General features: G+C 35.8%; 3 protein-coding genes, 2 long non-coding RNA genes and 1 pseudogene across 9 annotated transcripts; 3 read left to right on the forward strand and 3 right to left on the reverse strand.

Moving 5' to 3' along the window:
* Positions 1 to 32,538: 32,538 nt before the first annotated feature.
* sol (small optic lobes) lies at positions 32,539 to 45,246 on the reverse strand. Of its 3 annotated transcripts, none has more exons than XM_036368729.2 (10): positions 45,184 to 45,246; positions 42,896 to 43,410; positions 40,278 to 41,028; positions 36,619 to 36,833; positions 36,217 to 36,480; positions 34,545 to 36,025; positions 34,085 to 34,291; positions 33,747 to 34,013; positions 32,936 to 33,078; positions 32,539 to 32,874 (listed from the first exon to the last, which is right to left on the reverse strand). In XM_036368729.2, exons 2-10 carry the CDS (start codon positions 43,380 to 43,382, stop codon positions 32,697 to 32,699), a joined length of 3,993 nt encoding a protein of 1,330 aa, XP_036224622.2. In that variant the 5' UTR covers positions 43,383 to 43,410; positions 45,184 to 45,246; the 3' UTR covers positions 32,539 to 32,696. The 3 variants fall into 3 exon arrangements, with proteins under 3 accessions (XP_036224622.2, XP_014098537.2, XP_036224623.2); XM_014243062.3 differs by lacking the exon at positions 45,184 to 45,246 and adding an exon at positions 44,764 to 45,177; XM_036368730.2 differs by lacking the exon at positions 45,184 to 45,246 and adding an exon at positions 44,621 to 44,743.
* A 4,333-nt stretch (positions 45,247 to 49,579) lies between these two features.
* On the reverse strand, positions 49,580 to 51,213 carry LOC138857504 (uncharacterized; annotated as a pseudogene).
* A 20,503-nt stretch (positions 51,214 to 71,716) lies between these two features.
* Positions 71,717 to 72,479, forward strand: LOC138857255 (uncharacterized). The gene is made up of 4 exons (XR_011396333.1): positions 71,717 to 71,941; positions 72,015 to 72,114; positions 72,185 to 72,321; positions 72,388 to 72,479. It is a non-coding gene; the product is annotated as an uncharacterized lncRNA (long non-coding RNA).
* Positions 72,480 to 82,627: 10,148 nt separating this feature from the next.
* On the forward strand, positions 82,628 to 91,262 carry LOC138857482 (uncharacterized). Of its 2 annotated transcripts, XR_011396592.1 has the most exons (5): positions 82,628 to 82,764; positions 82,831 to 83,146; positions 84,254 to 84,449; positions 85,301 to 85,414; positions 90,987 to 91,262. It is a non-coding gene; the product is annotated as an uncharacterized lncRNA (long non-coding RNA). The 2 variants fall into 2 exon arrangements; XR_011396593.1 differs by lacking the exon at positions 84,254 to 84,449.
* A 9,281-nt stretch (positions 91,263 to 100,543) lies between these two features.
* Positions 100,544 to 102,854, forward strand: LOC106623442 (uncharacterized). 2 transcript variants are annotated; one of them, XM_014242966.3, is made up of 4 exons: positions 100,544 to 100,780; positions 100,914 to 101,139; positions 101,216 to 102,490; positions 102,555 to 102,854. In XM_014242966.3, the coding sequence occupies exons 1-4, from the start codon at positions 100,663 to 100,665 to the stop codon at positions 102,664 to 102,666; spliced, it is 1,731 nt and encodes a 576-aa protein (XP_014098441.2). In that variant the 5' UTR covers positions 100,544 to 100,662; the 3' UTR covers positions 102,667 to 102,854. The 2 variants fall into 2 exon arrangements, with proteins under 2 accessions (XP_014098441.2, XP_014098440.2); XM_014242965.3 differs by having other exon boundaries at positions 100,545 to 100,780; positions 101,195 to 102,490.
* Positions 102,855 to 103,030: 176 nt separating this feature from the next.
* Tgs1 (Trimethylguanosine synthase 1) lies at positions 103,031 to 105,087 on the reverse strand. The gene is made up of 3 exons (XM_014242963.3): positions 104,946 to 105,087; positions 104,607 to 104,837; positions 103,031 to 104,548 (listed from the first exon to the last, which is right to left on the reverse strand). Exons 2-3 carry the CDS (start codon positions 104,820 to 104,822, stop codon positions 103,397 to 103,399), a joined length of 1,368 nt encoding a protein of 455 aa, XP_014098438.1. The 5' UTR covers positions 104,823 to 104,837; positions 104,946 to 105,087; the 3' UTR covers positions 103,031 to 103,396.
* Positions 105,088 to 110,722: the final 5,635 nt, after the last annotated feature.

A 110,722-nucleotide genomic window follows, 5' to 3' on the forward strand; every position in this document is an offset into this window, starting at 1 on the left:
CATCGGTACCTTTTATGAAGGTCCTTGATGTATTCTTCCTTCCATCGGCAGCTGAAATCATGATGGAGAATTTTGATTCTTTCCCATCGATTTAATAGGGATAGCGACCCCACGCCTGGCTCAGGTATGGCCAGAATGGGTGCTCCTTTGAGAAAATGCCCTGGAGTTAGGGCTGTGAAGTCGGAGGGATCTTGCGAGAGTGTTGTGAGTGGCCGTGAATTGAGAACGGCTTCAATTCGAGTTAATAAGGTAGTGAATTCTTCATAATTGAATTTATAATTTCCAGCTACTTTTTTGAAGTGGGATTTGAAGCTTTTTACAGCTGATTCCCATAAACCACCCATATGAGGAGCGCTTGGGGGGATGAATTGCCAATTAATGCCTTGGGGCGCGTACTTTTGTACAATCTCAGGTGAGACTTGTTTGATAAAGTCCACAAATTGTTTTTCGGTGGCTCTTTGAGCACCGATAAATGTTTTACCATTATCGCTCATGATCTTCGATGGAAAGCCGCGTCGACCGACGAAGCGGGCAAATGCCGCAAGGAAAGCCTCCTTCGTCAGATTAGTACAAAGCTCAAGGTGCACTGCTTTTGTCGTAAAACAGACAAAAACAGCCACATAGCCTTTCATCAGAGTGGGAGACCTTAACATGGACGCCTTTATTTGAAAAGGCCCAGCAAAATCGACACCTGTGATGGAGAAAGGGAGAGCAAAGTTGCAGCGTTCCGGAGGAAGTGCTGCCATAATCTGTGTTCGCATCTTTTGCTTGTGCGTTGTACAGATTTTGCACAAGAAAATGCACTTCTTTATTTGGGGCTTGAGTCGGGGAATGTAAAATTCCTGGCGGACCATATGTTGCATGAGGCGATGTTCGGCATGAAGCATTAATATGTGGATATAATTGATGAGTAGTGTGGCAAGTCGAGACTTCTCTGGTACAATTATGGGATGGCGTTCGTTATACGTTAGGCTTGAATTGGCAAGCCGACCATTCACACGAAGAAGACCTTTCGTGTCGAGGAATGGATTTAGAACTAAGAGGGAACTTCTCTTGTCAATAGGTTTTGATTCTCGCAAAAGTGATATATCGCGGCTGAAGTAGCGCGCTTGCGTAGATGCGATAAGAGCGACCTTTGCTTTTTGTAAGTCTAGGTGCGTCACTGTATCGCATTGGGAGTGTACTGAAGTTACTCCTTTCAGTTTAATTTTGAGTCGCTCTATGAACTTGAGCATATAAGCGATTACTCTGAGGGCTCGTGGGAACGATGAAAATCGTTCGAGAATGTCAGTATCATCCACTGTTGTGTGAAAAGAGTCGATTTTTCGACTTTTTGGGGCAATTATATTGCGCATGGGCGATTGTGGCCAAGAATCGGGAGATTCTGTTAACCAACGGGGGCCATTCCACCAGAGGGTGGTGGTGGCAAGATGCAGGGGTTTGCATCCTCTTGTACCTAGATCAGCCGGATTGTCAGCACTGGCTACATGTCGCCACGTGGCTGATCCTACTAGGTCAAGGATTTGAGACGTTCGATTGGAAATATACGTCTTCCATGCATGTGGTGGTTTTTCTAACCAGGCTAGTACAATTTCGGAATCGGACCATAGATATAATTTATATTGTGCCATGTTTAATTGCGTTTGTACGATGGACACGAGTTTGGCCAGTAGTAGCGCTCCACATAATTCAAGTCGTGGTAGACTTATTGTTTTTAAAGGAGCCACTTTTGCTTTTGCTACTAGTAAGTGGCATGTGGTCGCATTGGCGCTTTGTGTGCGAACATAGATAGTTGCGCAATATGCCTTTTCAGAAGCGTCACAGAAGCCGTGTAGTTCGACTTTGTGCTCTGGGGCATAATTTACCCATCGTGGGATTTGTATCTGTGAGATATCATGTAGATTGCTCGCAAACTGGGACCACTTTTCTAAACGCAGTGGTTTTACTTGTTCGTCCCAGTCGGTACCATCTAACCATAATTCTTGTATTAGAATTTTGGCTTGTATCATAACTGGCGAAAGCCATCCTGCGGGGTCGAAAAGTTTTGCCACAGAGGATAGAATTTGCCGCTTTGTTATGGCAGATAATGCAGATATTGACTCTGTAGTGTATGAAAACTGGTCAGATATCGCATTCCATTGGATCCCCAGAGTTTTTGTTGTACTTTCCTTTTCGAATTTAAGGAAATTGGTATCCAACAGATTTTCTTTAGGTATGTCCTTTAAGATATTAGGGTGGTTCGCCGTTATCTTTTTCAACGGAAACCCTGCGGTTTTGAGGGCTTTTACCACTTGTGAGAGTGACTCGTATGCTTGTGGAAGACTGTGACTTCCAGACAAGATATCGTCTACATATGTTTGTGTTTTTAACACTTTGGTTGCCAGAGGAAATTCTGACCTTGTGTTTTCTGCCAGTTCGTGGAGTGTTCGAATGGCTAAATATGGAGCACAGTTGACGCCAAAGGTAACTGTTTTAAGTTTATAGTCGCGTAGTGGACTATTGGGAGATTTTCGGAAAATAATTCGCTGAAAATCTTGATCGTCTTTATGTACGACTATTTGCCTATACATTTTTTCGACGTCTCCGTTAAATACGTATTTGAATATACGCCAATTTAAAATGAGTAGCATTAAATCTGGTTGGAGCGTGGGTCCCGTAAATAGGATATCATTTAGGGAATTCCCGGAGCTGGTGGATCTTGATGCATTAAAGACAACTCTTACTTTAGTTGTTTTTTTGTCTGGCTTTATCACTGCATGATGCGGCAAGTAAAATGAGTAGTATTTGCCGTTGATGATTTTTTCGCATGGGCTTACTTCCTCCATGTGGTCTAAATGGAGGTATTCTTCCAACACACCATCATATACTGGTTTGAGTTCGCCTTTTTTAAGTAGGTTTTTTTCCATACTTTGAAACTGCTGTATTGCAGAGGTGCGAGAGTGACCTAAGGCGATTGTGTTGGGAAATTGTTGTTTTAGTGGTAGTCGTACGACATACCGACCATTATCTGATCTAGTAGTTGTGGCTTTGTAAAAGTCTTCACAATACTGATCTTCAGGGGTTGTGATTGATATGGGGGGGAGTTCTTCTAACTCCCAAAATTTTTTCAATTGTGAATTGAGGTATTCGTTTGAGATTTCCTCAACCTGAGTGGTCATGGTGGTAACTGGTTCCGAAACTAGTCCACTTAGGATCCACCCAAAAATAGTATTTTGTGCCAGAAGTGTATTTGAAATTTTCTCAATACCTTCGAGTATAATCTGTGGTATGAGATCGCTTCCTAATAGAAGGTCTATTTGAGCGGGAGTGTTGCAGTTGGGATCTGCTAGCTTTAGGTGTGAAACCTTTTGCCAATGCTTGCTATTTATGTGATAGCTTGGAAGCATATTTGTAAGTTGCGGTAAGACTATAGCTTCTGCTTGTATGTGCTTATCCGCTTGGGGGGAAATTAAGGTAATGGAGCAGATTTTATTAGAGTTTTGAACTACTCTTCCGCCCATTCCTGTAATTTCAAAGTTGGCTTGTTTTGTTGGCAGTTGTAGCCTATTTTGTGCCCTAGACGCTATGAAAGATCGTTGTGATCCTTGGTCTATTAAGGCCCTAAGTTTAAACAGTTCTCCTCGGTGTTCGATGGAGACGACTGCTGTTGGTAGTAGTACCCTACTTTGGTTTTCGCTGTGTAGCGTTTGAGTTTTTAATGCCTTTGAGCAGCATGGTGCTTCTTGGCAATTATCGGGATTTCGCACTTCGGGATTTGCTGTTGCAACTAAACCCGTGGCTCTTTTCATATTTGCGCTGTTTGGGGGTGAGCTGGAAAAATTGTTATAATGAAGCATAGAATGATGTCGTTTATGGCAATAAACGCAATTAAATTTGCTTTCGCACTCTTTAAGTGTATGCGCATGTGACAAGCAGTTTGTACAAAGTCTCTTTGGTTTTACAAAATTGTTCCGGTCGATAATATTCAATTTTTTGAATTTCTCGCAAGATTTGAGCTTATGCCCCCCTGTACACAGTTCGCATGACGTTTGCTTGTACTGTTCGGATGTGAACGTTTGATTTTTGAAGAAGCTTCTATTTAAATTGTTGTTGCTACTGGCTTGGGGTCTGTGGAAGCTTCTATTTAGGTCATGTTGAACGGGTTTCGTTCTGACCATTTTTTTATCTACCCTTTCTGCGATTTCATATTGGGTAGTTAGGAAATCTTTCATTTGTTGCCACGTGGGGCATTTTCTTCGTGATGAGAGCGATTGTTCCCATAGAAGTAATGATTTTTCTGGTAATGCGGCAGTGCATATGTTTACCAGTATTGGATCCCAGCTGTCTGTGGGAATATTTTGTGTCGATAAAACCGACAAACAATTTGAAACAGTGGATTGAAGTTTGATAAATTCTTCACTAGTTTCCCTTTGAATTTTTGGCAAGTTCATTAATATCGATATTTGTTTATCGACCAATATTCTTTCATTCTCGTATCTCGCTTTTAGAGCTTCCCAAGCCAGATTGAAATTATCGTCATTTAGTGCGAACTGTTTGACTATGACGCCTGCTTGACCTTTTGTTTTGTATCGAAGGTGATACAATTTTTGAGCATTTGTTAATTTTGGATGGTTTATGTAAACGGCAGTAAACATGTCTCGGAAGGACGGCCATTGTTCATAACCACCATGAAAGATTTCTGTGTCACATGCGGGCACCTTGAGATGGATGCCCGAACTTGCCTCTTGGCATTGGAGTTGTGGCAGCTCTACTCTTGGCTGTGGAGTAGGTGCAATTGCTTTGATTAATTTTAATTGGTCAGAAATCATTGCTTTTGTTTCTTCGAACTGGTCTAAGCAGTTTTCGTATTTGGCGTAAGCAGAAGATTTGAAATTTTCCGGTAGATCTGAGTCGTCAGATTCTACGATTGCGTCATATGCAGCTTGGAGACGTGTCCAGAAATTATCAAGATTTTCCTTTTTGATTTCTAATACCGATTCAGAATTATCCTGAATCGGCGAAGATGAAAATCGAGTGCAGTATCGTATTAGACTGTCACTCTCAGATATAAATTTGGTGTATGAAATATCTTTCACCCGTTTTTGTTTTGTAGCACCTTGCTTTGAGCGTGTAGCTTCTGCAGGTGTACATGGACTTTTTTCGTCAGAAATCATTTTAGGTACTTTTAGCAATTGAGATGTTTTTGAGTCTGAGCTCATTTAAAAGATGTACCGAAATAAAATAAAATATTTTCAATATAAGAAATATATGTATATTTGAAACCTCTTTTAAGAAAATAAGGGTTTTTTTTTTTTTAACAAAATAATTATCCTTTTTAAACTCGTTTGAGTACCTAACTCTTTTATGATAGTAAGAGTTTTTATTTAATTGAATGAATATATTACGCGTATTTCGTGGTTTATCGTTTTTTTTTTTTTTTCTTTAATATTATTTAATTGATTAATATTAAACGTAAATGTTTTGTATTATTACTTTTATTTGTAAGTATTATGTGTCCGTAATTCCTATAGGGTATACCTATAAGCGGATCAGCTGGTACATATGTACTTGACGTTATGCGCAATTGAGAGCTCGTCTTAGAGATCAATGCACTTTGTACATATGTACATATGTATTTATGTAATATAATATATTATGTTTAAATATTTTTGCGCAATCCTGCTTGTTTTTGTTGGTCAAAGAACAAGGGGTATTGCGAATATGTGCCAATGTGGACTTAGAATATTATATGTATGTATATATGCAATCCTACTTGTTTTTGTTTAACAAAGAACAAGGGGTATTGCGGAATATTTGCCAATGTGGACTTTGAAGCGAAGTATTAACGTATTTTTGTATACCTGAGCGTGTATATATATATACGCAGTGCGAAAGGACCGCGAAAAGGAAAAAAATATACCGCAGGTATTCTTGTAAATGTATGGATATGTGTATGTATATCACGTAATATATTTGTGCGGAATATATGTACGCAGTGCGAAAAGACCGCGAAAAGTAGAAAAATGTACCGCAGGTATACGATTGAAATTTATGTATATACGTATGTATATCAATTATTAATAATATATGTATATAGCAAGTATTAGTATTATATGTATGTTGTAGGTTTTTCTCCTAATATAGTATGTATGTATATATTTATATATGTTAAATATAATATGTATATGTATGTTTAAATTTATTTTGTACGTTTTCGATTTTTTTTTTTTTTTTTTTTTTTGCTTTTGATTGCCTTTGCTTATTTTACGCAATCCTGCTTATACTTGATAAGGTATAAGGGGTATTGCTGGAAATTTGTGCAAGTAAATACTTGAATTATTTGTTTTAGAGATATTTTGTGTATTTGAACACAACGGTAAGCAGTTAGGCAATCAAGAGTTCGTTCGATATATATTTTTTACCAAACTGTTTTATCTTGTAGCGGTATTTCGGTTTTTACCGGAAAATAAACCGAAATATAGAAACAGTTTGGTAACCGCTCTTTTTTGTTATTGCCTTTATTAAGATGGGTTTTTGTAAAAAATAAACCGCAAAGGCATAAATTTCAACATACATACAAAAAGAGAATATATACATATGCTACATGGAATCGATACAACTCACTTTGTACCGCCTCAAGGGTATTTGGGGGTATTTGTATGCGTATGTGCTTGTGCGTGTGCTTTCTGTGGCCCAGTCCTCTGCTGCTTGGCTGCGCTGACTATGTTGAGCTGGTGTGGTTGTTATTGTAGAGTGGCATGTTTTTTTTATTTAATTCGCGCCCGTTTTTTTTTTTTTTGTATGTAATTTTGTTGTTTTTTTTTTTTTTTTTTTTTTGAAATTCGCGCCCGTTTGTAATTTTTTTTTTTTTTTTTATTATTTCGCGCACGTTGTTGGTTTTGTTGTTTTTTTTCTATGTGTGTATGTATTATATGTATGCCACTTTGCACCGCACTTCTTTCATATATGTTTATATATGTATATATATATATATATATATTTTTTTTTTTTTCTTTTTTGTTTTTTGTGTGTGTATATGTTTTTCCACTGCACTGCACAGCACTTATGTTTTTTTTTATATATATATATGTATGTTTGTGTCACTGCACTGCACTATATGTTTGTTACTTTTTTTTTTTTTGTTTCTCACACTTTTTTCGTTTTTGTTCACTTTTTGGCACTTTGTTGTTTTTTTTTTTTTTTTTTTTTTTTTTTTTATGTTTAATTGCCCATAGTGCCGTCCACTAGGGCTCGAAGGACCAATAATTATTCGTTTCACTCACCTTTTTCACTTTAAAATAAAAACACGGCGTATACAAAAGGGTAACACGGGCGGAATGTCTCGTACGTCTCTTCGGTTTGATCGCTAACGAAAAAAGGAGCCGTTTTGTCCTCTGTTAGCCCCTTTTGAAGGTTGAGTTGTGTAGAGTTGTGTGATGTGATGTGTATGTGTGGGTGTCTGTGGGGTGTGATGTCTGCGTGGTGTGATGGTGTGTGTTAGTGGGTGGAGTCTTCTTGTGGATCGTGTTGGTGTGGTGTGTTGGCGCTCAGTGGCGCGTATGGAGGGGGGAGGCGTAACTCATTTAGCCAAGCGCAGTTATGCTTATTAATACTATCGTAGTAAATGACCACCAAACATTATTTCTCTTTATTTCTTGTTTTATGGGAGTTAGTATATTAACATTGTTTAACCTTAAATTAATAATTTTTGTTTCAACATATTCATTTACAAAGAATGATTAAAATAATCATTATCTTAAATACAGTTCACTCCGCATATAAGAAATCCGCTTATAAGAAAATATCGTTTATAAGAAACAAATTAAAAACACCGTAAACCATTCAAGTATTTTCAACCAAAAAAGACCGCTTATAAGAAAAAACCGGATAAAAGACAAATTTTTTCATCACGAAAACTTGTCTACTCCTATAAAAAAACCTCTTAATAGAAAAAATTGTAAAATTTTATGCTGACAATACTTTTCCTTGAAAGCATTGAAACCTATACGCTGATATTGTGACATTTGGAAAACAGCTGTTTTGCATAATTTTCTAAATATTTTTAAATTCAATAAGAAAAATGGAAAAATTAAAAAGAAATACTTTGTACCTAAAAACAAAAATTAAAATATTGGAAGAAATGAAAAGTGGCAAAATCCGGAGCGAAATAACAAAAAAGTTTAATATCGCAAGCAGCACTCTTTCAAAAATTTTGAAGAAGTCAGAGGAAATTAACCAGAAAAGTTACATTTGTAGAAACTTGGAACAAAAAAGAGCCAGAAAGTCAAAATATGAAACGCCTAATAAATCAATGTCAATGTGGTTCAATCAAATGATGGAGACCAACGCCCGAGTAACTGGTTCAGTGATTTTTGAAAAAACACAGCAGTTTGCTTTAAAATTGGGTATACCTGATTTTAAACTTAGTCCGGGCTGTGTCCAAAGGTGGAAGAAAAACGAAAATATACATTTTAGAAAACATCATGGTGAAGCTGCTTCCGCGGATAGTCAATCGGTTGAAGAATTTAGGCAAAATGTGTGCGTTAGAAGATATTTATGACGCTGACGAGACGGGTTTTTTTATAAAGCTCTGCCTACTAGGTCCTACGTTGCGGGAAGCCAGGCATCCAGTGGGTTTAAGACGCCAAAAGAGAGAATCACTTTGCTTTTTATAACCAACTGTATTGGTACAAACAAATATGTGTATGCAATCGGCAAATATAAGAACCCAAGATGTTTTAGGGGAAAGATCATTCCTATCCCGTACAAATTTAATAAAAAAGCGTGGCTGACCAGTACTATATGTAGAGAAATTATAAAAGAGCTAGATGATAAGTTTACCATAAAAAATAAAAATATATTACTCTTAATTGATAATGCTTCATGCCACAAATTAGATTTTGAACCAAAAAGCATTGAAATTGTATTTATGCCACCTTATACTACAAGTTTAATTCAACCTTTGGGCCAAGGTATGTTATATTTGCCAATACCGTTCATACCAAATATTTTTTTCTTTTTTTATATGTTACAGGAATTATCCAGTCCTTCAAATCACATTACAGAAAGTGCCTAGTCCGCGAACAAATTTTAGCTGCAGATGGCGGAATAATGGCTAAATTTTTAAAAATCATCTCTATTTTGAGGGCTTTGTATATCATCAAACGCACATGGTGGCTTGTCACTCCACAAAAAATTCAAAATTGTTTTAAAAAGGCGGGAATACACGAGGGAATCCATGTGGCAGACTCATTAGATGATAATAATTCAAGTGATGTACAAGTATATTGTGAAACCGATGGCTTTGCTTCAGATGATGTTTGCGAGACTGTAGACTACGAAACTTTTTTTTTAAAACATAGTTGATTTAGAAAAAGAGAACTGTTTCGGAGCTGCAAACGAAGATGATATAATAAATGAAATACAGAAAGATGAAATTGAAGAAAACTCTGCAGATAGTGAAATGCAGCCTAACAGAGAAGAAGCGCTGCATGCCTTGTTTATACTGAAGCAGTATTTAAATGACAATGATAACATAATAAACATTGAGCAAATTCTCTTTAATGAACGAGACAAATCACTTGTTCAAAAAAAAATAATTAACTATTTTGTAACTTCCCAATCAATTTGAAGCTTCTAATTACTTGGCTTAAAAATAAATTACCCTTTGAATGCGTTGATTTTGAAATAAATTTAATGTTTTGTTAATTTTTATTTTTTTTTTTATTTTATGCAAAAGTTTAAGTGTAATAAATAAACTGTATTTGTTTTGTTTAACATAAACCATGGAATTGTTTTCTACTTATCATAAGCAGAGAATGTTGCAAAGCGAAAAAACGCTTGCGGGCAAACGCATTCTCGGGATGCATGCATGGCGTTTACTTTTATGAATGAGTCAACTTCGCTTGTTAAGAGTATGAATGAAAATGTTGTTGGGTGATTTACTATTTGGGCTACAGCAATTTGGCTGCCATATTGACATGTGTGTGTTTTTGTAGAACAATGTTTGTAATTTTTGCGGGTGGCGTATTTACATGATGTAATAAAAGTTTCACTTTAATAAAGAGCAAGTTAATGTAACAATGTTAGATCTTATTGCTGATTCAAAATTTAAAATCGTACAAAAAAATAGTAATTGTTTAGATTAAATTCAACAGGGAAAATTTTAAACTACAGTACACTCCGCATATAAGAAACTTCGAAAATGTCACTTAATTGTTTCCTTTATCCGGTTTTTCTAATAAGCGGGGTCTTCATATAAGAAACTTTTCTTATAAGAATATACCTTCAATTCCTTTGAATTCATCAACATTCTCTGCTTATATAAGGTATATTCTTATAAGAAAAGTTTCTTATATGAAGACCCCGCTTATTAGAAAAACCGGATAAAGGAAACAATTAAGTGACATTTTCGAAGTTTCTTATATGCGGAGTGTACTGTAGTTTAAAATTTTCCCTGTTGAATTTAATCTAAACAATTACTATTTTTTTTGTACGATTTTAAATTTTGAATCAGCAATAAGATCTAACATTGTTACATTAACTTGCTCTTTATTAAAGTGAAACTTTTATTACATCATGTAAATACGCCACCCGCAAAAATTACAAACATTGTTCTACAAAAACACACACATGTCAATATGGCAGCCAAATTGCTGTAGCCCAAATAGTAAATCACCCAACAACATTTTCATTCATACTCTTAACAAGCGAAGTTGACTCATTCATAAAAGTAAACGCCATGCATGCATCCCGAGAATGCGTTTGCCCGCAAGCGTTTTTTCGCGACGATGGTCTGATCGTCCTTCTGGAAGGGAAATATGTCAACCCGGCAAACACAGAAAAAAGTGACAAAAATGGCAACATAGTTCTTATCGATTTAAAATATTTTTCCGTGACACAAAAATCTCGTCGATATTCATATATGCATGCTCATACATTAACATACATATTTACGATGGTTTATTGGCAAAGCTGTTAGAGCGGCAAGGGAAGCGGTAACAATCGGCGAGAGTTCGTTTCTTTTTCGGATTTTCTACCAACAACACAATGTTGTGACGCTTTGTCGTCGCGTCAGTCCTTCGACACATTAATTCTTTGACATGAAAGCAAAAAACGTGAGATTTCCCATGAATCAATTAGTGTACATATTTACATACATACATATGTTGTAGATAGACAGATATACAAACAGTATGCGTTCTTTCATATTTGTTTAGATGCACACATAATTATATACATATATTTATATATATATGAGCATATGCGACCGCTTGGTCTTTTCAGATGTTATCAAAGCTTTTAATGACCAAAGCAAATAAATATAATATATTATATGTATATGTGCTATATACTTATGTCCTGTGATACCAAATATATTATATATAAATAGAATATCTATAAATTATATGCAGAGTCCTTTGCGCATTGTAAATAAACGAATCTGTAAACGTATATTTCTTAACATTGGAATCAGCATTATTTTTCTCATTTAACAGTGAAAATACTCAATTTTGCTATTTTTAGTTTTAGTTACCATAAAATGATGGTTACATTTATAAACTGTGAAACTCATGATGAAGATGGAATTGATAATAGAATGATTGAAAAAAATTCAAAACGGATCAAAATAACTCAACAATTATAAAATATTGTTTTCAGTTTTTAAAGTGAAACTTTTTTATATGTGTATATCATCTAAATAATGCTAAAGTATTATGTATGTCGTACTCTAAGATACAGAGTTCAATAAAAATATTAGTTTTAGACCTAATCTACTTTTATCATTTCCGATTATCATTCCCATTTTCTACGTATAAAATTATGATTGATGAAGCGATTTTTAGTTAAATGTCTATAATGTGAAAAAAAGTTTCACTTTTACCGTGGTTTCATAAAAGCACACAAGCTTTTTTTTATTATTTCTTTAATTTCTGCCATATCTAGAATTAAAGGGTTCAAAATTCCTACCTTTGACAGCATAATGTTTTCTACTGTGTTTTCAAGTTCACTAATTATTAGTTTGTATTCTTTGTTTTAAGACAGTAATCTCATAAAACCTATTTTGTTTTAATATATTTGGGAATTCGATACTGTTTTTTTATTTTTTCTATCAAGTCGTTTACTTTATTTGTTATTTTCATAAAATCATCATGTTCATTAAGGGGTATTATATGATCTAGGTATGTATTATTATACATTTTTAATTGTTTAAATAAAGTTTCTATTATTATTATAGTATTATACTACATTTTCAACTAATAATATGTCTGTTAAATGGTATATTGTTCCATAATTTTGAAAATTGCTGCATCTTCTCCTTCTATAAGTATATAATTTTTTCTTGTGTAATCAATAATTATATCTGGTGTGGTAACGGTGTCACAGAGAAGTAGCACTTTATGTCTATAAGATAACAAAATTAAAATTTAGTATTGTCTTTATTATCCTGTTTCTGTTTTGAATTTAGACTTTATTTCCTAAGTCTTCTATTACTATTTGTTTTTTATATATGGGATTTCACTTTTTTCTTCCCCCATATAATTTTTCGTATATAGAGGAGAGGTTCTATGATAACTTAAAAAAAATATTTGTTTGTTATGGTGATCTAGCATTTTATCTTAAATATTCTTCAATATATCTTTCATATTTTCGTGCGTATCTCTCTAAATTAAATAGTACAAGCGAAAAAATATCCGAATGGAGTTGTTCTCCTTCGTTTTTTTTAGGTATTTGCACTTCTTCTATTGGAATTTGTTTCGGGTGTCTTTCGTATTTATTATTATTACATATGTTATAATTTTCCACATATTGCTTTAATTGTTTTATTATTAACGGCCAATAATGTTTTTGCCGAATTTTCCCTACAATTTTAATGCGCCCTACTATGTAGGCACCCCTTGATCTTCTCTATTAGTAACATCATCAGGGAATAATTAAGTATATAAAAATTTAATTGTGGGAAAAGCATTTTTCAAAATGTTATTTAATTCATAAAATTCTTCAGCTGTGCAGTATATTCCCGTAACCACTTTTGGATTTATATATTCTTTCAGAACACCTATTATATTTTTTTGGCATGTCATATTCAATTAAAATGCGTTTGTTGTTAAAATAAGAAATCGTCTCTAAGTCGGTAACTTTTGCTCCGTTGTTTATTACTATTTGTTATGTAAAATGCTTGAATGGTTTTTTGTTTCATGAATCTGATTTTCATCGCTGCTTTCTGCAGAATGTTGGGTATTTATTAGTGCATCACTTGAGTCGCTTGACTCTCCAGAACTAGTTGAATTATTTAGCATTTGTCTTAACAATGCGCCAGCAACTACATTTGTTGCTACTGGTTTGTAAATTATTTTTGGAGAAAATTCTTCAATAAATGCTTTCATCTTTTTATTTTCATATTTGGGTTTTTTCAGAAATGGCAAATGACAGTTGTTGATCGTCAGTGTGTATTTCCAAATCACTAACACCGTGTAGATAATTACGGAATGCTTTTAAAGCTCACACTTTAGCAAACAATGGTTGCATAATTTAATTCAGTGGAATTTAATGTTTTTGAAATAAATATAATGGGTTTACCTTCCAGTGAGCACCCAAAGCTAAATTTTATGCATCGGTAGTCAAAATAAATTGTTTATTATAGTCAGGTTGAGTTAGTTCCACTTGTTGAGATAATAAATTTATGAGAAAATATTTTGATTTTCCTAAATTTGTAAGTATTTCCTCCGGGATTGGCATTGGATATCTATCCGATATGGTTTTTTCGTTAATTTTTTTAAAATCGATTACTAATCATCTCTTTTGGAACAACCCATACTGGAGAGTTTTATGAACTTATACTTTCCTTAATTATTAGTTTTTGTAATAAGTTTTGAATTTTGTTATTAACAAAATTATTCACTAACTTGGAAACGGATACCGCTTTGACCGAATTGGTCTTTCTTGAGTTCTTCATATTTCGGCTTTAACGTCGGCACGAAAAGGTAAATTTAAATTTACTTTCATCTTGTAAGTTTTTTATTAATTGTTTTTCTTTACTTTCTCCAAGGATATAGAGTTCTGACGTCAAGTTATTTAAAAAGTTCCTATTTCCAAAAACATCTTTATGTTTGTTTTTCTTTAAATTTTTTTTGCGATGTTTGCTTTGGTTGAGTATTTAGGAGTTATTTTTCCTGAAATAATTTTAAATATCCTTTGTTTTTTTATTTCATTGCCAGATTTACCATCAGATGGAGCTGTACAACGTTTTTGTTTCATCTTATCTTTTGTTATATTATTGAGTGCAAGTTACCAATCAAACTCAAACAAAGGAGCTATATTAGCCGAGAAACTAGAGGCAAACCATCAAAATAAGGCTAAACAACTTCTTCTTAGATACTCATCCATATTTGATAAAGACGATTCCCAACCAGGAAGAACCAAAGCTGTGAAACATTTTTAAATACAGGTGATGCAAGATCAATCCGCCAGGCTCCTCGAAACGTTCCTTTAGCAAAACGTGAAGTTGTAGCCAGACCATACGTCAAATGAGCGAAAACGGTGTGTTCAAACCATCAGAGAGTCCATGGAGCTCACCTGTAGTACTTGTGAAGAAGAAAAATGGCAACATGAGATTCTGTGTGGACTATAGAAGATTGAATGATGTAACGAAGAAAGACCGTTATCCACTACCTATAATCGATGACACGCTGGACTCGTTGTCAGGCACAAAATGGTTCTCAACACTTGATTTGAAAAGTGGTTATTGGCAAGTGGAGGCAAACGAAGAAGACAGAGAAAAGACGGGAACGAGGGACGAGAAAATATTACACTGGAAGATCTGTTTGGTATACCTCGACGATATCATCGTGTTGGGTAAAAGCTTCGATGAACACCTTAAGAACTTGGAAGAGGATAGCTAGCGCTGGTCTAAAGCTGAGTCTAAAGAAGTGTTCCCTTTTCAAAAAGGAAGTAAGCTACTTAGGACACAAAGTGACACGGACCTGGAGGACATTTGCACAACTAATGAAAAAATAAAGGCAGTAAAAGATAAGAAGATCAGAGTTTCCTTGGAATGTGTAATTATTATCGACGATTCGTTCCAAATTTTGTAGCGTAGTTAGTAGCCTCCATGAACTTACGAAAAATAACTCTGAAGAAACGGTTAAGTACTGCGCCAATGTTAGCATATTTGGCCCAGGCTCAGCGTTTATTTTGGATTCGGATGCTAGTGGGTTTGCAGTAGTTGGCGTTCTATTACAAGTCATTGATAGGCATGAGAAAGTGGTTGCGTATTACAGCCAGACAATAAGTAAGCCAAAGAGAAATTATTGGCTTACTCGGAGGGAATCACTGGCGTTGGTGAAGTGCATCAAACATTTTCATAAGTACCTTTATGGCCAGCCATTTCGGGTAAGGACAGATTATGCAGCAATAAAATGGCTTTTACAGTTTAGGAACCCAGAATGGCAGTTGCCACATTGAATTGAGAGACTACAAAGTAACGACTTCTCTATATAACATCGTAAAGGTATGTAGTAGACATGGAAATGCTGATGCCATGTCCTGCCGTCCCTGTAATTTGGAATGCAGACATTGCTCGAAAGCTGAGGCCAAATAAGACATTAAAGATGTCCGATTGATGACTATAACATCAGACTTCGATGGGGAGATTTGAAAAGTGTAATATAAGTATTGGAGATGAAAAAGCGTCCAACGAGAGTAGAAATAGCTGCAGAAAGCCCAGTCGCAAAGGCTTACTGGCCAAAACGGAATAGTTTAAAGTTAGTGTCTGGCTGGTTGCATCGCGTATGAAAAGGCAAAGATGGGTAAAGTTCCCGAGCTCTGATGATTGTTCCGAAAGTAAGAATTCCCGAAGTTCTCAACGAGCTGCCCAACGGTCCAAGTGGAGGACACATGGGTACCACTAAAACCTTGGAGAAATTAAAACAAAGATTTTATTGGGCTGGTTGAAGTCCAACGTGAGTTACGGGGTGGATCGCCAATTTAGTTGATTGCATTGCTGCTAAAGGGCTGAGGTCCAGCAGTCATGGTCAGATTAAGCAGTACAATTCAGGTGCGACGTTTGAGCGAATTGTCATGGATGTAACTGGTCCATATCCTATCAGTAAATTAAGGAACAAATATGTTCTGGTTGTCATGGACTATTTCAGCAAATGACTCGAGGTTTAGGCAATTTCTAACCAAGAGGCAGGAACAGTAGCAGATATATTCATTAACAATTGGGTATCGAGATATGGTGTTCCAATAGAATTACAATCTGACCCAGAGAGAAATTTTGAATCATCATGCGAAGCCATGGTAGAACGATTCAGTCGAACTTTTAAAAATATTTGAGGAAAGTTGTGGATAAGTTTCAAAAATATTTGGATACCCTTATAGCCTTGCCCCGGTATGTGAAACAAGCGGGCAGACTCCAGCAAGGGTAATTTTTGGTAATGATCTTCGACTACCAGAGGAACGAATGCTAAGGATGTCAACAGCATCCCAGAAGACGAGATGAGGGATAAACATACATGCTATGGTGCTACAGCACACCAAAATAATGAAGGCGAATGAGTATTGTTATATAACCCACAACGAAAGAAGGGGATGTCTCCCAAATTACAGTGTAATTGGGAAGGACCATACCAGGTTATTAAACGACTTAACGATGTATCGCATACAGACCATTGGAAAAACAAGGCATAAAATGAAGGGAGTTCATCTGGAACGGCTTGCAGCGTTTGGTACCGCAAATACATATATATAATCGGTACAATCAGACTTAGATGGACGACAGTGTGGCGAACACGAATACCAGAACAAATTAGAAACGATGATAAACTACCAGAAGCAACTAGACACAGAGAACGTATATCATAGAGAAGGCTCAATTGCGGACCAGCGTGTGAATTGTCAAAACCTAACAAGATTTTAATAGAGGATTTCACCACTTTTGGCTCGGAAGGAGAAATTTTAACAGTGGAGAGTGAACAGAGCTGAGCATTGTATGAAAATTATGCTCAGAGACTTGCTTTGATATTACAGCTGCATGTTAGCCTTTTGGCTTATATTTTTATACGTTTATATGCAATCATATTTATTGATATGAATATCATTTTGCGAATTTTTATGAATGCATGCAAAACTGATAAGATCTTTTAAATTATGAAATTTTGAAATAATATTTATAGTCAATTTGGGCATTTAATAATTTTATTTAATTTTTACCTAATATACATTCCTAATAAATATTTAATATTATAATAATAGAGATTAAATTTATTTTAATATATGTATGTATGTACATCTTTTATCATATTAATCTTATATAGTCATATGTATGTACGTATGTATTTGAATGTACGCATTCAGAAAGTCAAATCATGATTTTATCACTTATCAATACACTATATGTGCGCGCATTGATTTATATGTACACGCATATATCTACATAAAATTGCCGAACAAATAATGCATACACAAACCAACCTACATATGTGTGTGCGTACACATGTAAATATGTCACCCGCAAAAACTACAAACATTGTTCTACAAAAACAACAATCGTCACAAGTCAATATGTCAGCCAAATAGGCGAAGCCCAAATTTATAGTAAATTACACAACAATAACATTTTCATTCATGAACGCAGGCGTACTTTTAACAAGCAACCTCGCTTCATTCATAAAAACAGATACCCTCACATCCCCCCGAGCATGCGTTTGCTAACAAGCTTCTTTTCGCGACGATGGCAAAAGCTAAAAATCATAAATTGAGCAAATTTCTGATATTCCCTCTGAAAGGGAAAAGTTGCAACCACGCAAGCCCACAAAACACAGAAAAAATTGACAAAACTGGCAACAAAGCTTTTGTCGATTTAAAATATTTTACAATTTTAAAATATTTTTCCGTGTCTCACAAAAATCTGCGTCAATATGTATGCATGCTCATATATAAACATACATATTTACGATGATTTGTGGGCAAAGCTGTTAGAGCGGCAAGGGAAACGGTGACAATCGGCGGCCGTTCGTTAATATTTTTTCGGCACAGCTCGGATTTTCTACCAACAACACAATGTTGTGACGCTTTGTCGTCGCGTCAGTTCTTCAACACAGTGACTCTTTGACAAGAAAACAAAAAAGCGTGAGCTTCGGCCATTGGTTGTCCGTGGCAACGGAGATTTCGCATGAAACAATGAGTGTACATATTTACATACATACGTTGCATATAGACAAATTAACAATTATAATGGGTACTTTCATATTTGTTTACATGCACACATAATTATACATATACTTACATATATATGTATAAGAATATTTGCGACCGCTTGGTCTTTTCTTATGGGGATATGTCAAGCAAGAGGAGTACAAAATCAAACCCAGAAATCTGACAACTGAAGCAGTCCATTAAATAGATATTTGAGGTAATCCCGACTTGAACCCTCCAGCCCGCATTAATTTTCTAATTAGGTGTCCAATATGCATGGCTGAGCATGGAGGAATAATTAATTGTATAAAATAAAATTAAAATTTTCTATACAATACTAAAAAAGATTGATAAAAAGAAACTTATTACGGTTAATTTTTCTAGCACGATTCGTGAGCCGCCCTGTATATGCATAATATCTTAAAATTATATGCAAAGTCGTTTGCGCATTGTAAATATACGAATTTGTAAGCGTACATTTCTTAACATTGAATTTAGCATTATTTTTCTCATTTAACATTCAAAATGCTCAATTCTGCTATTTTGCGCTCCGCAGGGGTAAAATTTTGGGGAAATCCGCTTATAATTTGTTTGAGGTGAGATCCTCTTAAGTTGGCGAGTAACCCTCCGTCAAGAGGAACATTTTGACAATCGGCACACCATGAACCTTCTCTATGATATACGTTCTCTGCTGCTGCACAGTCCGGCAGCCCTTATAGTAAATTTTTAACAAAAGTTTACTACTAGAACATTCTGGCAACTACGAACTCACTGTCTAGTTGCTTCTGGCAGTTTATCGTCAATTCTGATTTGTTCTGGTACTCGTGTTCGCCACAATATGAACATGCATACATATTGACGCAGACTTTTGCGAGTCACGGAAAAACATTTTAGAATTGTAAAATATTTTAAATCGCCAAAAGCTTTGTTGCCACTTTTTTCTGTCTTTTCTTGGTTTGCAGGGTTGTCACTTTTCCCTTCTAGAGGAAAAATCAGAAAGTTATTCAATTTATGATTTCTAGCTTCTGCCATCGACGCGAAAAGACGCTTTTAGGCAAACGCATGCACGAGGAGATGCGTTATAGAGTGAGTTGAATACCAGTCTTTTACGTCGTAATTCGGGTCTTGGAGGGCTACAGATTAATCAAGAAATAACTAAATTGCAAAAAAATCTTGATGAATCGAAAAAACTACTTAAAAGCAAAAAACGCAACGCTTAATATCAAAAAAATTTTAGAAAAAAAAGACAGGCATTAATCAAAGACGTTATCAAGGATCCAGTTGTAAAACAGCTATTAAATGTGAGTTGTTGAAAGTCTTAGCAGAAATTGCAAGCTTTGGAAGTGACCAAATCCAGATGGTAAATTTTGTACCGCTTCGATTCGGGCTATCGAGTCTCTCGCCTCAATGCTTGGACCTGCTCAGGTTTTCTCCCTATCACAGGTTGACAAAGCACGTATTCCAATCAATAAAACTGCTGTAGAAAAACAAGCACCCTGTTTGATGCCACGGAATATCGGGGTCGGCTACCAGATCAAACTTGGGTCGTGGCGGAAAAACATAAATTAATACTTTCAGTATATGCTGGTATTGAAATTACTGCTGATGGAATGGGCAAGCCTGAAGCAGTGACATACAGCGGACCTACGTACAGTACATACATAGGAAACATTCAGCATCATCAGCACGATCTCATAGCATTGATATAGAGCATCTCATGGAACTAAAAGAATTCCAATCACTAGACAAAACGGAAAATAATGGTGTAAAATCAGTTATGATCATGAGTGTTGATGGAGGAACTGATGAAAATCCACGCTTTCCTCAAGTTTTCTTTAAGTCCGTGTCTCAGTTTCGTAAATTTGAGCTTGATGCTCTATTTATTGTCACGAATGCTCCAGGGCGAAGATGTTTTAATCGAGTAAAGCGTAAAATGGCTCCATTGAGTCATCAATTATCGAGACTTGTCTTACTGTATGATTCTTTTGGTAATCATCTTGATGATTAACGACGTACAGTTGATGATGAATTTGAACTCAAAAACTTCGAAATGGCTGGTGATATTTTAGCGCAAATATGGAGTAAATTGATTATTGATGATAGACCAATCGTTGCTGAATACCTAGATTCGGGACGTGATAATGTTGATGTAAACCCAGCAGAATGGACTGCTGATTGGTACCAACCTCTTCGTCAAGCGATATTCCCCTTTCTAAAGACCAAGCAAATACTAACTTTTTTGTTTGTGCAAGTATCTTTAAATATTCAGATTCCTAGCCGTCCAGACTTCATTTTAACACCATTGGCCTACAATTTTACTGTCATAGTTGATCGCACGTACATGTCCGACGTGTGGATTGTAGTTGCACTGGAAATTAGAAAGCAATTGCTAAATGTCAAAACCTCCTGAACTCAGGCAACTGTCAAAGTTCAGGAGGTCTGACGTTTAGCAATTGGAAAAGGAAATCCTGCAGAAAAATATGTGAACAGAGAGATTTTTTGCTGCTGTTGAAGATCACTAACAAAAATTGGAAAATAATGAAAATGAAAGAAAACGCTAAATTGAAGTGTATGTGATGAAATCTTTTGTGATGCCATGGTTTGTTAGAGTTAATTTTCAGTTGAAAATTATAAAAAATATTTATTAATTGAGAGCTAATAAAATTATTTTTCTGATTCATTTTTGAAAGTTCAAAAATCAAAATCATTTAATATATTACAAAGTTAGAAAAAAGGGTTTAAATAGTTTCTGCATATGTTTAACGGATACATGTATAACAATATTTAATCATAATAAATGTCGGGTATTTTAATTTAAATTCCCACTTATTATTTTGTCCGATCTGGCTACAATGGAAAATGTTATAAAAAACACTAATATTGAGACGCTCTCACACTGGAAAGAGTTGGGCATCCCATTATCCCTGGTAGGCTGTGTCTCACATCGTACAACAATAATACTCATGAGGTAGAATGGTATGACAATGAAGATATTGATATCAAAAAGTTAGAAGAGTCTATAGAAGAACAAAAAGAATCAGTCATTTAGGTAATCGAATCAATATCAGACTAGTTAGTTAGCCCGTGGGTAAATAACAGTTAAATTTTTAAATTGTTTTCTATTTTATTCAACATCTTAGGTTTTACTGAACTAGTTCTGGTCACAATTGTGATAGATTGATAAAATCAATGTTGTTGCAGTAAGTTAAGGATATTTATAGTAAACAGATTGTAATAAAAGATGTTTTCATAATAAACTTCAAGTACGTTTACATATGAAGATAATCTCTAAGCTGGTTCAAAAGATTATCAGCTGTCAAATGTATTGGATTTGTTTTCTTCTTGGTGAAGTTATTATGAGTTAAATATTAATAAAGCAAAAAAAAAAAATTATAAAAATAACATATAATAATACATTTTAAAGATATGGAAGAAAAATATATACTTAATTGCGCAGATTGCTGCCAGAAAGAAGAAGTTCACAGAAATCAATATATCTATTTTAATGTACGTTTTATTTATTTTATCAGTTCAATTTTTCATTTACATTCAGTTCATTTTTAGCTATTTTATTATTTACAGTAAACCAATTTTTTCACAACAACGATACAAAATGAGTTCATTAACAAAAAAAAAAAACGGGCTGCCACCAGAGGGACCAACTGATTTCTTTCATCTCTGTAAATAGGTAAATTTTTTTAAAAACTTTTATATGCATAAATACATATGCATATTATATGAACTTACCTATATTTATTGGTCAAATTGTGTAACTTTACTAGAATTTTGCGGAAAAAACATATCATCCTGTAGCCATTTCCAACGACATATCTTTAAACACATGGGAATTGCGTTAAAGGCAACGAAGCTGCAGCAATTTCTCCTACAACACGCCCAGGAAAAGTTCAACTTCTTCCCTGTTCCTTAGACCTCTTTTTCCTGATAAATTAACTAATTATATTTTAGATTAATGTGTTATTATATATATATTTACAAATCTCTTTTCCTCGTTGTCGGCTAATCTCGGATTTAAAAGAGGGAAATTTTGTATGGTAAATCTCGTTTCTTAATTACAGATTATCGAGTTAAGCTTGTAAATGGAGATAATTTAGTTATATGTAAACAAGTTATTAGTTATATTTTATGAGCATGACCTTTTCTTACTATACTGTAAATTTAGGATTTGTCAATTTGGCTGCCATACTGATTTCTGATGCTGCTCATGCGATTTGAGAGTTTTTTGTTTTTGTCCAACAATGTTTGTATTCTTTTCTACTGGCTCTCATACTTACATTTGAACGCTTATATGTATGTAGATTTGTGAATGCATTACTTATTTTGCAATGTCATACGCATATGTGTACATACATACTTAGATATAGAGCAGTACGCGCCCATGTATTTATTGATTAGGGATGGAAACGGCGATTTTTGACTTTTGACATTAGAATCGACTTTGAATTTTTTGAGTTTGAAGTCGACTTTTTTAAAACACACTAACTATTTACGTTCTGGTCAAAGATATTTGACAAGTTCCATTTGACGTATTTCTTTATTGTTATAATAAGTTATTATATTTATTTATTTATCGTTTTAAAATTATATATGGACAGTTTACACATAAGTATTTAATATTTTAAAAAAATTTGTCTTCTCTGTAAGAAGTGCACGGAGTATGGCACCAAAAATTAGTTTGTAGTATTCAAGTTAAGTATTAAAGTAACAGTTATTTTAACATTAAGGAAGGCTTAAAAAACTATAATATACTCATAAGCTCTGAAAAGTTACCATAGTTTTGTCTCAGTTTCTCATACAACGCAAACAAGTGCAAGAAAGACAACTTGAGTAACTTTTAACAACTGAAGTGTACCAGATTATATAACTATATATATTTTTATACTCTCGCAACCTGTTGCTACAGAGTATAATAGTTTTGTTCACCTAACGGTTGTTTGTATCACCTAAAACTAATCGAGTTAGATATAGGTTTATATATATATAAATGATCAGGATGAAGAGACGAGTTGAAATCCGGGTGACTGTCTGTCCGTCCGTCCGTCTGTCCGTCCCTGCAAGCTCTAACTTGAGTAAAAATTGAGATATCTTTATGAAACTTGGTAGACATGTTTTTTGGTACCGTGAGACGGTTGGTATTGCAGATGGGCGTAATCGGACCACTGCCACGCCCACAAAACGCCATTAATCAAAAACAAATAACTTGCCATAGCTAAGCTCCGCAATAAGATAAAAGACTGTTATTTGGTACACAGGATCACATTAGGGAGGGGCATCTGCAGTTAAAACTTTTTTTTAAAAGTGGGCGTGTTCCCGCCTCTAATAGGTTTAATGTGCATATCTCCTAAACCGCTAATGCTATAATAACAAAATTCACTAGAAGCAAATGTTTTTAGCACTTCTATTGACGGTGTGAAAATAGTTGAAATCGGGTGGCAACTCCGCCCACTCCCCATATAACGGTACTGTTAAAAACTACTAAAAGCGCGATAAATCAAGCACTAAACACGCCAGATACATTAAATTTTATCTCTGAGATGGTATAAGATGACTTTATAGGAACCGCGTTAAAAATTAGACAGTGGGCGTGGCACAGCCCACTTTTAGGTGAAAACCCATATCTTGAGATCTGCTTAAGCGATTTCATCCAAACTCGGTGCATAACGTTCTTTTCATGTTTCTATGTCATAGTGCGAAAATGGGCGAAATCGGATTACAACCACGCCTATTTTCCATATGACACCATTTTAAATACCACTTGATTCTTTCACTTTCCACTATGCAAATCAAGCAACAATGATTATATCGGCGTAAAACTTTGCGTGAATAATACGTTTAAAGTATACCACCTTGTGGCCAAAAATTGTCTAAATCGAACCAAAACTGTTTAAGCCCCAAAGTACTAAATATGTGGACCCCAGTGCCTATAGTTGACCTTCTACCGAAAATATCAGTCAATCCACAAAGAAATCTCAAACGATTATACTATTTGACTTTGCGAGAGTATAAAATGTTCGGTTACATCCGAACTTAGCCCTTCCTTACTTGTTTTTCTGTTATATTTGTTATGAAAAGTAGATTGATTTAGAACTGTTTATATTATACGGATGAATAAATGCCTTCTGGGGAACTGAAAACACAAAACAGATCGGTAACACGCCTACATTCCATCCTCAGAGTTGTTGAGGAAAAACAGTAAATATGCAATAAACTTTTATTTTGAAAATATATTTGATAGTTTTCATTAATGTTTTCCATTACAAATACATGTTCACAAACAAGTTGTTAAACTACATTTCTTACAGTTCCTATTTACATCTCTGTGTCAAAAAAAGGCAGATTCGATCAGGTGATCTCAGCTGTGTTACACACATAAGATAATAGCTTATTCTTTGGTTATTTGTAGGATTATACAATGAGGTTTACATACCAGAGAATGTAAATTAACTGCATATTAATATGTAAACATGTACATACATAAATTATTAATTTTGTAACGATGGAAATTAGAAAACTATTAAAAAAGTAAAATATATTTTTTTGCATAATCTTTCGCATTTTATCATGCCGCATTTGTGCAAAGAAAATCATATATTATCAAATTTTCATCACGAAAATCGTTTATATGACAAAAAATAATCACACATACATATGTGAAGCGGCATTTGTATTTTTTGTTCAAAGTATTTCATTTTCTTTCTTTATGTTGGTAGATACGTATTTCTGCCAGAGAGCATGCTCATCTCTGCTAAATAACAGCTAATACCACAGAAAATGGTGAATCCCGTGCTCGGAATTTTTCAGCTCTCTTAGCCGTCCAATCGAGCATCATACAAAATTCAATTTGCATCTTCTCGTCCTTCCGTCAAGAAGGCAAAGCTCCCGACAACAAATATGCTTTGGTCAAGGACTACTATGATTATCGGTAATTCTACTAAAGCCCAAAGTGTATTCAACAAAGTGAAATAAATAGGTGAATTACGCTTATTTGACAATAAAATTGTAAGAAATTCATCTATTTGTTTATATTAACCCGTCTGCGAATTGTTTTTTTGATCTTGAACAATATAAAGCCACTTGCTTTACATATGGTACATACACATACATACATATGATAAATAGAATCGTAATAGAAATAGAGACAACCAATATATTCGTTCTTAACCTGATAATTAATACATATTTGTTTTACAAATAATTACATACGTGTATAAATACAATATTATTCACATATATTAAAATTATTATTTCATTGTAGCTACATAGCTTTGGCAAGAGCAGTATTAAAAAAGACGTGGTTCTTGCTAATGTGCACGAGAAATTTAGACCAATTCCACAACAGAAACTCCTGATCACAAAAACTACAACATATCATGTATAGCTTCCGATCATTTGTTATAATTTTCGTGGAAACAAATTTGTCTTGAGGCTTAATCAATTATAAAAACGTAAAATTTCTATTGATCAAAAGATGAGGGTTTCTTGCTTGTTTTCTCCAAGAGTGGGAAGTAATTTTAATGAAGGTATCGCATCGGGGCTCAGTCGTTTTCTTTTCAGAGGATATTCTTTTTTTTCCTGTTTCGCACAAGGTGCAAGTGTTCGGCATTTTCTTTTATTTATTCAAAAAAAAAAATATTGTAATTCATTTCAAAATTTGAATAACAACATACATATCAAATAAGCGTATATGTAACACTGCGAATGGTAGGCATCTTGTTGTAGTGCAGTGGCAAGGCATCCTCGGTCCCTCCCAACCAGTGTGAGTGGTGCGGCATGGCACTCATCATGCGGGTTGTTAGAGGCCATATGTGTGCGACAACCGCGTTGAGCCTTTGTGTCATAAGGAGAATATGGACAAAAACTCACAACAACACCAACAAACGATTACGAACAATGACAAAACCGGTGCAGGTAAGGAAGGTCCAGGAACTTGACGTAAGTTTAACTTTCTCGATGTCCTTTCGCCAAAGACGGTGACGATGATATTTACTCATGCAGCGGCGCTTAGCAGGCGGCATCTACTGCAGTCGGTGCTGTCAAAGCGAACACCACGAAAACTCCCCTCAGTACAATAGACTTGTACTCGCAAACTTGGGTGCTCGCAAAAGTATAAGGAAGATGGGAGGCAAATTGCCCCTGTACCACCAGCTGGCTGTCCCGGAGAATATGATGACCCACGCAGGAAGAGCATGAGCAATGACAGCTTGAAGTGGTATCTAAGACCCCTTCAGGAGGGAAGAACTCATGAGGAAGCCTAAAAGCTCGCTCGTAATAGGATCGAAGGCAGCAATGCTTCCCCAGCCTCTGAGAGACGAAAAGGTGATAACTCCGCGTTCGTTGTGGGACTCGGAGTCATCGTCCATGGGCTTTCAGAGGGGAGTTCAGGAGCTTTCGGAAGCAAACAAGGTAATCTGGAATCTCTCTAGTGAGAGATCTAGGACTTGTATAAGGGAAGCACGGACTGTAGATCAAGCAACTCCGTCCCAAACATATTCCTAGGAACACAGATTGGCTACCTTCGGGGTACGCTAAGGTTGAATGTAAGTAGAGTGGGGCAGATAGACAGCAATGATACGGCTTCTGGACTGGAGAGCAGATTGTCTGAACGCAACCAGTTCATCATGGTTGCATATCACAGCGGCTGTCCCCTGAAGGCGATCACCAAACATCAAAGCTGTCTTTGGTGGTTAAGCAGACTCTCTGAACTTAGGAAAACAGTGCGCAGACTTTTTAACAAAGCGACGCATACGAGAAACTGGGAGGAGTATAATCGCAATCTAACTACTTACAATAAAGGTATTAGGTTTGCAAAATAGCAAAGTTTTAGGAAATTATGAGAAAACTTCTCCTCAATACCGGAGACAGCAAGACTGCACAGGACTCTGGCAAGAGGCAAGACTCACACATTATTAGCTATTGAAAGATCTGATGGGACTTATACATTACATTACATACATATCTTGGAGACAATACGGGAAGACCAATCTCAACCTGTGGTCGCACACATGCCAGCGGGCTCAATCAAGTGAGAAATGGCTTCTTTCTCTAAATATAAGTCTTTGTGGCGGATGGCATCTTTCTGGCACTTCTGCAATAGGAAGAGCAAGTCTTACTGCCCCACCTTGTTCGGTTGATGATGATCTCGCTCATCAGTTTACGGATATACGCTGCTTCTTTAGCAGCCGTTGACAAAGCTACGTACTCCGCTTCAGTACAACTTAAGGCCATGACGCTCTGTTTCTTCGATTCCCATGAGATCACTGCTCCTGCTGCAAGAAACGTCCAGCTGATGTACGATTTCCGGTACATGCAATCTCCAGTCCAACTCGATGGGTTTTCCAGTCCGTTGGTAGTGTAGACTCAGCTCAGCTACGGTATCGCAAAACTTGCGTTTTTTTTTGATGTGTGTGTGATACAGTAAGCTGTATTTTAATACCGTTGCTTGGTCAAACGTGCTACTCAAATACTCGCGTTCATTATCGCTTCTCAGACACTTTATTTTTCGTCCAGTCTGCTTCTCAACGAATGCTTTGAACACTTTAAATTTTTCGAGTATTTCATCGCAAGATTTCAGGAAACGATTTATGGTCAATAAATGTTACAAAATACCGCGATCTTTCTTGTGAGATTTTATTCATTGGTTCACATATGTCTGTATGCATCAGAGCCAACACTCTGCTCGAACGAATTTTGAGTTTTCTTTGGAAATGTCTTTACGCATATCTCACACTTTGCATAGACTTCACATACATGATATTTCAAATCACTGTAAACTTTTGTTGTCTTTAAACCATTCACTAGATTTTTACTACAACCTCTGAGAACAACATGCACGAAGACACCTAACAAAAAGGCGGGACATTCGCTTGAGATACAGCGATCCTACACATTCGTTTCGCAAACGGGTTTGAGAGCCACATCATAATATTCGTTTACTTTTTCAATTAGAAAAGTTCCTGCGCGCTATGGGATCAATTCGGTACGATCCGCACTGTGTTGGATTTCATACACAAATATATATAATTTATAAGGTTATCTATTTAATTTCGTTAATGTAAAATACATTGTTATTATATTGCGGAATAAACCAAAATAATTCATATACCGAGAAAATTACTTTTATTTGATATTGAATCGAGTGTTAGTATTGGATCCCTCTGCGAATGGCAGGCACCTTACCGTGGTGCAGGGGCTTAAGTGCTTGCACCCTCACACTGGTTGTCAGAAGCCGTATGCGTGCGACAACCAAGAGCTGCCACCTCCTAATCCAGGGTGTTATGCGACTCCCGTGCCCATTGGATGATTTGCAGTCAGGAGGTAAATTCGGCTGTAGTCTAACGGAGCCTTTCCAACACCGGGCCGCATTGGGAAGTAGCGGTGGCCTTACCGCGTCAAAGGGCTTTGGCGCGGCGGACTCTTTGTTCCCCTTTACAAAAGCTGACCCGACGGCTCGCCTTGTCAACTCCCTCTGCTGTCATTTGGAGTAGAGTCTGTTTGGATGTCTGTTTGATTACCAGGTGTAGCGGTGTAAGTTCTAGCATGACTTTCAGTGCTGCAGTCGGACATGTACGCATTGCTCCCGACGCGCAGATACAGGCAAGTCTTTGCAGCTTCGACAGTTTGAGTCCTACCGAAGTCTGCGATGCTTTAGAAACCCAAGATACCGCTCCATACGTGTAATCGGTCTCACGATCATGATGTACATCCACCTGATAGTCCTTGGGGAGCACCCAAGCAAGTCGGTTGTCGTCGTGGCAGCGTCCTATTTTCCGGGGGAGACTCCGACAGCACCCCCAGAGGCAGTCGGCAACCTGGTGGAGTACTGTAGAAGGAATAAGCTGCCCCTCATCCTGGGATGTGACGCTAATGCCCACCACATCGAATGGGGCAGGACGGACTGCAACACACGGGGTGAGTCTCTTATTGCGTTTATAGCTATTAAGAATTTAAGTATTGCAAACGTGGGGTGCGAACCCACCTTTGTAACTAGTGTTAGAAGGGAGGTGCTGGACATCACTCTCAGTAACGAGTCTATGGCAGCGCTGATCTCACAATGGAGGGTGTAATCGGAGCCCTCCACGTCGGATCACCGTATCATAAGATTCACACTGGGGATAGAGGTCAAACAACTCCCTTCCAAGCGTATCCCTAGGAACACGGACTGGGCCGCTTTTAGGGACTCGCTTGAAACAATGTTAGTAGCAGGGAGCAGCTGGATAGGAGTGCAACGGCTTCTTGATTGGAAAGCAGACTTTCTGCTCTAAACCAATTCATTACAGAAGCATATCACAGCAGCTGTCCCCTAAAGACAACCACCAAGTGCCGTAACTGCTCCTGGTGGTCTAGTAAGCTCTCAGTATTAAGAAACACGGTATGAAAGCTGTTCAATAAGGCTAAGCGCACCGGAAACTGGGAGGATTACAGATGCAGCCTAACTGCTTACAATAAGGAAATTAGCACCGCAAAGCAGAAGAGCTTCAGGAAGTTCTGTGAAAGTGTCTCCTTAATGCCAGAGGCAACAAGGCTGCATAAGGCTCTGGCTAGAGGCAAGACGGACACAGTACTAACGATTAAAAGATGATGGGACCTATACATCCAGCGCAGAAGAAAGAGCCACGGCTCTTCTACTTTCGCATTTCCCGGAGAACATTCAAGAATACCAGATCCGACCTATGGTCGAACGAAAGCCATCACGCTTGGACTGGATAGTCGCAAAACAGCTCTTCAATGCAGACTCCGTCAAGTGGGCTTTGGCCTCTTTTGAAAAATATAAGTCCCCGGGTGCGGATGGCATCCTTCCAGCATTTCTGCAACAGGGGGAGCAGGTACTACTGCCTTACCTTGTTCGGCTGATAGCCCAGCGCTGGCGTATATCTCAGAAGCATGGCGCACTGCAAAGGTGAACTTCATACCCAAAGTAGGAAGGAAAGACTACTCATTGGCGAAATACTTCAGGCCAATCAGTTTACTTCCTTCCTGCTTAAGAGTATGGAAAAGATCATAGACCACGAAATATGATCGAAGGTGCTGAAGGCTTCACCGCTTCATGCGAAGCAACATGCTTACAGAGCAGGCAGATCAACAAACACTGCTCTGTATCAGCTAACCTCGGAGATCCAGAATTCGTTAGATGGGGGCGAGGTGATGTTATGCGTCTTTCTTGATATCGAAGGTGCCTTTGACAATACGTCTCATGAAAACGTGTCAAGAGCACTGAAGAAAAGGAGTGTGGCAGCACCAGTGCGCAGATGGATCGCAGCCGTACTGCGTACTGGGGTAGCGGAAACCTCAGTAGGAGATACCAAAATTCGTCTTGGCACAACAAGAGGTTGCTAACAGGATGGAGTGCTATCCCTCATACTTTGGAGCCTAGTTGTGGACGATCTCCTTGAGCGGCTAACTAGCAATGGAATCCGCTGTCAGGGATATGCGGATGACATTGTTATCTTAGCTAGGGGTAAATTCGAAGACACACTCTACGATATCGTACAGAAGAGACTGGGGCTGCCAAAGGGATAGTGTTGTGGGGTTGGCTTAAACATCAACCACTCTAAAACTACAATCATTCCCTTCACTAGACGGAGGTCAGAAATATATCCCTCGACGCCAGAGTACCTGTGCCTCACGCTGGAATCCACTCTACGATGGAAGCAGCATGTGGACCAGCCCTAACCAAAGCTACGAAAGCACTCATGGTGTGCAACCGACTTGCTTGGGTGCTCCCCAAGGACTATCAGATGGATGTACACCATGATCGTGAGACCGATTACACATATGGAGCGGTATCTTGTGCTTCTAAAGCATCGCAGACTTCGGTAGGACTCAAACTGTCGAAGCTGCAAAGACTTGCCTGCATCTGCGCGTCGGGAGCAATGCGTACATGTCCGACTGCAGCACTGAAAGTCATGCTAGAGCTTACACCGCTACACCTGGTAATCAAACAGACAGCCAAACAAACTCTACTCCAAATGACAGCATAGGGAGTTGGCAAAGGGAAGGTAATCTCATCCCAGCAGATGAAGGCGCTAAATGAGGAAATGCCACTGGCCCTTCTCCCGAGGGACAGCATTACCAAAGTAGTAAACTTCACTAAAAAGTTCAAAGTTACCCTTGGCAGCAAGTTTGAAAGGTGTGATTCATCACTGGACCTACTGCTAAGGGAAAGCAGTATCAAGTGGTACACCGTCGAGTCGAAAACGGAGGAGGGGATTGGTGCAGGGGTCGCTTTGCCAAGCAGCAAACCCTCCATTCCCATGGGAAGTTTCCCGAGCATTTTCCAAGCCGAGGTCTATGTTATAAGTCGGTGTGTAGAGATAAATCACCAACGCAACTATCGCAATAAAAGTATTGCTATACTCAGCGATAGTCAGGCGGCACTAAAAGCGATATTTACCTATGAGGTCAGATCACTTCTAGTGCTGGAGTGTATAGAACGGTTGAACAGCCTATCAGAGCACAACCGAGTACACCTTATTTGAGTGCCTGGCCACAGGGATATAGCCGGGAACGAACTGGCTAACGAGTTGGCCCGCTCTGCAGCCTCTACAAAAATGTTAGGACCGGAACCATTCATAGCGGTTGGTTCACATACCATTAAAGAGCTCCTCCGTAGGCAGGAAAGAGCAGGCAGGGAGACACATTGGCAACAACTTCAAGGCATGCGCCATGCCAGGTTGCTAATGGGGGTTACGACCTCAAACGGTTTAAAGCCGTAATTAATCTTCCGAGAAACAAATTCCGGCTACTTGTCGCGTTCTACACAGGTCATTGCAGGCTCGAGAGGCACCTCTTCAACATAGGCATAGCCTCTTCTGCAAACTGCCGGTTTTGCGACATAGAGCCGGAAACCCCAGAACATCTGGTGATGAACTGCACAGCAGTCTTCAGACGCAGAATCAAGGCCCTGGGATCCATGTTTCCAAACATGGATTGTATCGACTCACTAGCACCCAGCAGAATTTTTGAGTTTATAAACATGCTGGGCCTAGATGATTCGATATGACTTAGGGGAGGGCACAATAGACCATAGGTCGCGGTGCTTACCTCAAAATCAATCAATCTATCTATCTAGTATTGGATCAGTGGTGTGCTTCCACACAAATTGTGTATAGAATTATTCACCTCCTAAGTCCATAATATGTGTATAGTCCCACAAGTAATATAATTACAGCCTTTTATCTTACTTCATTATCTATTATATTTTCATACTCTTCAGCAAGAAGAAAATAAGATTTCGCTATTGAGTTTTCTTTTCCTTCCACTTTGTTTACCTGGGCAGTTCCTAGATGCACGCAAGACACGGAAGCTTTGTTGCTTTAATTGATTTCGACTTTAAAGTAAAAGCTATTATTTCAATTTGGTATTTATTCACTTTTGCCTTACATTACTAGGAAAACAAAACATTTAAATTATTTATTAATCCTACGTATATATGTATGTTCGTACTTGTATTTATAAATATGTATGTTTCAGTATAGTGAAATGTAGACTAGAATGCTGAAAAGTTAAGTAATTAAACGAGGTGCATGCAATCCATGAACATTTTCTATTGGTGGGCAGTGCGTTGCGCCTGGAGGTCCCCAGTCATGAAGTCCCCTGGAATTTGCAAGTCGATGTGTTAGGCGATGGGCAATACTAAAACCACCGCTACCTTCTAGTTGGGTTAGAACGATAATAACTTGCCTAAACATGAAATAAATAATATTCCAATTGCAGATTAAAACTCTATTATATATATATATACCTTTGAAGGGGCGGTACCGAATCCACCGTCTTCAATTCACCTCTTGTGGATACAACGTTGTAGCTTTCTTGGCAGTCACATTTAACATGTATCCATTTATTTTCGTGGCGATTTTCAACCATTACGACAAGTCCTGCCCATCCCTAGTTATAGAAAATAATATTAAAAAGAGATTATGTTTGATTTTAGCTGAAGATTTTTGATTAGATTCAAATAATTACAAAAACACATAAAATATTTTATATTTAATTATTCCTGGCCATCGGACCCGGAGAAATTTCCGTGCTGCTTATGCACCAAAAGGCTTCGTCTAAACTCCATCGCTGTTAGATAAACATGAAATGGATGTAGCCTTCCAAACCTATTCAGGCCTAAGACTCATAGGGAATGAACCACACATTTTGTGGCCTCATGCTGCTAACTGCACCTAGTACGACGATACTCCAATTGAGTGGACATCAAAGGGGCCCAACGGTCTTTAGGCAGCATTTCTGGCGGACTGATAAGTCCAACTTTCATCCTATAAGACAACTTCTGGTCCGTCGTACCGTCTGTTCCGTGTGTTACACCGCAATACGTCTAAGCATTGCAATTTCTGTTCTGGATGGTGTTCAAGCCAGCGCACCACAAGGAGCGTCCGTTGCCCTTTGCTGCAAGAATCTGCCCCGAAAAAAGCATAGGTGGCGGCATTCTGGCTCCACGTATTTGGCTCCCATAAACACGCAGCCTCGAAATTGGGAAAGTCAACTTGCGTTGTTTTTACACACTTCGTATTTTAAAAATTAATTCAAGCGTCTCAACCTGTAATTACCTTTGTTAAATAGTAAGCAGTCATTCCTTCTCTTCCTTCGTGGCGCTGACCTTTTGTTAAAGTTAGACTTATTATTGCATCAGCTAGCAAATGTGGCGAAGGCGTAATTTGCTCTACAAGAAGACGTTTAGAACTGTGTATGGCTAAGATACACTGAGGATATTGATGAGGTTCTTCGATTCCAGTATGCCAATGATTAAATGCAAGGCAAACTAGTAAGTATATATCACGCTCTAGCATTTTATGACAACCCACAAAACCCCGCACCTATTAATGCAGAAATAATACAAATAAATATGTAAGAATTGTATTATTCATAACATTAACAATTGTTCTACCTGCCGTTTACTGTGCTCCACCAGTCGCCCAATCTCTGGTGAAACTGGCGAACGTGTTCGGAATATCACCACACATAAATCCAGCTGTGAACGCTGAGACTTTTCTGAGTTCCGTTGCCCCTCTTGGAAAAGTGTAAATTCGGCTTCCGTTGGCTCCAACACCGTGAGCAGAACACATGAAATAGAACACAATGGTTGTAACGTATCCTAAAAAAATATTTAATGTGAGGATTTAGATGATAGCTTTCATCGGTACTTAGTTTCTTTGCATCATGTCACTAAATTTGTAAAATACAATTTGGTACCAAGTTTTGCCAAAAACATAATAGCTGCAAGATATTTTAATTTACATCAAAGTCAAATACATATGATATAAGTAAGTGCGTGTATTGGTCATATACGAGTATGCTGAATATTTTTTTGCAAATATAAAATTGTAGGAAAATAGATTATGGTGTACCTGCAAACGGACTTCATTCCAGCCAGATCGTACTTTGCATATATCAATGCAATCGAAATAATTTAATACATCCTCAAAAGAAATCCAGAAAACCCCTTCTGATGCCCCGTGCGGCATTAAAATTTCTCTTAAATCATCGGTCCAAAGTTCAGAGTCGTCAGACCAATCTCCACGCCAGGAGTAATGCCCCCACGGATTACGAAGCTTTAATAAACGGTGACCTTGAATATCTCTAACATCTAGCACGGAGTACGCATGACGAGGCCGTAGACCTTTTCGTTGGTATTCATCTTCATCAACCTTCATATTGCCTCCACCACAACTAGCACCCATTAAAAATCGTACGCAGCGCGAACTTAGCAATTGCGCCCAGATCAAATCTTTATCTAATTCATCTTCGCTGGGCATTGGAAGGGAACTTGCTTGCAACGGAATGCTTTCACAAGGTGCTCCTGTCAAGGTAGCTAAACCTTCAATCGCACGCCCAGAAACGAGTGCTTCATAACAACCATGAATTTTCGCTACCGCTTTTTCAATTAAAGGAACCCATAGTTGTTTTCTTTTGGCTTGGGAATAAACGAGGTGTCCGCGTTTGTCGCAAGGCAACAAATCGTCAACCAATACTGTTATCCATTTCCCGTCTTTACATAGGCGCACCTGATAGGCGCCCTGTAAACATATTTCTTTCGTCACCAAAACTTCTCGAACGAGGTCTTCGCGTTCAGCTAAAACAGCAAGGGCACTGAGCAACCAACAATTTCCCAATACACCCTGACATATGTCAGATGGAAGTGGGGTTCTAAACACTGCCCATGGAGGAAAAACTCCGCCTTCACAACTTATCTCATGAGGACGTCTCCATTGTACAACTGGATTGCCATCAGGAATGCTATTGGTTGGATTGTAATACAAACTCTTTGGAGCCGGAGGAAATGAATCGTCGACAAAAAGTTCGTTGTTATCACTACAGTACTGAATAATATTCTTCCATTTATTTAGGGCCTCCTTTTCTTCATTTTGTCGCAGATTTTCCATAAGTTTGCTTTCTTGCCGAATGTCCATAGTAATTTTTCCACACAGTGGTAGTGTCACTTCACTTAAGTTGCAGGCTAAGCCTCGGGGACTCGAACACATGTCGCAAACTACTGAAGCTGAGCAATTTTCATAAGTGCACGCTGGGCACTGCCACATTTTGGATGACACAGTATTATGGCTACTGCTGGCACTGATCGCATGCTGACTGTTACCGTCATTTGATGTTGCTGTTGGTGAAACGGATGTCACAGTAGAACTCACATTTCGAGTTAATATACTGCCACCCGTGCTGTGCCTCTTAGGAATGGCACCTGACGAACTCCGCGTTTGTCGAGGTGATGGGCTCCTCGAAACCTTTGACTGACTTGGTTGTAAATTTACCGTCTTAATCACAAGCGGTTGTCCAAAAGAAGAGTTACAATTCACCGAGGTAGAAGAAGTTTTTTCTGTAAGTAAATCGGTATTCAGAAGTTCTAACTTTACATTATTCGTTCAAGATAGAATAGTATTAAGAAATAATATTTTTAGTTTAGCTTAGAGCTATTGAATGAAAACTTACATATATTGATGCATGTAGTAAAATTGTTTTTTTTAATAATTTTCCTACAAAATACAATATTTGGTAAGATAAACTCACCTTCGGTATCGACTTCATTTAACTGTAGTCTCTTCGGTTCAATGGGTAGTGATCGTACTGATTTACATGCGATACATACTCCGGTAGAGAGATTGTTTTTCAGAGTACACTTACTGCAAGTCCAAAATTCGCCTTTACGCAAGGTCATATCCTCGATTGAGCAAATACTTCGTAACTTCGAACCTCCACATACTGCGCACGCAATTGATGATGGATCGTTAACTAATGTACACTTTTTGCATGTCCACTGGCCGTCAAGCCGACCTATTTTATAAAAAGAAATATATAACATATAATATAACATATATATGGACAATAAGACTATAATAAAAAGCCCAATCATTTAGTTTGATTCATTGGGTTAAAAGAAATTCCACTAATAAGAAAATTAAAAGTACTAACCAGGATGTGTTATTGAGTGTTCAGACTTCGTTACTGTTATTAAACTAGGCTGTTCTATAGTTGGTTGTATACGAACCGATTCGCAAATTTCACAACTATCTGTCCAAATACGATTGTATGCATAGGAACACTTTGAGCATGTCCACATTCTCCTTGTGTTATTGAGCATATTATTGTCATCATGCAGTCCACCGCGATTCGAAAATGCATTTAATCTACAATTGTGAAATAACTTAGACATTTAAATTTGTATATATTAAAATGTAAGCAATATATACTTATTCTTGTCATAAATTCTGTTACAAATTTAATAGTGCAATAGTCTACATTTAATAAAATAATGTATTATAATTTCATTTTATAACGGCCTGGACTTGTAACAGAACTTTTGTCAGGACTAAGTACAATATATACAAGTTTTTGCTTTGTATTAATAACTTTTTATACACAAAATTTCTTAGAATTACGAATTAATTAATTTTTGATATAAAGCGCATACTTATAAAAAATTGTACCAATATATACATATGTCATTTATACGGACCAGTGGGTAAAAAATAATATAACAAGAAGTAAATATTCTAAATTTTATATTGTTTAGATTTATTTTAGAAATTATTGTATCTAAATGTCTAAACATAACGATTTAAGTAGTAACTACAATTCTAGTGGAACCTCATTTAACATGCATAAATTGAGCAAAACAAAAAACGTTAAAAAAGTTTTAGTAAAAAAAATTAAAGTTTTTTTTTACAGCTACATAACGTTTTGTCCTTATCGCATAATTGATTGACATCAAACACTATCAAAAACAAGTAAGAAAGTTCTAAGTTTGGGTGTAACCTAACATTTTATACTCAAAACTTGCAAGGATCAAAGCCCGGGAAATTACTTCAGGTGTTGGCAAAATTTTATATTAAAGGAATTATTGATCCGATTAAACCCATTTTTGACACAAAGGCATACTATTATAGAGAGTTTCATTTATTTATTTTCTTATATGAATTTCAATTATAAAGCGTGTTTTTTTCGTGGTATAGAACTTTAAGTTGGCATTACTGTTCAAGATGGCGACCGATTGCTGTCAAGTGATTTATTCTGTTTGTTCACGCCTGAACAACACTTGCAAATAGTGCAATTTTATTTCGAAACTAATGGTTCTGTGCGGAATACGTATCGCGCACTACATTTTATCGTATGATGCGATGAAGTGTATTTCTGGTTGAATGGCTACGTCAACAAACAAAACTGCTGCATTTGGAGTGAAGCTAATCCTCAAGTGTATGTCGAAACACCGTTACATCCAGAAAAACTGACTGTTTGGTGCGCTTTCTGGGCTGGTGGAATCATTGGTCCTTACTTCTTCAAAAACGATGATGGCCAGAACGTTACAGTCAATGGTGATCCGTATAGAGCCATGATTACAAACGTTTTCATTCCTGAATTGAAAAACCATGATGTTCATGAGCTGTGGTTCCAACAAGGCGGCGCAATATGTCACACAGCTTTTATTGAAAGACACGTTTGGTGACCGCCTAATTTCATGTTTTGAACTTGTGAATTGGCCTCCAAGATCTTGTGATTTAACACCGCTAGACTACTTTCTGTGGGGTTATGAAAATTCATTGGTCTATGCGCATAAGCCACAAACGCTAAACCATTTAGAAGACAACATTCGCCGTGCTATTGCCGATATACGGCCACAAATGTTGGTAAAAGTCATCGAAAATTGGATATCCGAGCCAGCCGCGACGGTCATATGCCAAAAATCATATTTAAAATGTAATGCCACAAGATTATCTTTCGGATAAATAAAATTCATGTCAATCGAATAATCCATCGTTGTTTTATTGCAATTCAAAGTTCTATACCTCTAAAAAAACCCCCTTTATATCTTACACATTGACCGATAGTTTCGGTAAAAAGTCAACTATAGGCACTGGGGTCCACAAATTCAGTACCTAGAGGCTTGAGCAGTTTTGGTTTGATTAAGACAATTTTTGGTCACAAGGTGGCATACTTTTAACCATTGTTATGCACCGAATTTGGTTGCAATCGGTTAAGCAGATCCCAAGATATGGGGTTTCACCTAAAAGTGGGTGGTGCTACGCCCACTGTCTAATTTTGAACGCGGTTCCTATAAAATCATCTCATACCATCCCAGAGATAAAATTTAATGTCTCTGACGTGTTTAGTGCTTGATTTAACCACCGTTTAGTAGTTTTATATGGGGGGAGAGGGCGAAATTGTCACCTGGTTTCACCCATTTTCACACTGCACATAAAAAAATATATTAAGCAGCAGATGCCCCACCCTAATGTGATCCTGTGTACCAAATAACAGTCTTGTATCTTATTTTTATTAATGGCGTTTTGTGGGCGTGGCAGCGGTCCGGTTACGCCCATCTGCAATACCAACCGTCTTACGGTACCAAGAAACATGTGTACTAAGTTTCATAAAGATATCTCAATTTTTACAAGTTACAGCTTGCACGGACGGACGGACGGACAGACAGTCATTCATAACCCTATATCTAACTCTATTAGCTTTAGGTGATGCAACCGTTATGTGAACAAAACTATTACACTCTGTAGCAACAGGTTGCGAGAGTATAACAAAAAGCAATAAAATTCGGAAGTACATCGTAGGATCAAGAAGCGATGAAATGTTGTAAAGATAAGTGCATTAATTCCTTTAATAGGAAGTTAAGTTTGAAGCCATAAACTATTACAAATTTTCGATCATCACGACTATGTTATATACCGAATTTGGTTGAAATTGGTCGAGTAGGTCCGAAGATATGTGATTTCATCTTAATGTGGGCGGTGACACACCTATCGTCCAATTTTAACCCTAGCTCTTCTAAAGCACTCTTGTATCATCACAACATAATGCAGAACTTTATACAAGTATACTTGTAGAAATTAATGCAGAAATAGATTAACCCTAATGTTTTTTTCTGGAATTTGTCATTGATACCACAGCAAAAGGCTAAAAAACGTTACCTAATATAAATTTCGTGAGAATTTAAATTAAATACTTATATTATGGCCGTAAAACAGTAAGAATCAATGTTTCAAAATAAAAAGGACTTAATTTCACTGGTTAAAAAATACTTGTATACTAGTTTATGTACCATACATAATAACACAAGTACTACCGTTTTGTGTTTGTGCTAAGCTTATTTAAAAGCACAGTGGGGAAGTGTAGGTTTAAAATGGTTCTTAATTTGTATACCATATTTGACTTGCATTTTCACAAATACAGACTTGACCATACCAGTAGGTAGCAAGGACAACACATTAAGTGAATCGTGTAGAGGAACATTTTACATTCTTTGTCAGATTCCTATGAAGTTTAGATAGTTTACACTATAACTTTCCATAAGAATATTTGTTGGTAACTTGATCCTACATTACTATAATAGTAATTAAGTAAACTAAAAATAAAGATTCGTTTTGATCGCAAGTATTAAACCGGCCTTCATAAATACAAAAACTAGATAAACGAGTATATTTCTTTCTATTGTTACTTTGAGTCATGTGGGTATATTTACAAATGCATTCGAGTTTACATTGTAGGTGTGCTAAAAACATTAATAACAAAATACAAAAAATTAAACTCATGCCTGGTGACCTTTAGCTAAAAAAAAAGCATACATTTTTGATTCACTGGTTTTCCGAGGGCCTTTCCACACCTTTGCATATATTGAGTGCTCAGCATTAATACCCATTTTCGGATCTGAAGCTATCGAGTTAGCACTTATGTTAACTGTATCGATGTCTGCGTAATCGCTTTGTGGAACATTATCATTGGAAATCATTTTTACCGCTATATCTGTGCAAGTGTTAAGAACTTCTTTACATTTGGTTTTGTTGTAGATTTTCGGTAGATTATGAAGTTTATCTGCTTTATGACCGCTTGAATTGAGTAAAAAATCTTGCTCCGCTGTATCGTCTGCTGAAATGTTGTGTTTCCTTATTTTCTTACTTTTATTGACAATTGCATATATTGGTTGATAATTTTCCTTCGCATTCACATTCTCATCGTTAATATTTATTGTTCGCTTTGTGTTGTTCTCATAAATTGGTTGAGCTTCCTTCTTTTTCTCATCTTTGAAGTTTGCATAGCTACTTTGTAGATTATCATTTTTTAAACCCCTATTGCCTTCCAAAAAATCAATCGATTTTTCTACATTGTTTATTGGAGTTCGTTTTTGATCCTTTAGCAAGGATTTTGTTGTTTGTGGGACCCAATCGTTGACCGCTATTAAAACGCTAGAACTTGGTAAAATGAATTTACTTTTATCTTGATCGACTTTATTGCCTTTAGAAAGTGTTGTTATCGTAAAACTGCCCTTTGGTTCGGGAATGTAATTATCGGCACATGTAGCTTGAATGTTTTTTCCTCCTGTGGACGCCGCATAAGTATTGAACAAAAGAATAGTTTTGTTCAAATTATTATTTTAACTTTATCTATTAATAATATATGAATTGCGAACAAATAAGGGAGTTAAGTTCGAATATAACCGAACACTTTATGCTTGAAATTTGCAAGGATCAAAGTTATGGGCTTATTTCCAGGTGTCGGCGAAACACGAAAATTCAATATTCTATAAAATCGACGAATTTATGAATGAATCAGTTAAATTTAATTAACAGAAATCTATATATTCTTCAGATTAGTTTTCGGTACATATCGATAATTATATCCTAAACAGGGTATTTTAAGTTTGCCACGAAGTCTGTAACAATCGGAAGGAAATGTCGGAGATCCCATTAATAATATATACAAATGATCGGCGTAAAGAGCTGAGTCGATTTAGCCATGACCATATGTCTGTATATGCGCGAACAAGTTTCTTAGTTTTTGACATATCGATCTCATTTTGCACATGTCTTTTCTCCCAAAAAAGCTTCTCATTTGCCGGAATCAGCGATATCGGACCACTATAGCATATAGTTGCCATGCAAATAGATCGTTCAAAATCAAATCCCTGTATGGAAAACTTTTTTATTTGACCAAATATATTCACAAAATTTTGAATGGATTATTGTCCAAGACAACGGTACAACCTCCAAACAAATGGTTCAGATCGGTCTACTATAGCATAAAGCTGCCATACAAACTGACCGATCAAAATCGCGTTCTTGTAAAGAAAACGTTTTTTATATGTGAGGGGTATTATAACAAGAGCCCATTATTAGCAGAAAATATTATCTTTGAATTTCTTTAATATATTTTGAAGATTGGCCGAGATAGAAGATTTTCGGTATAAAGTCAAATATACACATAAGAATGTTGGGATAATGTTATACGCGGGAACGGTTAGACAGTCATTCGAATTCAACTGGTCTCGTCATCCTGATCATATATACTTACATATATATATAAATAAAATATATTTATTTGTAAATCTTGATTAGTTTTGGATGTTACAGACAACTGTTAGGTAAACAACATTAATATACTCTGTATTTAGTTGTAAGTGATATTTTGAAAATTAAATAAAGACAAATAAGAAGAAAGTTGTTTTATTTATAGAATTTCAGAATTATATTAATTTAAATTTTTTCAAAAAACCACAAAAAAATAATCATGTGAATATTGTTTTTACAACAAATACGGGCCTGTGAGAAACTCACTTTTACTATAAATGAGCACTCCTATGTCATTAAAAATTAATTCTGTAGTTTCTTAGTTTTCTTTAGATGGTTTTGTTAACATTTATATATATAGTAGAAGACTCCAACCACGCACTGCTAAGGTATAATTAAATCATATTAAAGTTAGTTGTTCAATAGAGTAAAAATGTTATTTATAAATAAAGATGAAATCATTATAGGCAGTATAAATCCACAAGATTAATATATAAACATTATTTATAATGGATAATTTGCAATTGTACGCACATGTTTATGGTCAATCGAAGATATTTTCTTTTATTTAAGATTTTTTTCTTTCAACATTGAGCTATAAGCTATCCTATCTTTTAAGATATTTTAGAACCAAAGTGGACACAGTCTTCTAAATTTTACTAAAATCGGTTTAGTACTTTAGTATAGATCATTCATTCAGCCTTAACATGAATATATGCCTGCAAAAGTTGTACTTTTGTTTACAACATACCCGTACATCATATTTTTACACGTAATTTTTTATGCGATAGGTGAAATAGAACATTTTACTGTAAGTAGGTTTTCTCATACATTGTTGAATGATATTTAGTGTTATTTTGGACAAATAATATAAATTGTGATTAAAACAAATATCTCACCGGGTGTATCGCTTGTCTTTTTATCGCTTTTTAGAATAAATGTGTCCGGAAGGTTAAAAATGTCTTTGCAATTATTTACGAAGCAAATGTGACAACTGCGACAAGAGACTGATTGGTCTGTTGTGAGACTCTGAGTTTTACGCAAGCAATTAGGACGTTTAAAAACCTTGTTCTTTTTATTATCTTTCGCTATTGGGTGCTTTGTGCTGCCTTGTTTATAATAGCTGTAACCATGATTCAAAATGGTATCTTTATATATAGGTGCCAAATAGCTGACTGTGTCACATATAATGCAGTGCCACGTAACGGAATTATTTCCAGTTTCACAGTTATTACAAACCCATCGTCGATTCAACGATGGATTAGAAAAGTGATGATATAATTCGATGGACGTTTTAACGTACTTCCGCGTATCTTCACAGTCTACACAATTCGATGGCAAATTTTTATTGTTGCGTTGCGGCCTTCGTAGACAGCCTCTAAGCATAGACTTATAAACCCGCTTATGCTCACTTCTGAAAAGCGAATTTTAAATTATATAATTATTTAAATATCCTCTAATGTATCTGTTATTATATTATACTATATGCTTTAAAATCAGTAGAATATATTTTGTAAGTTTTCTTCTACACATTCAATGCAGTCAAAATTGCAGTATGTACATATGTATATGGGTATAAAAATATGTATGTTAATATAATATTTCAAAATATTCGTCAGTACCAAATAATTTGGTATTGTTCCCTTTTTTTAATAGTTTTTTTAATTTACTTTTAAAGTGATATAAAATATTTGTATTTACTATTATTTATTGTACTTAACAATTGGAATATCAGTGGTATTATTGAATAATGATACTGAAAAAAATAGAGCTCACTTATTGTCATATCACAATATAATTTTAAAATTTTTTATATATCAATGCGATTGAGGCACATGTCAGTGTAATATGTTACAAAAGAGATTATATTCGTTTGGACCAACTGTCTTAGTTTTGCTCATAAAATTCATAACATATAGTCCGAAATGCAATATAGTTGATTCTAATTTCTTTTAACATCTCAAAGCGAATAAATAATGCTATAAGCGGATATTATGTGCCTAAAGCTTGTAGGTCACTCCATTGGTTGTGTAACATCAAAGTGCACACCATATACTTATGTAGTCGAACACCGGTCCCTCGATTATTTTGTTGTTTATTTTAAATCTGTTCCAAATGACTGGAGGTTAGTGTTTTTGGTTGTAATTTGTCTTAAGAAACACACATTTAAGTATTGTATTAAATAAGTATTGCTAGTATTGATAATAAAGTACTTAATGTGCAGATTTAAAGTAGAAGCCAAAGTGTAAGTAAAAAAAAAAATGATGTTTTCTTTGCCGATAAGGGCTTGTCGACAAATACTTTTAAAAAGATGTTTTGTGTTTACGGTTAGTAATATTGTTTTCTTTTCATGATCGATAGATATCATTTAAGTGCCTTGTTATATGAAGCTTTGACTTTATTTTAATAATCACACTTCCTCAAAAATAGTTATCCATAGTAAAAAAAGATGGTAGAATTTCTTATATAAAATCAATCAATAAAAATCAAGTAGGATATATTTTAAAAATTACTATAATACTTCTGTTGCTTAAACAAAATAGTATATAAAATATGTATGTGTAAAATTTTTTAACGTGTATGATATATATATATATTGTATATTAAAAAGAGTAAATATTTACATATGGTTCAAGGTCTTTGTTAACTACTTCGATGTTATATTATATAGCTGAATAATCAATAAAATATTTCACAAGGAGGTTTACTTAATTGATTTTTAACAATTGTTATAATCATGCCCATAGCCCAATGAACATAAACCTACTTGGTTATGATTTCATCTTCTTCCGATGAGGTATTTGAAGATGGGTCATTTTCAGAAAGGGTTCTTGAGAGAGGATGAGTTTCAGACCCGTCAGCATTACACAGATCTTTCTCTTTGTGCGAAATAAAAATTCGAGTTTTTTGCTCACACTTGTTGTTTTCTGATATATTAGCACTTGTCGACAAAATTTTCTGCATTGTACCACAGTTTATACATTTTTTAGGGTCGATACTATTACAAACTTCACATTTCCATTGCAAAACAGAAGCTATAGTGCCCATTTTTCAATGGTTAACGCTATTCCCACTCACAGTTCCTGTGAACCAATTTAATTTTATCACAAGCAATTTTTTTGTTTCTAATTTAATCATTTAAAACAGGAATAGCTTTAGTGAAAATAACCAATTATTTATCCATTACCAATTATTATCAGTTAGTTAAACAAAAGGATAACAAAGTGCAACCCAAATCATTCCACCAAAAAAAACGCAACAGGGTAATATCAAACATTGAGATATAAATTTATAAGAATTTTTGTACTCTCAACATTACACAATGCTCAGACTGTAATAACATATATTAGATAAACCTATTTAGGGCAAGTGGTAGAAAAAACATTTAGGCTGCGTGCTAAATGGTACAAAAGCTGTGTGCCAAATGGTCGTTCTCTGTGTTGAGATGGGGTGAAAAAATTTCCTACGCTGTACCAAATGGAAAGTAACTAAAATTTTGACATTCGTATCAGAGAACGTATCTCATAAAAAAGGTTCATGGTGTGCCGATTGTCAAAATGTTTCTCTTGACGGAGGGACTTAAGAGGATTCACCACAAGCAAATTAGAAGCGGATTTCACCAGAATTTTACCACTGCGAAGCGCAAAATAGCAGAATTGAGCATTTTGAATGTTAAATGAGATAAATAATGCTAATTTCAATGTTAAGAAATGTACGCTTACAGATTCGTATATTTACAATGCGCTAACGACTTTGCATATAATTTTAAGATATTCTGCATATACAGGGCGTCTCACGAATCGTGCTACAAAACTAAACCGTTATAAGTTTTTTTTAGATCAATGCATTACATTTATTTTCTTTTTATTCTAAAAGAAATGATCTCCATGCTTAGCCACGCATATGCGACACCTAATTAGAAAGTTATTGCGGGCTGAAGGGGTGAAGTCAGGATTGCCTTAATTATCTATTTAATGGATTGCTTCAGTTCAGGGAGATTTGTGGGTTTGATTCTCCTCTGGATTGACATAACACCATAAGAAAAGACCAAGTGGTCGCAAATATTCTTATACATATATATGTATTATTATGTGCGCATGTAAACAAATATGAAAGTAATTATATTTGTTCATTTGTCTACATTCAACATATGTATGTAAATATGTATACTCATTGTTTCCTGGGAAATCAGAACCATACACACTTTTACAAACATACATCGCATATGGGCAAGTGCAAAATCAACCCCTATTTATATACAACGGGGCAGGCGTAAATGGAAACAAAGTCAACAAGTCATGTGCATATATACGAGGAGATGTGTGTACAAAAAATTCGAATATTTACATACGTACATTCTTTGACAAATACAGTCCATCCCGGTTAAGTGCCAAAAACAAAGATGCAGATTTTTGGTGCTTTGTAGTACATAAGCGATTGTGTTACTTAAGCGAGTGGTACAAAAATAATTTCTATGTATTTAAAAAAAACGTAAGATGCAGCAAGACACAGGCAGATAAGAGGGATTGGAGGAGTGGTACCTAGCCGGGGTTTACTGTATACATAAATCAGAGGAATATTGAATATTTTCTTTAAAAAGTTTCTTGAATTGTAAACCGACAAATATACTATGTTGTAACTTTTATTCTAAAATACAATATTTCAATACTCATATTTGCGGGGTTGCAACTTTTCCCTTCTAGAGGGAACATCAGCAATTTCTTCCATTTATGATTTTTAGCTTTTGCTATCGTCGCGAAAAGGCATTTATACGCAAGCGCATGCTCGGGGAGATGTGGGGGTGTCTGTTGTTATGAATGAAACGAGGTTGCTTGTTGAAAGTACGCTTTCGTTCATGAATGAAAATGTTGTTGTTGTGTAATTTACTATAAAATTGGGCTTCGGCTATTTGGCTGACATATACACAAAAAAAAACATTGAATGTGGTTTTTGTAGAACAATGTTTGTAGTTTATGCGGGTCACAAATTTACATGTGTACGCATATACATATGTAGGTTGGTTTGTGTATGCATTATTCGTTCGGCAATTTTATATATAAGTTACGTGTGCGTTTTTATTGAAGCCAAATATAGAACTTAAACTAACATTTTTAATTGATTAATTGTTATACTACTTACAACTATGATAAATTGCTTACTAAAGTATTACTAATAAATTTAGCAAAAATAATAGGAACTCTATTTCCTGGTTACAAGCTTATTGAATGTAGCTTGCATGCTTGAAAGCTTGTACATTAAATTGTAGCTGATTTTACAAAACTAAGTTATGAAAGTGCAATTTCCTGTTTACAAGTTATTTTATTATTGGCTGTTGACACAGCCAGTAGCGATTTTTGATATTGTCCAAAAATCGGCCCAAATGTCAAGTCAGCATTTATTGGTCAGAAATTAACAAAGCGCGTGTTAACTCTTCCCCTCTTAAGTCGATTGTCCTCAATTGGCACAAATTTTACAAAATTATACAGTGACTTGCAAATATGGAGTTTTAGGTACGTCTGCTATGTGTTCTGTAGTTACGTAAACTTCCTTTTTATTTTTGTTGTAAAAAATTAAAGTGGCTAAAGTGAAAATTGTAATAATTATTCTACTTGTAATAGTAATTACATGTTTTGTTTTATTATCTCTTACTAGTATTTGGATATCGCTCTTATGTTCTAGGTGGCTTACATATAAAGTCTCAAGTTTCAAATTTAGATTTGTTTCATTATTATCTTTAATATTAGTTATTAAATTTGGCAGAAAAAATGTGTCATAAGTTTTAAAATTTAGGTTGTTGTAGGTTATGTTAGATATTGAAATTTTACAATTTTCAAATTTCATAATAAATTGTGCCCTTTTGCATAAATTTTAGTTTGCTACAATCATGAGATACATTTCCATTAAAGTGTTTCAATATTAGTATTCCTGGTTCAATTTCTACAACTGAGGTTTTCGTTAAATATTTTAGTTTACATTGGGCTTCCATGAACTCTAAAATATTACTTAGACATTCATGGTTGTTCTTTATCAAATTCTTCTCTAAATTATTTTTTACATTTAAATTGTAGATATAGTTATTATCATCTACAAGATCTTCGTACTCGCTTAGAACAATGGACTTGTTTAAGGGATCGCGGAGGGGCTCGAAATTATCTTGGATAGGATGTTGGTTGAAAATTGTGGGATAAGTAAGGTGAGTATAATGGTATCTTCCTGAAAGATGACGGCTACCTTAATGTTCCTGTAACTGTCGTAGTCTTTGATTAGGTCCAGTTCTGTTTCGGTTATTATGTCGGTGGGAACTATGCCTAACTTACTAGAAAAAATTATTTGTTCTAAGTCGTCTATGTGATTTCTTAAGTGTGTTATGTCATTGTTAATCCTGTATGTATGTTCGTTGAATTGAGTCTTCTATTGTTTGTATTCTGTTCAGTGTAGAATATTTAAACGTACTAATGTAGTCGGTTATAAGAGCTTGTTGCTAGTTTATGTGGGTTGTAATGTTGTCTATCTGTTGTGTTAAGAACCTGTTAAAGCGTGTTAATTTGATTGCATTGTCAGTGATTGTCTGTTCATTGCTGTGTACGTGATCTAATACGTTTCTTGTTCGTCATCACTGTCCATGGAGCCTGCTATGAATTTCAAGCCCTTATCTAGTACGTTAACTAGTCCTCGCTTGGTTTTTGGGTGTGTTAAAGTTCTCCGCTACAATCTCCTCTTATACCTAGCTGATAACTTATTTCTTAATCTTTTATTTACCTTTACAAATATGACATCGCCCTTTGAAAAGTTTTTCGGAGTTTTCTATCTTTGTTATGATAACAAAGTTCCTGTTGTTGTTTACTAAGTAATCTCTCCTTGATTTCCTGCCAATCTTTCTCTAGAAGGTCAGGGTCGCTACTAACTCTCCTCCCAAAAAATATTTCAATTGGTTTTTTCCCGGTCGTAGAATGCACGGAGTGATTGTACTCTTTAACGGATTTTTCCAATAATTCGCTGAAGGATCTGTGGCTCTTCTCCACGTGCAGACAGTGCATTATTTCTTGCAGAGTGGAATGAAAGCGCTCAACTTGCCCGTTAGAGCAGCTAGAGTATGTTGTTCGGTATATTTCTGTACCGAATTCATTGTTAATCATAAAGTTTATTGATTCTGAGTTGAAGGATCTCTCATTGTCCATTACTATTGTTTCCGGCTAGCATTTCTGCTGAGCAGATCTGCTAACAGAGCTGAAAATCTCGACGAGCTCCTTAATCGCGCCCGCAGATAGGATCGAATCCCTGTCAGGCGCGGTTGGGAGAGCTGATCGAAGCTTCCTGCAATACAGGACACAATTGGTATTCCTGAAGTTTCTGTAGGTTCTATGCTTCGGGCGCAAGGCGTCCAAGCTGAACCCAATATATTTATGATCAGAAAAGGAGTGGTCGTCTAGAACTCTCCATTTCGAGATCAAGGGAGCAATTTCCCTAGAGGCTAGCGTGACATCAAGGACTTCCGCCCTGCTAGCTGTCACAAAAGTAGGGCAGTTTCCCCTATTACAGATAAAAAGGTCTACATCACAAATAAAATCAAAAAATGACTCACCTTATGCGTTTGTGTCCGAGCTCCCCCAGACGGTGTGCCTTGAGTTGGCATCCGAGCCTATAATAACCGCGGCTCCTTTGCGTCTGGCCTCTGCCAGAGCCATCCTCAGCAAGTTCGGAGGTGGTTCCACCTCGTCGTCGTGCGGCATGTAGGCTGAGACAAGCCAGATTTCCCTAGCACTGTCCTCCAGCCTAGCGGTGACGACGTCCTCGTTGCTGAAATTAGGTAAAAGCAAAACGTTAAGTTCATTTCTGACCAACAGGCAGGCTCTGGTTCTACCATCTTCATCCTCCAAACTCCTCTCCAGCAGTGCGAGTTCCGCACCATCGTCCATATCGTCGACGCCAGCCTCCTCGAACAGATGCTCGAGACTGAAGACGGATCCGCCCCCCGTGCTCACCGCATCCGAGAGGACAGGGTCGATGTCCATTTTCGAGAGGGGAACTTTCCCACTCTCTTCCACCCTCTCAGGAGGCAGCGGGCCATCCGCCCTGGCTTCTGTTGGGAGCGTCTTGAGAACGACTCTCTCGAATAGCTTATGGCTCCCTTTGTGACACTGAGAGGAGCGAGGGACTCCTTGTTCAGGAGTATCAGCGCTTGCCGATATGGTGCCTCGGTCCTCTCCAGCCTGATCACCCTCCAGTCTTGGGTGGGGAGAGATGGGTTGCAGTACCGCAACATCTCTTCAATTTCGGCCGCGGTGGAAGGTTCGGTCAGAAGCCAGACCCGGGCCCGAGGCCGCATCGGGAGATCCGATTTGGCCACCGCCTCGAGCCTTGCTCCTTTCCACACCTCCCCTACCCTGGCTACCGCCTCCTTGTCAAGGAGAGCCGACCGCTCGTCGGCACACCTAATGAGTTTGTGAATGCCGAGGTTCCATCCAGCAATTTCACATCTAGGGGGTGGTCCAGGGCTTCCCCTGACCACCTTCATGAAAACAGCGGAGATAGCAGCCGCTACCCGCTTCCACTCGTCATGGGAGATGGCTCCATCTCCTCTGCTTCGGTCGTACACATTAAGCTCCACTGAGCTTGCGAGTTTAGCGATTTCGCTAAACATAGGTGCGGGTCCGACCCGAGGCTTTTTGCCGAGGGAGGATTCCCCCTCCTGCGATCTCTGCCGCTTTATTGAGGTTTGGGGCCCGCTCGGCCCCACTTTACCGTCGCCCACGTCGCTCAGCACCTTTTTGGCCCACTCCAGTGTGCTAGCATGCTGGTCAGATTTCTGATCAGCCTGCTTGTCACCGTAGCGCTCCAAAATCTTGGCAGCCAGTCGACGATCAGACTTCAGCTTTTTAGCTGCAGTCACTCGCTTCCCCACCGGGCCCTTAGCGCTCGCCGAGGACCCCGTGACCCCCATGAACTTAGCAGAGGTTCCTCTGCTAGTGCTGGCGATTCCGCCTCGCACTTCCGCCCTATCCCGGGTTGCCGTCGGCAGACTCCTGCCGACTCCCCCTACCTTACCGCCCCCCGTGACGGTAAGCCAGGCACCCCCTGGATTACCTTTCTCACACTTAACCGGGGACGATTTCGTCCCCTTCGGTGAAAGTGTCCCCCCCAGGGAACCGTCCCCTCCAGCGGAGGTCGGTTTCGACCCGCTTCCTCCCTCGTCCTTAGTGTTTATGTTTGTCTGCATTTTGTTTTGTTGGGTCCCCACTCAGAGCCGTCTCCCGGAAAGGTAGTCGCCTTTTATGGTCCCAAGGTTGCCTCAGTTACGAGGCTAAGGCGAGGGTTGACGCACGCCCTAATGAGGCAATGCGTTCAGAGCCGACCAGCGCAAAGAAAGAGTCATCTCAACAAACACCTACCACACCAACTTAATGATGACGGGAGGGGAACGTACTCCGAGGCCTGCCATGGTTTTAACGGGACGGAGGCGACTTTGGCATTAGCCCATCAGCCATTTCTGCAGGGTATCACCCCTGCATACTCAGGTGACAGAATACCAAGACCACCAGCCCAGGGTTCAACCGAATCCATCTAATTGTCAAAGCTATGTCCAGGTCGAGCAAAGGTGAGATCAGGAGTTTCAAGGCCGTAAAGGCCGCAGGTCATTTGGCGTTACCCAGGATGCACCACGCGGAGGCGAACCTGCTCTACATCCCCGAGGCGTCTGTTACTAGTTGAAAACTTTTACTCGTAATCGGGATATGCAAGTACAATGTCTTCAGAAGTGAGTGAAAGTTTTATGTTGTTGAAGGCTTTAATGGCATTTTCGTTCAAAAATATATTGACTTTTGAAAATTTATTTTTGGATATTCTACCTTTTTCCCCTCTTAGAAGAGATGTTAGGGGTTTTGCCAACTTTCAAGTCGACTTCTTTTTTAAAAAATTTACATTTGTCCAAATTGGATGTTTTTATGTTGGCCTCTTCTTGGATTGCAAAGTTTTCTTAATATGATTGAGGTGTTCGTCCTCAGTTCTGCTAAAGATGATGATTCTCCAAGGTTTGAAATTACCTCCGATATCTCCGGTATCGGATATCTATCGGCCATTGTAGCCGAATCAAATTTTCTATAGTCTATGACCATGCGATATTGTTTGTCATCTTCTGATTTTTTAGGTACAACCCATATGGGTGAATTATACGGAGATCGGGATGGCCTTATAATACCATCATTCAGTAATTTCTTTACTTGTGATTCTATCCCGCTTTTCATCATTGCTGGGTAGGGATAGAATTTAGAATATACAGGGGAGTCAGTTTGTGTTCTGATTTGTCCCATAACTTTTGTAGTATACGTAAGCCTTTCATCGGGCTCGGAGAAAAGATTGGTGTATGTATTTACAATATCCTTCATAATATTTTTTTGGTTGAGGGATAAACCTTCCTCTTTTCTAGCTTTAAGCTTGCTGCTTAACTCTGACCATACGGCCATTTTTTAAAACTAGTATTTTATTTTCTGCAGTATATATTACTGCTCCCAGTGCCCTAAGTGTGTCGTTTCCCAGGTTGGCATCGAATGATTCCAATAAGAGCATAAGATAGAATTTAATTTTTTCTTTTATGTTAAAGAGATTTATATAAGTGTGTTCTGTTATCTTAACATCTTTTACAATTGATTTTGCACGGAAAGGTTTTTCGTTTGGTAATCGCTTTTTTGCTAAGCTTGGTTTTATATAATTTTTACTGGAACCTGGAAGTTTTAGAATGTTTCCGCTCTCCGTCTTCGGTTCAATGTATGGAAGCGAAGAGCTAATTATGCTAAAAATGGACATAATTGTATTCTTGAAATTCATCCTCTCTTCACTTGAGGTATCTCTATGAAACGTTCTTTGATTTTTGAGGGGTGGTTGATTGTTGACCGATTGTGGTGGTCTTTTACCCTAAAACTGATTCTGAGGAGGCTTGTTCATATAGTTGATTCGCCGTGAATGTATGTTCTGGTCCACCTCCTAATGAATGCATTAAGTGCCTTATTCCTATATGATTGGGTCATCATATGCAGAGCCTCGCTACCCATATCTACGCATCCCAATTTATTTAGGATTAGTGAAAGGTATTAATATACCTGTTGATAGAATTCCGCTATGCTCTTGTTACCTTGTACTAAGGTCGTGAGCTGATATTCCACGGTTGAAGTATCGCGTTTGTCTGCATAGTTCATTGCAGCACATTTATTAATTGCCAGCCAATCTAGCGGCGTATTATAAGATTCTAATGCCGTATCGGCATTGCCCGTTATTTTGTTTCGGATAACGCTAAGAATCCCGTAATATTTTGGGGTTCCCTTTAGTGGTTCGTAAATGCTAGACAGAATACTTGCGCTTTTATTTCACGAATTAAACTCTTCAGGGCAACCGGAGAAATCTTTGAGACATTTTACTACATCTGGAATTTTATCCAGTTCTCCCAGATTACCCCGATGCCTATCTTCTTTTGTTTGATCGATTGTTGTACTAAGAAAAGAGTTTGGGTTGAGTGTGGCCTGTACTACACCTGGCCCCTGTTGTTGAAGAATGTGCATTGCTCTATTGGTTATCAGATTTTTTAGGTCGTCCACACTTAATTGGACATTATTTGATGCCTGAGGGGCTGGGGGGGGTTTGCCATTGTTTCCCTTTGGGTAAGCTATGTGTTTATTACTATATTACTCAGAATTAGATTTTATATTAATTCTAGTATTTATGCTCCGTCACGATATTCTTTCGGCTGCTGCCTGTCTTCTTTAAATACCACCAGTACTTTAATAGCACCAATATTATGCTGCTTTCTTTGTTCTATCACGATATTCCCTTGGCTGCCGCCAGTCTTCCTTTAATATCACCAGTACACCAGGATGCTGCTACTATCACGATATTCCCTTTTATATATATATTTATACCCTCGCAACCTGTTGCTACAGAGTATAATAGTTTTGTTCACCTAACGGTTGTTTGTATCACCTAAAACTAATCGAGTTAGATATAGGGTTATATACATATAAATGATCAGGATGAAGAGACGAGTTGAAATCCGGGTGACTGTCTGTCCGTCCGTCCGTCCGTGCAAGCTCTAACTTGAGTAAAAATTGAGATATCTTTATGAAACTTGGTAGACATGTTTCTTGGTACCGTGAGACGGTTGGTATTGCAGATGGGCGTAATCGGACCACTGCCACGCCCACAAAACGCCATTAATCAAAAACAAATAACTTGCCATAACTAAGCTCCGCAATAAGATAAAAGACTGTTATTTGGTACACAGGATCACATTAGGGAGGGGAATCTGCAGGTAAAACTTTTTTTTTAAAGTGGGCGTGGTCCCGCCTCTAATAGGTTTAATGTGCATATCTCCTAAACCGCTAATGCTATAATAACAAAATTCACTAGAAGCAAATGTTTTTAGCACTTCTATTGACGGTGTGAAAATAGTTCAAATCGGGTGGCAACTCCGCCCACGCCCCATATAACGGTACTGTTAAAAACTACTAAAAGCGCGATAAATCAAGCACTAAACACGCCAGAGACATTAAATTTTATCTCTGAGATGGTATAAGATGACTTTATAGGAACCACGTTCAAAATTAGACAGTGGGCGTGGCACAGCCCACTTTTAGGTGAAAACCCATATCTTGAGATCTGCTTAACCGATTTCAACCAAATTCGGTGCGTAACGTTCTTGTCATGTTTCTTTGTCATAGTGCGAAAATGCGTGAAATCGGATTACAACCACGCCTATTTTCCATATGACACCATTTTAAATACCACTTGATTCTTTCACTTTCCACTAAGCAAATCAAGCAACAATGATTATATCGGCGTAAAACTTTGCGTGAATAATACGTTTAAAGTATGCCACCTTGTGACTAAAAATTCTCTAAATCGAACCAAAACTGTTCAAGCCCCTAGGTACTGAATATGTGGACCCCAGTACCTATAGTTGACTTTTTACCGTAAATATCGGCCATTGTGTAAGATATATAATTGAAATTCATATAATAGAATAAATAAATGAAATTATCGATAATAGTTTGTCTTTGTTTCAAAAATGGGTTGAATCGGATCAATAGTTCTTGTAGCCCTCATATATCTAATATAAATATTTTTGAACTTCCGCGTGACTTTATACCGCATATGTGAGTTATCTCAATGAAAATGAGAGAGCGTGTTTTACTCATAACAAGATCAAATCGGGTGAAAATTTTCCTTAGCCCACATGTAACTAATATCAGGATTTTCGAACATTCGTCTGACTTTACTCCATTTGATTGGTGATGGTATGTAAGGTACCTTAATGAAACAGTGGGAGCATTTTATTAGTCTGTGGCATGTTAGTAGTATGTGGTATTGGAAAAAATTAATAAAATCGGGTTAATACTGCCCTCAAATTCCATATACTACTTATAATGCTTTTCGTTATTCTAACCAGTTTTATGCCGAATATGTCGGTCAGTGAGTATTAATATTTTTTTTTATATATAAAATTGCTTTAAAATATGTTCTCGAGTATAGCTGAGCAATGTCAAAATTAATATATTTCTCTATCCCCAATATAGGTATATGATTTCCGTCTTTCCACCTGACTTTACACCGTTCCGGTTGATCAACGTGATATTTTAACGAAATTAAGTGGAAAAGATTTCTTAAAAATTATGTGGTTTGACGCTGAATTAGAATGAAATTAGTATATACTAAGTCTAAACCTCACAGATTCATATAATGAATTCCGATTCTCTGGTTGACGTTTGCTAACCTAAGCTTATAATATAAAATTTAGCCACTTTGGTGGAGTTAATATCACATTCATACTTATGTATATCTCACTTCAAGCAATAAAACTGAGACTAAGTTTATGGCCTTTAATATAAGTCAAGAAGATACCAAATTTGATTGTAATTTAATCACGATATCATTTAATAATGGATGTTTAATCAACATTTTTTAATATACGGTTTGGAGGAATTTTCTGGTATAATTTTTTTCGTCAATTTGATAATTTAATGAAATTAAATGGACAGTTTTTCTTAAAAATAATGTATATCGCTGCATATGAATGAAATTGGTCTAGACTTTGTTTAAACCTCATAACCCTAATATACTGATTTCCGCTCCTCTGTTACAACAGCAACCTCATATACCCCACATATTAAATCTAACCCATTTGTTCAGTTTATATCACATAATACCATGTTTGAGTTAAATAGCTTCTTTTTATAAAAGTTAACATTTCGGAGAAAAAAATAGTATTGACCCAAAATAAATCTATGACCAATAACATAAGTTAATAAGATACCAAATAATAATCGAGTAATGAATGTTGAATTCGCAACATTTTTATACTTTCGCAACATGTTGCAACAGAGTATAGTTTTGTTCACCAAAGAGTTGTTTGCATCACCTAAAGTGATAGATATAGATTTCTATATACATATATTTCTTCTAATATTTGGTGATAATCAGTGGTTAGGTATATTTTCTCAGCCATCATGTTGAACTTATTATAAAATATACCAGACAACAATGCTAAAAAAGTTTCTTAGAGTGCTGGACTTTGTATAGAGCAAAAAAATCTTTCTATGATCTTTGCATGAAATAAATATTAGTAATGTAGTATCAAAAGCGACACATTTTAATATGAAGTTCATGAAGTGAACTGTAAACTCAAGAAAATTACATTTTTACCTAGCGCCGTTGGCAGCTTATGAAAGGTTTAGATATTAAGACAGAAAGAAGAAAATCTACATACCTGTTCTACATATGTGTATACCATAATTAAATTTATGTAAGTTATTGTTAATTTAGCCTTCTGGGTAGACGGAGGGATTTTCCGAGAACTTAATTTTAATACAAAGAAATAAACTACTAATTTCTAAAATATAAATATAACTAAATATTATGTATTCTTATGTTAGTGAATAGCTAAAAAATATATAGGTATACAAAAGTACGTAACCTGTACCAACATGTTGCAAGAGTATAATATATATCAGTACACTGTGTTTGTAGTTTCAGTTTCACTAGATGTCTTTACAAGCAAAGTGCTTAATTCAAACTAATTTTAGTGTATTATACAGTACAGTGTACAGTGACGAGCAATAGCATAGCAAGGACTTACAAGGAAACAGTGAAAGAGAGCAGCACCTAGGATCCAACTTTTATCACCCGGACGGACTGAATTATATAAGTATTATCCATAAGTATTTTATATATTAATCCATTTATTATTAATTAATTATGCCTAGATTAAGTAGAAAATCTATATTACTAAGTCGTCTTCAGAATAGAAGACGTATGAGAGTTCTTCGTGCGAACTCTTTATATAGAGATAGTGAGCAGTCACAAAATACTGTAAGTCACGCTAATCGTAGATTATATTCCGATGTACGTCTGTCCGAACAAATAATCAATACAAATCAACATAGAACCAGGCGGGAAAATCCGCAAATTCGCTCTGAAGAGCAAATAAAAAATACTCGAGGTCATAGGTCTCGGCGTGAAGACCCCGAGGTTCGATCTGTTGAGCAAATTGCAAATACTGTTCAACATAGAACAAGGCGGCAAGATCCGCAAATTCGCTCTGAAGAGCAAATAAGAGATATTCGAGGTCATAGGTCTCGGCGTGAAGATCCCGAGGTTCGATCTGTTGAGCAAGTTGCAAATACTGTTCAACATAGAACAAGGCGGCAAGATCCCCAAATTCGCTCTGAAGAGCAAATAAGAAATACTCGAGGTCATAGATCTCGGTGTGAAGACCCCGAGGTTCGATCTGTTGAGCAAGTTACAAATACTGTTCAACATAGAACAAGGCGGCAAGATCCCCAAATTCGCTCTGAAGAGCAAATAAGAAATACTCGAGGTCATAGGTCTCGGCGTGAAGACCCCGAGGTTCGATCTGTTGAGCAAGTTGCAAATACTGTTCAACATAGAACAAGGCGGCAAGATCCACAAATTCGCTCTGAAGAGCAAATAAGAAATACTCGAGGTCATAGATCTCGTCGGGAAAATCCTGAGGTACGTTATGATGAACAAAGTAGGAACACTAGGGATCATAGAGAACTTCGCGCAAGAAATCCTGAGTATAGGAATTTAGAGCGCATTCGTGATCAAATGCAAAGGGAACATGCAAGAAGAAATCCTGAAATAAGGAGAGAGGAGTGTGATAGAGAAACACAACGTCGACAGCTTAGTAGGAGGGGTATGAGGGAAGAAATTTTGAATCAGAGACGTCTTAGACAAATTGAAAACCAAAGGCAGTCCCAACGAATCCGATTAACGAGAGAAAATAATGTTATAGAAACTGATAATAGTAGCAATTTAACAGATTTCAAAAACATTTATTTCCAAAATATAAGTAAGGGCCCTACTGAAATATGTATTTGTTGCGGCGGCTTATGGTTTTCACACCAAGTTCGCAAATTAAATTTCGAAACTATTGGGCAAGGTCACCCAAATGCTGCATCCGCCTTCTTTTTAATGCAAAAATTTCCTTCAGAAGATGGAAATTACAATTTTTGTGCTACTTGCAAAAATGCGATTGTTAAAAAGAACGTTCCAAAAATATGTTTAGCTAACGGTCTAGACTTTCCTGAAATACCGGATTGTTTGAAAGGTTTAACCCCAATTGAAGAACGTCTCATAATGCCTAGATTGCCTTTTATGACAATCCGTCCGTTAGGATATCAAGGTCAGAGTTTGCTCAAAGGTGCTGTTGTTAATATACCAATTTCTGTTAACAATATTGTGACATCTCTACCAAGGTACTTTGATGAGGCTCATGTTATACAAATTCACTTAAGAAGGCGTTTGGAATACAATCATGATTACATGATCGATACCATACGCCCCGCAAAGATTATGGAAGCTTTGCAGTTCTTAGTGAATACCCCTCTTTATCGTGAGCACAATATACATATTAATGAAAACTGGATTTCAGAATTTAATAACCAAGAAGAAGTTCCGTTTGTTGCATCTGCAGAGGATTCCCGATTGGTTCAATCTTTTCATGCGGGACAAACTTCCTATGATAATCCCTCAGGTAATAATATTCCCACGGGTCTTTTACCTTCAGAGCTTTTGGACAATATTCCTGTAGAAAACTTAGACTATAACCGTTTAGTTATAGCGCCAGGTGAAGGACAAAGACCAATTGACATAATTCAAGATAATAATTCAGAAGAGTTGTCATTTGGAACAATATACGTTGGGCAGAAGCGTACATGCTCTGAAACGTATAGCAAGATAATACGTTCTGAAATTCGTCGTTTTGACAGAAGAGCGTGTACCATTCCAAAGTTGTTCTATGATTACAAAAAATTAGAACTGCTACAAATTAAGAATAGTACATCCATTTGCCTTAGAAAGTTTTCAGGTCGCAACCGAGTTACGGCCCAAAATCTACTAAACGAAAACTTTGTTCAAAACTTGATTCAACACGATGATGGTTACAAGGTTTTGAAAGGCGTTAGATCCTCACCTGCGCACTGGGAAGCTGAGAAGAAAAAGGCAATCGCTATGATTCGCCAATTTGGGCTTCCAACCTTCTTTATAACTTTATCGGCTGCAGAATCTCAGTGGGTTGAGCTTTTGGTCATCCTCTCTAAAACTGTTGATTCTAAAGATATTTCGGAAGAGGAAGGCAACAGTTTAACAACCCAAGATAGATATCGCTTAATTCGGTCAGACGCGGTTACTTGTGCTAGATATTTTGACTACCGCTATCGACAAATTCTTAAGCTTTTTAAAGATAACGCCGGCATTTTTGGAGAGCATTTTGTTACAAATTTCTACTGGAGAGTGGAGTTTCAACAGAGAGGTTCCCCGCATGTACATGGCATGTATTGGCTTTATAATGCTCCCAGGATCAACCTTCAAGATCCTCAGACATTCCCTGATGTCATTAGTTTTATTTACAATTATATTTCAACTGATGGTTCGATCAGCCACTTAGAAAATTATTTGGGTTATCAAAAGCATAACCACAGTCGGTCTTGTACTAGGGAAATAAGAGGACAACAGTTTTGTCGTTTTGGTATTCCATATCCACCAATGCCTTCAACGCAAATACTGTTACCTCTTACAGAAACAAGTCAAAATTCAGAAAGACACAAGGAAAACTTTTTCAAAATTCAAAACGTTTTAAATTCAAATATGACTACAGAAGACATTTCTAATTTAAACGATTTTGAACATTTCCTGTCTGCTAGTAGAATAATTATGAGATTATAGAGCGGAACTTCAGAACCTTCCTTCAGGTTCGACTGAAATATTCGTAGCCGGTATTTTAGACCGTTATGTTCAAAGATCCGATCAGTTAGAAACTCTTTGTTTAGCTGATTTTACATCTAGGTATAAATATTTTAAATCTAGTAGAAGAGCACAAGATAGTGATCATGAAGAAGAAGAGAGGGAAGACGATAATTTACCAGAAATCGGGGTTGTCATACCTCTTAAAGACGGTAGCGGTTTTGTGAAAAAACGTACCAAACCTTGTATTATTCAGTATAGAAGGTTTAACCCAGATTTGGCCAGAGTTGAGTATTTCCGCGAAATGTTAATGCTTTACTATCCTTGGCGGAATGAATAGCAAGACCTCATTGAAAACGATAATGAGCAGACTTGCATAACACATCGTATTATAATTGAGGAAAATCAAAGAAAATATTATGCTTTTGAGCAAAGAGAACTTGAAAATGTTCTAGAAAGTCTTTATAATGAAATAGACTTGGCGAAGGTGCTCAAAATGAACTACCTATCGTGGAAAATGAGTTCCGAGTGTTGGCACTTCCGGAAATAAACCCAAATATAAATTTGCTAGACTTGCATGGCGAAGATTCAACAGATAATGGCACTGAATCTGATTGCAATATTAGACTTATTAAACTACCCCCTTTAATTCCAGTTGAGGAATTATTTTCTTTAGTTCAAAGTCTAAATACTAAGCAAAGAACCTATTTGACACATTTGATGCACCACCTAAACACAAATCTCCCATTTTATGAGTTCATTGGCGGCGGTGCAGGTGTAGGAAAGAGTCGTTTGATATCTGCAATATATCAAGCTCTTAACCATCGTTACAATTCTACACCTGGATCCAATCCAAGTTCCTTAAAAGTTCTTCTTTGCGCACCTACGGGTAAAGCAGCATTCGGAATAGGTGGAATGACCCTTCATTCAATATTCTCTTTACCTGTTAATCAGTTGAAAAGAGAGTTGAGGCCACTTAGCAATGACACAGTGAATTCATTGTATTCCAGACTTATCAATTTAAAATTAATCATAATTGATGAAATATCGATGGTAGGTGCTCGTATGTTTAGCTCTGTTGATGCGAGATTAAAACAAATTTTCAAAACAGACAGCCCCTTCGGGTAGGTATACCGATCATAGTGTTTGGTGATTTGAAGCAACTCTCACCTGTTGGAGATAGGTGGATATTCTCTCCTAATCCCAATGATGCATACAGCACTTTAGTTGGTTCCCCTTTGTGGGAGTTATTTAAACACTTTGAATTAACAGAGATAATGAGACAACGGGAGGATCAGGCCTTTGCAATTGCATTAAATCATATGGCATCTGGTACTATGACAAATGAGGACATATCACTCATTGAAACTCGAGTAGTTAATTTCGAAGAAGTTCCCGATGATGCCATACATTTATTTTGGTCCAATGAAGAGACAAATAATTTCAATGCCCTTAAGCTCAGTCGAATCCCAACAGAAGCTTTCCTTTCAACTGCAAAAGACTCAGTTAAAGGAATTGGTATAAATGAAAGTGATAATATTTTGGAAAGAGTTAAACTTTTCAAAACTTCTAAAACGCAGGGACTGCCCTATGAATTGACACTAAAAACCTCCGCCAAATATATGATTACAGTGAACATAAACACGTGGGGGCAGCTGGACAACTTATGCAAATTGATTTCCATTGTTCTTTTCCAACAATTCTGTGGATTAAATTTTTGGAACCTTCTGTTGGTTTGATAGCACGATCAAAAAAGCCTCATCCTCTAGAAAGTTCTTGGACACCAATTGAAAAAGTTCTAAAATCTTTTCAATATAAAAGAAATGAACAAATTTCAATTGAAAGAAATCAGTTTCCAGTTGTTCCGGCTGAGGGAATAACTATTCATAAAAGTCAGGGTGCCACATATAATAAAGTTGTAGTTCATACTCGACCCAGAATGCCTAGAGCTTCAATATATGTCGCTTGTAGTCGAGCTACTTCTGCAGAAGGTCTATTCATCATAGGAAATTTTATTCCTCCTAACAAATTTTCTGAATCGGATCCCGTATTTAGGGAACTGAGGGAATTGGACACAAATAAAGCTTTGACAACAAGTTTCAATTTTATGATTTCCCGAACATCAGGACATCAAATTTTATTCCATAATGTTCAGAGTCTTCACGCTCACATTAATGATATAAAAAGCGACTGTTTGATGCTATCTTCAGATATTTTATGTTTTGTAGAAACTTGGAGTTATCCTTGCGAAAATTTTGATATACCAGGATTTACTCCAATTAACGAGCTGAGGATAGATAGCACGGAAACAACCAACAGAAATAAACGGGGCATTATAATATATGCAAAGCATAGTATTGCTTGCTCTATAGAATCAAAGGCTGTAAAGAAAATTTATTCAGGCCGCAAAGTTTTAGAAGCGGTTTTGTTTAAATGTTTCAATATTAATATTCTGGTTCTATATAGAAATTCAGCTTTCTCTGTCAGACAAATAATTGTAGAACTTCAGGAAGTCCTTACTTCTGAGTTAGGCAATCAAAATGTGCTAATTGTTGGAGATTTTAACATTTGTTTAATTTCTACAGGGACTGCAATAAGAAATCTGCTCCAAGAAAAAAACTTTAGTTCCCTGCTTGGTGCAGAATATTCAACTACACCTGCCGGTACACAAATTGATTGGGCATTTTCAAACATGGATCCTTCCCGTGTAAATGCAATTACTTTTGAGACAGTACACAGCTATCATGACAGTATTTGTGTCTCTATTTCGAACTAAAGTTTTCAGACTTAGTGCAATAGTTCTTCATTTTTTTTATCCAAATATAATCGAATTGGAATGGTATAGGAATTTTGACAGTAGTTTTTAAAACAATTTTAAGAAAAATATGTAAATAATCGAATTAAGAAAATTTAAATTATATATATAATTTGTTATTATATATGACATTATTGTATAAATATATGATAGAAATTAAATAGTATAAGGAAAAAAGAAATATAATTTGGATATATGTGTAAGAATCTCTACAAAAATTTATGTTTAATATTGTAAATATTATATACAAATTAATATAATAATATTATATCATTTTTAAAGTTGTTAATATTTATTATTTTTAAGCTAAACATGTATAATAATATCGTTATAATAAATATAAAATGTTATTCATTGTTCAAAACCGATTTCTTTTTATACTTCTCAATACAGTTGCAATGCAATGCATTCTATATAAAATCAATTATAAGCGTATACAAAAAGCACAAGAACGATTTCTCATAATTTGAGTAAATTTAGTTTACAAATTGCTCTAATTATTTTCACTGTGAGTGAAAAGTAAATAACTAAGGCAACAGTTCCTACTTCTAATTATTAAAATATATAAAGAAGTCTCAAACGAATATACCATTTAACTTTGCGAGAGTATAAAATGTTCGGTTACATCCGAACTTATCGCTTCCTTACTTTTATACTCTCGCAACCTGTTGCTACAGAGTATAATAGTTTTGTTCACCTAACGGTTGTTTGTATCACCTAAAACTAATCGAGTTAGATATTAGGGTTATATATATATAAATGATCAGGATGAAGAGACGAGTTGAAATCCGGGTGACTGTCTGTCCGTCCGTCCGTCCGTGCAAGCTCTTACTTGAGTAAATATTGAGATATCTTTATGAAACTTGGCAGACATGTTTCTTGGTACCGTGAGACAGTTGGTATTGCAGATGGGCGTAATCGGACCACTGCCACGCCCACAAAACGCCATTAATCAAAAACAAATAACTTGCCATAACTAAGCTCCGCAATAAGATACAAGACTGTTATTTGGTACACAGGATCACATTAGGGAGGGGCATCTGCAGTTAAAACTTTTTTTAAAAAGTGGCGTGGTCCCGCCTCTAATAGGTTTAATGTGTATATCTCCTAAACCGCTAATGCTATAATAACAAAATTCACTAGAAGCAAATGTTTTTAGCACTTCTATTGACGGTGTGAAAATAGTTGAAATCGGGTGGCAACTCCCGCACTCCCCATATAACGGTACTGTTAAAAACTACTAAAAGCGCGATAAATCAAGCACTAAACACGCCAGAGACATTAAATTTTATCTCTGAGATGGTATAAGATGACTTTATAGGAACCGCGTTCAAAATTAGTCAGTGGGCGTGGCACAGCCCACTTATAGGTGAAAACCCATATCTTGAGATCTGCTCAACCGATTTCAACCAAATTCGGTGCATAACGTTCTTTTCATGTTTCTATGTCATAGTGCGAAAATGGGCGAAATCGGATTACAACCACGCTTACTTCCCATGTAACACCATTTTCAATTCCATCTGATTCTTTCACTTTCCACTATGCAAATCAGGTAACAATGATTATATCGGGGTAAAACTTTGCGTGAATAATGCAATTAAAGTATGCCACCTTGCGGCCAAAAATTGTCTAAATCGAACCAAAACTGTTCAAACCCCTAAGTACTAAATATGTGGATCCCAGTGCCTATAGTTGACCTTCTACCGAAAATATCAGTCAAACCACAAAGAAATCTCAAACGAGTCTACCATTTGACTTTGCGAGAGTATAAAATGTTCGGTTACATCCGAACTTAGCCCTTCCTTACTTGTTTTGTTTTTGTTTTTAAACTTGAGGTGGCTGATACGTAATATCCCTCTTTTGCCACTGCTACTCGAGTACCATTCCTCAAGGTTCGTGAGATAGAATTTTTTTCGCAATTTTTTAATAATTAGTTTTTTCACTACCGTATATTTCGGATTTTTTACGCACGCGTATCCTTACTTTTTTACTTTTTCAGGATTTCTCACTACCATATATTTCGGATTTTTTATGCACGTGTTTGCCCAAGCGTGTCCCTACTTTTTTATTTTTTCAGGACTTTTCGCGACGTTGGCATCGGGCACCAGTTACGTCCCTTAAGTTATAGGGACTAAAAAAAGGTATTTTTTTTTATTCGGACAATGTGTCCGTCTTTATTGAAGCCAAATATAGAACTTAAACTAACATTTTTAATTGATTGATTTTTATACTACTTACAACTATGATAAATTGCTTATTAAAGTATTATTTATAAATTTAGCAAAAATAATAGGAACCCGATTTCCTGTTTACAAGTTTATTAAATGTAGCAGACGCTGATTTTACAAAACTAAGTTATGAAAGTGCACACTCCTGTTTACAAGTTATTTTATTAGTAGCGATTTTTGATATTGGTCAAAAATCGGCCCAAATGTTAAGTCAGCATTTATTGGTGTTAACTTATACATATATGTGTGTACATATAAATCAATTCGCGCACATACGTATAGTGTATTGATAAGTGATAAAATTATGATTCGAATTTCTGAATCCGTACATTCAAATGCACATGTGCAGATGACTATATAAGATTAATATGATACAATATGTACATATGTACATATACATACATATATTGTATTAAATTTAATTTCTGTTATTATAATACATATATTTATTAGGAAAGTATATTATGTAAAAACTAAATAAAATAATTAAATTCCCAAAATGACTATGTATAATATTTTAAAAATTACATAATTAAATAGTTTTGCATGCATTCATAAAAATTCGAATAATGAAATTCATATCAATATATTATATATGATTGCATATAAACGCATAAAAATATAATATAAGACAAAAGGCTAACATTCGGCTGTAATATCAATGCAAACTTCTGAGCATAATTTTCATTCAATGCTCATCTCTGTTAAAATTTCTCCTTCCGATCTAGCAGAGGTGAAATCCACTAATAAAATCTTGTTAGGTTTTGACAATTCAAACGCTGGTCCGCAATTTAACCTTCTCTATAATATACGTTCTCTGTTCGAATTTCGAAATTCAAAACCAACGCAATTGCGTCGTTTGAATTTTAGTTTTGGTAATTAAATTATTAAATATATTCGCAAATGAATAAAATTTAAAACAAAAAGTTTGCTTTACTAATTTAAATATAAATAAGTCTATAAAAGTGCATCAATTTGAAGATTTGATATTAATAGAGAATTTTAGGCAACGTGTTAGCCCACTACTCGCAGCTTATCCAATCTTTAGTAAATTAAATGTTTTTTCGACTTTTCTACAAAAATGTTATTTTTACTTCTCACATGCACAAGAAGACAAGAACTTTCCTTATTAAGAGTATAATTCCTGTATTGAATGGAGTAAATAATAACATAAATAAAATCATAATTACGCGTTAATATCATATTGTAACGGATTTCTCGATAAATCGTTTACATATAACTCAGTCTTGAGTTCAATCACTGGATTGTTAAATAATCGTCGATTTAATAGCTATACACTTATCTTTATTTCTAATACCAACAACTTAACGCTTTACTACTTATTATCCGAGCTTACAACTTCTTGCTTATATCTCAATTGCTCTTAACAAAAGTTCGCAACTAGACATTTTAGCAACTACAAATTCGCTGTCTAGTTGATTCTGGCAATTTATCGCCGATTAGATTTTGTTCTATTATCCGTGTTCGTCACACTGCGATCCACCTAAGTCTGATGGTTCCGATTAGACATATTTGCGGTACCAAACAAGAAGCATTTATATCTCATATTTCGTCTTCTAGGCTATTGTTAACTTGATAGCCGTCCTTCTCTTATTGTAGTTAATTCCATATGATCCAACAATTTTCCGGATACCCAGTTCCTGATCTATCCCTTGACTTAAAGCTGACTCAAGCTTCCATTCTTGATTACAACGTGGATCATCCAGACTCAGGGCAATTCGCCCAAATGGTGCACATGGATTGTACTGCCTCATCTGGTCATGACTCTTGAATCTCAATCTTTTAGCTGCAATTCACTCAGCATAATTGGCAATCCTCTCTATAGCCGATTGATGACAACTCTTTGCTTTTTTAACTTCTTCAAGGTCATTGTGATTCTCAGTTATGCAGCTCGTTAAGAACTTCAGGAATTCAAACCTTCGCAACAACCATAAGTCTTCGAGAGCTTTGCCCATATTCGCTTTTCCATACTCGATGTAAGCAGCCACATATCAACTTTAAACTACTCCGCTCTGCCCAATATGCTTCTGCGACTGGCCTTCCTTTGGCTATTTCTCCACTCGTTGTAGATTTGTTCAACTCCACTTCATGCATTACCCCTTGCAATGTTTGATCTTCTTGCAAAGGGTCATCCGTTTCAGGTTTAATATTGTCCTGAATTCAAACCTTCGCAACAACCATAAGTCTTCGAGAGCTTTGCCCATCTTCGCTTTTCCATACTCGATGCAAGCAGCCACACATCAACTTTAAACTACTCCGCTCTGCCCAATATGCATTAGCGACTGGCCTTCCTTTGGATATTTCTCCACTCGTTGTAGATTTGTTCAACTCCACTTCATGCATTACACCTTGCAATGTTTGATCTTCTTGCAAAGAGTCAACCGTTTCAGCTTTAATATTGTCCTGCTCTTCCACCTGTGCTGGTATATACGTTTCATATTCTCCCGACTATAAGGACACTTGTATTGGTATGCGTGCATCTTTTACTGCGAACCGCTCTTTCAACTACGTTAATTACATCTGTGATATACGTGCATCTTGTTCTGCGAACTGCTCTTCCAACTGCGTTGACAACCGCGTTTCTGTGCTGTGCCAATATTTGTGACGACACCTCTACTATTTGTTGGGTCATATGTGCATCCTGCTCTTTAAACTGTGTCGATATTTGCGTTGACATCTGCGATATTGCAGAAAAAATCATGTTCACGTCCACAATTCCAATTGAAACACATATTGCTCAGCATTTATGTTTCCTGTTTCCTAGGGTTGTACGAACAAGATGAACAATCAACAAACCCGACAACAACCAACGGTACAAGGCAACAACATCAGCGAACGAACTCGGACAATGGTAAAAACACAAGCAACGATGCAGGTAAGAGTGAATCAGTAACTAAACGCAAGTTCAGTTTCCTGGATGCCCCGTCGCCAGAGGAGAGAGCGTTGTTCGAGGAGCATGCCAGGGACGACGATGATGTCATGCCCCAGTGCAGCGGCCGGTGCGGAAAAAGCGAACCCCAAAGAGACTCTCTCGAGCAGGATCAGCTGCTCGGATACAAAGGTGTAGCAACGGGCGTCCACCGGTGGGGCTCACAAACGCAGAAGGAAGAGGAGAGGCAGACTACCACCCCTTCCACCAACTGGGTGTTGTGGAGGACAGGACGATCCCAGGAGAAAATGCATGAGCGGTGCCAGCCTGAAATTATACCTAAGGCACCTCCAGGAGGGAAGAGCCAATAGGCAGTGAAATGGACCTGGTCGCTGTACAAGCAAGAAACGACGAAGGAGCGGCTTACTTTCCGGGGGAGACTCCGACAGCACCCCCAGAGAAGTCGGTGGAGTATTGCAGAAGGAATAAGCTGCCCCTCGTCCTGGAATGTGACGCTAGCGCCCACCATACAGAGTAGGGCAGCACGGACTGCAACACACGAAGTGAGTCTCTCATTGAGTTTATAGCTAGTAAGAATTTAAGCATTGCAAACGTGGGGTGCGAACCCACCTTTGTAACTAGTGTTAGAAGGGAGGTGCTAGACATCACTCTTAGTAACGAGTCTATGACAGGGCTGATCTCACAATGGAGGGTGTCATCGGAACCGCTTGAAACTAATGTCAGTAGAAGGGGCAGCTGGCTTCTGGATTGAAAAGCAGATTGGCTGCTCTAAACCAATACATTATAGAGGCATATCAGCAACTGTTCCCTAAAGACAACCACCAAGAGCCGCAACTGCTCCTGGTGGTCTAGACTCTCAGAATTAAAGAAAACGGTTCGCAAGCTTTTTAACAAGGCTAAGCGCACCGGAAACTGAGAGGATTACAGGTGCTGCCTAACTGCTTACAATATGGAGATTAGGGCAGCAAAACAGAAGAGCTTCAGGAAGTTCTGTGAAAGCGTCTCCTCAACGTCAGAGGCAGCAAGGCTGCATAAGGCTCTGGCTAGAGGCAAGACGGACACAGTACTAGCAATTTAAAGATCAGGTGGGACCTATACGTCCAGCGCAGAAGAAAGAGCCACGGCTCTGCTACTTGCGCATTTCCCGGAGACAATTCAAGAAGACCAAATCCGACCTGTGGTCGAACGAAGGCCATCACGCTTAGATTGGATAGTTGCAAAATAGCTCTTCACTGCAGACTCCATCAAGTGGGCCTTCGTCTCCTTTGACAAATATAAGTCTACGGGTTCGGATGGCATCCTTTCAGCATTTCTGCTCTCATACATCCCCGAACTATGGCGCACTGCAAAGGTGATCTTCATACCCAAAGTGGGAAGGAAAGACTACTCATTGGCGAAACCCATCAGGCCAATCAATCTTACTTCCTTCCTGCTTAAGAGTATAGAAAAGATAATAGACCACGAAATCGAAGGTGCTGAGGGCTTCACCGCTTCATGCGAAGCAGCATGCTTAGAAAGCAGGCAGATCAACAAATACTGCTCTGTATCAGCTAACCTCGGACATCCAGAGCTCGTTAGACGAAGGTGAGGTGATGTTATGCTCCTTCCTTGACATCGAAGGTGCTTTTGACAATACGTCTCACGAAAGCGTCTCAATAGCACTGAAGAAAAGGAGTGTGTATGCAGATAGATCACAGCCATACTGCGCACTATGGTAGCTGAAACCTCAGTAGGAGATACTAAAATACAATTAAAAAAATACACAACAAGAGGTTGGCCACAGAGTGGAGTGCTATCCCCCCTACGTTGGAGCCTAGTTGCGGACAATCTCCTTGAGATGCTAACTAGCAATGGAAACCGCTGTCAGGGATATGCGAGATGATATGACATTGTTATATTAGCTAGGGGTAAATTCGTAGACACACTCTGCGATATCGTACAGAGGGGACTGGGACTGGCAAAGGGATGGTGTAGTGGGGTTGGCCTAAACAATAACCCCTCTAAAACTACAATAATTCCCTTCACTAGACGGAGGTCTCTGCCAGGCCTCAGAAATCTATCTCTTGACGGTAGAGTGTTGGAGATGGCCAGCACGGTCAAGTACCTGGGCCTCACGCTGGATTCCACTTTACGGTGGAAGCAGCATGTGGACTTGACCCTAACCATGGGTACGAAAGCACTTATGGTGTGCAACCGACTAGCTGGGAAATCCTGGGGGTGCTCTCCAAGGACCATCAGGTAGATGTACACCATGATCGTAAGACCGAGTATCACGTATAGAGCAGAGGGAGTTGGCAGAGGGAAGGTAATCTCGTCCCAGCAGATGAAGGCGCTAAGTGAGGAAATGCCACTGGCCCTTCTCCCAAAGGACAGCATTACCAAAGTAGTAAGCTTCACTAAGAAGTTCAAGGTTACGCTTCGCAGCAAGGCAGAATGGAATGATTCATCGCTGGACCTGCTGCAAAGGGAAAGCACTATCAAGTGGTACACCGACGGCTCGAAAACGGCGGAGGGGATTGGTGCAGGGGTCGCTGGGCCAAGCACCAAACTCTTCATTCCCATGGGAAGTTTTCCAAGCATTTTCCAAGCCGAGGTCTATGCTATAAGTCGGTGGGTAGAGACAAACCTCCAACACAACTATCGAAATAAAGGTATTGCTATACTCAGCGATAGTCAGGCGGCACTAAAAACGATCTCTACCTATGAGGTCAGATCGCTTCTAGTGCAGGAGTGTATAGAACGGCTGAACAGACTATCAGACCACAACCGAATGCACCTTATTTGGGTGCCTGGCCACAGGCCTGCTCTGCAGCCTCCACAAAAATGGTAGGACCGGAACCATGCATAGCGGCTGGTCCACATACCATTAAAGAGCTGCTCCGTATGGAAGAAAGAACAGGCAGGGAGAGACATTGGCAACAATTTCAAGGCAGGCGCCATGCCAGGTTGCTAATGGGGGCTTACGACCTCAAACGGTTTGTCGCGTTTTTCATCATTGCAGGCTCAAAAAGAATTCCTTCAACATGGGCTTAGCCTCCTCTGCAAACTGTCGGTTCTGTGAGAGGAGTCTGAAACCGCAGAACATCTGCTAATGAACTGCACAGCAGTCTGAAGACGCAGAATGAAGGACCTGGGATCCATGTTTCAAAACAGGGATTGCATCGCTTCACTAGCACCCAGCAGAATATTGGAGTTTATCAACATGCTGGGGCTAGATGAGTCGATCTGTCTTAGGGGAGGGCATAATAGACCATAGGTTGCGGTGCATACCTCAAAACTAAGCTATCTAATCTATCTTATAACTCAATTGATCTTTGCACTCTAATTATAACTGTGCTAGCCTTTGACAAAAGTTCGCCACTAGAACATTCTGGCAACTACGAATTTGCTGTATAGTTGCCTCTGGCTATTAATCGTCGATTCAACTTTATTGTATCACCCGTGCTCGTCACAATATTTTATAACTTATATGTTTTATATGCAACGGTTCCTTTAAATTCGTTTCTTCGTGAATGCATATCTGTAATGACATTTATAAGTTGTCAACATTTTACCTAGCTTCTGAGCTGAGTAAAATTCAGACATTCAGATTCACAACGAAAAATGACGAAATTTTACCTTAATCTGTCAGAATTTTAGTTTTTCTACCGTTTGGCACACAGCTAAAAATTAAAATTCTGACTGATGAAAGTGAAATGGTTTCGTGGTAAACTCGAACGTCAGAATTTTATATTTCTTTTTGGAAGTAAGTAAAAATAATTTATTTCTAGTTGATTGAAAAATTAATCGTAATTTATGGGAAATTGAAAATACATTAGCCCTAGTATGATCAAATGGTCGTTGAAGGAACATATGTTGCTATTGCTTTTTTCGCATCACATTATGGTTAAAAAAGAAGTTCTTTATGTGCACGATGGGGTTGGTATTGAAGAAAAAATTTGTAATCGTCTTGAACCTTTTTATTTTTAAATGGAAAATTCTGTTGTAGGCGGAGGAACATCCATCATACATAATTTTTGAATATGGTAAAAAGAGACGTACAAACATTCACAATTTTCCAGCTATACAAGTTTTCATCAACATTTGCCCGCATTATCTGGAAAATTTTCTTTTGCAAATTCAGAGGTAACCGATTTTTATGATATATGTCCATATTTGCGGAATATTATACTATTTTATTTTGTTTTATAGAATCAAAATGGAGCAAAGATTTTTATATATAATGTAGTTTTTAATTGTTCTTAAAAAATTGATTAAATATATGATGATATTGATGATAGAAATTCTGATGATTCGAAGTTTGTAACACCCAGAAGAAAACGTCAGATACGCTTTAAAATACATACATATATAGATATATAAATGATCAGCATCTCGAGCTGAGTCGATTTAGCTATATCCGTTCGTCAGTATATACACGATCTAGTCCCTCAGGTTTAAAGATATCGATCATATTTACACACGTCTTTTTCTTCCCAAAATTTTCATTTGTCGGAACCGCCGATATCGGCCCACTATAGCATATGGCTGCCATATAAACCTAACGGCATGGATTACTGTAAGTAACGTTGCAATTTCCGTAGAAATTGTTCATATCGGATCAATTTAGCAGATACATACAAGTAGCTGTCATACAAACTGATCAAAATCCAGTCCTTGTATAACTTTTTTAATTGACAAAATATCGATCACCGAAGAAAGTGTTCAGATCGCATACTTGTATAACTGCCATGCAACCTGACCGATCAAAATCAAGTTCTTGTATGATATATTTGTATTTGGAGGGGTAGTATAGCTTCGGTTCAACCGAAGTTAACGTTTAATATAAAAATGGACTCATCTTGATTGGCGAAATGTTATCTTGTCAGATAAGTCCAAGTTTAACCTTTTTTGAAGCGACGGTCTTGGGCAACTAGCCCTATTAGATGGAACCGTTAACGGGACTAAGTATCAGGAGATACTTGGGACTAATTTAATACCCTTAATAGAGAACCACTTTTCACGAGCGTATGTCCTTATTTTTCAAGATGACTCTGCGCCCTGCCATCGTGCTAAAATAGTAAGTATACATTTTTTTGTACAACTAGAGTTTATTGCTATAATTTTAATTACAAATTTTACACTTGTTCTTTCTTCTTTCTTTCAGGTGAATAATTATTTATCGAAAATCGGGGTCTCGTCTTTGGAGTGGCCAGGTAACAGTCCGGATCTCAACCCCATTGAGAACCTTTAGTTTGTAATGAAGGCTCAGGTCGCACAGAAGAGACCAAAAACTTTAGCGGAATTGGACAGAATTCTCGAAGAAGTGTGGTATAACGGTATCGCAGCAGGAACTTTAAAAATCTTATTAATTAAATGCCCGAGCGTGTAAAAGCCATTATTAAAAGCAGAGGAGGTTCGACAAAATATTAATGAGATTGTTTTTTTATCGATTAATGTTTAATCTAACTAAAACTATAAAATCATTTCTATAGTGTAAATAAAAAAGAATTTATCACTGTTTATATTGTTAGCTACCAAAATGAAAAATTATCTAAAATTAAAAAAAAATTAAAAAAAAATTATGAGTACAATGCACACACTGACTTTGTTTACACTTAATACTCGTGTATTAACCATATATTATTGTTTAAAACAGTAAAAAAAAAACATTTGACCAATACAATAAGGAAAAACTATGATTTTTTAGTTGTCCGGATTTCACTGTCCGCTACTGTATATATTATGGAATTTAATTGTGTACAACGTAATAATAAAATTCGAATAATAAACTAAATTGTTCAACTAAATAATATTTCAATTCTTTAATTGTTTGGTTGCTGTTAAAGTGGGATGTGCTCCCTAATCTATCGGGTGCAAGTTTTAATCAGTATATATATATGTATATAAAATGCAAGTTGGAGGCTAGCACGTGGTTTAAAACTTTCATTTAACGCAAGTCTTTAATTAATTTTTATACTCTCGTAACTTGTTGCTACAGAGTATAATAGTTTTGTTCACCTAACGGTTGTTTGTATCACCTAAAACTAATCGATATAGGGTTATATATATATATAAATGATCAGGATGAAGAGACGAGTTGAAATCCGGGTGACTGTCTGTCCGTCCGCCCGTCTGTGCAAGCTGTAACTTGAGTAAAAATTGAGATATCTTTATGAAACTTGGTACACATGTTTCTTGGTACCGTAAGACCGCTGCCACAAAACGGCATTAATCAAAAACAAATAAATTGCCATAACGAAGCTCCACAATAAGATACAAGACTGATATTTGGTATACAGGATAACATTAGGGAGGGGCATCTGCAGTTAAAATTTTTTTTAAAGTGGGTGTGGTCCCGCCTCTAATAAGTTTAATGTGCATATCTTCTATACCACTGAAGCTATAATAACAAAATTCAATGTTTTAGCATCTCTATCGACGGTGTGAAAATGGGTGAAATCGGGTGACAACCCCGCCCACTCCCCATATAACGGTACTGTTAAAAACTACTAAAAGCGCGATAAATCAAGCACTAAACAAGCCAGAGACATTTAATTTTATCTCTTCTCATATGTTATAGTACTAAAATGGGCGAAATCGGATTACAACCACGCCTATTTCCCATATAACATCATTTTAAATTCCATCTGATTTTTTAACTTTCCAGTATGCAAATCAAGCAACAATGATTGTATCGGGGTAAACTTTGCGTGAATAATTCGTTTAAAATATGCCACCTTGTGACCAAAAATTATCTAAATTGAACCAAAACTGTTCAAGCCCCTAGGTACTGAATATGTGGACCCCAGTGCCAATAGTTGACTTTTTACCGAAAATATCGGTCAACATAGAACAAGGCGGCAAGATCCACAAAGAAATCTAAAACGAGATTTGACTTTGCGAGAGTATAAAATGTTCGAACTTAGCCCTTCCTTTCATGTTTAATTTATTTTTGCGTTCTCTAAACATAAAAAATGTTGATCACAAAAATAAATGTCAGTCGGCGCTCTGACGAAAAGCCGTCATAAGCCATTTTTAAGTATTGTACAAAGTAGAAGTGTTCACAATTATTGTTTTGATTTTTCAAACAAATTTCCTGGCACATGTGTCCTTAGGAACATTGAAGAGTTTGCTACTGCTTACCGCCGAATGAACCATAGCTATGATTGCAAAATGTCGTTGAACAATGTCAAAAAACATAATATCACTCATCAATTAAACTACAAAACTCAAAATTGCTACAATGAGAAGTTATTTATGTTTTTAAGAAAGTATCATAGTCTAGAGGCTAGGGGCAATAAACATATTTACTATCCACTTTTTATCACTTGTTTACTCTTATTTAAAAGTTATGCGTCCTTCAAGTAGCAGGGGGAAAACACCCTTCATCGTTGTCACGATTTCTACCCTTTTAGTCAGTTGAAAATTAAATTGGTTCATACGATAGAACAATAGAGAGATTTTAAAAATGAGTATGCCAAATTGCAAACACATCGACCGTTTAGAACTTCAGGCGTAGCGATCGCATCGAAAAAGGTATTTTCGAGAAAACGTGTTTCATGTTTCGTCATCCGCTCAAACCGGTCTGGTTGCCACGTCACTAAAACGGATATAACTTTGAAATTAACACTACTCAACAAATCTGCAGGCTTATACTTGCCTCCGGTCTGAAGTGAGAGTTAAGGTACAATTGTGTTGGTAGGGAACATTTGTTGTGAACGAGCCTACATTTTTTTTTCTATTTGGTTAGCATGGCATCTGTCAAGGTTATTGATTATCTTGCAGTCATTGAACAAACAACATCATATTTTTCAGTGTGTTGAAAATGTCAAACTATGTACCGGAAATTGATGATTTGCGGAAAGCATTAATTTTTTTGTTTACATTTGAAGAAAAGTACTGCAAAAGATGGTTTCAACGGTTCAGAGATAATGACTTTGATGTGATCAATGAAGAACGTGGAGCACCACCAAAAAAGTTTGAAGACGCCGAACTGCAAGCAGTATGGGATAAAGATGATATTTTGAGTCAAAAGCAAATGGCAGAAATGTTAAATGTTACACAACAAACAATTTTAGACCGTTTGAAAGCTATGGGAAAAATCCAAAAGTGTTGAAAATGGGTGCCACATGAATTGTATGAAAAGAAAATGAACAAGTAAGGAAGGGCTAAGTTCGGATGTAACCGAACATTTTATACTCTCGCAAAGTCAAATGGTATACTCGTTTGAGATTTCTTTGTGGATTGACTGATATTTTCGGTAGAAGGTCAACTATAGGCACTGGGGTCCACATATTTAGTACTTAGGGGTTTGAACAGTTTTGGTTCGATTTAGACAATTTTTGGCCGCAAGGGGGCATACTTTAATTGCATTATTCACGCAAAGTTTTACGCCGATATAATCATTGTTGCTGGATTTGCATAGTGGAAAGTGAAAGAATCAAGTGGTATTTAAAATGGTGTCATATGGAAAATAGGCGTGGTTGTAATCCGATTTCGCCCATTTTCCCACAATGACATAAAAACATGAAAAGAACGTTACGCACCCAATTTGGTTGAAATCAGTTAAGCAGATCTCAAGATATGGGTTTTCACCTAAAAGTGGGCTGTGCCACGCCCACTGTCTAATTTTGAATGCGGTTCCTATAAAGTCATCTTATACCATCTCAGAGATAAAATTTAATGTCTCTGGCGTGTTTAGTGCTTGATTTATCGCGCTTTTAGTAGTTTTTAACAGTACCGTTATATGGGGAGTGGGCGGAGTTGCCACCCGATTTCAACTATTTTCACACCGTCAATAGAAGTGCTAAAAACATTTGCTTCTAGAGAAGTTTGTTATTATAGCGTTAGCGGTTTAGGAGATATGCATATTAAACCTATTAGAGGCGGGACCACGCCCACTTTTTAAAAAAATTTTTAACTGCAGATGCCCCTTCCTAATGTGATCCTGTGTACCAAATAAAAGTCTTGTATCTTATTGCGGAGCTTAGTTATGGCAAGTTATTTGTTTTTGGTTAATGGCGTTTTGTGAGCGTGGCAGTGGTCCGATTACGCCCATCTGCAATACCAACCGTCTCACGGTACCAAGAAACATGTCTACCAAGTTTCATAAAGATATCTCAATTTTTACTCAAGTTAGAGCTTGCACGGACGGACGGACGGACAGACAGTCACCCGGATTTCAACTCGTCTCTTCATCCTGATCATTTATATATATATAACCCTATATCATTAGTTTTAGGTGATACAAACAACCGTTAGGTGAACAAAACTATTATACTCTGTAGCAACAGGTTGCGAGAGTATAAAAACCGAAAGCGCACTTGTGAAATTTTGTTTCAAAGAAACGAAAGAAAATCAGTTTTATATCGAATTGTCAATGCTCTGTGTTTGGTGGGATCAAAAGGGTGTGGTATATCATGAGCTTCTAAAATCTGGTGTAACTGTTAATACTAATCGCGACAGACAACAAGTGATCAATTTGATCAATTTTGTTACACGACAATGCAACTGCACACAAAGCAAAATCGATTCAGGATACAATCACAATATTTGATTAGGAGCTGCTACCTGCCGTAATTACCAGATTTGGCACCTTCCTATTAGCATTTTTATTCATCGATGGGACATGCATTGACTGAGCAGCACTTCGATTCCTACGCAGAGCGTAACTGAATAAATTAAATTTCGATTATTATACGTATAATGTGATTCGATCTCAAAATTGTGTGAATATGATATGTTTTTCCCCATACGGGAGCTCTCGGTAATGCAACGGAAATTTGAAGCTATTAAAATATTTTAGAGATAAACACGTAAGTACCTCTATAAGGCAGCTAAGTAACAAATATGCATATTTTCAGATCATGTAGTGCTCTCATTTTTCTATTCACAAATCTATGCTTACATAATTTTAATGCTTGTTCTAGTCAAAGCTTGGTCTTACAATAATATTTTGCTTAACATTTTTTTTCAATTTTTACCACGGAGAATGGTGTTCTCAAAATTTAACTACTCTTAAACTAAATTTTTGGTTGTTATCAAAAAGCGAATGAACGTTTCAAGATATACTTAATATGTTTTCGAAGGACGACTGTAAATATTTAGTCTTGTCCACGTTTACTGCCGAACACATTCGTCAAACTTTTTTTATCTCTTTTAAAGCCGAAGCTAACGGTCAATGATATAAAACTTCATTATTTCATTAAATATCCGACCTCAATCAATATCGCTTTGATGTGCGTGGTGCCACGATCATAGTTCAATTTCTGACTGACTTATAAAATCTATGTTATTCTTTTAATCACATAGAATAGCTTGAACTAACCGTAATGTCTTATATAAAATATGGTGTGTTCAAAGGAAAAGGTGAATTTTGATTTTTCGCGGACTGTGTAGTTTGTTTTTGATAACAGTCACTTTTTTGTGTGCTCTTCGATTTTTGACTTTTGAAAGAAATGGATCAAAGAATATGTATTAAATTTTGCGTTGATGGAATAAAGTGCCATGGAATGGAATAAAGTGCTCCAAGGCACTTGAAATGTTGACTGTGGCATTCGCTGAGTCCACTTTGTTTCAAAAAAGAGTTTATAAGTTGTACAAGCGCTTTACAGTAGGCCGAGAAAATGTTAATGACGATGAGCATCCTGGAGGTGTGACCACGTCAACAAGCATAGAAAATATCGAAACAGTGAACAAAATTTTCTTAAAAATCGTCGAGTCACTCGGCTTATGCCATAAAATTTTCTGGAATGTTTTGGGAATGAAACATGTGGCAGCGAAGTTTGTTCCGAAATTGCTAAATTCACGATAATGCACCAGCTCACACATTAATGCTTATTTAAAAAAAACCGTAACTATGCCTTATAGACCGTTTTCACCAGATTTAACTCCCTGTGACTTTTCCCTATTCCAAAAACTAAAGAAACCAATGAAAGGTAATCGTTTTGCCACAATTGATGAGATTAAGTCAGAATCGAAGAAAAAGCTAATGGCCATGCCGAAAAGTGCATTTCAGTTGTGCTTCGAAGATTGGAAAAAGCGTTGGCACAAGTGTAATACAATATATCCGATGGGGATTACTTTGATGAAGACAAAATAGATATTGATGAATAAATAAGTACATTTCAAAAAAATCCTTTGAACAGACCGATATATCGCACGAAACTATTTTATTTATTTTACTAAGCATCATAGTTCAAACAGTCACCGACGCAAAACCGTGGAACAAATCAGCTGATACGATCTATCTTATGTGTGCCCAATATAAATGAACACTTACCACTGCTTCTACAGACCATATGGTAGGATATCCGCGAAAATTGGATTGTTCCCGTAGAAACGAGTGAGCTGAGAGTGAAAGAGGAATCTCTTGCAACGAACTGTTGCCAGTCTCGATATTTTGTAGTAATTAAAAAATAAACTTGAATATATTTGAAATATTCTTAAGTAAAAATCACAGTCGAATACATTTATTTATAAATATGTAGACTATTTCTAATAGTTAGATTTTAGTTTTAAGCTTTTACATTATGAAAAATTATAACTAAAAACCAAATCGTGTATAAAAATAGAACATTGGCAACATTGGTGAAATGAAAACTGAGTTTGATATGGGCGGTAAGTACGTAAGCGATGAATGTCGGTGACTGTTTGAACTATCACTCTTAAGCAATAATTAGGTTTACCGCACTTTTATTTGAATTTCAAATCCAAAACGGATCTTTTTCAGTGGTTCATTTTTACGAGAATAGAATTTGTTTTCATTATTGGAAGCTATATTATTTGAATGCTTTGTGTAAAATTATTATGTTATTTAAGAGGCATGAAATCAGTGTCGATTTGAGTTTCTAACTTATCTTGTAACACAATTATTGGACGGTATTTTGTATTACCTAAAACTAATCGAGTTAGATATAGGATTATGTATATATAAATGATCAGGATGAAGAGACGAACTGAAATATGAGTGACTGTCTGTCCGTCCGTCCGTCTGCGCAAGCTGTAACTGAGATATTTTCATGAAACTTGGTACACATGTTTCTTCGTCCCGTAAGACGGTTGGTGTTGCAGATTACACAGACCACTGTCCCGCCCACAAAGTGCCAATAATCAAAAACAAATACATTGCTATAACTTAGCTCCACAATAAGATACAATACTGTTATTCGGTATACAGGATCACATTGGGGAAGGGCATCTGCATCTTGAAATTTTTTTTAAAGTGGGCGTGGTTCCGCCCCCTAATTGGTTTAATGTGAACTCCCACTCCTCATATAACGGTACAGTTAAAAACTACTAAAAGCGCGATAAATCAAGCACTAACCACGTCAAAAAAATTAAATTCAATCTTTGAGATGGTATGAGAAGACTTTATAGGAATCGCGTTCAAAATTAGACAGTGGGCGAGGCACCGCCTACTTTTAGGTCAAAACCCATATCTTGGGCTTTGCTCAACCGATTTCAACCCAATTCGGTACATAGCATTCTTTTCTTTGTTTGAAATCTCAAACGAGTATACCATTTGACTTTGCAAGAGTATAAAATGTTCGGTTACAACCGAACTTAGCCCTGCCTTACTTGTTTCTTTTAAATAGTGATAAAATAGTGATTAAAAAAAAGTTCTATACGCGCAGTGTGCAGATTTTAAATAAAAACATGTTGGCAGCAAACATTGTAAAGTATTTATTTATATTATTTTAATGTTATGTAATATAGTTTAAGATATATAGTAAATCTTTTATCATGTTTACCGTCGCTTTTGCGTTAGCTCTATTTTAGTTAAAATAAATATTGAGAATTAAAATTAAGTATTAATTTCAACGTATTATTAGCATTTTTTGGAAGCTTACACTCGGGCGATGTATAGATGCATATTGCCAGTAGATTAGAAGAATCTCACAGCATGGTTATAAACTGTGAAGAGCTCTCTAGTCCACTAACCATAAAGCATCGAATTGTTAAATTTAGCTATTGAATTTTGTGCAAATGTATATTATAACAAACAGATGTTAGTAAAATAAGTTGACGCAAAGTTATAGACTCAAAAATACACCCTTTGGCCTAAATATTTATCCAACTTCTGCACACATATACATAGGTGCATAGGCCTCGAAGTTTCTATAAATTAACTTGAAGTTGTGTTAATTGAAGCATTTATGTATATAAAACTTCCTTATCTGTTCTTCAATTTCAATATAGATAAAATGACAAATGTAATGGCAGCGCCATTATTGCCTATTAGGAAAAATCTAACTCGATTTACAAAAGAAATTAATGTTTCCAATAATTCCTTGAAGGTTATACATACATAAATATATATTTATTTGAAAGCCAAAATGGAGTAGAATACATTTTAACTTTTTGTTAGCCTCGCCATATTTCATTAAATATATACCATATATATACTTATGAATTTCAGATTTTTCTCAAAGGGACTGTCCGTAATAGTTGTAAAACATATTGATTAGATTGGTAAAGCTCTGTAGATTTTGTTCATATGTATATGTTCAATCATATACATATACCTATATATATAAATTATATAGCCCCTATAATATCGATGACTGCTTATATATTTATATATGCATACATGTATATATTTACATAATTAAATAAATTTCTCCTTCTGTCTTTATTTAGCCTATAATATTTATCAAATGTGAATCGAATACATACATACTTATAATGCACACAAATACCGTTATTGATCGTTGGCACTGTTGTGAAGTTGTGACCCGTTACTGTTATATATGATTTAAAATCCACCACATTATAGAGCACATACTTGTAATGCTGTATGTATTTATTTAGCTCTGATGTTCCTTGAATTGTACAACACAGATCTATATGTTTTAATTGATATTATAAAGGTTAAGTTAGCACAGGTAAGAAAGTATAAGCGAACGTTAAATACTCTCGCATATAAATGCAAAGAACGCAAAATATTTCGACATGTCTTCATCGCAAAAAGATATTTTATTTTGGTTTAAATCCAAATTCATAATTCTCAATGAGAACCAATTGCGTTAAGATTAGTATTAAACAAGAAAAAACGTTAACTTCGGTTACACCGAAGCTATAATACTTTTCCCAAATACAAATGTTCCTTACAAGGACTTGATTCCAATTGTTCAGTTTATATGGCAGCTATATGATATAGTGATCTGATCTGAACAATTTCTTCGAAGAATACATTGTTTTCTTAGGAAATAATTCATGGCAAGTTTTGTGAAGATACCTTTTCAAATGAAAAAGTTTTCCGTGCAAGCACTTTAATCCGATCGTTCAGTTAATATGGCAGATATATGCTCTAGTGATCCGATCTGAACAATTTCTTCGAAGATTAGATACAGGAAATAACTCATGCCAAAGTTCGTGAAGATATTACGTCAAATAAAAAAGTTTCCCATACAAGCACTTGATTCCGATTGTTCAGTTTGTATGGTACCTTAGTGAGGAAAGGACAGGTGCAAAATTTCAGAGTGATAGCTTTAAAACTGAGGGAGTAGTTTACATATATACAGACAGGCGGACATGACCAAAGCAACTCAGCTCATCATGCTGATCATTTATGTACATATGTATGTAAGTATATATTTTATAGGGTCTCCGACGTCACTCAGTGGTATACTTAAAAAAAACCCTGTTCAGGGTATAAAAACTTATCCCATAGGTAACAGGCTTTGTTTCATTACTATAATCGTCGTATGGGGCTTTGTCAAGATATTAACCAACTTCTACCACATTAATTTTTGGTGCGAAACCGGATACTAGTGAAACTTTTTTACATGTGGTCGCATTTTTTATTATGCGAGTTCGAAGTCAACTGATGAAATGAACTGGATAATCTGAAATTTTGCATCTGTCCTTTCCGCACTAAGATGCTGCTCATTTGTCGGAACGGCCAATATCGGACCACCGTAGCATATAGCTGCCATATTAACTGAACGATCGGAATCGTGTTCTTGTAAGGAACTTTTTGTATTTGTGAAGGGTATTATAGCTTCGATACAACCCAAATTAACATTTTTTCTTGTTTTAAACTACATAGGTATATACCCAAATTCGTTGTAATGTTTATTGTGCATACATACATATATATTTAGAGATCATTGTTATAAAGAAAAAAGCTTAAGGAACAAAAAAAATCATATTATTACATACTTATATGCAGCATTTGCGTTCATATATTTAGAGGTCGTTGCTTACATTTTTTAAATGTTAATTTGAGAATTTTTTTGTTCATGTATTGTTCAATCTACGTTAACTAACGTTCTATTCCATATTTTTTAACGAAAGTTTTTTGTGAAATTAACTGGGGGAAATCTCAGGGATATATATTTTTTTCATAACACATATTTTTAACCAATTAAGCGGGAAACCCAATTGACCGGGTTTAATAAAGCGGGAAAATTTACACGTATTTTGTATGCAAGTTTTTTTTTTTTTGAGCGACCAAGTGATTCAAATGTCAAAAACCCGGGCTCTATTAAGCGGAGGATACTGTATAAACTACTAGGGTGTGATAAAGGTCCATTATATAAATTACAATGTACATGCGATATTTATGATCCATTTTTTTTTTTGATAGTTTTCTTTATTTTTATACAATATACTTATACATATTTGCTGAATACAATTGCACATTGTCAAAAACCGCCAATGTAGAGTCGCTTACTACATCTTTAAGACAATATATATTATCGAAAGAACACCCAGCTATGAACTGAAAATCTGTTTGTCGCTTTCTACACTCTAGAGAACAATATTTTGTCAATAGTCTTGGCCAAAAAAGTTTGGTCAGCTAGACAATTCTAATGAAATAGAGATTAGATTAGTATTAAGGATCTTGTATGGAACTCAACAAAACACCAAGGCAAATGGCCTCGCAACATAAATTTCGTATGTATGTACATTTATACATACATATATGTTTACCATATGTTTATGGTATAAGCAATGTAATTAAATAATTTTAAGCATCAAACAATCCTTGAATATTCTGTCGGTGGGCATACTTGTAAAACCAGATAACTAGTATCAAGTTTCATTAAAATTTACTTATGTTTTTCAGGCGGACGGATCGATGGACAGACACTGCGCAATTAATTTATGTATATCATCTACCCACATTTGTGCCCTATCTCAGTTATATCGCAAACAATACTTAAGCCAAACTACAGATTTTTTCATGAATATTTATTACTAGATGACCATTTTGCATATAGATTTTTACGCTAACTGGGCAGTATATGAATTCTCACATAAGGGTACGGTTGTTTAAAATTAACATTACCATATTTTATATTACACCTTTTTGTACTTCTACTTTTTTCTTACCAAACCTTTTTAATTAAATAACTTTCTACGCCTAATATTTTATTATTTGCACTATGGTTCTACCTAAGCTGTTAAACCCTTTACAAAATAATGTAGTTTATTTGTTTAATTTTTAATTTACCAATGTGTTAATTTATGTATATATTATATGAAGCTCAAAATGATATATGGTAAATATATTATATCAGTGATAAATAAGTTATTTCAATGACTCACGTCACTTCTGTATTACATCTATTTTAGGTTAAGATAAACATATTAGGAACAAACTTTAATGTTTTATTATCACTTTTTTCTGGATGCTTATACACGGGCGATGTATAGATGCTTATTGCCAGTAGATTAGAAGAATCTCACAGCATTGAATAAACTGTGAAGAGCTCCCTAGTCCACTAACCATAATGCACCGAACTGCTTAAATATTTTTTTTTGTTTTAGTTATTAAATTTAATGAAAATGTTTATAACCAAGCGCAGAAATACGAAAAATAAGTTGATGATTTAATGATTTAGTACAAAAATATTGTGAAATTAAAAGTACACACTTCGACTTTCAATATTTATACAACTCCTGCACACACAGTACGCACCTGATCGAAGTTTCTTCAAAATGGACTTGAAGTTGTGCTAATCGAAGCATTTATGTATATAAAATTTCCTTATCTCTTCTTTAGTTTGAATATAGATAAAATTACAAATATAATGACAGCGCCTTTAATTCCTGTTAGGTAAAATCTAACTTAAATTACAAAAAAATTAATGTTTTCAATATCTCCTTGCAGGTGAAAGCCAATTATGGAGTAAAACATTTTAACGCAGCTACTAATAAGATATCTTAGAAAATTGTTTGGTCCTATAAAAGGGAATAGAGAAGACTCAAGCCCTCTAAAATGTATGTAAGTCTAATATTTATTTCATCAGTATTATACAGAAGTGCTGCAAAATCTCTAACTTTGAAACAGAAGGCGGAAACTTTATTTAAAAATTAAATTTTACGAGTGCTAATTATACTACTGATAAAGACACAATATGCGGTGACCGAAAATGTTAATACGATTCTTACTAGATGTCGAATGAATAGTTTTTTTCCAACTCAACATTTATAAAACATCCAAGCCCTACGCATCAACAATTCTAGAATGACAAAAATAGGTGCAAGACATTAGCTTATGTTTAGATTTTCTTAATGGGACTATACGTAAATGTTGTAAAACATATTGATTAGATTGATTAAGCCCTCTACCTTTTGTTGGTATATGTATGTTCAATAACATGTATACCTATATACATACACATTTATTTATAAATTTATCGATATGTGTGTACCATATATATATTATATATATATATATCTACTGGTACATGTGTACATATTTATGTAACCAAATTAAATTTCTCAAAAAGAGCATGTGGAATATTCCTGGGATGTGAAAAAGACCTCAAGACTATTTGATGTAAATTCAAAATACATATATTGTAAATCCAGGTGCTAACTAAAATCGCATTCTGTTCCATATGTTTAAGTATTTCAACACCATTACCAATAAAAGGTCTATTTCAATCGTTTAAATTTGCGAAAAATAGTTTTCTGTATATTCGAATTTCAGGTGTTTAAGCGATATTATAAAATAAATATAAAATTCAAGTTTATTCGGCAGCTAATAGTATTGCCTATGCCGATGATTCTAATGGATGATTCACATAAAACTTTTGATTCGCATTGCTTCAGACATTTGCTTTGATAGATAAGGTCGATGTATACTTTTGTATGAGTTCATCCATAAGAATCCTAAACTTTAACTTTACCCAAAAGAGCTTTGGCCGGAATCAGCGATGAAATGTATATTGGTGATTACGGCGACAAATAGCATAGGGAGCCAGTTGTGCCTGATGTAGGAAGTTTTCTATGCAGTCGGCGAAGAAGGTATTGGCGATTATGACCAATTTTTGTTATGGAGGAAATTAAATACATATTGTGATGAAGTATCGGCTGCCAATGCTGCTATAAAAGTAGTTACCAATAAGTCAACAAGCGAAAAAGAAGTTGCGGTTACTCAAAAGATGTTTGCCTAAACTCCTAAGCTATTTGTACTAAATGATTTTATTTCATTTCGATAGATAAAGAATAATATTTTATTTTTGCTAAATTATAAACTTGATTTCTGTACCCTTCTGTTCTTATTCAAAATCACCAAAATGTGAAAAGCTGAAAAAATTTCGCTGTCTGCATAGAACACATCATTCTTATCTTTAGTTCAATCCTGGTTTTAAATTGAGAACCATTGATCTACACAAAATATAAAAATAATTTATCAAGAAATTTTGATCGTGTTACAGCGGTTTTTATAAGTAGGACACAAAGGAACGATTAAAATTGCAAAACTTATACAATAGGAGGGTTATCTTGCTCTTGCAAAACCCTTGCAACACTTTGCAGTGTACGGACTTTCCAATTCCATTGCACGAATGCAGCAATAGAACACATGCAAAAATGATGGCTGCAAAGTATGCAACACCAAAATCCATGTTCGCGCAATGACGCGTAGCAAAATAATTGCAAACCTTTGCTAGCTGTCATATTACGTATATACACCTACATTTCACTGATATTTCTGTTTCTACAATGGGTTGTTCTCCTTTTATTGCATATTATACTCTGGCAACATGTTGCTACAAATTTCGGTAGGTAATATCATCCTGACATTCTTACATTACAGTGCGAAGGACGAAATCAGGCAAAAACACGCCTAATTTCGATAGTGCTCTTGCGTTAAGCCACCTTACGACCAAAAATTGTCCAAATCGAACCAAAACTATTCAAGTCACCAGATAACGAATATGTGCACCCCAATTCCTATTGGGAACTTTTTATCGAAAATATCGGTCAATCTATAAGATATATGTATTACAGAAATTCGGAGAGAATCCTTTTCTGATAACAGTATGCCTGTATGTTAAAAATGGGTAAGATCGGACCAATAATTCCCTTAGCCCCCATATACCCAATAGAAAGATTTTCGAATGTCCGTCGTATCAAGGGAGCGTATTTTCTGATAATAATGTATATTTGTGCCTAAAATGGATAAAATCGGGTAAAAACTTGCCTCAGACCCAGATAACTAATATTAGAATTTTCAAACATCCCGTTGAACTTACTTCTTACTAGGAGAGCCGACATTCAAGGATTTTAGGCAAAAACAACTTTGATTGAGATGTGTTTCCAGCTTGTGGCGTTTTCAAAGGTTCTGGTGGCGGATTTAGTGATGACAGCATTTTTCCAGATGCGCAACATAAACAGCTATTCATCCGATTCACTATTGTATTCGAAAGCCTGACAATATTGACATTCTTTGTCCATTCTACCAATCATGATTAACGAATGTGATGAATAGTCTATTTCAGGGTCTTATTCAAACGCAAGGCGACTAAACGATACTCGTGCCAGTGCTCGATGATTTTGCACCCGCTGTCGTTCATTTAGTCTGTGAGCATCGGTCACTCGTTGACGCGCCTCTCGTTGCCTTAACGTATTAGCACGAAGACGTTGATTGCATTGCTCTGAATTCTCATTTGCAAAAAATTCATTGTTCAAACATTATCAAGTTCATCGAATTGTGGGTCGAAGATTTATATACATAGGTATATAAAGATATATTGGTGATGGTATGTGAGGTACCTTAATGAAACTCAGATACCAGGTTTTTCTGTTAGCAATATGTAATTATGTCAAAAATATATAAAATGGGGTCAATACTACCTCTATTCGAACCTAATACCTTTATACCGTATATACAAAATTCCTTAAAAGTATAATATTGGATATATTATATTATAATGCCGAAAAAATATGAAATTATACTAGATATAATTATTTTCGTTATTCTTCCAAGTTCAGTGCGTAAGTTATTTAAAACTGTATTGTAAACAGTTTGGATTGGTCAAAATGTGTGATATTTCCATGATATTAAGTGAATAAATGTTCTTAAAAATTGATTGATTGTAATATAATCACGATTTTATGGAATAATGAATGTTGAACGCTTTTACAACATTTTTTAATATTAAGTTTTACCAATACATGAAGGAAGTAAGGAAGGGCTAAGTTCTGGTGTAACCGAATATTTATACCACTTTTGCCACTTGCAAGAATCAAAGCCGGCGAAAGACTTAGACATAGATGTTGGCAAAACTTTATATTTATTAAAAAATGTTGCGATAGAATTCAACATTCATTATTCGACGAAATCGTGAATGAATAACACTCTCATTAATTTATGTTGAAGCTCATATACTCACTTAGTTTTATTAATATATTTTAATCGTGTCAACGAAAATTATATTAAAATCACCTTCACATAAAATATATTTGTCTAAACTCAACCGAAGAGGCTAAATTTAATATAGTTACTTAGTTGATGTGGAAAATGTTAACCAAAAGATCGAAATTCTTTTTATTAGGGATAAGAGGTCCAGACTCATAACATATATTTTCAGTTGTAAACCACAGAATTTTCAAGGAAACTGGATTGTTAAATAAAAGTCCCAATTTAATGCTATACACCTTTCTTTGTTTCTATTTCCAACAATTTAACACTTATTGTTCGTTATTCGAGTATACAACATATTGCTTGCAACTCAATTGGTCTTTACACAGCAACACTCTAACTACTGTGTCTGCTGCACAATCTGGCATCCCTTATATAGCAGATATTTGACAAAAGTTCGCCACTAGAACATTCTGGCAACTACGAATTCGCTGTCTAGTTGCTTCTGGCAATTTATCGTCGGTTCGATTTAGTTCTATCATGCGTGTCCGTCACACTGCTCTTCACCTAAGTGTGATCGTCATTATTAGACCTATTTGCGCTGCCAAACACAAACCATTCATTTCTCTCCTCTTGTCTTCTAGGATGGTGTTAACTTAGCCATCCTTCTCTTATTGGAGTTAGTTCTATCCGTTTTCCGTTTTTCGAATACCTAATATCTAGTACATCCCTTGACTTAAAGCTGACTCAATATTCCATTCTTTATCAGAACGTAATTCCATTGTAACACCGAATCTCGTTACCCACTTGTTGATAAATGCGTCCGCCACTGGTTTACCCTCTTGATTAGGAATTGTGTATACTTCTGGCCATTCGTTGCGATGGTCTTTGACTACCAAAACATGACTATTTCCTAATTTATTAGTGGGGAATGAATCATCTTCATCCACGGCAGTTTGCTCAACTGGTGCACTTGGCGCAATTATAACTGTGTCTGTTCGCCACTAGAACATTCTGGCAACTACGAGTTCGATGTCTAGTTGTTTCTGGCAATTTATCGTCGGTTCGATTTTATTTTGTCATGAGTGTTTGTCGTAATATGTAGTATGTGATTTCAGGAATTCTAAACTAAATGGATACACACAAAAATATGTTTTAAAGGAAACCCTTATCGCATATCACACAAAATAGGTAACATACGAACGCACTATGCTGGAAACAGTCACCAACATTCCGCCCTTACGTACGTACTGCCTGTATTAAACAAAATGTGTCAAAATTTATGCCCATAGTGGCAATGTAGAAATCTGTTGTTATCTCTTGTTTTCATTTGACTTATGTTGCCATTGTTCAATTTGTATACATGATTTTTCACACATTTAGTTTTTTTAGTTATAATTTTTTATAATGTAAAAGCACGAAACTAAAGTCCAACCATTAAAAATAGTCGACCTATTTATAAGTAAATTTATTTGACTTTGATTTTGAGTTAATTTAAGAAAATTTCAAATTTATTCAACTTTATTTTTTAAGTACTACAACATATCGAGACTGGCAACCCTACCTTGCTAGAGAGCAATCAGCTCACTCGTTTTTACGGTTACCTGGTTCGCCATGAGAAATGAGATGCCGAGGCATATTAAAGCGGTAATTAGGGCGAAAGGTGCGTCTAAATATTGAATCTGCGAATTATAACATTGATAATAAAATACTTCATTTTGTTTTGAATTAATTAGTTGTAAGATCTTATAATAGGGAAAAACTGACAGTAAAACGTTCGTTATTGAATATGCCAAAAACAAATATGGTATGAAAATATTGAAAAAATGTATGAAGCGTATTGATTTGACTTCATAATGTTGTATTAAAAATGCAATGAAATTCAAACATATTTGATATATTCGATATTATGACAAAAAAATTGAGTTTTCAAGCTGTCCAGTTTTTTTTTGCACAGGACAGTAGTTTTCGTTAACACATACATATGTACATACATTTTTATATCGTAAATTTTAATATTTTAGGAACAGATACAGCATTTCACTATTATTTTATTCAAGCTTTCCATATCGTCTATATTTTCCCCGAAAATTTATTTCTCTTTATTTCAACACTTCCGACAGTTCTTAACAAAGAGATAAAAAAGTTTTGTTTAAAATCTTATTTATATAATAGCAATGCTAACATCCTCGAACCTTTACAGTCATCCAAGATAATGGTTCTCGGAGCTTCCACTTCTTGCTGGATATTGGTGCGCCACTGCCGGACGCTATGTCATTGATACGCTTAGTGTTTGCATGGGGGTCTCGAAGAGTCCATTAGTCCGAAATTGGCCATTAGACAGCCCGCTATCCGTTGCCCGTCGCAATTGTCATCTCAACCTCTCGTTTTCGACATTTAACAGAATTGAAAAACTAAACTTGTATGCATATTTTAAAAATATATTTCGATTAATAGAAATAAATAATAACAAGTAAGGAGGGGCTATGTTCGGGAATAACCAAACAATTTATATTTTCCCAATTTGCAGGAATCAACGTCGGGGAAATACCTTCATTTTGAATTGATTACAATCAAATTTAGTATCTTATTAATATATAATCATCTATGTGATATAAACTCAAACATAGAGGTTCAATTTAATATACTGAGTTGATGTAGAAAACGTCAGAAGGATTGCAATACATTATACGGTATTAGAGATATGAGGTTAAGACCAAGGTCTAGATCAACTCCATCTATATTCAGCGCTAAACATTTAATAAAGGTATTGAGGCCGAACATGTTAATCTGGTACTGTGAACATACTTTTTGGTATATCTCAGTAGTGTAGTAAATTTTGTTTCAAAACAGTTGAATAATTTTATTACTTATTTTTGAAAAATTTGCTTACAATTGTTTTGAAGCGAGCAGCAAATGTAATTTTTCAAAATTAATCAAATGATTTTTTAGGTTATGACGCAAAGCAAACAGCTGAGCTGATGTTACCACGTAACGAAAAAATTATCAAGCTTGTCACACTGGTACATTACTCGGTATAACGGAAATCTGTTAATTTTACAAAAACAAAATGCAACTTAAAAACTTAATGAATTAACAAAGCTGGTGTGAATACTCCTAATACAATTTTATAATTAAAGAATTTAATTTAATATCATACATTTTTAACAACCTAAATGGTTTAAAGTCAGCCAAAAAGTCGGAAATCACTATACAGGGTATATTGAGGGCTTGTTGAAAAAACCATACCATATATTCAAGCAATTTTGTAAATAAATAACTGACACATTGACCGAAGTATTTGGCATAAGGTTTGTTAGAGTAACGAAAATCATTACTTATATGTATTATTTATAATATTATATAATTTCAAATTTTCGACATTAAACTACAGTATGTCCAATATTATACTTTCAGTTAACTTTGGTAAGATATCTTACATATTGACTGATAAATACTGTATAAAACCAGCTGGAAGTTTGAAAATCCTATACAAGGTATAGGGGAGATAGGGGTAGTATTGACCTGATTTTATCTATTTTTGATATGATGTTTGATGCTCTCTGAGTTTCACTAAGGTACGAAACAAATGTTTTTATCCATTTTAGGCGCAAAGATGCCCCGTAATTCGATAACTCACATAATATCCGATATATGTATTATAAAGTCAGCCGGAAGTTCGAATTTTTTTTTTATTAGGTATATGGGGGCTAAGGGAATTATTGACCCGATTCAACACATTTTTGACATACAGACATACTGTTATCGAAAAAGAATTCTCTCCAAATTCCAATAATATGTTATATCTCACTGATTGACTGGGAGCACTAGAATCCACGTTTTCGGTATCTGTGGTTCGAACTGTTATGGTCCGATTTTTACAATTTTTGGACTTAATATGGCATACTTTAAAGGCACTATTTGTGCAAAGTTTTATCGTGATATATTCATTGGGGCTTGATTTGTATACTGCAAAGTGAAAGATAAGAATAGAATTTAAATTTTGTGTTATATGGAAAGTAGGCGTGGTTGTAATCCGATTTCGCCTCCTTTCGCTTTGTAACATTGGAATGTTATAATACTTGTAATGTTACCTACCGAACTTGGTTGGAATTGGTTGGGTAGGACCGTAGATTTGTGATTTCACCTAAAAATGACCGGCGCCCCGTCAATCGTCCTCTGTTGTACAATCCTGAATGTAAAAATAAATATTTCTGACGCATTTAGCTATTGATTTATCACACTTTTAGTAGTTTTTAACTAAACCGTTCAAAAAACAATAAATCAATAACTATTTTTATACTGTCGTAGTTATAGTAACTTATAGATTTTCTGTTAATGGCGGTGTGTGGGCGTGGCAACGATCCAATTACGTCCGCGATCCGGCTGATTGGGAAACCACCGGGACTTTAGTCCCCTCACTCTATTATCTTCTCTCTGAACCACTCCGTTATTCTGATCAAGTTCATCAGTACGAAAAGTTTTATCTGTTCAACCTCCGAAATATACAATAGTTAAGAAACCCTCAACATATAGTTGCGGTTACTTTCATATACAAAGCTTTGCACTCGCATAGAAGATGTTTTATAGTCTCCTCTTCTTTTATTTCCTGACAACCAAAGTTGTCACAACTAGGAAAATATACAGACAATAATGTTGCAACTATAATCCGAAATTCAATTCAGCAATATTCTGCAAATAACTTCGCTATCAGCATTGCTCAATTAAAATTGCAATAACAATAACCACATATTTCTCGCTCAAACTGAGGTTCGCTCCGAATTATTGCTTACGTTATCACTATTGAATATATAGAAATAAGTACTAGCAAGTAAGAACTCGTACATATGTATGTAACTCATAGTAAAATTTGTTCAATAAAGTGTTTATATTCAATTTTGTAATCCGAAGAGGTATTCAGTGTGAGGTGGATAGCATTAACTTAAATACCCTTTTTTCCTGGGTCTAAATATAGGGTAGTGCCTTATCTGGTCCTAGTTCATCTACTCCACGGAAGATCACTATGTCTTGGAATACATTGCTTGGCAATATGTATATATGAATATATTAATTGTTGTTAACACACACCTTTAATTGCTGAGATCTCCGCTTGGAAGACCCGGCAGTAGTCTAGACGGAAGGCGATTTTGGTTTCTAGCTTTACTGAAAAGACACACCTCCCACTCGATTATCTTATTTGGACCCATCCGTATAGATGCTAATAGGGAAGATTCCTTCAGTCTAAGTACTGTCTTCGCTGCCAGTTGCTTCCAGAACAAGTCTGTTGTAAATGTAAAATGACGTTTAGTGCGTGAGTTGGCATTGTTCTAAGAGCTTCACTGATGTATAACGTATGCTAGCTACTCTTTATATGCTTTCCATACTCCTTACCGCGTCTTTCTTTTTTTGTATAGAGTCAATGAGTTATCCGATTATTGCCTCACATACACATTTCGCTACATTTATGATAAGCAGAAGTTAGCATATCTGCAAATCAATTGCAAACATATGTTTATTAGTGAAGATATTTTGGATTTAAAGGCCTTGAAACTGCTTATCACCCAATATATAATACATTATTTTCTGACGCTATATCTACAGAAATGGATTCTAACACTACTCCACTGTCTTGTGTATACTTAATGGTATGGTTTTCAGAGCTGCCTGGGAAGTGGGTATTCATTAGTAGGCTTAAAGACTCTTCAATGGATTTTCGCTGTGGTCTGACTTCTCAAGGTACCCAATGTTATGCACCGAATGTGCTATAATTTTTTTAAACCGAGGCGCTTTATTAAAAAAGTTTCCAAAGGTTTATTTTTTCTTGTACTATCTCTTTTTAGTATAACCTTAGAAGGTTGTAATAGCTATTTCAATCCTCTTCTTCTTGGGATAGTTTAGCTACATACATTAATGTGCTTCCTGCAATCGTTCTATAATTTTTATTAAGCTCGAGAGATCACCATGATCAATTCTTCCCTTACTTCGTGTTATTGTACAAGCTACCTCTAATAATAGTCGCCAATATTTGGTGCAACGTTTAACGAGGATAAGGATAGTTTTAGCTCTTGCATAAGCACCTGATCTCTCGTTTTCCTATGATTCCTGAATTTGTTGAATCTGTCTACGCTTTCCTCAATTATACATTTAATGTATCGGTGATCCGAAAAGGGGTATTCTTTAATAACTTCCCATTGGGTTACCTTATTAAACTGTTCTTTCTATAGATGTCTGTCCTGTCCCATATTGTGTGGTGTGCGTTTGAGTTGACACCAAGTATAATCATGCACTTGCTGGCTCGTTGTCCCGTACCAGCTCTTTTATCAGCTGCTATGGTACTTCCTCCTCGTCGTATAGCATGTAGCTTGACACCAGCCGATATCTATTTCCCTCGGTCTCTCAGCTTACTGATGTGGTGTTGCTATATAGCAATGTACCATAAAAACTTTAAGGTTTTTCTTAGGCATTATACATACCCTTACCTTCGACACGTGTACAAAGTTTCATGAGGATATCTCAATTTTTACTCAAGTTACAGATTGAACTGACAGTCAGACGGATAGATAGTCACCCAGATTTCAACTCGTCTCGTCAATCTGATCATTTATACATGCATAAGTATATAACCCCGAATCTATCTCGATTAGTTTTATGTGTTACAAACAACAGGTGAACAAAACTATTATACTCTGTAGCAACATGTTGCACAAGTAATGTGTTCAATACGTTTTGCATGTGCGTGTGTGACATTTCACTCTTTTTTTCTCTCTTCTCTCGTTGCATCTGTGGTGACACTTCAATTTGGCATTTTCATTTCTGATATTTCCGATTTACATGCTCTCACAAACATAAAAAAACAGCTGAATTTCAATGAAGTATCACTGCGTCTATGTTTCACATACAATACTTGTCTATGCAGTACTGTGCTATGTACATATGCATAACCGAGCCTTTAGTCATTGCATAACTTGCATTTTGCTTGTCCCAAATATTTATGTTAAAGAAAGAAATCCACTTAGCTTCATTAAAAGATCACGCATTTTGACCACGTTAACGGTTTAAAGTCAGATGGGAAGTCAAAATGGATGGGAATCGTTATATCGCGATATTGGGGCTAGGGGCGGATCTGGCCTAATTGTATTAGCTTTTGACATTACTCAAGTAGACTCGAGAACTTGTTTCCAAGTAATTTTATGAAGATAACTCACACACTGAGCGACATATTCCACATAAAGTCTGAAATATATAAGAACGAAAATCATTATATATGGATCATTCCATCTTCCATTCATTTCATATAGAACTTGGGGTATTTCGTGTAGCAATTTCACACGGAAGTTCGAAAATCTTTATACAAGTATTAATTATACATATATACAAATACATACATATCATAAGGAGGAAAGATTTGATTGTTCGTTTGTTAATAAATTGTTTAAATAGGCTCCGAAACTACTTGATGGATTTTAAAATTTCTTTCATCGTTGGTAAGTATCTCTATCTATCTCTAGTAAACATAAGCTATATTATTTTTAGAAAAAAGTAAGGGATCTTTACTAAACTATATATATTTTTACCGCAAGGTGTGAAAAACAAAATGATTTACTACAACTTTGCAAAACACACTTTTATAATTATCTACAAAAAATGTAGCGACAGCATACTTATATCTAACTGTTATAGTTACGTCACAATGATTGTTCTTTGTTTTAAATAATAAAAAAAATACCGCCTCTGTAAAGGCTCTATATTTATACCTTGGCATTAATCCTTATCAAATTAAATCATGAAGTGGTTGCAATTAACTAACTATATGGGGGCTAATGTAAGTATTGAACCGACTACACTGTGTTTTAAATCAAGAGCACACTATTTTCAATAAAAGATTCTCTCTGAATTTCAAAAATTTATCCCAGAGTTTCACCGATATTTTTGGTATAAAACCAGCTACTATCATTGAAGTCCACATGTTCCGTACCTGGCAATTTGATAAGCTATGGTCCGATTTCAACTATTTTTGAATGTAAGATGGCTTATCTCAAAGCAAAATTTGCTCCCGATTTTATTCCCAACTCTTTATTGGCGCTATTCTATAAAAAGGAAGATTCACATGAAACTTCAAATTTTTATATATGGAAAGTAGGCGTGGTTGTTGTCCGAGTTTGCCCATTTCCACAACGTAACATACAAATGTCGAAATAATGTCTTCCACCAAATTTGGTTGAAAATGGTAGCAAGGGTCCCCTATTGGGTAAAAATTGTTAAATGTACACATATTTCAAAGCACTGAAGCTATCTTAACCAAACTTGCTGAGAAGAAGTGTTTAACCACGCCCGTCCACTTTTAGATGAAATCCTATACCTCAGGAACTACCTAACCAATATCAACCATATTTGTTACGAGAGATTATCCTATTGTAACTATTGTACGCTATAAAAATGGAATCGGTTGACAACCACGCCTACTTCCCATATAACTAATTCCATGTGATTCTTTCACTTTATAGTATACAAGTCAAATATCAATAAAGTTATTAAGGTAAAACTTTGCACAAATAGTGACCTCAAGTTATTTAATATACCTTGCGAGAGTATAAAATGTTCGGTTACACCAGAAATTAGACCTTCCTTACTTGTTGAAGTATATAACTGACACACTGAACGACATATTCGGCATAAAACTTGTTAGAAAAGCGAAAATCGTTATATGTAGTATATGGGAGTTGGGGCAGTAGAATGTTAGTTAGCGAATTTGAAATTGGTTGAGGAGGTACAGAGATATGTATGTATGTGATTTCACCAAAAAGTGGGCGGGCCACCGTTTCCTAAAAAGCCTTCTTGTGCCATCCCGGATCAGAATTTAATATCTCAAACGCATTTAGTTATTGATTTATCGCACTCTAGTAGCTTTTAACAAAACCGTTATATGAGGAGTGGGCAGGATTATCATCCAATTTCACCTATTTTTACACAATCGTTAGAAGGGTTGAATGAATTTGTCTCGTGAAATTCCCCAGCTAATAGTCTTCCTTCTTTATTAACCTGATCAGATCGAATTATGGAATGTGACACGCCCGTATTCATAGTCAGTATGTGCTTTTCGCCGTCTACACATCCACTAACCCTAACGTTACTCGTATTCGTTAATATTCCTTAATGCATACGTTTTTCGTGAAATGGAGATTACAGGGCATTTTGCTTGCAGGAACCAGCTCGTGCTCTTTTCGGCTGGCTCGTTTAGTGTACCGATTTGTTGGATTTGAGATTGTCTTCGATGAGATAACATCTCATGAAAACGCCTGCAAAGACTCGTTAGCACAGGAAGCAGATCTTCTGGCGACGATTTTGCGACTCGATTTGGAAGATCTGCTTCCTGTGCTCACTACCATACCGTCTTTCTAATGCACCCATCAACGTTTCATAACTACCCGCATCGCAGTTTGGAATGGTTGTAACATCTCCAATTCAGATCCTTTTAATGCAACAAACAATGCAGCTACTTTATCTTCAGCGTTTCAATTATTTGAAGATGCCGTCTTTTCGAATTAAAGCTTAAAAACATAGAACGGAACTGTGCCATAAAAGAATGGAGGTTTTACCTTGGCAGAATCGGTTGACATAATTGGCCGATTTAGTTGTAGCTCGCGGAGACGATTTTTCAATCTCAGTTTTAATTGTATCCCGCTCTTCCGAGATCTGTGAAGACATTTCTGCTATTTGTAAGGTCATCTGTGCTGATATACATGCAACTGCGTTGACAACCGCGTTTCTAATTAGGACAATTGGGATTGTTGACGCCTCTGCTATTTGTTGGGTTATACGTGCATCCTGCTATTTAAACTGTGTCGATATTTGCGTTGACATCTGGTCATTTGTGTTGACACCTGCAACATTGCAGCAAAAAGCATGTTCATGTCCATAATTTTTAACGAGCATTGAATCTCTTCCTTTTCTTCTATGGTATTTTCGTAGTCTCTTCTTGTAATTGCAATAGAAACTCGTATTAGTCAACATAATTGTAATTCGGACTTACTCAATTTGTTGTCAAACCACGTTGCTGCAGCCACATTTTCAATTTTGGAATTTTCAGATCGTTTTTGACAAATTATCTCCTTGGAAATTTATTTGACAAACTCACTTCTAACTGCAATTGTAACAGTTCTCGTTAAATCGTCTACCTTGTAACTCACTCTTGAGTTCGATAACTAGATATTATTTAAGTTTACAAATTATTGCGAATTGTCAGAGTCAATTATCAACTCCTAATCCAGAGGCCGAATGGACTAGTGGGTAACAAGATACGGTGTTCCAATGAAATTACCTTCTGACTAAGAAGGTAATTTCGAGTCAGCTTTAATTCAGGGGATGTAACAGAAACTGGAATCGATCGAACGTTGAAAGAAATTTTGAAGAAAATGGTAGGCAATTATCAAAAAGATTGGGATACCCACGGATATAGTTGCTGATAACATATGGGTCTGCTGTACATGAAACAACGGGGAAGACTGCAACAAGGGTAATTTTTGGTAATTATCTTCAGTTACCGATTGATTGGAAGTTTGGAATTAACGCAGGAAGGAATGCTAAGGAAGTCAACAGCATCGTAGAAGCCGAGGTGAGGGCTATACTTGTACATACTATGGGGAGACGGCGCACCAAAAATTATGAGCGATGAAATGAAAGTTAAATACGACAAGAGAATGAACTCTGAAGGTTTTATTGAAGGCGATTGGGTATTGTTATATATATTGCAAAAAAAGGCTCCTAAAACTATGCAGCTAAAACCATCAACTATCATGATTTCATTTGAATAACATATCTACTCAAACACATCCTTAAAGAGGGTGGCTAAATAATTAGTTTGACTTAAAATAGTAAAAAACATGATTTTAAAGCACTTCAAACTAAAAAGTGAAAAATAATTCCTTATATTAACTGACAGTAATATTGACCAAAGAATACGTGTAATATTATAAGAAAGGCGGGGGATGGTTTGTGCCATATTTTTAGTAAATCGAACATACCACACTTTTCTCCCATTAACACTAATAGTTTTCGATCAATATTACTGTCAGTTTATATAAGGAACTATTTTTCCTTGAATAACTATACTTGTGTAAATATGCAGCTGACCCGCAAGTGTTATTTAAACTTTGACTTCCGAATAAATTATTATTTTATTATTAGAAGATTTTTTGTTTATTAAATATATACCTAGCTTTGAAAAAGAACCTTAACATACTTCATGTATCGATTATTTAAAACATGTAAGGGTTTTGAAATATTATAATATTTTGTTATATAGAACTTTAAAAGTTAATTGAAAATCTTTTATAATTAAAATATATATGTACATATAGGATATCCAGTTTTTGAAACTAATGTTAAATATGTATACTCTTCTGCGTTTTTTGTAGTCAACTTCACTTCCTAACGCGATGTCAAAATCGAATTTTTTACCGTTTAGCGAAATCCGTGTTTATTTTGAATATAAATATTGAACAGTTTCTATGAAACTCCTATGAAAATGTGTCTTGCCTCCTTTTGACACACCATATATTTGCTTTTTTGCGTTAGCATTAAAACCCTTTCGATTCCAACAATCTCAATGACGGTAAATTGAACTATTAACTGACCATACAGACTGCTCTAATTATTATGAGTGTTTGGGGATTCCATCAGCAATTGCTTGCAGGGTTGCTTCTTTCATTTTATTTTCGTATTGTTAGCCCTGTATTGATTCAGTCATTAAAAACATTGCAACTTCAAGTTATTCGGTACGTTGACATTAGTTGTCATCATTCCAAGCTTTCTAGACAAATTCATGAATTTGTTTTGTATGTATTGTTAATCAAAAGTACAGGCCAAGTAATTCTATAAAAATGGAGCAGTTTTCGCATGATTTGACGGTTGCTTTGATGGAAGAGACTTCTTTGTTAGATCGGGTGCGAGTAAGTAGGTGGGGCCAACGTAGAAGGACTCGTTCTGCAGGGAATTTGCGTAAGTAAAACACTTCTGAAGCACCTATACATTGAATATATTAAATAATCATCTTGTGCAATTTATATATAAAATATTTGAAGACGTTATAAAGTTAATTGAACAAAAATTAATTTTAATTTATATACTTAAGCATGTGCCCCACAGCCAACAGAGAAAGAAGACTCTTCTAGTAGTCCAAGTGATGTAAGAAAAACAACGAATATAGATGACTTGGATATAAAAAATATTAAATTACCTAATATAAGCGATTCCGATGATAAAGAAACACATTTCCCTACTAAGTCGTCTGTTAAAACAGCACTTCGTTTAGGTACACTAGAATCAGATTCATTAAATGAGACTTTCAGTCCTTCAAGGTAAGGCCTAAATACAAACTACATAATGCTTGATAATTTTTTCATCATAACGTAGATTTTTTAAACCTAATGCCAGGAGAAAAAGGAAATTTAAAAGGATGTCTATGGAGTGTGATATAGGTATTATAGCGCCTATACAGAACTCCGATAAAAGTGTTCATCCGTCATCAACAATTGCAGCTAGTGCGACTGGATGTGTTACAATGAGGAAGCGTGTTTTAAAGCCCGATCCTGTTATCCGCAACAATTTATTTTTCTGTGGAAAACGTAAACGATCCAATCGTGATCGATACCAAGATTATGATAACACGAAGTCTCACTCAACGAGTATGCCTCGGTATACGCATATAGATGATAATAAAATACGTCCAAGAAGTTATTCTTCCACATCAAAACCTAATAGCGACCGTTTGTTGCCCTTAAATAAAGGTCTTCTGTCGAAAATAGAAAAAATATCACAATTACAAAAGACTGAATATGAGCAAAAATCTCCACCTTCCTTTTTAAACAATACTGAAAAAAACAGCTCTACAATGTGTCTACAAATACCAGCGCAACAACAAGAATTCAAAAATCTTCGTAAAAAACGTAGCCAATATCGGCGTTCTCAGCTACAAGAACTACAGTTTGCTGTTGAACAGCACTCCATGGATTGTAGTAATATAAATGATTTTCTAAGTTCTAGTTCTTTAAGTTCTTCCGATTCCGATGACGCACAAAGTGCAAACGATACCGATCGTGAAGGCGACGATGAACTAACAGATTGGCCAGGGAATGAGTGCGTTAGTGGCCCCGCTGACAATAAAAATGATACTAAACGCAAACTTACGAAGAAAAATACTAATTCCCTCATAAAATCTGATGAAATCTGTTTTACTGCTATAATGGGTGAAGATGATACAATGATGTTAGGTAGTGATGATTGGTCACCTAATATTTCAAATGATAACTTGGAACTCCGCTATCGACCATCAGAACCAATCGCTATCACGAACAAAAATTTTGATTTGGGCCGTAGAATATGTGATGAGGGCATTATTCCTTTTAATCAAATAGAAAGCGAAATGTCAGGCGAAACGTCAAATCCATTCTTTTCTTCGCCACCATCACATATAAATGAAATTAGAGAAATACGGGCTGGATGTCGACGCATTAAAGATGAAAGACCTGGTTTTAGCATTAAAACGAGTGTAAATGAGCGCCTTGCTCGATTTTTGCAGGATCCAAGACAAACACAAATCCGTTTGCCCGATATAGAAATATACGAGCATGAAAGTTTACTTAATCTGGCTACATTGTACTCTCTACAAATTTCATTGGCAAATGGATATGCCATACTTAACAAGACCAGGTAACATCTATATTTTTATTTATGTTTACGCCTATAAAAAAGTATTTCAATTCAAATCAAACAGCAATACGACTCAATCTATTAATATTGACCAAAAAGGTTTACAAAATTGTTTGCTTAGTGATTTTAAAAGGCGATGTTATGGAAGCAAAAAGGATGGTGTTCCAAGGGAATAGATAGTCTAGCAACATTCTTACCCCATCAGTCAACACACCAGGACATAAAAAAAATATATATAAATAAAATATTTGCGGTTATTATATGATTTTAAAGAAATAACGCTTTGCGTATTTATTTTATACGTTTTTATATGGGTATGAGTTCATTCAAGAAATTATGGATGAAAAGTCCTTGAATATAAAAATTATATATTTATTTAAATATTATATTATAGTTGATTACTTTGTACTTTTTTTTTTGTAAATAAACATGTACATATATATTTCTCATTAAATACATATATATTGTATAAAAACAAAAGAATTCGTATTATCTTCTACGGTTAAGAGGCAATAATCGAAATAATAAAAATAAAAAAAATTAAAACGAATTAATTTACTTAATGAATATTTTGCAATATAATTCAAAAGTATGTTTCAATTTGCGCAGGCTATTAGGTTTTGAAATAAATTTGCTCTGCTCCTTTGTGTTCTGTGTTTAAATCTAACTGAAATTCTAATTTTTGGCAATTAGAAAAAAAAAAACTTTTGAAAGTATCGTCCAAGCAGCAAACAAGTAAAGACGTATTGATAAATCTACAATAAAAAAATTGTAAATGATTTCATTTCGAAAGTAGTGCCAATTTTGTCTTGATGTCAAACGTATACTTAATAATTTTTACTGAAGAAATAGTTAATTTCAAAAGTTTTTCTATACAACAAAAATATATACAATATTACTTGTACATTATGAGTAGTTTACTTTTAATATATTTTCGCCATATAGAACAGATATAGCCACTAGCCGCGAATCTAAGTAATTGTGTTCTACTTCACATCTGTTTCCCACACCAGCTAGTTCAACGACTTGCTTAATGCAAGCGTTTCGAGGTAAATAGAAGACCACATTTTCACTAAATTGCTTGGCGATTTCCATTAGTTTCGATGCACCCGAAGGTTGTAAGTAACTTTCAATATCATAATATTCTTTTCGTTTATACTTTGGACCTCCCCAGGGAGGACTTAAGAAAACAATATCGCTACGAAAATTGCCTGTACGATCTATTTGCATGAAGTCTCCAATAATAAAGTCAATTTTATCGGCTACTCCATAAATTTTGGCATTGTGCTTCGCCATATTTATTTTTACAGGGTCGATATCTATTGCTATAACTCGCTTACAAGTGCGAGCGAATTGTATAGCATTTCCGCCGCAACCACAGAAGGCGTCGATAACTACATCACATGATAGACGTTCGGCCAAATGAGCAGCAATTTTTTCAGGTGTAACCGAAAACCAACTTTCGCAATCTAACCGAATGCCATCATCATATCGTGAAAATAGGGAAAAGCGTTTTCGCCAATATTTTAGCATTCCTTTATTTGCCAATAGAAAATCCGGTACATTTCGGAGCTTTCGGTTTTCCCTCTTCTTTTTAATAATCTTCTCTTTAATATCATATAATGTTGATGTTTCCTTAGCCTTTTCATCGAGATCTTTGGGTTTATTTTCTTGTAAATTTTGAGTGTACATATTTGCAAAATCTTCTTCCTGATCAGAGAAAAAACCGCTATACACGTGTTCCAAGTTATCGTATCTTTGGGAATGTGCTTTCCTGTTACTTCTGGCTTTACCAAATGCAGTGGGAAGTCCCAGCAGTTCCAATTGTGCGAAATCTTCCGTAAAACTATTATGTTCCTGAACTTTATCAGCTATGTACTCAATATTTTTTTCATCTAAAGATTTATGCAAATGTTTATAATATTCATAAAATATTAATGCGTATAACTGATATTGATCTATGTATATCTTTTTATAGTGCTCTTCCCAAATTTGAGCTCCTTTTTCCTCAGACTCATCAATTACTTTTTCGGAGTCATGATTTAATAAATCCTCCGCCTAAAAAGAAATTTTTTATAAACTCTTACATTTTTTTGAGACTCAATTCATATCATACACATTCTCCTTTACGTTGCTTATCCCAATATTTTTCAGATACAATGTTATCACCGTTTGAATACCAGAATTCCAAAAAATGTTTTTGTTGCTTAGACTCGTAGCTATCTGTAATAAAACGCCGCACGTATTCGAAGCCTTCAACCGCTTTAAAAATCTGATTGAAAACGTACAATTGAGGTTGACATCCAGTTGACTCCACAAAATATTGGTTCATATTACAAGCGGTTTTCTATTATGTTAAATGAATTAATTCAACAATCCCGGCAAAGCTCGCATTAATTTTTACAAATTTATTTAGTAGAAACAATTGACATTGTCTAAATTATGACTTATTTACCTGAGATCATACTTTTTTCACAAATACAGATTCCTCATTCTATATGGGTTTATTTTGTGGCGAACACGAGCATCAGAACAAATCAAAATTGACGATAAACTGCATGGTATAAGGGAGTAGCGAAAGTCCTATTCACAATAGTTTCGCCACCTCTGAGGTGTACGTTCACAATAAAACCAACATGATGGCCATGGTGAGTTAGGGTGGCGAGGGGCTAAAACGGGTTGCGCATAGCAGAAAACGCCTAAATAATTATTTATAAATATTTTAAATTTTGGTTAATAATTGATGTTTAATGCTAACAATATATAATATCATACCATGTTGATATAGGTAAATATGCGGCATATTTTTAAGCATTTTAAATAACTTATTAATGGGCAAACTGAAAATTCAATTTAACTATGAGTGGACGGGAAGAAATAACTATTGTAACAAAATTTGATAATATAAGTAATAATAATTTATATAATCAAAAAAGCAAAACTTATCATTGCCATACAAGTGATAATAATTCATTTAAACAATAAAGCAAAATTTATCATTGTACTTATATCAAGAAATTTTACTAGTGCTCTAATTTAAGTATAGATTTATTTAATCACAAATTTTATTTACGTTTTATATATCAGCAATTAATGGTGGATATATGTACAATAGTTTATTACAACTTTTGACATACAAAATTACCATATTATTATATAGTTCTTAGTTTAGTTTTTAAATATATAGACTTCTAAAATATATTATTTTTTGAAGTTGCAATATCTTTATAGTCTAAAATACGGTAGGCATATCAGGTAGTTGTCTCTGTATTTCAGCATGTATCCATTATAATATGTGCAATATTTTACATATAACTTTTTACATAAATCAATTACCATATTGTTATATAGTTCTAAATTTAGTTTTTAAATATATAGATTCCTAAAATAAATTATTTGTTGAAGTTGCAATATCTTTATAGTATAAAACATTTTATTAGGGTATAAAATACGGTAGATATATTTCTTTTTTAAAAAGTAATATAAAATTAGCTTGCGCAACACTGATACGTAATGCTCAATAGCAATACTGGCATTTGAAATTAATAACTTTTAGTCAAACGCTTTAATACACACCTGCTTATTGATAAAAATTCTTGCGTGAGCAGTTTTATCAGGAGCAATATTAAATTTTCAAATTTATAAACATTGCCTTCAGTTTCGTTGAATAAGCATTTTCTGCATCCCGTATTTGACATGGTTGCTTAATTGCACCTTACATTTTTCTGTGGTGAATATTTATTAAGTTACCACAGTTAAAAAAAGGCATAAATATATATCGTAATTATTCTGAAATTTGCCAATAATAGCCGCTTTTTTAAGAACATATATTAAAATAAACTTATTTTATTTTGAAAACATATTAAAGTTTTACATATAATCAATATTTTTTGGACAACTTTTTTTTTTTGCGGTTAAAAGTCGGCCATCTTGGCTATCAATAGAAACTCAACCCCTTAGCGAACTTTTGTTAAAAATTTACCGGAATGTGCAGCAGACACAGTTCTAATTAGTGCCCTTTCACACAGGGACTCGAAAGAGTCTGATACCAGTTTATTGTGGGCGAGGGGACGACGAGGAAAGACGAAGGGACCGTGCCACTCGTGTTCGGGAGGCACGCTTTGTGTTCTTGTTCGTAACAGCTCGCTGCTACCCTTTTCAGCATTCCTTTTCACTTTCAAATTCTTTGAATGGTTGCAAGAGCGCTCGGTTTCAAATGAATTCGATCGCAAATTTGAATTCTGTTATCTATTTTTTGTATGTAATATGCAAATATGTATGCATAGAATAATAGAAATATTTTCAAAAATTGTAAATAAGGAGAAAATTAAGATATACATTATGGAGTAAAGAAATTATGAATTTTTAATACGGAGTAAAGAAATTATGAGTTTTTAATACTTAAAGATTAAAAAATTCCTATTATAAATTTGGCCTTGAAAATATTAGTAGCGGATATTCAATACATTCTTGTGGATTAGGGAATTCCCGTCTTTAGTATTTCTTTGAAACTATTTAGCGGGTAGGTACTTGTATTACGCATATTGTTCTACCATATTCATGGTAATTCATTGCAAGCAAAATGTGTGACCATCATCTCAACATACAAATGAAATACGCAGCACGCAGTGTTGCGCAGTCGAACAGCACAAATATTTACGAAAATTTTGTGAAAAGGAATGCAGAAAAACTAGACTCGAGTTGCTGGACTCTCTTTGACTGTGTGAGTGCCCAGAGCGACACCAAAAGAAAATTTGAAAAAAATCAGACTCTTTTGAATCCCTGTGTGAAAGTGCACTTAGAGTGTTGCCGTGTAAAGAGCAATTAAGTGTAAGTTCGAACAGAAAACGTATGCTATAGAGAAGGTTCAATTGCGGACCAGCGTGTGAAAGTGAAACAACGAGAAGGTGCAAATTGAATTTTTTATGATTGGTTGGTTGAAAAATTGAGATCAAGGAGTTCACCATTTTCTGTAATATTTGCTGTTATTTAACAGAAATGAGATTTTATAACAACGTTCTCTGACAAATTACGTATCTCCCAACATAAAAAGAAAAATGAAGCGAAATGAATGAGAAAACAAAAAATACAAATGCCACCACACACAGAGAACGTATATCATAGAGAAGGTTCATGGTGTGCCGATTGTCAAAATGTTCCTCTTGACGGAGGGTTACTCGCCAACTTAAAAGGATCTCACCACAAACAAATTATAAGCGGATTTCACCAAAATTTTACCCCTGCGGAGCGCAAAATAGCAGAATTGAGCATTTTGAATGTTAAATGAGAAAAATAATGCTAAATTCAATGTTAAGAAATGTACGCCAACAGATTCGTATATTTACAATGCGCAAACGAATTTATATATAATTTTAAGATATTTTGCATATACAGGGCGGCTCACGAACCGTGCTACAAAAATAACCCGTTATAAGTTTCTTTTTAATCAATGCATTACATTAAATTTTTTTGTATTGTATAGAAAATTTTATTTTATTTTATACAATTAATAATTCCTCCATGCTCAGCCACGCATATGCGACACCTAATTAGAAAATTAATGCTGGCTGGAGGGTTCGTCGGGATTGCCTCAAATATCTGTCTAATGGACTGCTTCAGTTCAGTCAGATTTCTGGGTTTGATTTTGTACTCCTTTTGCTTGACATAACCCCATAAGAAAAGACCAAGCGGTCGCAAATATTCTTATACATATATATTTGTATAATTATGTGTGCATGTAAACAAATATGAAAGTATCCATTATAACTGTTGATTTGTCATTTTCCTTAAAAAATTAAGAAAAAAAACGTGAGATGCAACAAGACACAGGCAGATAAAAGGAATTGGAGGAGTGATACTTAACCGAGGCTTAATGAAAACATAAATCAAAGGAATATTGAATATTTTCTTTAAAAAGTTTCTTGAATTGTAAATCGACAAATATACTATGTTGTCACTTTTAATCTAAAATATTTTAATAATCATATTTGCGGGGTTGTCACTTTCCCCTTCTAGCGGGAATATCAGAAATTTGTTCAATTTATGATTTTTAGATTTTGCCATCGTCGTGAAAAGACGCTTGTAGGCAAAAGCATGCTCGGGGGGATGTGAGGGTATCTGTTATAATATTATGAAAGAAACGATGTTGCTTGTTAAACGTACGCCTGCGTTCATGAATGAAAATTGTTGTGTAATTTACTATAAATTTGGGCTTCGCCTATTTGGCTGACATATTGACTTGTGACGATTGTTGTTTTTGTAAAACAATGTTTGTAGTTTTCGCGGGTGACATATTTACATGCGTACGCATAAACTTATGTATGTATGTTGGTTTGTGTACGCATTATTTGTTCGGCAATTTTATGTATACATAGAATATGCGTGTACATATAAATCAATGCGCGCACATATAGTGTATTGATAAGTGATAAAATCATGATTTGAATTTCTAAATGCGTAAATTCAAATACGTACATACATATGACTATACAAGATTAATATGATAAAAGACGTACATATGTACATATACATATATTGTAATTACTATAGAGGAGACTTAAATGTCTTATCACTCCCACGAAGTAATACTTAATCAGGTGGTTCCGTGGGAGAGTCTTGAGTTGGGAGTAGGTTAGGTTTAGCGGATTAAAGTTCCGCACTTCGGCTTTCGATGCTTCCCCCTACTTAAAAAAAAAAAAAAAAAAAAACAAAAAAAAAAAAAAATAATATATATTGTAATAAATTTAATCTCTATTATTATAATACAAAATATTAATTAGGAATGTATATTAGGTAAAAACTAAATAATATTATTAAATGCCCAAATTGACTACAAATATTAGTATTAATTAGAAATAGTTTTGTATGCATTCATAAAAATTCGCAAAATGATATTCATATCAATAAATAAGAAAAAAGACTAGCCTGCAGCTGTAATATCAAAGCAAGTCTCTGAGCATAATTTTCATACAATGCTCAGCTCTCTGAGCTTAATTTTCATACAATGCTCAGCTCTGTTGACGCGCCACTGTTAAAATTTCTCCTTCCGAGCCAGATGTGGTGAAGTCCACTATTAAAATCTTGTTAGGTTTTGACAATTCACACGCTGGTCCGCAATTGAACCTTCTCTATAGCATACGTTCTCTGCCACACATACATATGCATGATTAATTTTTGCCATACAAACGATTTTTATGATGAAAAATTGATAAAATATGATTTTTTCGCACAAATGCTACATTGATAAAATATGAAAGATTTTGCAAGAAATGATATTTTACTATTTTCATAATTTTCTAATTTCAGTTGTTACAGAATTAATAATTTAAGTATGTACATATGTATGTACATCAATATGTTATATTATATAATATACTTGTAATAATATATTACCAATTATCAATGAAAACATATGAGCGCACTGCTCTATATGTAAGTATGTATGTACAAATATGCGTACGACCGCGCAAAATAAGTAATGCAAGTTAACGTCACCGCTCACACATAGCACTTAACTGTAAACATAATAGTTTAATTGAAAAGTAACTCTAAGCAATAGCAAAATATCGCCAATCACTATTTGTAAACAGATTTCGGTATTAAATTCTCAATAATAACAAAATCGCAATCCAATAGACTCATTTGATGAAATTCATATTAAATACACAATAATGAATAGTATAAATAGGCTTAAGTGTAAAATAAGTCAGACTCTTTTCTGTAAGAAGGCGTTCTGGAAAGATGACAGAATAAAGTTGAAGCAACAGCTTAATTTGTTTTTTTAAAAACATTTCGTGGCTGGTCTAAAAAATAAGTGGCGATCCTGCCAGGAGATGTAAAAAAATCTCTTGAACTCAAATAAAAAATTTTTTGGCAACTAAAAAAGGAGACAAAAATCTCCAGTTGTCCAAAATAAAGAAATAAGTATCGTAATAAATACGAGAAAAGTAAAACAAAAACCGAAAAAACTGAGTAACAAATAAAGGAGACAAAAATCTCCAGTTGCTTAATTACAAGAAATAAGTATCGTGAATAAAATAATACGAGAAAAAAAAAATTAAATAAAAAAAACTTTTGAAAGTGAAGGAGATATAACAAATAATTATTAACGGTGGTAGTGACCAGGCATCAACAAGGAGATATAACAAATAATTATTAACGGTGATAGTGACCAGGCATCAACAAGGAGATATAACAAATAATTATTAACGGTGGTAGTGACCAGGCAGCAAC

This window comes from Bactrocera oleae, chromosome 5 (assembly GCF_042242935.1).
Source record: "Bactrocera oleae isolate idBacOlea1 chromosome 5, idBacOlea1, whole genome shotgun sequence".
Lineage (NCBI taxonomy): Eukaryota > Metazoa > Arthropoda > Insecta > Diptera > Tephritidae > Bactrocera > Bactrocera oleae.

Bases quoted from the DNA above. Each gene is read 5' to 3' on its own strand.
- sol (XM_014243062.3), bottom strand. From the start codon at position 45,044: ATGGGCACTATAGCTTCTGTTTTGCAATGGAAATGTGAAGTTTGTAAT. The intron at 43,411-44,763 runs GTAGGTTTATGT...TTCGCTTTTCAG, and splicing joins GAAGATGAAATCATAACCAA to AAGTGAGCATAAGCGGGTTT. The intron at 33,079-33,746 runs GTAATTACAGGT...TTCTATAACTAG, and splicing joins CTGCTTACTATTTAACAAAG to GGATGGGCAGGACTTGTCGT.
- LOC106623442 (XM_014242965.3), top strand. From the start codon at position 100,663: ATGGAGCAGTTTTCGCATGATTTGACGGTTGCTTTGATGGAAGAGACT. The intron at 100,781-100,913 runs GTAAGTAAAACA...TATATACTTAAG, and splicing joins TCGTTCTGCAGGGAATTTGC to CATGTGCCCCACAGCCAACA. The intron at 102,491-102,554 runs GTAACATCTATA...CAAATCAAACAG, and splicing joins GCCATACTTAACAAGACCAG to CAATACGACTCAATCTATTA.
- Tgs1 (XM_014242963.3), bottom strand. From the start codon at position 104,822: ATGAACCAATATTTTGTGGAGTCAACTGGATGTCAACCTCAATTGTAC. The intron at 104,549-104,606 runs GTATGATATGAA...ATTTCTTTTTAG, and splicing joins AGCAACGTAAAGGAGAATGT to GCGGAGGATTTATTAAATCA.